The 144,179-nt window shown below is 45.1% G+C and overlaps 1 long non-coding RNA gene across 1 annotated transcript; it reads left to right on the top strand.

Annotated features, from left to right (window-relative positions):
* Positions 1–31,884: 31,884 nt before the first annotated feature.
* LOC308573913 lies at positions 31,885–114,907 on the top strand. The gene is made up of 3 exons (XR_014002224.1): positions 31,885–33,705; positions 70,074–70,337; positions 113,413–114,907. It is a non-coding gene; the product is annotated as an uncharacterized lncRNA (long non-coding RNA).
* Positions 114,908–144,179: the final 29,272 nt, after the last annotated feature.

Raw genomic sequence — 144,179 nt, 5'->3', positions numbered from 1 at the left:
CACTGGTTTGACATCTTCATTGAGCTGCTATCCACAATGACTCCAAGCTCTCACTCCTGGTCAGTCACTGACAGTTCAGATCCCATGAGTGTATGGCTGTAGCCAGGATTTATGTTAAGGGAAGCAGGACACCCACCTGTCATCATCCTCTGTCTGGCTCTGTCTAGCAGATTCGGAATGAAATGTCTCGACAATAACTGTTTTAAATTTCTTTTGACCCCAAGTGCTCAGAAAAACCTGTCAAAATCTTTCTATGGTTTCTACTTTTAGTTAAGTATTTTTATGTATTTACTTGATATAGGGGGTAGCTGCCCCTCTCCCCGGCTATGCCCATGCATAAACATATATGTGAAAATAAGATTGTTATCATTTTGATCCTACATGCATCTTTATAAAGAATTGCATTTGCCATTTTACCACCACCACCCATTCACTCAGTTTAGAGAGATTCTTTGGGAGCTCCTCACATCCCCATTTTGTCTTAAGAACCTACAAAGCTGTATTGGGATGCAGGAAGCAGACCAAGTCAGACACATTTCCTTCATAGCTCAGTGTTGTCTGCTCTGACTGGTAGCAGTCTCTTCGGGGACAGGGGACATTCCCAGACCTACCTGAAGGTGCCAGGGAGCTTCTGCATGCAAAGCCGATGCTGTACCACTGAGCTGCACAGCCCAGGAGCGTTGTTATGCCCTCTCCCAACATCGCAAATCTGGGTTTTCCAAGTCTTAATTCTATTTAAACAGGCCACCTGCTCCTAAGTACAGGCGAGCTTTCTTTCTTGGTGTGCCCTCAAAGCTTTTAGAGCACAGATGTAATAAAGCTCCTTTAAATAATAGATACTGTCCTTGTAATAATGAACAGGTGGAGTCAGTTTTACGTGCACCACTTAATCACAGTTTTTACCGGGGGGCTAAGGAAACTATGACTTAAACCCTCACAGAGTCCTTCCCAGGTCAACCATCAGAGCTTCTGTTGATCATTTTACTGGAAAGCTCCATTTTCTATTAGAAATAAGAATAATCACAGAGCAAGTTGCAAAATTACAGCAATTTCGCTTAAGACAATTTAGGGTTGCTTTTTTATTATTATTCACAGCCTGCTGTTTTTAAATGAACTTTCGTATTTTATAATCTGTCATTTCTCTCTTTTTATTTGCAGTCATGGGATCACAAACTTTATTCAGTTTTACAGGTAATACCTATAGAACCTCCCCTTTCTGCACAACTATTCAAGGTGCTGAGCATCTTTTCTTTTGACACCTTGGCCACACTAGGTGGTATAAGCAGGTATACTGTGGCAAGGTGAGGTTAAGTAACAGGAACCAGAGAGCAGGAATAAGGCGATAGTTCTTCTGATGGAGGGATTTAGAAAGTATATTCTCCCAAGGAGCATCTCTACCCCCATCCTTCAGCTCAGATACTGAGGTCCAGCTCTGAGGGCCATTGCTCCTGCCAACCGAGCAGTTCGAAATAAGTAGGTACCGCTCCGGCAGGAAGGTCCGTGCGCTGCTCTGGTTCGCCAGAAGCGGCTTAGTCATGCTGTACGCCGGCTCCCTCGGCCAATAAAGCGAGATGAGCACCGCAACCCCAGAGTCGGCCACGACTGGACCTAATGGTCAGGGGTCCCTTTACCTTTACTCAGGCCCCTAGGCAGTCATTTCTCAGGGGGGCCTCCTAACACGGTTTTTATTTTACCAACCAACAATTCAAATAAACCAATTCTATTACACAAAACAAAACAATATTATTTTGATTTGCTGTTGAGGGCCCCCCCAAAAAGGTGTGGGGCCCGTAGGCCAATGCCTACTCTGCCTGTTTGGTAACCTGGCCCTGCTCTCTTCGCATCTTGGCTCCCTGCACCAAACAAATCCCATTCCTGGAGCCTCAGGGAGTCCTGGCCACCTTTTCCATCACCCCCCTCGAGGTCCATCACACCAACTATTTAGGTCTTTCCCACTATTTATAGCAAAATCCCCCTCCCCACCTCTTCTTTCAATGGAGCTTCAGACTTGCTCCAGACTGGCCTTTCTCTCTCTCTCCCCCAACCCCAATAATTTCTTCTTCTTTTTCGGGTGGGGGGGGGGGAGAAAAGCAACCTGCCAAGCTCAGGCGTTTGGCTGTGTCTTCCCTGCCTCCCCCCCCCTTTCCTCCTTGGTGCAGCTTTCTGGTGTGTGTGTGTGAGAGAGAGACCCATGGAACTTTATTTAAAAGGAAGAAGAAGCAAGCCCATAGAGGGCCGACACAATGGGGGTTTTATTCAAATTTGTTTAGAGTTGAACGGATTTGCATGGAAAATGTGTGAGAAAAGACGGCGCCAATGACCTCATCCCCAGCTGCTATTAACGTTCAATTATACGCTGAATAGAAGGCACTGGGAGAACAGACTTGGACGTGCAGAGAATCCAGGTTGGGACGGGAAAGTGTGAGAAACTGCTCCTGCTAACCCCCCTACCCACCCCTTTCTCCTCCCTCCCCTTCAGCAGCGCCCCTCTCCCTCCTCTGGAGGAATGCAGGGAGGGGCGCGGAGCCCAGAGCAATCCAGAGCTGGCTGCTCCCCCCCACTCAAAAAAAACAACCCCGTTATGTTGTGCTCAGGGGGTGGGGAGCGGAGGAAGATGCTGTTCTAAGTGCCCTTTCTCTCCCCCCCCCCCAATATCTTAAAACAAATCTGAAAAAGTTGGCCAGAAGAGGGTTTCCTGCATCACTGGACTGTCTACTCCCCGCAAGACTTTTAAATAAAGACCCCTTCCCAACACACACACACACACACACACACACATATCGATGCCTTGAAAATATGATGATGCCCAAAAAACGCACCTACTAGGGAGTAAACCTCGCTGACCACAATGAGACCAGCTTCCGAGGAAATGGTTGAGGAGCGCCAACTTGAATAAAATATTTTTTAGGGGGGCAGTAAGTTCTGCCCTGCATAATCAATCACATGATATGGCGGGCACACACTATTTGAATGACAATGTCTATCAACTTTTTGGGGGGGCCCTCGAATATTTTATGTGGGGGGCAAAGGGACTTCGGCCCCTAGGAGTTGGCTCCTAGGAAACGGTTAGTCGTCCATTGTGTAAACACCGTCGTCGGGAGGAAGTCCCAGTGAAATCAGCAGGGTTTGCTTCCGTGTAAATGATGCATAATAAGCTTCAGGTTGCACAGGTGCCAAGGCACGCTTACCTGGAAGGAAGACACTGCCCCCCCACTCTTCCACTTGAATGGGCGGGGTCTTCTTTCTTAGTAAGGATGCTTAGGATCCGGCTGCAAAACTGGGCTGCTAAGCGCGTCTACTTGGGAGTAAGCTTCACTAGATTGCCTGGCGGGTAAAATGTGCATGGGTCGTAGATTTTGATTCTCTCTCTAGGTCTCTCCCCCCCCCCCACGCCACCAATCCTCCCCAACTTTGTAACAGGCAGACTTTTAAAAATCTTGCAATCCGGGGAAGAAGAAATGTAAGGTGAAGTCAGCTTTCTAAAATAGAATTGTGAAGTAGAGCTGTTGTGGGTGTTAACAGGATGCGACAAGCGCTTGATCCGGACTCTCTGCACCTCTAGTCGATTGCGCCACATTTTATTCGGAGCGGAGTGACGGTTTCTAATGAATCTCCCCACCTTACTCCAAAAATAACATACACGCAGGCACGCATTGATTAAAAAGAAAAAGCCCATTCCTTTTGCAACAGGACATAAATTTAAAATTTCAAAATTTGGGGGACAATCTCTAAGATGAGCATGCAAGTGCGAGGTGGGGGGTGGGGGTCCCCAAGAAAAGTGTGACAAATACGTTGCACTAAGATTTATTTCCCAGGTGCCTTTCCCAACCCACATTTTGTGAGGGGTGGGAAATGTTCTCCTGAGGAGGGCAAGAATAAATTATTAGAGCAACGGCTGGGTGAGAAAAGGCTGGCTTGATTGTATCTGTGAAGTGGGGGGCGAATAAAAGAAGGAGGGGTTTAATTGCATCAAGTCTGGGGTCGCACAATAATTATGCACCCCCTCAATTAACTGTGCTTTAAAGGGGAAGACACGCTCCCTCTCTTTCACACACACAAACCCAAAATGGGTGCAAAGTTTGCGCGCCCCTTCCCTCAATTAACGTTGCTTTGGGAAAACAGACATTGCGCCCCCCCCCCCAGCAAATCTGATTTTGCATTCCACGCAGGAACTTCGGGGGCTAGCGGGGGGAAAACAGCAGCCCCCCTCAAACCCCTCTTCTCAGACCCAGACAGGCCGCCCCGAGGTGCCCCTCTACAAGGTTCTCAGGCTGTCTCAGCCTCAGACAAAGTCCCCGACTCCGAAGTTCAAGTTCAGTCGACGGGACGGGCGCTTGGCCGCGGAGCTCTCCATTCCTTTCCAGGCCCGGGTCTTTTGTTCCTCTTCTGACAATCGCTCTTTATCCAGCCCTAACAACACCCTCCCCCGTTCCCCTCCCCTCCCGTCCCGTCCCCGCTTTCTTTAACTTGGCACCGTTTAGCTGCCTGGTCTGCAAAAAACTTCACAGCTCCGGTTTGTTGGTTCCCTAAGCACTCCAATTACCCCCTTTTCTCTTTCCTCACATATATGTATATCTGTATGTATGCGCCGCGAGCGTCTCTCTCTACACTCGAAGGCTGTTCAGGGTAGAGATAGCCGGGCTTTCTTCTTGCGCAAAATCCTAAGAAGGAAGGTGGGCCATGTGTGTCTGTTTTGGCGGGGGCGGGGGCGGAGTTCCAAAGAGAGTTTCCTTTCCAAGTTTTTTTAAAAATATTATTTTTTAAAAGGGCTTTCCGAAGCACGAGTTCAAGTATCTGTCCTTTTAAAAAGCCCCAGAGAGAGAGAGAGAGAGAGAGAGAGAGAGAGAGAGAGAGAGAGAGAGACCAGTTTGGGGGTTCATCAGACAGAGCTCTGGAGAAATTGCATTCAGGTAAGCAGGGGGAAATCCCATTATTCTTCTTATTAATAATAATATTTCACTGTCCATTACCCTTTGAAGGCTTTGCTCTGTTAACAGGCCCTCATCTCCCCAATATGACAGCAGACTGAAGCTGAAATACCAAAGTCACTCTGTTTTGCTGGGTTGAGGCAGTTGTTTTGTTCAAGAGGGTCATGTTTTTTGACCCTGGGCAGCATCTCAGGAGAGGCAGGTTGATGCTCTGGTCTGTGAAGGGTGTTTGGGACACAATGAGGACTGCTGCCATTAAAACAACAAACCTACCCCCCCCATCAGGCTCTCCTGCTTGACGGAGGCCCCCGGTTTCACTGTCCCAGCCCTGGGTGGTGTGGGGAGTGGGTGGGCTCCTGTTGCTTTAAGGGTGAAAGGAAGGTCAAGAGAAGGTCAAGCTGTAATAACTGAAGGCATGCATTTGTGGCATACATTAGGGCACAAGAGGTGTGTGTGTGGAGGGCTCGACTAAATGTACCTGGGTGTACCTGTCTGTATAGGAATGTCTTGTTTCTTTATTTCTTAAAAATCTTCTCCTGTTGATAAATACCATTGGGGAAACTTTCAAAACTTTCCCCTCTTGTGGGGATATCTTCACACACACAGCCCTCTTCTCTCACTTAAAAGCAGCAGCCAGTTATAAGATACGATTATCTCTTTTCTATCTTGGAGACAGTAGGCTCCAGAAATATAACGGAACCAGAAAGAGAGGGGGGGGGGGACCAACTAGCTATGCCTCCCAAGCATGAAATCAGGAGATATGAATGGCAAGAGGAAGAAGGTTAGAAGTCACCTGGCGGATTCCTCTTACCATCTTCTTCCTTCTGTAGTGATGAGGAAGCTGTGGCTCTCCAGACATTGCTAGACTAGAAATTCCATTATCCTTTATTTTTGGCAAAGCTGGTTGACAGTGACTGGAGTTATAGTCCCAACAAGATCTGCAGGGACACGGCCCAGTCCCGCCCCCCCCCCGATTTTATTTTTATAATGTGACATAATTGGTTGTGCTGACCAGCTATGGCCAGTGAAATGCAGCTTTCAGGAACTGTAGGAATAAATGCGAGTTATAAGAGGGAATCTTTCAATAACTATGTTTTCTCCATTCCAAGCAATAAATGTTCTGTATGGGAACAGAACTATATCCAAGCAATATTCTGCTCCCCCTGCAGTGTTCACTGCTTGCTCAATTTATTGGTTCAATTTATGACACAGATATTGTCAGCTGTGTGCATTTAGCTGCAGTTGCACTGCATCTTAGGTTCCATGACCTTAAAACTCTGCATTTTTTAGTCAGAATGAGGCAAAGGTAAATTCAGGTGAATTTATTTAACAAAGGTCCTTTTGGCGCACAGAAAGGTAATATTGCAGAATTGGATGATTTGGGGTTGATATGAAAAACTAAAACACTCCCGGGGCCCTATATATTTTAAAAAACAAGAAAAATTTAAAAATGCAATCCTATATTGCATATTTCTCTGGGACAAAGTCCAATTGATTGCAAGAGGACTTTCTTCTGAGTAGACACAAACAGAAGTTACTCTCTGGTAAGTGTCTATAGGGTTGCAGTCTAAATGGACTTTGACATCACTCCAAAGATGGTGGATTCAGTGATTCCATATATCTTTTTGTTTTACTTCAAAAATGAAACATAATCCAATGATGTTTTCCTCTATAGCTGAACTGCCCGTTCATCCACCAACCTCCCAGAAGCTGTGGTTGTTACTAGTGTATACCTGGACTCACATGTGCACATGCAGCACTCATGTATGTCCATATGCACACTCCTGAGAGTTTTAGGATCTTTTGCTGGAGTTATAACATGTGCTTGCCTTGTCTATGAGTATGTGTTTTACCTCAACTCTCAGCTCACAGGAAGCTTTCACACATAAAAATAAAGAAAGCTTGGTTTATTACATGAAATAAAAGTAAATTGGCAGCAACTCCTACAACACACCCACACACCCACACCCACACACCCACCCACCCACACACACACACACACACACACACACACACCTAGATCTGAAGAGTGAAAGATTCCCCAGCTATTTAAAAGAACCCTACAGCAGAACTTTCCAAACTGTATGTAGTGTCAGTGTATCAGCTGCAGGGTGTAGGTGTGTGGGACAAACGTTCCTCACACTCCTCCCAGGGCAAGAGAGGGGTTAGTTTAACCTCCAGTTTGCTAGTAAAACTGAATTGCTGTGTTGGGAAATGATGCATGTCTCAAAAGCGGGTCACCAACATGAGAAGTTTGGAAATCTCTGCCCTACAGAAATGTAGGCATGACAATGTTGCCATAAACCCACACTAGAAGTGGAGAGGTTGGGGGGGGGGAGGGGAGAGAAAGGAAAGTATACCTGTTCTTCAAGTGAGGCAGAAAGCTGAGTCCTGGGGGGTGCTGGCTAAGTGTCCTGTTGGAGCTAGACAAGGTAGCTAGGTAGCTAACTACTGGAATGTTTGGGGTTTTAATAATATTCTTAGCAAATGCCTCCTAGTAGGGAAGGAAGGGGCTTTGAAATTAACAATTCCCACCCCCACCCCCCAGTTTCTGCCCATTTCTCACCTGGCCATCCTGCTTGCTTCTCACTGTGTGTGTGTTTTGCTTAACAAAAGACTATAAGACTTGTAATAGTGAACCTAGACATCTCTTTGCCTGCTATCTGCCTTCAAATCACCTTACCATTGTGTGGATGGCTGCCATTGAGGAGCTGATTTACCTAGCAATTAAATTTGCATGCGCTAACCTTTAGGGATGCGGGTGGCACTGTGGGTTAAACCACAGAGCCTAGGACTTGCCGATTAGAAGGTCAACGGTTCGAATCCCCACGATGGGGTGAGCTCCCGTTGCTGGGTCCCCGCTCCTGCCAACCTAGCAGTTCGAAAGCACTTCAAAGTGCAAGTAGATAAATAGCTACCACTCCAGCGGGAAGGTAAACAGTGTTTCCATGCACTGCTCTGGTTCGCCAGAAGCAGCTTAGTCATGCTGGCCACATGACCCGGAAGCTGTATGCTGGCTCCCTTGGCCAATAAAGTATGCTGGTGGAATGCTCTGTCAAAAGAGACTAGGGCCCTGCGGGACCTGACATCTTTCCGCAGGGCCTGCAAGACAGAGTTGTTCCGCCAGGCCTTTGGTCAGGGCGCAGCCTGACTCCCTCCTCTGGCAACCTGCACATAATTCTGCTTAATTGGTTGCCATCAATTTGATTTAATTAATTTTTATAATGAAATATTTTTAGATTGTGTGATTATTTGACTGATTATTTGATTGTTGTTAGCCGCCCTGAGCCCGGCTTTGGCTGGGGAGGGCGGGATATAAATAAAATTTATTATTATTATTATTATTATTAGATGAGCACCGCAACCCCAGAGTGGGTCACGACTGGACCTAATGGTCAGGGGTCCCTTTACCTTTACCTTTACCTTTACCCTTTAGGTGAGGTGTGGGTGAACTCAGGATATGCCTTTCAGGAGGTGAGGTTGGAATCAGCGTTCTACCAGGGTCACCAAAGTTCACCATGGAGGGTCTCCTGTCATATTAGAGCAGGGTGGTCCTCGAGGGTTATTTTGGTGGCCCCCACAGCCCCCACAGGGCTTTGGAAAGGAGTTCTGAGGGCTCTGACAGGGTCCTAGAGTACTACTTCCTCTTTCTCAAAGCCTAGTTAGCACTTTCTCAACTTTGAGAAGGAAGTAGGAGGACATTGGGATCTTGCCAGAGCCTTGTGTCTCCTTCCCCAAAGCTCAAGGCCTCGGTTTGGGAAGTCAGTGCAAGAGCTGGGGAGCATCAAATTTTGGGCTCACTCCCCCCCCCCCGCATGTGACCAGGCATTGCGTGGCCCATGAGTTCCATGCTGAAGTACTCATGCAGCCCACTTGGTATGAAAAGTTGGACCACCCTGTATTAGAGTTATGCCAACCTTATTTTTAATGGTGTGATCTACAGAGATAAAACATGGAGATGAGTTCAGATTCACACACTCCCATTCACAGGGGCTCTAATTTACCTTAAAAATATATGTGCCAAAATAAATCTCTTTCTTTTCTTTTTTTAAATATTTTTTTTATTAAGACTTTAAACAAAACATATTATCTGAAAACATATCATCCTTAATCCCCCCCACATTTTCTCCCTCCCATAAAACAACCCCCACCCCCCCTGACTTCCCTCAGTTCCAATCTCTGGTTTCTCTATGAATGCTATTCTCTGCATGTTACAAATTTGTATAGATCCTCAATTTGTCTAGCTGTTTGTTATCAATAAAAAGTTTGTGATTGTTTATTCAAAACCTGCCATGGAGTCCAGTTCACTTTGTTGTGTCTTTAAGTACTTTGTAAAAGGTTCCCATTCATCTTTAAAGTCGCAGTTATCCTTGTCCCATAGTTTATGTGTCAATTTTGCCAATTCTGCATAGTCCATCAGTTTTTCTTGCCATTCTTCTTTTGTCGGAGTTTCCTCAGTCTTCCATCCTTGTGCTATTAAGACTCCTGCCGCCGTTGTCGCATACATGAAGATGTTTTTCACAAAATAAATCTTTTTCAACCCCCAGCACTACCTGACAGCTCTTAGTCAATAGCCAGGGATAATGGTAGTTGCCGTCCAACAGCATCTGGGGACCAAATACTGCTACTAGGCAAAATGGGTGGTTGGGTGCATGTATTGCCAACTTGCCCATCATCTCAGGCAACAAAATGTTTTAGTCCACTGCTTTTTGAAGGTGTTGCATGTAGGGGTGTGTATAGATGATAGATTATATATTTAATAGATATTTTACTTCCTTCCTCCCATTTGTCAGTTCAGCAGAGTGCATCCCTTTGCAGCTTAAAAGGAAGCTTAGGTAGGCTAGTTTTAGCCTTTTTTTAAAAAAGGAATCCAGGATGCTTGAAGGCAGGCTGGATTCTGATGGTATTCCCCCCTTTTCTGTCCCTTAAAACAATAATCACATGAACACTCTTGTAAAGGGTAAAAGCAAAATTTATTCACTCAGAGTTTCTGTTGCAGAATAACAGATACAGCAGCTTTGTTCAAAATGAGTTAAAAGGGTAATTTAGACATGCTTAAGTCTAGCTTAAGATGGAGCGATGGAGCTCAGACATGCAGGTTGTTCTCACATTTCTGGCTTGGTGATGAGTTGAAGAGTAAGAGAGAAGAGATGCAAAAGAGCATAGGGGAAGTGCCTTGCCAGGTGAGATTAAATAAGTCTACGCCCTCTCCTTGTCAGGGCAGAGTCTCTCTCAGAGTTGTCTCTAACAAATTTACAGGAAAACTGTAAGCTTCTGCTCCTATCACGTGCCTATCTATCAAACATGCATCCTTGGTGTGACTGCATTGTTAATATCCCACACTGTAGACCAAGGTGCAATAGAAGAAACCTGGTTTCTGAATTGTGCAATGTTGGGTAACAATGTGTTTGTTCTGATATCCATTGCAAGTTGACCTACAAACATACAGCAATTGGAATATATATGGCAGCCATTTGGAATTTCGAGGACAAAATGGTACCATTTAATGGGCACCGGATGACTCATTTACTCATGAAGGATGTCATCATGTGAGGCTGCCCTAGTCAAATGATGTGCAGGTTGACCCTTTCTTTGTGTACCCACCTGAGATGGTAGTGATGGAGGAGGAGGAGGAAATAATCTAGGGGAAATATTAATACCTACAGAAAAATACATCGATTCTCTCTCTCTCTCTCTCTCTCTCTCTCTCTCTCTCTCTCTCTCACACACACACACACACACACAATGCAAATTATATTATACTGTCACAGCCCCTGTGTATATGTCTGTAGAAACAAAATGAGACTGCAATCCTAAATCTTTCAAGCAGACACTGTACTCTGTGTACCATCTATCTCCTTACCCACTGCCCCAATTAGCTGAGCAAAGGCTTTTGAAGCATCGGGTTGCCAGGAGGCAGAGCTGAAGCTCAGTCAAGCAGTGCACCCTGGAAGAATCGAGTTTGCTGATCTACAAACAATAAACTTCTGATCAATGCAAATCCCTTCTCCACTTTCCCAAATCATCTAAATCACTATAATCTATTAAGTCACTAGTTTCAGAGGGTCAACCTGCCCCCTTAAGCAACTTTCTTCCCCCTGCCCCAGTCTTCAAAACTGCTGTGTTAGAATGCAACTCAGCTTGCACTGCAGGCCGATGTGTCTGCATGGGAAAGGAGTAGATAGAGTTAGGAATCTTCCAGGCTTCCTAGACTGTCCTTTACCTGTGCTGACCTTCCTTCAGGCTAAACCAGGGGTCAGCAACCTTTTCTAGCCCTGGGCTGGTCCACCATCCCTCAGACCATGTGGTGGGCCGGACTATATTGGGGGGGGGGTGAACAAATTCCTATGCCCCACAAATAACCCAGGGATGCATTTTAAATAAAAGGACACATTCTACTCATGTAAAAACATGTTGATTCCCACACCATCTGTGGGCCGGATTAGGAAGGCGATTGGGCCGCATCTAGGCCCCGGGCCTTAGAATGCCTACCCCTGGGCTAAACTAATATTATCAAACTACATAGGCCCCATCAATGTTTGTTGCAGTGGCACAAATAAGCGGTTTTCCTGAAATAAAGCTTTCTCTTTTCTTTTTAAAAGTGACCTGAAACCAGCAAGAGGAGGTCATCAACCTTGGGTCACCAAATGTTGTTGGACTACATCTCCCATAATCCCTTACCATTGTCTAAACTGGCTAGGCATGATGGAAATTGCAGTCCAACACCATCTGCAGACTCAGTGTGAGGGAAGCTCTGAGGTTCTTGGAATTCCAATGATACAAGGAGATGGTAGCTGCTGAAACATCTTCAGGAGAATGTAGCAATGCCCACATCCAAATCTTTCTCCTGGTTATGGAATAGACATTAGTGTAACTATGATGGAGTGATCAAGGCAGTGGCCCTGGTCATAGCCCAAACAGCCTGAACTTCTGAAATGATGGAAATGGAGAGAGGATTAAATCTGTAAATTAAAATGTAAATCTATCCTATGCGTGTGGAAGAAACATGAAAGTAAACAGGCTTTGAAGGCCTTTTAGCAAAGTAAAAACAGTTAGGCACTTTTGCAGGAATTAGGCAATTCCACCTTTTATCCCTGTTTCCTTGTGGCCTGCTGACCTTTCCCCTCTTTGTCCCCATTGCTAAGAATGAGCCACGTGTTTAAGAATGAACCACGTGTTTTAGTTAAAACAAAAAGGTTTACTGACATTCCGATGCAGGTAGCAAATATGTCAAAGTATTCTGCAAGTAAAAATACTTCTTAGCTACAAAATACAAAGTTAGTTTCCAAGACGGAGTATGGGCTCTGAGTAAGCCCAGGCTTACACTGCTGGCTTGAAAGGAAGAGAGAGACTGAGACAAGGAGGAAGAAGAGAAGATCAAGATTCTTTGTCGTATTTCCCGCCACAGGAAGTAGGGAATATGACATCACACAAGCCTGTCTTCTCTAGGAATACAGGAACTCTGTGAGCCTTCATATGCTTATTTAGCAAACATAATTGTCATTTGGACTGCAAAACCACAGAGCCTAGGGCTTGCCAACCAGAAGGTCAGTGGTTCGAATCCCCGCAACGAGGTGAGCTCCCATTGTTCGGTCCCTGCTGCTGCCACCCTAGCAGTTCAAAAGCACGTCAAAGTGCAAGTAGATAAATAGGTACCGCTCTGGCAGGAAGGTAAATGGTGTTTCCGTGCAAGCACCAGCTCCCTTGGCCAGTGAAGAAAGATGAGCGCCGCAACCCCAGAGTTGTTCGTGACTGGACTTAACATTCAGGGGTCCCTTTACCTTTTAAAAACCGTTTGGGGCTGGAATGTAGTTCTGGCTACTTATGGTGCAGTGGCTAGAGTGTTGGAGTCCAGGGTTCAAATCCTCCACACAGCCATGAAGCTCACTGGGTGTCCTTGAGCCAATCATTGCCTCTCAGTTTAACCTACCCTGCAGGACTGTGGAGAGGATAAAATGGGGGGGGGGGAGAGAACCATTTATGCCACCTTGAGCTCCTTGGAGGAAAGGAGAGATACAAATGTAACAAATAAAATTAAGAAATACCCGTGTCTTTTCAAAGACCACCATTCCTAGAACTTAAGGAAAAGCGAAGTGTTAAATGTTAAATTCCTGCCAACCTAGCAGTTTGAAAGCACGTCAAAGTGCAAGTAGATAAATAGGTTCCACTCCAGCGGGAAGGTAAACGGCGTTTCCATGTGCTGCTCTGGTTCACCACAAGTGGCTTAGTCATGCTCGCCACATGACCCGGAAGCTGTACGCCGGCTCCCTCGGCCAATAAAGCGAGATGAGCGCCGCAACCCCAGAGTCGGCCACGACTGGACCTAATGGTCAGGAGTCCCTTTACCTTTACCTTTAAATGTTAAATATTCCCTGCATGCCTCTACTTTCAAAAGTAAAGCAACTCTTTGTGCTGGTACTACTTCCTATAAGGAAGGAATGTGTGCTTATCTACAACCAGTCCCAAAGATTTGAGCATACCGTGATTAGATATGCACACACATATTTATAGACGTTCTATTATAAACTCATACCGCATGTACACGAATAAATGCGCACCCCCGTTTGCAGTGCAGATGGGAAAGAATGTTCACACCGAATTGATCCAGTAGGGCTGAAATGATAAGAGAGTATTTCCACCTTCAAGGGTGGGTTCTAATAAACAGCACAGTCATCCTGCACCCGAGAGGTTTGCAGGCAAGGCGGTCTCATGGCATGCAGAAAATGCATATTTTGCAATACTTCCGGATCTTCGGGAAGGAGCGAGAGAGGCCTTTCTTGTGTAGATTGAGACTTCATTCTAAGACGACCAGTCCCAGTGAGGGAAAAACCAGAATCGTTGCAGCTTCTAGCATGGACGTAGCCAAGGGGTGATGGGCAGGGAGGGGCGCTGCCCCCCTAAATCAATAAAAATACATAACAAACTGAGGTTCTGCGCCCCACTAACAAAAGGCTGGTCCCCGTAACAAAAATCCTGGCTATTCTCATGGCTTCTAGTCCCTTGTGGTCCTCGCTTCTCTCTGTTATCTTCCTTCGCTTCCTTCTCGTTCCCCTCCCGGCTGTCTTGTGTAACCCAGGCAGAGGTCCGCTCCAAGGGCTTAGCCAAGGGTGAAGACAGCCCCCACCCCAACAAAAATTCTGGCTACAACCATGGTCAGCTCCATTTATTTAAATGGGACCCATGTTAACCCGATCCTTCGCTTTCCCATTGAAATCAGTGGGACGGCTGCTGCGCTAGCTGACGCGTGTTACTTACCAGGAGGTAGGTCTCACGGAATGCAGCGAAAGCACGTGTGTTTAGGATGCACCAAACCCTTTGACGCGTAAACGTGCAGAACTTTGGCTACAGATTGTAAACTCCTAGAGGGCAGGGACTTGCGCAGGTTTGTTTTGCTAATTTAGTGCAATTGAAGTCAAATGGACCTTGTAGCTCTATATCGGTGTAAGTTTACGATTATAATTTAATCATCATCATCTACACCGATATATTTGGAACACCATGATGAAATGCTAAACGGTGGGATATCCTACTCACAATTTCCCTAGAAAAATGAAACTATTATTTCTCTGTGCGTTACAATCTGGATTTTCTGCGAGCAAACGGCTAGACTAGAGTGGTCATTTAAAGAAGTCCAAATCTCAAAGGGAGATTATATCGTGTAAATGGGTAGCCCAAATCTGCTATCCAGTTAAAACGAAATTCCACGAGATTTTTTAAAAATTTTAATCCGATCCCCATTGACTTTATATGAACCCCTAGAACTCAAATCCCAAATTAATTCCATTTGGGCGCACATTTAATTGATTCCATCCAGAGACTGGAAATACTGAGGCACAGGGAGATCCCCAATTCCTTTCAGAAGGAATTATAAATGACTCCCAGTAAATTCGTACTGCTAGATGACCACTTTGCAGGTGGTGGAAGAAAGAGAAAGAGTTGTGTGTTGGCAGATCTTCTTGGCGGACTAAAATATTTTTTGCTTTTTAAATTTATAACAGAAAAGCGGGAGGGGATACGGAATGGGGTCTGGAGAGAGCGGAGAGAGGATTTTTCTTCGTCTGTAACCGAGGAGGGGTTGTCAAGCTAATGAAAGGAAGAGTTGGCTCCTTACCTTTTGTTGCCCGCCCCCCTCTCCAAAGTTATTGTATTTACGATTGCTAAAGGGTAAAAAGTTGGTTTATAGTCAGGAAAGGCTTTTGCATTTCCTTAAGGGGCCCAGCCCCACTATTCCCCGCCCCAATAATTAGGTCACTGCACTCAATGTGCCGACTGCCAACTCAACGTATTCCAGGCAGGCCTTTGTGGGAGGCGAATTGGCTTGGCAGGATTTTGATAACTGTTCGTCTTGTTACTGATTTGGCTGTTTTTATTTATTTATTTAAATCGCTTTTATTGCTCTTTGGTTTTAACTGAAATCATTGAAGCCCGCCGTAGTATGTATGTATGTGTGTGTGTATGTATGAATAAATGAATGTATAAGCAAGCAAGCAAGCAAGTAAAATGATAGGCAATGGAACTGCCTGCCGCAAGAAGTGGGGATGGTCCCTGACTTGAAGTCCGGCTGCTTATGACGTAGGAGAGGTCTGTCGCCGGTAAGGGATTTCGCACATGGGCAGAAGGTTGAACTAGAAGACGACCTTTGAGGGAACCCTTCCAGCTCTGATTCTGAAAGGTCTTCTTGTTTTTGCACGACAGCTAAATGGAGCTTCCATTGTCGGAGGCACTGTATCAGATGCTAGAGACCAACGCGGGGAGCCCTATTGCCTTCATGGCAACGGACTCCTGCTGCGAGCAGGAGGCTAGACTTAGGTGGACTTTGGATCTGATTATTCCGCGGGGCTCTTCTGGCGCGTTTCTTTCCTTAAGAATTTCCCTGACACAGTGATTTTATACTCCTCTTGTAAAGGCAGACTGGGACTCCTGTGGGCGCATCAACCTAACCACCACAGTTTGTTTTCTTTTGAAAACAAGTTTTGAAGATGGTAGTGCCTGAAGTCAGAGGATAATAAAGATGGGTAGACATTGATGTGCAGGTGTGCCAACTTTAATAAAATATTGGGGGGGGGGGTGGCAGGTAAGCCCCGCCCCGCACAATCGATCACATGACGTGGTGCACGCACACTATTTGAATGGCAACGCCCTGCCCATCGACTTTTTGGGGGGGAGGGGACTCAAATATTTTATTGGGGGGCCGGAGCCCCTAGGCGTTGGCTCCTATGCCGATGTGTTTGAAGCCTTTCGCTTGATTGGTTACGAAGGTTGGGAAGAAAGGATTTCTTTTAAAATAGATTTTAAAAATTCGAACCCCAACACTGTTCCAATGTTCCACTCTAGCGTCTGCGCTGTGATGGACAGTATACCCACGACCGGATCGTTTATCCGCTAGACTCGAGGAGTGAAACTAAAGCACGCACACGTGCGACTCCTAGATCTCCCGCGGTGAAGTTAGATTTAGAACAACCGGCGTTGGGTTAGATCAAGACGCGCTTTGCATTCCAAACAGTAGCAAGGACGGACGGAGAATCCTAACGGCGTGTTTCAAGCAAAAGGAACGATGGTTTGTTAAAAGCCAAACTCCGCAGAGCCGCCAATCCGCAGGCTGTCTGTCTGCCACCAGCTGTTCCCCCTAAGTTCACGTTTGTCGTGGGAAAGTTTTGAACTAGGCCTTAGAAGAGACTCGCTTATAGAAGCAAGTGTGTGGCATAATTGCGATTGAATATAAATGTGAAAGTGTGTACGTGCGCCTATGTCTGCGTTGCAGCAGCTGCAGATCTTCAAGGCTGATATCCAGCAAGGTCTTCGTAGACCCTTTGGAATTAATGGACTTGAGCGAGTAGGTGTCTGATCTGAGTATCTCGTCCCTTTCTGTGTCACTGGTCTGGTGTGGTGACACTCTTCGGCTGCAATCCTATACACGTCTAGGAGTAAGTGTCACTGAAAACAATGACACTTGGGTCTGAGTAGACCTGCAATGGGTTGTTATGGAGAGGAAAATGTGTCTGGGTCAGAGGAAGAGGGATTATCCGACTGGATTCTCAGCAAAGGTACATGGAAGATGGAAATCCACATTGTAACTTGATCGTGTTTTCCATCATCCTAATGATTGGATCCCGTGCAGTTAGAGGTTTTAGAAAAGGTGTAAAAGGTACTGAATATGCCACGCTGGTACTGGCAGTTAATACTTTCATTTAGTTTAATGGCCCACCAAAACCGAATCAAAAAAGGGAAAACAATATCGGACACTTCGTACGCACAGAGCGAGTTTCTGAAATGTTTTAGAATTTTGCAGCGTTGGCTGCTATGATATGACACCCCCTCCCAATTTGAAAAACAGTTTAGATTCCTTCTTTACACAAAAGTCCACCTCTGGAAATAAAGTTGTGGTGCTTGTCTCAGTGGAGCACAGGGGTCCATATTCTTTCATAGAGGGTTATCACTGATCTAGAGTGACCGTGGACTTGGATAAAAAAAAATACATATGCAGAAGTACTTCTTCATTCAAACCGTGGGTTATGGAAGGGAAAGAGAATGGCTTACCTTGGAAGTTTCTGTTTGATTTTAAGGGATTGGACAAATTCACGAAACATAGAGCTATCCATGGCTATGGGCCATGACTGATTGACTATAGAGCCTTGGTATCCAAATGAGATAGAGTATCTGTTTTCATGCTTGTGATTTTCCAAAAGCATTTGACGGGCCAGAATGCTGTTCTCCAGATGGATCGTTAGCCTCTACACCAGGGATCTTTAGTAAACAGAGGAGATTGATCTTTTTGTCTCCCCCTTCCAACCGCTTCAGAGTGAGCATGGCCGAAAAGGCCCACTCCACAGCTGGCATGGGCAGGAATGTAACAGGCAACACCACGTATGCACATCACGTGCACATCACGGAACACACAGATGCATACATACAGAAAGACTGACATGGAGACACTAAACACTCCCGAGGCAGATTCCCTCTGAAGTGTTTGCGGATGTATCTAGTTCAGCAGAGGACAATAGTGATTTGCAATAGGTTGGTCCCAAATAACAGTGAATAGAGCCAGTGTAGGGTAGCAGTTAGAGTCTTGAGCTAAGGACCTGGGTTCAAATTCCCATGAAGCCGTGAAGCAGCCTTGGGCCAGTCACTTTTGTTCAGCCTAACCAACCTCACAGGGTTGTTATGAAGATGAAGTATGAGGAGAACTATGTATGCCACCTGGAGTTCTTGTAGGAAAGGCAGAATACTAATACTAATACTAATACTAATACTAATGGTAGACCTTCAGCTGATCACTACCTTAGCCTGACATTCTTCATCTGCAAAATAGGAGTATTAATTGGTTCCCTTTCATCTTTGTTCAGGTTTGTGTTGGAAGATCTGATGCCTTATAACTCAGATGCCAATTTAGAGACACAGTGTATGGCTCTTGGTACAGTATATTATTGAGTATTATGGCTCCCCGCTGTCGCTTTTTGCATCTGGTGGACCTGGGAGTTCCTAGAGGAAAGCAAAAAACAAAGTAGATCCCACAAGACTCAGTCTGCCCAGCCCTGATCTAGTCTGTGACCAGCTGTGTGTGTGTGTCTGCCTACAAAGCAATATGTTTGGTACTCTATGAGTTAGGGTAGCCACAGTGAATCCCTTTGTGCCTGTGTGCGGGTGCGCTATTGATAGAAGGTGTGAGAGGCAGAAAAGGAATTTATTCTGTACACATTGCTCCTCTTACCTTCAAATGGATATGATCCGCCTCATCTAACTTTAAAGGCGGGTAACTGATCAAGACCTACTCTCGCCCCCTGCTGTGCCCAGTAGGGAGATACACCAGGGACCTTCTTCAGGCGGAAGAGATGCTCTGCCGTGGTTTCACCGCCGTGTAGTGAAACAGAAAATCGGTGTTGTCGGGTTTCCAGCAGACTGTGGTGTATATCTTACCTTCTCCTCTCCAGATCTCCTCTCCATTGGTCTGTAACGTATTGTACTGTATTGTAGTGGAGATCAATCTGGCTAGAAGCCCTGGTCCTTTGGACGTTTCAGGTTGCGACCTTATCTCTGCTTAAAGGTAAAGGTAAAGGGACCCCTGACCATTAGGTCCAGTCGTGACCGACTCTGGGGTTGCGGTGCTCATCTCGCTTTACTGGCCGAGGGAGCCGGCATACAGCTTCCGGGTCATGTGGCCAGCATGACAAACCTGCTTCTGGCGAACCAGAGCAGTGCATGGAAACGCCGGTTACCTTCCCGCCGGAGCGGTACCTATTTATCTACTTGCACTTTGACATGCTTTCAAACTGCTAGGTTGGCAGGAGCAGGGACCAAGCAACAGGAGCTCACCCCGTCGCGGGGATTCGAACCACCGACCTTCTGATCAGCAAGCCCTAGGCTCTGTGGTTTAACCCACAGCGCCACCCGCGTCCCTGTCTCTGCTTACCTGACAATAAACCCCACTGAACTAGAGATGGCTTTTCTTTTGAGGAGGGAAGGCGTCTAGGAACGCGCTGCTGGGTGGGTAAGCGCTGCTTCTGTTTGTTTTGAAACTTTGGGCAACGTTACTCAGAGAAGACCCATTGAAAAGGCGTGTGTGATGTGGCTGTTAGGGTGCCGGACTAGGACCTGGGAGATCAGGGTTGAAATCCCCACTCCGCCATGAAGCTCACGGAGCTAGTCATTGCTCCTTAGCCTACCCTACCTCAGAGGGCTGTTGTGGGGATTAAATAAGGAAGGGGATAACCATGTAGGGCCGCCTTGAGCTCCTTGCAGAAAAAGGTGGGATATAAAAGCAGTGAATAAACGATCAACAAAGAAGCTGTATTATACCGGTCAGACCAAGGTGCATCTCGCTCAATATTGCCCACACTGACTGGCAGCTGCTCTCCATGATTTCAGGCAAGGGTTTCTCCCATCTGGAGACGCCAAGGATGAACCTGGGACTCTTCCGCACACAAAGCAGAGCGAGGCCCTTTCCTCTGCCAGCTCAGATCCATTCATGCCAGTGGGTTTACTCTGAGTAAACAGGGACGGCATCTGCGCGCGCGTGCGCGCGTCATGCCAGCTCCCGCACAGTCACCCTAATATTTTCAAAATGCGTGGATCTCCCCTCCTTCGCGTCCAGCCTGCATCTTCAGAGATCAGCTCCTGCGATCTACTCTCTAGGGAAGCCACAGGGAGCCCTTCTATTCTCTCAGGTTTGGGGGAGCGAGGAAGCACCTTCGCTAATGGGATCTTACCCATTCCCATCTATCTTCCTCTTGATCACCTGCCAACCAGCAAAGGGGGAGGCTGAGAATAGTGGGGGGGGGGGGCGGGGAGAAGAAAGCAAGAGCCAGACCAACCCCCCCCCCAAACGCTCGCGGGCAGCCATTTTGTGGCAGGTGCCTCTTCCAGCAATGCCAGGCGGAGGCTGTGCTGCAGGCCAATTAGACGGCGCGTACGGCAAAGATCTGCCTGCCTTCTCTCCCTGCCCCCCCCCATTTCCAAGAAGGAGTTAATTCTTTCCCAGCCGCTTCTAAAGGGGGAGGGGGAAGGGGAGGGAGGCAGGCAGGGAAAGTGGGGGGAGGGGAGCCACCTTCTCCTGACTGGGCGCCCACGTTAGGAAATATATTACCTTCGCCAGCTCCACGCCGTTCTCCGGGCCGGAGAGAAACATGCAAATGAGGCAATTTGCATGCTATTAGCATGAGGCCGATAGGGGAGGGGGGTGGTCGCCGGCACAGCAGCGGGTGGAAAGGGGAAGGGAGGGAGGAAAGAAAGAAAGAAAGAAAGAAAGAAAGAAGGAAGAGGAAGCGAAAACACACAAACACCGGTCATTCGAAACTGAGATGCAAACAGGGAATACAAAGCCCGTGTGAATGTGCGGGTCACGTGTCCTCTGTAGATTCTGAATGATGTTGTTGTTGTTGTTGTTGTTGTTTATTATTATTATTATTATTATTATTATTATTATTATTAGCAAGGTGGTAGAGTCTTATGCCCAGCAATCAAGGCAGAAAGCGGTGGAAGAAACCGGATAAGAGCTCCCAGTCCCCCCTCCTCTCAAGTAATCCATCTCCAGGAAAAAATAAAACAGGAGCAAATCAAGCTGGCTCTGCAGGTGAAGAAAAAGCCTTGCGAGTCAGCTTAGAGAGAGGAGCCTTGCTGAGGGAGTTGCTTGCTGAGCCAGCCTTCTTTTCCTTACCTCCTTCGACCTTCGCCACATTTGTAACCCGGGGAGGCGCCCCATGGGATCTTAGAATTGTAGAGCTGGAAGGGACCCCGAGGGTCGTGTAGTCCAGCCCCCTGCAAATCAAGGATCTCAACCCGTTGCTCCAGTCCTCCGAGGTAGATCGGGAGGATAATGGTTTGGCACAAGGAGGGCGGGGAGCCCTGGTGGCTAGGGCTTGTTTCTGCTACTTTCTTCCTGGTAGGAACACGGGAAACGGCCTTACACGGAATCGGAGCCATGGGCCCATCAAGCTCCGTATTGGTTACACTAACTGGTAGCCGCTTCAGGCAGGGGAGCCTCACCCCCCAGCCCTAACTGGAGATATCGGGGTTCGAACCTGGGGTCTTCTGCGTGGGAGGCAGATGCTCTACGTCTGACCTACAGCCCTTCCCACATCTCGTTGTTCAGAACCATCGTTGAAGGAGACCAGCTCTCAGGCTTATTTAATAATTATGGAGGAGGGGAAGTTTTTGACATGTTGTTGTTTAGTCGTTTAGTCGTGTCCGACTCTCCGTGACCCCATGGACCAGAGCACGCCAGGCACTCGTGTCTTCCAGTGCCTCCCGCAGTTTGGTCAAACTCATGCTGGTAGCTTCGAGAACACTATCCAACCATCTTGTCCTCTGCCGTCCCCTTCTCCTTGTGCCCTCCATCTTTCCCAGCATCAGGGTCTTTTCCAGGGAGTCTTCTCTTCTCATGAGGTGGCCAAAGTATTGGAGCCTCAGCTTCACGATCTGTCCTTCCAGTGATCACTCAGGGCTGATTTCCTTAAGAATGGAGAGGTTTGATCTTCTTGCAGTCCATGGGACTCTCAAGAGTCTCCTCCAGCACCATAATTCAAAAGCATCAATTCTTCGGCGATCAGCCTTCTTTATGTTCCAGCTCTCACTTCCATACATCAATACTGGGGAAACCATAGCTTTAACTATACGGACCTTTGTTGGCAAGGTGATGTCTCTGCTTTTTAAGATGCTGTCGAGGTTTTTGACATAGGCCCATTTTATTCCGCACCAGGGGTGCCAACGCGAATATAATATTGGAGGGACCCAAGTAAGTAAGACCCACCCCTATAATTAATCACATGACACAGTGCACACACACTATTTGAATGGCAATGCCCACCAAATTTGGGGGAGCGACGACACCCTCAACTATTTTATTGTGGGGGGCGAAGACCCCTCGGCTCCTACGAGTTGGCTCCTATGTTCCACACCCATCTCCAGCACCTACTAAACACTCCATCTTCAATACAGCTATTAAAGAGGCAGTGCCCCTCGTGCAGAGGTAACTCGAACCCAGCCCCCAATTCAATTTTGAACCTTTGATGCGGGGTAGAGGTAGAGGTATCCTTCAAATGCCTCTGCACGTACGTATACACAGGCACAAAACGGGATGGGGTGTCGTTCATTTGCGTTCCGGCATCTCCTTTCATAGTTACATAGAAAGAGATTTGTGGGTTTTGCGCGCAGTAAAGTCAGCTTGTCACGAAGGGAAGAGAAAACACTACCTGATACGGGCAGCAAATGTATTGTGGTGGTTAGAGCATCGGCCTAGGAATGCGGTGCCCCGAGTTCAAATTTCTGCTCCGGCGTGAAGCTCACTGGGTGAACTTTGGATAATCCTTACCTCTGAAACTAACCCTACTTTCAAGGTTGCTGTAAGGAGGACGCTGTCTTGAGCCCTTTGGAAGTAAATATAATAATAGGAGGCATTTTCTGACGTCTTCTTTGCGTGTGTGTATGTTTTACTAACCTGGATTGTCCTTTTAGATTTGTTGTTTTGATAAGTTTTCCCCCGTTGTTGCTTTATTGGGTTTGTAAACCTTTTTGATGACCATTATGATCAAAAAGCGAAATAAGTCATGTAAACAGTCCTACTATTTACTGCTAAATAACATTCTCTCTGCTTCCCAGAATTTTAAAGATGGAAGGGTCTCTTTCACAATTCCGTCTCTGAGGCTGCAATCCTAACCTTCCATACCCGAGAGTAAGGCCCACTGAGTTCAACAGGACTTCTGAGTAGGCATGGTTAGGCTCGCGCCATTGCTTTTCTCGACATTCCTTGGTGGTACATAGCGTGCAAGCTTGCGAATTAACACAGAGAGTTCTTGGCCTGGAATGTTTTACCGAACTAGCGCTAAAGTAAAAGAAACTCATTTGGAGTTTTGTTAATGGTCAAGGTGCGGGCAGAGATATTTGGAAGCGCCAAAGGGGTCTCCTAATCTGTCCAAGCATTCGCTCTAAGGAGTTTCGTGCTTGCAGGTGGATTAGAAACGGGTGTCAGCCTCGTCTGGGTCTACTCCTTCAGAGGAGAAAAACACAGATATCAGTTTTACATTTGTTTCAATGTGTACCGCTTAGAACTGATAAAAGCGACCCCCCCTTTCACCCAACACACACCACATCATCACCACGATGCCCCGTAATCTCCATAAAAAAATCATGTGCACCTGAATAAGTTTCTAGATCTCATGTTTACGGGACATTAGGTTCCCTTATAGCTAAATAGAGTAGTTTTGAAATATGGAGCATACGATAACAAACAACCTTCCGCTCAACCATTTGATAAAGAGCATCTCTGAGCACAAACAGAATGCAGGTCATTTACCACTAAGTAACCACAGCCAATCTCTACACACCTGTTTCCAGGTCGGCAAGATGGAAGTTTTCCGCCAAAGTTTCGGTAAAAAGCTGTTCAAGAGCGAGCTTTTGATGTTCAGGCATCGCTATCTGTCTAATCTAGCCTACCGAATCCCTAACCTAAAACCCAGGTTTGCAGGTGTAAAGTTGCCCACGACCATCTCTAATATAGCCTTCGTCTCTCCCATCCCTTTGTGGCAGTCCCAATCGAAAATCCAGGGCAGGCTTGTGGCACCTTAAAGATTTAAAAACGCATCGGTGCGCAAACCTTGCCAAGGAATCCAGGATGGTTGGTTTTGATGCTTCAAACTTGAAACACGACTACGTCTCTTAAAACCGAGTCCTCGTTGATTTCAAGGGGACATGAAAAGTGCTTGACTTTGTCTGGAATCCTGCCCTTAGAATTCAAGCTCCCGGGAAGCAGGGATCTGCTTGATTTTGCTTTTATCCGTAAAATGCAATGGTGATCTAATAACGGTGATGATGGTAACAACAACCCGTTTCCTCCGAGGCGCTCAGGGTTCTTCCCCTCCACATTTTATCCTCGCAAAAAAAAGGTGAAATAATTTGGGCTGAGAGGCAGGGACTGGTCCAAGGCGAACCTCGTGACGGAGTGGGGATTTGAATCCATGTCTCTCTAATCTGACACTCTAACCTTGTGGTTCCCCAGGCGGTTACCTGTCTAGAACCTAACCTGCTTAGTTTCAGCACTACCTCCCCGGAACCTTGCTTCTAAAGACACACAGGCATGCTGTAGATCAGCGTTTCCCAAACTTGTGTCTCCAGCAGTTTTTTTTAAGACTACAATTCCCATCATCCCTGACCACAAGTCCTGCTAGCAAGGGATGATGGGAGTTGTAGTCCCAAGTTTGGGAAACTCTGCTGTAGACTTAGATTATACCTGCCTCGCCAGCTCTGCGCCTCCTTCTTATTGCTCTATCTAACATAGCTGAGGTATCTTCTTCTGTCTGACTGTCCATCCATCCTGCCCTGGTCTTTCTATCTGATCGCATCTGTTATCTTTATCTGTCATCATCCTGATTACTAGTAGGAAGGTCCGCTGCACAGTATACGGTACCTGAAAGAGCGTCTCCACCCCCGTCGTTCAGCCCGGACACTGAGGTCCAGCTCCGAGGGCTTTCTGGCGGTTCCCTCACTCCGAGAAGGGAGGTTACAGGGAACCAGGAAGAGGTCCTTCTCGGTAGTGGCGCCTGCCCTGTGGAATCACCTCCCATCAGATGTCAAGGAAATAAACAACTATACAACTTTTAGAAGACATTTGAAGGCAGCCCTGTTTAGGGAAGTTTTTAATGTTTGTTGTTTTATTGTGTTTTTTATATTCTGTTGGGAGCTGCCCAGAGTGGTTGGGGAAACCCAGCCAGATGAGTGGGGTATAAATTATTATTATTATTGTTATTAGTAGTAGTAGTATTAATATTATTAATTAATTTATTTATTATTATTAGCGGCGGAGCGTTTCAGGCAGAAGGTCTCAGGGTCATCCCTGGGGTCTCCACGCAGGATGAAACCATTGCCATGAAAACCTGGAGAGGTGTTGCCCGTCAGTGTGGAGTGTAGATGAGCGAGGTGGGCCACTGGTCTGATTCAGTATAAGGCAACTTCCTATGTTTCATTCTGTCTATCCGTGATGTGGACCCGGGGAGGGCAAATGCGGACCTCCGAGCTTCTCTCTCCGGCCCTTCTGACTCTATCCAGGCCATGCGCTTTCCCTCCCCCTTTACCAATCCTGAGCGCGCCGTCCTTGTTTGTGTGTTTTGACTGGCTGTGCCCTTGAACTCTGATCACTCTTCTTGTTCGCCCGGATGGAGGCGATGTAAGCGTGTGTAGACAGTAACCTATTGCCCAAAGGTCCAATTCACATGCATTGCTCCACTTGCTTTTGGTTCTGGTTCTGCTCACCCCTGCCACGTGGCCCCCAGGAGGCTTCGTAGGAGGGGAATATGGCGCGTGCGGGGGGGGGGATGTTCCCTACATCTGATGTAGCTTAATTAAATGCATCGCTTTATAAATTTCCTTGGAAATCTAGCCAGATAGAAGAGTCTCTTTGGCCCACCAGCTCACTTTGTGGTGTTAAAAACCCCCCCAAACCAACATTTACTCCTTTCTTGAAAAGTGAGTTCCAGATAAACAATGCGGGGGTGGGGTGGGGTTGGATAGAGCCGGATTAAGGCATTTAGAGACCCTAAGCATTGAAAATATTGTGGTACCTCCACATATGTAATTCAAAATAAAAATAACACTAAAATAAAATTTTAATTTTCGAAATGAGAACAGAAAAAGGGGGGAGGGATGTGTAGTTTAATTCCCCCCCATGCTGACTACTTCGATGCTTTTTTAAAAAACACCAAAAGTCAAAATCTTTATTTTATTTTTTAAAACTTCTTTTTTAATGCCTTTGCTTTGCTGTTGTCCTGGCTCGTGTTTCGTCTCTCTATTGGGTATTCCAATATTGGGGTTGGAGGGGTTAGGTTGTTCGTGCGTGTATTCATTTCCCCTCCAGAGCCAGAGAGCTTATCTACTAAGAGCCTCCTGTGCTTGTGAAGAGGTCCAAATTTAGGACTCGGGCTACCCTCGCCCCCATATTCTTCCTATCGAAGAATGATGCTTTCTTCTTCTCCCCCTTCCCCTGGTCTGAAGAACTTCAGCAAAGGGCCCTTGTCTCTGCCCCCAGAGAACAAAACTCAGAGGTCCCCCTCGCGTTCTTTGCGCTCAGGCTGAGATTCACGGTTAAGCGCAATTTGCGCCGGCTTCCTCCGAGGGGGGGGGGCTCTTAGCTGCACCTGCTCGGCCTTAAAGTGCATTTGGCGAGCAAAATACACACAGACACGTGGTTTGAATGGCGATTGCCCAAGTACCTGCCTTATGAATCAACACCAGCGCTTCCCCCCCCCCCAAAGGTACTTAGAAGCTCTTTGTGCGGTGGAAATTGGCCCTTTGGCTTCAAACCTCTCTCCTGGTTCCATCTTCTCCCCAAGAGGAACGTTCCTAATTGGTCTCCAGAATCAGTCCTCTCCAGGTTCTTGGCGCGGTGTGTGTGTGTGCATATTTATTTTTATTTTTAAAGGAGCGGCTCTCGTGTAAACACTCGCTGGAACCTCTTGTTCGTGAAATAAACGAAGCCTTTCTCCCTGGGCTTGACTTCGCTTTCCTGATTGCCAGAAGGTGGTGGCCGGGCCTGTTTGTGGTTCAGTTTTTGGAGAGCACTTCTTTGACCAGCGAGTGAAGAGCACTTCACAGCTTAACCCTAAAGGCTTACTCGGAAGTAAGCCCTGCTCTACTCGATGGGGTTTACTCACACTGAAGTGTGTCCATAAGGCTCCCCCCAATTTATCTATTCGGCTTCTTCAATCAAAGCATTTGGGGAAAATTCTAATAAAATAGCTTTCTTCTTCTTCTTCTTCTTCTATTATTATTATTATTATTATTATTATTATTATTATTATTATTATTATTATTATTATTATTATTATTATTATTATTGCTTTTGGCTTTACTTTTAAAATTGCAATTATTATATTATTAAATTTATTATCATTGCAAGTTCACGGATCGAGCCAACGTTAAGCACATCTGAATGGCGAAAGTTAAGCACACCTCTCTCGTAAAGCGATGGGACAAACTTTGGCCTGGTAATCCCAAGACCACTAATAAAAATAATAAAGCGCTCGAATCCATGCTGCACAGTAATGAAAATACGATAGAACCTGCCTGGAGGTTTAGAAACTATAAGGGCAAGATCTGGGTGCGGGAGGCACATGGTTTTAAAACAAATTCATGTTATTTTAATAATCGTGATTTCACTTTTATAGCTGAGTAAAAATACGCATCACAGGTGCTTGTATTTTAAAAATTCTTTGGAGATCTAATTTCGCTCCTGATGGGTCCATATGCTTATTCCTGAATCGTACCTTCTTCTTCCTCCACCCATATTATTCTTCGCAGCATTTCTGGGGCTGGGGGGGGGGCAAGGATTTCTCCAGGATCCTGATCCTTGACCATTTGCGTCACTCACTTTGGAAGCATCGCTGGGGCTGACAATCTCAGAGACGTGAAGCTAACCAAACGCACCTCGTCCTTGAGCGGAAAGTAAACCAAAGGGCAGTGCTTTTCCGCAGATGACTGGGAAAGGTCTAAAAAGGAGGTTTTTGTTAACTGGGGCGGCAAATTTGGTTCGTCCCCTGTAGAAAAGGATGAATGAAACAAATTCAAACTGAAGATTTGGAGGAGGAGGTCGGAAAGGGCTGTTACTTTCATATACTGTATTGCATTGGCGGTTTCCCATAGGCTATTTGGCTGCCTACCATATTCGTTCTTCTAGAACCTTTTGCCAGTTTTCTAGGTATAACTTAAGTATGAATACGCAAAGTTTGGACTATTATATTCGCTCTGTGGTAAGGAATGGGGAATCTGTCCCCTTCTGATGACTTAAGCACTGATCAGACGATTTGTCCATCTGGGATAGGATTATGATCCGTATTAGGAATTATGGAGATACCAATATTATTTTTCTTCATAAGACTGGACTCTGTGGTTTTGCACATACCGCAATCCTTACTGCGTTTTGGGTGCATTCCGCAGTCCTCTGGAGCTCGGCCAGGCAATTTTCCTCGACGTGAGAGGCGTTGGATCGCGCGCATTGTTTTACACCAGCCGTCCAAAAACGAATGAGAATCCATACTCCCACAAACGCCACCTCCACATATTCCAAATAAAGATATTTGCACCACAAGCCTGAGTGTGTCTACTCAGAAGTAAGTCGCACTGCGTTCAATTCGACTCATTTCTGAGTACAGGAGCGAGTAAAGGACTGCAGCCTCTCAATGCGATCCTAGCCCTTTGATCTCAATAGCTTATATTTCCCAAATCTCTTTGTATAGGTTCTCACTTTTTGTATCCTTGTATTTGCAATATACGAGGCATTGGGTTGTCGTCATTGCTACTCCTACTTAGCGCAGACCCATTAAAATGACCGAACATGACTAACATAGATCCATTAATTTCACTTGGTCTACTCTGAGCAGGACTGGGTTGACTACAACTCCAGAGCCAGACATATGTCGCAATCCTCTACATATTTACTCAGAAGTAAGTGGGACTTACTCCTACGTGTCTACGATTGCAGCCTTAAACATTTTTCGATCTCCTTAATTCCAACTGTATAGATTATTTTTTAAGGAAGTACTTAACGTTATAGATTATGTTGCTAACAAACTTTTTTTTAAATGGAAATTGGAGCACCTTTCCTAATAGGAAACTAAATTATATATATTTCTTGAAGTTCAGAAAAAGTCGAATTTACATAATAAAGAAGAATTTGAGACGATATTTCCCACTCCCTAATAATAATAATAATAATAATAATAATAATAATAATTTATACCCCGCCCTTCCCAGTTTAACATAACACTGTGACTTAAGATCACCCGGTGAAACCGACTGGCGGTGTACTCAGGACAGACAAAGCTAGTAGTTTTTCCACACAACACATTAATTTAGCCTATGGAATTCCCTGCCACCAGAAGTTGGCCAGTGGCTTCGATGTTTTGAAAGTTCACACGGAATAGCTCTATTGGTGGCTGCTGGCGATGTGAGAACGAGATGGAAGAAAGCAGAAAAAATACAGAAGCAGAAAAACTTTTGAGTAACAGACGCAGGGGACAAACAATGGGCGAGGGCAGTGATTTATTTGTTTATTTGCCATACTTATACTTCCACCTTTCCTCCAAAGAGCTCAAGGCTTTCAGCCTTTCACACAAGGCATCCATCGCTCAACCTAATCAGCCTCTCATCTCAATCTACATCAATCGCAAGGTTGTTGTGAGAATAAAATGGGAACGATGTGTTTCTGTGTATTTACTGTGACAGCCATGGACGCTGTCTCTAACTCCTTGGAGGAAATACAGGCAGAATTAATCCATATTTTTAAGTGGGTTTCTCTGTTGCTTTCCGTGCCTTTGTGTGCGTGCTTGCCGATTTCTTTGTAAATTATGATCTTTTAAAAATGGTTTTTAGTTGTATATGCTGTGTCTATGCCATCCAGAGACACTGTTGTGTTGGTTTTGTTTTCCCCTCCCTTTTTAAAGGGCGAAATATGAGGATTGATTTAGCCCCTGGGCGGCTATCCTGTGACTCTCCATATGTCGATGTACTCCAGCTCCCATCATCCCTGCTCGCTGGCCACTGCAAGCTGGGGCTGATGGGAATTGGAGTCCCAGAGCAGCTAGAGGACCGCAGGCTCTCCCCTGATTTCATTGCAAAAGCTGATAAAAACTTAGGGAGAGCGGGATTCGCTTCTGCCTCCTGTCTAGACAGGACATTCAGGAATCTAGGAAGCTGCCATATTGTACCGAGTCAGACTCTTGAGGGGTTTTAGGCAGGCCTACCAGGAGATGCTGAGGATTGAACCTGGAACCTTCTGCATGCCAAGCAGGTGTTCTGTCACAGAGACACGACCATTCCCCAGTTAGGACCTCCGAAACTTAGCAACAAAACAAGCTGCCTTATATTCTAGCTTCATAATGTCTACACTGACTGGCAGCATCTCCCCCAGGGTTCCAGGGCAGAAGTCTCTCCCGGTCCCAGCCCTACCTGGGAACTCCGGGGATTGGACTTGGGACCTTCATTTCACTTTTAGTTTGTATACCGCCTTTCTATGTTACTATACCTAAGGCGGTTTGCAACAAAATATATAACCGAGGTCACACACCTTCTGCCTGCCCAGCAGATCTTCTGCCACTGAGCTACGGCCCTTCCTAGGCTGAAAAGGACCTGCCTCCTGCATGGGCCAAGGGGTGGCAGGGAGGGGAAGCTGCCCCCATAAATCAATAAAATACATAGCAAACTGAGGTTCTGCTTCCCAGCAAAAGGCCTGCCCCCCCAAAAAAATCCTGGCTACGCCCATGGCCTCCTGTCGCTGTCGCTAGGTTTCTCAAAGAGAGGGACAGTTCTGATTTGAAGGAGAGACTGTGACCTGACCCCCTTCGAAGACAAATAGCACCCGTGGGCAAAGAGGTTGATTTGCAACGTGTGCGCCAAAACCTCTTTTCCGGGCAAACGCAACTCAACAAGTTGTTCAGACCCAGGGCTGTCATCTAGCTCTCGTTGCCTTTAAAGGCGTCGGACCTAGATCCAGGCTGTAAAACTAAAGCCACTTACCTGGGAGTAAGCCCCGTTGAATTCAACAGGGCTTACGTCGGAGTAGACGTGGTTGGAAATGCCTCGTCGGTCGCGCTTGGAGTAGAGCCATGGGAATCAAGTGACTCGCCAATAACGTGTCCCATCGATTTCCGTGGGTCTGTTTCTAAAAGTATGATCTAGACTAGGGCTCCGACCCCCGATCTTTTAAAACCCGGCACCTCTCTTGAAAAGGGGGGACGGGACAGGAAACACCATCTGACGCCCCCCCTTTAATTCAAGCATATAGCCCACCTTTCTATCCTGTAGGGATTTAGGAATGAAAATATCAAAGAAGCACAACGTCGATCCTAGTGTAAGAGCAACGCTGCCCAAAAGCAAATACAAATATGAATACTAGGAAAGCACACATATATAATCCGGACCCAGATTATTCAACCTAAACCTTGTAGGATGATTCTCTTGCATCAGAACCATCAAATCAAAGTATCCGAAACTCCCGTCAGATTTGGCTCTCTTTCAGTCTTTGATAGGTTTCTGATCACTAATTGATTGACTCCAGGTCTATAAGCGGTGACACGGCAGGGAAACTGGCCAAGGGACCAGGGTTGAGGAGCCTCACCTTTTCAGACCGCACTTTTTTTTAATAGAAAAAGAGACATTTGAAAATACTAGGTGGGGTCCGAGTGGGCTCTCTCATTATATACTATAATATGTTAATAACACACACACATTATTATAAAAGCTAGTTTCACTCAGAAGCCTTTAAACAAAATTTACTTCTAAAAAGAGACAGCGATCTATCGATATGATTCTTCGCTCTTTAAAATCTTATTTGCCTCGCAGACATTTTTTTTTTTTTTTAGTGGAGACTTTTAAAAGCAACCGGACACAGTTCAACCACATTTTGAACCACTATATATCACGTGCGTGTGCATCTATACCTGAGACAGAGGGAGCTAAACACGCGGTTAATTTCCTCAGTGCCAGTGGGATTTAGAGTGGACTTACTTTTGGCTAGCTCGTTCTCTAAAGTAATGCGTATAATGTACATATTCTAATACAGAAGCGAAACCGAAACGGGCAGAGCGGGGGAATCAAGGGAGGAAAAGAAACCTTTCGCTTTTACAAAGAAAAGGGAATGATTTGTGTGTGAGCAATACAACCCAATCCCATCCTAATTTACCACTACCAAACAACCCCTATAGATATGGTTTAGGTAGCCTCGGTTCCTGATTAAAATATGTCCGTAAATTTATTTATTTTTCAGGGTATGATAGGAATAAAGTAAAACTGAAAGGGGGGGGGGGAATCTCACGAAAAGTGAGTATGGTGTCTGTACGTTTTGCCCCACATCTGAGGTTCTATGTTTTTGGTATTTTTAAAGAAATGAAGGCTGGGAATCTGGGAATTGTGGCTCATTGGAAGCCCCTTTCATTCTCAGTCATTTTCGTCCTGGTTTTACGGAGCAAAGAGTTCATCCGTTTTCTCTACCCATTCATAAGAAACAAACAAAAAATGTCTTAAAGAACTAGCTGGGAGGGCGGGAGGGAGTCAGGATCCCATCCTGCAGAATTCTGGTGTCCACCCGACGAAACTTCCAGAGGAGTAGAAAGAGAGAGAAAAGAGAGTGAGAAAACGTTTTCTGCCTCGGGCAGGCCGAGCAGAGCTGAAGGAAAACGCACCTCGCTTCTCCTCCTCACGGCATCTAAATTATCTCCATCTCAGAGGATCCTATCCGAGGCATCTACGTTCCAAGGGAGAGGAAGTGGACACTTCATCCCAGCTTGGAGTTCGCGCGAGATGCGCCTCGTGAATTTCTTACCTGCAACAGGTAACCTGCCTTCCCAGGTGTCATTGTTTCTAGGACGCTTTCAGCGTGGAGAGCAGAGGACTGGTTTTGATTTTCTTTTTGACTTGCGCTTCGCTGTTCCCTTACTTGACAAGAGGAGAGAAGTGCGAAAGCTCTATACATTGCCCTCGCTAAGTGGTGTTGCCAACTGCTTCTAGGTTTAAGAATATAGATATTGCCTTGTTGGATCAAAATCCTCTGAGAGCTCACATGAAGGGCCAGAATAATAGACTGGCATTCCTATGTTGTTTGTCCTCAGCACCTGGTATTCACTGGTATACTGCCTCCGAAACTGGATGCTCCATTAGTCATCATGACTCGTTCTGACTTGTGCTTAGAAGGAGAGAGGAGGGAGGAAGACACAAAATGGAATTGTTAACCAGCTACAGTATTTGGCTTCCCGGAAGCAGATAGCAGGTTTTCTGAATCATCTCAGGGCCAGCGCGCCCTGTTATGTAGCAGAAGACCTGAGTTCAAATTCTAATTCAGTTCTGCCTGGACTGGGTTGAAGTGATGGTCTAGTGTGATTTATATACTTAATTTAGTTTTTAGAAACCTTGACACCCACTTTCCTGAAGCTCAAGGCGGTTTGTAAACACAACAACGTCGCAATAAAGTAACTCCTCCTTGGTCTCAGCTTTCGCATCTGTAAAATGGCTATAAGACACTTCCTGTTTAGCGACTGGAATGGGAGATGTCAGTGTTCAAGCTTGCTCTGCTACAGTGTATAACTTTCCTCCAGAAAAGGGGTGTGAGGCAATCCACCTCTCCCACTAAAATTTTTTGACAGAGCATTCTAATAAAACCTCTATGAAGACAAACTGCTGCCTCCTGTCTTGTGAGATGCAACGGTCTTGATCCCGCAGGCAATTTTAACCTGGAGATTGATGCAGAGTTAAGCCAACATAAATGGGCGAGAACTTCAGAGCGGGCGCCAGACAGGACTTTCCAAAAGTGAGTGAAAATGAAATCACTAATCTAAATAGGTGGTTGTAATTTTCAGCCACACATTTTCAACGGGTGTGGTTGTAAGATGTACCTGGTACCTTCCTCTTACACTGGATTCACTCTCTGTACACTTCATGGAGGGGTAGTGTGGTAGAGTGGCTAGAGTGTTAAACTAGCGCCAAAAAGATCTGGCTGACCACGAATACCGTGGCCAGTCACACTCTCTCAGCCTCAACTACCTCATAGGGTTGTTGTGAGGATATAATGGGGAGTGGGGAATAGGGACGGGACGCGTGCGCCGCCTTGAGCTCCTTAGAGGATAGGCGGGGTGTAGTAATATAAAAATAAAATATTATTTGCACTACCAAGAGCGGCGGAGGAGTTTAGGCGAACGATCAGCCTTCTAGTATTCTTTGACTGCCTTGATGGTGTGAACAGAAGGGTAGTTAAAGTGATAATTAATGTGCTGATCATTTGAATGTCCCATTATTATTATTGTTGGGGAACGCACCGGGCTACACCTCGCCTTGCAAAACGCGTCGTCTCCTGGCTGGAGAATCTTTCTGCGAACTGCCCACAAAGCTAAAAGCGAATTAAGACCCCTCGGTGCGGACACAAGGTATTGTTTCCGGAAGCAGGGGTGACGGGAATGGAGGATTCCGGTTCCCCTACCACGCCACCCCTACTTCCACATCTCGAATAGCAAATTCCGCTGCAAGCCAAGGGCGGAAGTTGAAGCCGCAGATGGAATGCGTTTTAGGGCTGGTTACCTGTCCAAGGTGCTGAATCGGGATTCCGGCTGATGGACGTGAACAAAGTTTAAATGGTGCATGCTGACAACTTTGAGCCTAGGGAAGCAGCCGCGGGACAGCACTTTGTGCAGCTCTGTCCAAGTGGATTCCCTAGGCAAGGAAAGTGTGTATCACAATCTTTTAACACGTCACATGACTCCTTGTTGTTTGATCCAGTATTTTGTTGTTGTGGGTAACGATTTTTATTCCTTCAGCTTTACAGTGTTTTAACCCAAGCTGTAACATGGTGAAGCTGGTTAGAATGTAGCCACTGCAATGTTTAATAAATGTTTTCAGCAAAATTAGGAGGATTTGTGTATTAAATGTGAACTTCCTTCAATGTGTTAAAAAGGCAGCTTGGCAATATCCAAAATTTTGTGTGAATTTAGTCAATGATTAGCCAATCAAAGCTCCAATCCTGTACCAAATTACCTGGGAGTAAGCCCCACTGAAATCACACAAAAACTCTATTTCCCCCTCCTCTCACAAGTACTCCATATATCATACACAGAGACAGACAAATAGAAATGGAACATCTTATTTCATATAAACCTGCCTGAAATCTAGGATCTTCTTCAAAGCTTTACTTTCAGAGATTAGATAGCTGATGATTGAGGAGAAAGTGTCTTCAGTGGCAAGGCCTTATTTAGTTAGGTTCAACAGTAGTACCATTCTGGTTAAGTTTTTAATTTGGTTAACTTTTTAATTCTCACAGACTTTTAGTGTTTGATGGTGAAGCTTGCTTTCATTGGTTGATGCTGACAAATTTATCCTGGTTTTAGATGGTTTCCCCGTTGGTTCTGTTGTTTTAAATTACATCTTCCTGGGGTTTTTTAAAAAAATGCTTTTATGATTTTTAAAAAAGCAAACTGTTTTGAATATTTTGAACACTGAATTCTGAAACAGAATCCCCACACCAACACACACAACTATAGTTCTTTTATAAGAATAGTCTTCCTTCCTCTCAATACCTGCTTTGTTGCCTAGGTTTTGTTCTGGATACTTGATTTGCCAGAGTCTTAACATTTTTATTAATGTTAACAACAGGACATGAGAAGGCAATATAGGATTCTGGGCTCATCTCAGCAAGCAAATATTCCCCAGATTATTTTAAAATAAATGCATGTTTTTAATTGGCTGCTGTTCTACCATTTCATTAATTGCTTTAACTGCTGTGGATTTATAATGATTATTATGGCAGTGTATTTGTATTGATTTTACTCTTAGTAGCTACCTAAGGCGTGCTCTCATGAAAAGCACAGTTATAACTTGGGACAGCTAGATTCAAACTCAAGTTTCATTCTGAATGTGCCTCCAGCTTTAGATTTTTCAGTGCCCTGGAAAGGGTATTTGGGGGTCCCATTCTCTGGCTGTTAGTAAGGATCAAAATGGCAGGTACTCGGAAATCACCTTTTCAGAGGTTTTCCTCTGATCTTAAATGGTGTTTGAAGAAACTTCTTTCCTAACTTATCCTGGCTCTTGCTTACATTATTATGCTGGTGTGATTTTCATTGTCTTGAGGGTTTTTATTATGTAGGGCACCTTCTGAAGAACTTTATTTCTAAAAGCGGGGTCCATAAAACTAGCAATAACAATTTTTTTTTAATATGCTACTGTTTGAAAAGACGGTGTACAAAATTAAAAGCACCAGAGTGAACAATACAATGACAGCCATCTAAACAACAACAACAACCCACAGATGGCAGCAAAAGGATCTAATAACATTTCAAAAATTCAAAGCAGAATCGTATCTCAGTGTTTTGTTTTTTTAGACACTTCCCACAGACTGCCTCAGAGGAGTCTGGGGCATTGTTTCAGGCAGCAAAGCAGTGGCCAGATGGGTTTTTCCGTGCTGTTATCCTTCATCCACTGAGAGGATGACTGGGGTTCTCACGTTCTGCACCCTCAGGGCCCACTTTAAGAGGCATAAAAATTACTGAGGTGCACCAGTCACAAAATAGCAGTGCAAAGACAGAGTCAGACTCAGCAACAAAATGAAGATGAAGATTGGCACAATCAGCTGGCAATTACTGATACCGTTTTCTGTTGTTATCTAATCCTTCTTTGGAAATTTTGTGATTTCCTTATGACAGTGAGTTCCATAGTTCTTCTTTTCTCTAGCTAAGTACATGCATGTTGGTTCTGGAGGTATTATGATTCAGACTTCTAATTCCAGACAGAATTTGCTTATTCAGGGGCTGTAAGTGGAGGTTTTATTTTTCTCTTCTCCTCCCATGCCTCTCAAATCATTTTTACTCATCTCTTGCATTTCTTCTTCCCCTCCCCTTTCACGCTTAACCTGTACCATTATCCCCACCCACAAACAACCAGTTTCTTTCATCCCTCCTCCCTGCCATCTCTTTCCCCTCTTAAATAGCATCCCTCTCTTACCCTCTTCCTCTCTGTTCCAAGTCAATTATTACTGCTTTTGGAACTGCTAGTATCTGTCTAATCTAAAGGTTACTGCATGGCTAGGTGGTTGGGCTACAGTGGTGAGGTGCACCTGAAGGTGAGCTGGAGCTCACTACTCTCCACAATGTGGGGAATGCTGGCCTACAAGTTACCCAACACTCCCTTGCGACTCCATATTGCAAGGGAATACAGCAGTGGAGAGCAAGCTGTCTTGCAGGGAAGCCTGTCTGCCCTTTTTGACCCTTTTCTAGAGGAACTCTTGATAAACTTCCAGAGAAGTCCAGGGCTACCAATTTTAATTTTTGTAACACTGGTTGTTGTTGTTGTTTTTTACTACAGAAACTATATTTATTACAAGTACTTATGCAAATACCAGACATGATCTTAAAAGAGGCATTCCCTCCTGTGTCTGACACAGATTATGCCTCTTATAAGATTCCTCTTCTAAGAGATTATCTTTCTTATAAGATGATGCCTGTTGTACAACATAGCTGCATCATCAAAAAAACAAGTCCCTTTAGAACTTTTTCCTCACCTGCAAACTCATATTTAATTAATTGATGACTTGATTAACGTTTGCACTTTAGTTGACTAAATTCATTAATTGTGTGACAGCCCTGTTATCTATGTCCTATAGTATATCATGGACTGATTCTCTTAGTGTTGATTCTGATGTGGTTAAAACACACCAGCTGCAGAGGAGGCAGCTATCAGATGGCTTGAAGGAACTCTGAAGATTTTCAGAACTACGTTTTAACAAAACCCCTGAAGGAGTACCCCCTCAAGCAGCTCAATAAGGACTGAGCATGCTCAATGGGCATAGAATGTTGGCTAACTGCTGGAGGTGGCAGGGGAACTGGACAGGACAACTAGTGGAATGGAATGGAGTGTCCTGGTAGGGACATGACTGGCTAGCTGGAACCCTGGACAGGAGCACTGCTCCACATGTCGATCCACTTGTGTCTTTCTAGTGGGAGAAACCACAGCTCAATGGCAGAGTGTGTTTTTCATGGGCAGGAAACTCCAGGTTCAATCTTTGGAATGCCCACTGGGGGGAAAAATATGGGAGGCAGGAGGTGAGTGGGGGGAAAGTTTGCTTGAGAACCCGGAGGGCTGTTGCCAGTCAGAGTAGAGAAGACTAGGTTCCATGGACAAATAGCCTGACCCAGTATATGGCAGCTTCCCATGTTCCTGTGAGTTGAACTGAATCATGGGTCTCCTTGTTTCTCCAGTATTTTGTCCAACTCCTTACTTTGAGAGAAGGGTACCCATGTTGACTTGTCTGCAAGGAACCCTCAATGTCATGGAGTGATCGGATGCAGAGGAATGATGGGTGGAACTAGTCAAGGGAAGGAGGCTCAGATCCTGGGAAGTGGTGGTGGGACACCAATGACTGGTCAGAGGGAGAAGAGGGAGAAGCCTGGGAAGAGGAGGTGTCAGAAGCTGAAGAGGTAACAGGGTTTAGTGAGAAGGGAGAATCTGTGGCAGAGAGAAGTCAGAATCAGATGCAGAAGTTGAAGCAGGGGAGGAGGGAGGCCAAGAGGCAGAGTCAGGCTGGTGAAGAGTCATGCATGCCTCCCTCCCCCTGTTGTGACAAGCTCCCCTCCCACTGGTCTCCTAGAATCAGAAGGGGCCTGAAAAGGGTGGAGGAAAGGTTGGTTTCATGCAGGCACAGTCTCCAATTGCTTTGGGGAAAACCCTGGAGAGGAGGGGATTTAGATGGCTGTGGGGAAGAGGGGATTTTCAGTCTTGGCAACTGATCCATGGGAAGAGCTGCTGTGTTCATTAGGCCTGACGCTACACCAAGACAGTGCAGATTTTGTTCTTGTTAATAAACAGCTAACTTCAACTTGTATGGTGTGATTTACTGCCAGCTCACTCCTGACACTTGACCACCACAGAGTGATTGATGCTATGAGGGTAGGATTTTGAGGCTGAGGTCCAGGGCCCCACTGAGCAGAAGGGCACCTAAGCACAGCAGGTTTGGCTAGCTCTATTTTGAAGGAAGTGAGGTATATGCATTAGCATCTAATGTAGTTCAAGGTCTCCGTCAACAAGACAGGGGAGAAAGGCAATTTGTATTTAAAAATGAATCTATCAAATTCATACTTTCTGAAACTATATGAGAACCAAAACAAAGGCATCATTTGTAATTTGCATTTATCCAGATTTTGCAGTGCAGTTCTCCCAGCAAGCAATGCATTACGTTAGGGAAGAGCACTGGCAAAAATGTGTACATTAGTCAAAAATGCATACAAAAGTGTGTTCATTGGGATAAATTGGCACTAAAATGCTGATGAATTTCCATGAGGGTAAAAATAAACAAATCACAGAAGTGCAGCTAACTGAATTGGAAGAGTGAGAAATTGAGAGGACTGAAATTGATAGACCCTTTAATCCCTACACTTGAATCACTGCTGGGTCTTAATGTAAACCCATGTAAACTGACAGCATCATCTCAATCAGAAATGAGGAGCTGTGGCCCTCCAGATGTTTTTGGGCTACAGCTCCCATCAGCTCCAGCCAGGATGGCGACCCTTCTCTATCGCTGGTCTAAAACATTCCCAACACCCTATCTTTCAAAGGAAGATTGGCAGAGGGATGAGCAAGCTGTTTTTCAGTGACAGTCGCCCACCATAACTGATCTTTCCATTAAGGAATCACTGCTATGTTTCCAAGGAACCCCATGGGTTTCCTGGGGCACAGTTTGGTGCATCTAGACAGCACCTCAACCTACTGTAAATGGGGGCCTTGTTGTTGCAGCCCGCCTCTGATTGCAGGTGTGGGTTCATGTGGGCCCAGTTGATGACTTGTTTTCCTTGGGGCTTTCTTCCCCGATTTTCTGCTTGTCACCGAGCGATGAATAGGGCTCTGCCTTGTCTACAAAGAGCCAGACAATGTCTTGTTCTAACCTTGCCGGCAACCAGCATAAATAAATAATAAAAAGGGGGGGAAGGAGGGGAAGAGGGAGAAGAGTGCCATTATGCATGCTTTGTAGCCTTTCACTGAACATTCCTGAAGGAGAAGCTGCCCACCAGTGGTGAAGGTGGAGGATTGTCTTACAACGGTGCCTCTTCTTAACTCTTTCCGTGTCTGCCTGGTGTGGAGGAACTTAAATACACATACAGAAATGAGGTGGTGTCAATACACAGTTTGGAGGATCTGAGTTTTGGACTATTATTCAGAACTCTTTCCACAACTGGAAAAGAGGAGACTTGTGGGGTGTGAAACACAGAGCAGTCAAATACAACATTCCTAGAGTGGACATAAAAAGGGGATGTCTGGACCAGCCAGTCGGAACTTCCTGTTTCCTCCTGGGCTGGGACAAACTTCCTCTACATGTGACCAGAGGTGGGTGTGACCTCACCTGTACAGGTAACAAAATAGGACAGGGGAGGCAGCCATCTCTCTCTCTGACTCCATTCCTTGAAGAAGCAACATCTTCTTCCTGAGATGCGCTCTTGGCCCTTATGGGATAGATTCCATGTGTATATAGTTTGTAACTTAAGTCTGCCTTCTGGGATCCGTCTGAGAACAGGATGTGTGAGTAAACTATTTTCTACTTTTATACAAGACTGCTGTGTCTATTCTTTTTATGAGGGAGTAAAGGGGAATTACCAGGAAACTTATTTTAGAGGCTTATACAAGCCTGGCAAACATATCCGCTATGAAAGTTTAAAAGGGGAATGTTACTCTGCTAAATTGTAGAGCTTGTTAACACAAGTTGGGAAGGATATAATTAAACAATATATCCTCTCCTGCCTCCCTGAACATTCCCACAAGACTGAGAGGAGATAGGATAGCCATCTCAAGAGCTGTCATGTGGAAGATGGAGCAAAGTTGCTTTTTCCTGCTCTGGAGGGTAGAACTCACACCAATGGCTTCAAGTTACAAGAAAGGAGATTCCAATGAAATACCAGCAAAAGCTTTCTGACAGTAAGAGCTGTTCCAATAGTGGAACGGTCTCCCTGTCTCCCTCGGGAGGTTGGGAACTTGCCTTCCTTTGAGGTCTTTAAGCAGAGGTTGGGTGGCCATTTTTCATGAATGCTTTAGCTCAGATTCCTGCACTGCAGAGGGTTGGACTAGATGACAACAACAACAACAACAACAATAACCACAACAATTTATTAGTTATACCCTGCCTATCTGGCTGGGTTTCCCCAGCCACTCTGGGCAACTCCCAATGGAATACTAAAAACATGATAAAAGATCAAACATTAAAAACCTCCCTATACAGGGCTGCCTTCAGATGTCTTCTAAAAGTCAGATAGTTCTCTATTTCCTTGACATCTGATCGGAGGGCATTCTACAGGGTGGGCACCACTATGGAGAAGGCCCTCTGCATGGTTCCCTGTAACCTCACTTCTCACAGAGAGGGAACCACCAGAAGGCCCTCGGAGCTGGACCTCAGTGTCCGGGCTGAACGATGGGAGTGGAGATGCTCCTTCAGGTATACTGGGCAGATGACCCTTGAGATCCCTTCCTGGTCTACAATTGTATGATTCAGAGGAGTTTGTCTTAATGGGAAGTGCAGTATGCAGCTGTGGTTAGGGTTAAAAATGGGGCCTACAATAGAGTATTGCAGCATGGAGACTGGCAGCCATGCCCTTTTTCAGGATATTCCATTCCCTTAAGTTTCCCATTTTCTTCCTTGTAGTAGATATTCCATATTTGCCTGTTGAACTTGGTCAGTCCTCATTGGACTGGCCTGGATAATGTTTTTTTCTCCCACCACCACCACCACCACCAAAAAACCCCCTCTTCTACCTCAAATTTGAGAGTTCTCTCAATCTCTTTTTTTCTCAGTAGCCTCACATTGGCTACAAAGCATCATCACATCAGACGCTGAATTTGATTATTCTTATATTTATTTATTTGAATCCTATTTCTTTAAAGATGGAAAAGCTCCCAGAGAAGCTTATATGAAATCAATTACGTACAAGACAGCCCCTCCTAGAGGCTTAAAAGGTAAAATACACCACATAAAAGGAAAAGGGGATTGGGAGGGAAGAGGTGGGAAAGCAAACTCAGGCACCAGTTCTTAAATAGCCCATTAATTCATACTACTAAAGAGCTTGAGGAAATTACCATAAAGTCAAGATACAAGTCCCTGCCCCAAGGAGCTTACTATCTACAGTTTCAACAAGAAGAGGTGGGAGAAGAAGAGTTATGGGTGACCAGAATTGAACACCAGCAGATGCAGAAACATAAACTTTGGATTTCCCCCCAGTTGGTGATTGGGATAAAGCAATTTTCCAGTGGCTTCAGGGAAGAGGTGAGTTGGAGGTGGGTTTTCCAGGCATCAAGATTAGCAAGAAAAAGTGGGTGAAAAGCTGGATCTGCAACACTAAAAGCCCAGTCACATCCCATGTAAGTAAGCAGTAGCAACATCAATACTTGTCAGGGACTGGGCAGAGGAGGAATGGTGGAGACCAGCCTGACCCTTCCAGAGAAGAGGAAGACAGTTCAGAATTACAACAGGGGTTTGAGGGAGGTCACAGCTCAGAGGAAGATGAGGGGGATAGTTGGGAAATAATGGGAGAGGAAGAGGAGGCAAAGGCAGAGCAGCTGGCTGACACGTTATCACTAGAAAGCGTTCCAGACCCACCATCTCCCAGGAGCTGGCGAGCCTTAAAAGTAGGAGAGCAAAGGGCTTAGAAGCAAAGGGCCCTCAGTGCCACCCATAGAAGGGATGACGAGTGAGGAAGTGGAAGAGAAGGGGAGTGGAGATTGACTCAGGCAACGCCATTATTCAAAGAAGCTGCATTCTCAAGCCTCTCTCTGTAAATATTGAATAAAAAGTAGATGGTTAGGACTTTTCCTTGTCTTATCTGTTCCTGGCAACCTGCCGTGGGGGTTGGTTCCTCTGCAGCCTGACAGTACTGGAAGGGAGGCGCTCCATGCTGTACGCCTCCACATGCCCCTCTTTCAGGTTGATGGGCCACATAGCTCAGTGGCAGAGCAACTGTGATGGAAGCAAAAGGCTCCAGCTTCAATCCCTAGCATCTCCAGACAGGGCTGGGAGTGTTCCCTGCCTGAAACCCTGGAGAGTTGCTGCCAGTCAGTGTTAACAATGTGGAGCTAGGTGGACCTATGGTCTGACTTGGTATAAGGCAGCTTCCTGCATCCCTGTGTTTTGCTGCATATGGGTAAAAACATTATTTCTGAAGCTAATATATATATATATATATATATATATATATATATATATATATATATATATACAGTACTTCTTTTGCTTTTTAGATGATAAACGCATGTGTCATAGGAAGTGTTGTCATAGAAGAGGCATTCCCTCTTGGAAGAATGCCTCTTTTAAGAAAGTGATTGCCAGCTGCAGTAACTATAAGCATTTAGAATTATAAGCATTTTTTTAAAAAACATTCTTTTTTTAAAAAAAACACCACACCCTGTTGCCTGATTAATTTCTGCTTATTCTGATATTAAATGTACTTTAAAAACAAAACCATTTTGATAATTTATTTGAGTTTGAGTATGCAGTGGTACCTCGGGTTACAGACACTTCAGGTTACAGACACTTCAGGTTACAGACTCCGCTAACCCAGAAATAGTACCTTGGGTTAAGAACTTTGCTTCAGGATGAGAACAGAAATTGTGCAATGGTGGCGTGGCAGCAGCGGGAGGCCCCATTAGCTAAAGTGGCGCTTCAGGTTAAGAACAGTTTCAGGTTAAGAACGGACCTCCGGAACAAATTAAGTACTTAACTGGAGGTACCACTGTAATATATATATATATGTATTTGACAGATAGGATGTCAATAAGGGAAACAAACATTTTAAAGAAAAATGAAAAATGTGTTCAAATGTTCACAGGTCATCCAAAAAATATATTTTTAATGTTAAAGGGCCAGTTTGTATATAGATTTTCAAAGCAAGCAAGCCCTCAATAATGCAACCCTTGCCCATTGAACTCTCAGTAGGGCTCACTCCTGAGTGGACATATAAAAGATTAAAACAAAACAAAACCAAGGAAGGTATGAGAGAATCGAGCCAGGAATGAGCTAGCCCATGTATATAGGTAGGGTATAAATCCCTCACCCTAAAAGAATTGAAAATTGCACCATTCTTAATAGTAGATGTGCTTGCCTCTGATTCCAGACCAGAGAGTCCTGTCCAGTTTGCCTGCCCCTGGGAAAGTCCTGGAACTTGGCTGTCCTGAAAGCTGCCTCTGCCAAACCCCTTCTCTCCAAGTCTCTACCTTCGGGGTCTGATCTCCCAAAGGCTTATTAGAACTGACCTCCTTGAGGCACTGGGAAGAGGCCGCTTGGCAATTAGCTAGAGTGCTTCTCTCGCCTTGCAAACAGAGAGCCCAAAATGATTGCCAAGGGTTTTTCTCTTCTCTTTCCCTGGGCCCGGACTTGTTCCACTCCCTCTCTTAACATAAGAATGGAGGCAGCTCCTGTGAACTCCTGCGACCTCCTGACCCCCGCTCCCCGGCAATGAATGGCGTCCCCTGGCTTGTCCCCCCCCCCTTTGCCTCTCCAGCAGCCTCGAGCCTTGCCTAAATTCCTAATCAGGGTAATTTAATATATCTTAAGCTCCTGGCTGCTTTATTTGCTCTCCTTTTGGAGTTTGTTTTAGGCCTTCCCTGCCTCTCACCCCCATCATTAGAGCACCTTCTTTGAGGGCTGCGAGGCGCTGCTATGAGACCACAAGCCTCTTTTCATCTTCTAAATAAGCTGTGCTTCCCTGTCATTAGAATGGTATTCCCAGCCATTGAGGCCTTTCAAGGCCGCCTCTCCCCACCACCACACAGAAAAGAAAGAAAGAAAGAAAAAAGAAAGAAAGAAAGCAGGGGAGGAAGCCCGCTCAGGAGGTGAATAATCCACAATGATAAACTCCATGGCCAAAGCAAATAGCTCCTTCTTCTTCCCGAAGAACGGCTGGACTTGGCACGGCCCAGTCCAGGCAGGAAGCGGTACTGGCACAGCGCCTGGGCCAAAGAAGGGAGCATTTACTTCTGCCACTCTGTCCCCCCCCCCACCTCCATTCTTGTGGGCTTTTTTCATAGTACAAAACCCGACTCCATTCAGTTTCTCATTCCTGTGTACAGAGTTGTTGTTGGTTTTTTGGCCAGGGTTAGCCAGGGCTGACCATGAGTCAGAAGGATGTGAGTTGCTCAGACTGTAGATTTGGGTCACCATTTAGAAAGGTAGCAAGTTATTATGATTAAATACAGGGCTTTTATTCACCCAGAAGTCGCAGGAACTCAGTTCCGGCGCCTCTCAGGTGGACACCGTTCTAAGAGAACAAGGGATGTTCTCATGGTGAGTTCCAGCATCTCTTTTTCTAGAAAAATAGCACTGGTGAAATATTATATCTGCTGTTTGGATTTCCAGCAGGGCTGCAATGTTTAACTGGCTGAAAATATTTTAAATCGATTCAGCACTTTATAAGGTGTCCGCTATTAAGCAGGCAACAGACGTGTGTGTGTGTGTGTGTGTGTGTGTGTGTGTGTGTAGAAAAACTTATAAAAACTGCACTTGGTGAGTATTAACTTAAAGGAGGCATTCTCTTCTGTGTGAGAGAAGAGGCAGAATGCTTCTTTTGGGAAGGAAGCTGTGATGGGCATCAGAGAAAGTGATGCTTTTCATTGCAGATCTTTGAAGTTACACAGTCCTATGCAAACTCACTTAGGGTGTGAAATCCATTCTGGTCCATGGGTCTTCTTTCTGATGCTTAAGGGACAACCTAACTTAAGCCTTAGGTGCCAAAATATTGTGGGCTAACTCAGTTTTCTGCAAGATACATATTCTGTCTAACCCACATTTGCACCTCCACATTCCCACCTCGCACTGCAACTGAGTACATTAAAATGCCTATAACATTTCCCCCCCCATTCAACTACATCACAAAACGTTCCCCCCGCCCCTTCTGCACACAGTCACACTGTTTAAATCCACAGGATCCATGCTTAATTTTAAAACTAATTTTAATATTGTATTTTTACAATGTAACCCAACCTGGGACCTAATGGTAAAGGGCAGGTGAGGAATCTCAAAAATAGCAACATTATCTGTGGGCTAAAAGCGGCCTGGTTTTTGTGCAGTGTGGCAGATACACACACACACACACACACACACACACACACACACACCTGGTGCTTATTGAAAAACAGCTAGTTGCAAACAGTTCTAGAACTGAATCAGGCCCAACAAGCAAAATGCAGCTGAAACACACAAGATCTGCCACATTCCTATACATTCCCACTTCTTGGCACACTGAGATGATGTGAGATCTTCTCCTCTCTCTCAGAGACAACTATATAATTCATGAATCAGCACAGACAGGAAACAAATTTCCACACATTCCAAATTTGGCAACATTTCAGAGTTCAAAATCTGAATTTTTAAATTAAAAAATAAATCAATAGGTCAGATTTGGTTTTTGAACACCAGTTGTGAAATATTTTTTTTTCATTCATTCATTCAATAAGTTTATTGTGCTAGCCAAAGGCCATGACATGTCATTCCATTAAAATGTACCTAAATACAAACATAGTAATAATATAATAAACATCAGTAATATAAAATAAGAAAAATCAGAAGTACCATAAACTAGCTTAACTTCAGATTAAACCTCAGAGTCTCCAAAACAATTTACAGCAATTGTTATCTAGCGCTCTCTCTCTCTCACCAGATAATTTTGTAAGATACAATTTGTCAATAAGACATACAATTTCAAGGCAGCAATGTTAAAAGTCACAGCTTGGTAACATTCAGTATATTTGCTGTAAGGGTGCACCTGTATCCATCAGTGGTCCCTTGTTTTGTAAACAACCCCCCGCAATCCAACAGCAACAACAAGAGGCATGAAAATGCAAAAATGCTGGAGGATGATAAAATTCGGATATTATTCCCGTGTATGGAAACCATCGTGTAATTGCTTTACAGGGGAAACATACACACAGAATATTCAGACAATTCTTTTTTAAAAAAATGATTTTCATTGATTTTTTTATAGTCAACAAACAGCATAAATCAACAAAAGAAATGCAAGAGATCTCAGGAGGGACTCAAAGTGGACGAAGAATACAAACAGAAACTATTCGTCAGATTGGAGTCTGCTAATATAATATGATGGAGACTACAGAATGCAATGTAAAGTGACTCAATGGAGGTTGCAGCAAATGCTCATCTTTGAGACTTGAGAAAATTGTGTACCTTGAGGGACATCTAAGAAAGAGAAGTTTGATGTAATAGGATAGCTCTTTCACACCTTGCAAACTATGCAGGGCAGACTCTGGAATTTACCTGCATGCAACACACCGTCCCTCCATGCACACCGCAGCTTACTAATGTGCAGGACTCAGCTTTACTTGAAAATCCACCTTTAATCCACTCAACTAGCGATGTTTCCACGTGATGAGATTAAAAATTAAAACAATATCCTCAAGAAATTATTAATATCTCCTCCCATCGTGCTCCACTGTTTGCAAAACACTGGAGGGAATGAATGGGCTTTGTTCCTTTCTTTTATCATTTTAGTTGCCACACCAAACCATGATCTGGAGGGAATGATGCAGGAGTGTTGCTGAAGCAACAGAGGCTGGTCCATTGGGGCAAATGCCCCACCAACCTCATTCTTGAGTCTTCTAAGCTCACCTGCTTGTCTTCCAGCACATAACTGCCCATCAGCTGCCTCCTTCGTAAGTCTCAGTTTTGCCCTTGTAGTTCTCGGAGGGGAGAAGAATGGGGACACAAGTAGAATTTATTGGCTCCACCTGCCATTGGCTCAGGCTTCACCTACAGTTGACCTCCCTGCCTTCTAACCTAATAAGCACCAGCCACCATTGCCCAGGAACCCAGGAGAGCTAATGTGGTGTAGTGGTTAAGAGCAGTAGACTCGTAAGCTGGCGAACCAGGTTCGCTTCCCTGCTCCTCTACATGCAGCTGCTGGGTGACCTTGGGCTAGTCACACTTCTCTGAAGTCTCTCAGCCCCACTCACCTCACAGAGTGTTTGTTGTGGGGGAGGAAGGGAAAGGAGAATGTTAGCTGCTTTGAGACTCCTTCGGGTTGTGATAAAGCGGGATATCAAATCCAGACTCCTCCTCCTCCTCCTCCTCCTCCTCCTCCTCTTCTTCTATGGAGAAGCTCACTGGCAATGCCACGTTCCACAGACCCCTGTCTCTATCCCTGGCACCTCTGGTTAGAGCTGGGAGAATGCCCTCTCTGAAATCCCTGTGTTCTGTGGCCATCCAATTGCTAAGCATGTCATTGTATGGCCACCCCATCATATGGAAAGGCCAAGTTCAGTGTTTTGCATGCAGAAGGTCGCAGGTTCAATCCCTCAACATCTTCCAGGTAGGGTTGGGAAAGGTTCTTCTCTGAAATTCTGGAGAGTCGCTGCCATCCAGTGTAGGCAATACTGAGCCAAGCTAAATGGGCCATTGATCTGACTGCGTATAAGGTAGGTTCTGACATTCCTATCTCACCTTTATTGTTTTAGCATGAAGGAAAGGTGGAATATGAATAAAATAATCGTGAAGTCAATAGTAGAATTCCCATTGATTTTAAGGGGTCAGAATTGCAGCCTTTGTCCTTTCCAAAAAAGACTCGTTTTTGACCCGTTGAAATTAATGGGCATTAATGTGGCTACTGTAGGTGGAATTTAGTTGGATACGACTGTCCAGTTCTAGCCCACTTTACAGTGAACATTTTTTTTAATAAAGAAAAACCAGCAACGGTGCAGATTCCCCTCCAGCCCACCTCCCAGTCCATGTTTCAAAATGATCTCCCCACACATACAGTATCTGTTAATGAGTATTTGTGATGTTAGTCAGGAAGGTGAACTTCTGAGAAGGAGCCAGCAGGGGGAGCAAAACACACTTTCCTACATTTTCCTTGCAAGATGTCTTCGAAATCGAATCAAGTCACTTTGAATTCAAATGTTCAGAGCACTTGAGGTCTTTCATTGATGAGGTTGCAATATTTTTAAGGAAGATGAACTTCAAGAAAAACAACCTGAGGGTGTTAATTTATATCTTAACTATTCTGCCCCCACCCCAGCACCTTATTATTAATTGAAAAGGGTTGTTATTATTTGCAAAGGGTTGTTGTTGGCTAGGAATAAAAGTAGTAGCTCGGGACCTAGTGGTAGATTACCGGATCCTTAGTAGTAGTAGATCTGCAAAAGTTTCAAGCTCCCTGCTGTAATTAAGTTGTTAGAATCTCTGATCTATCCTAATTCAGGGCCAAACTAGATGCAATGTTAACGTTGCAATCCTATACATATCCATTTAGAATTAAGCTCCATTCACTTTAAAGGAACTTAAGCATAAATAAGCATATATAGGATTGCAGCCTAAATGTGTATTTGCACTTAGCATACACGTTTAAAAATAATGAAATAGCTCCCATGCGGTCAAGGGGCTGATAATTATTGCGTCAGGCATGGAGAGAGAATTTAATCATTGCAGTCTTGAGGAAAAGCTTTCCTCTGAAGCTGGTATTTGCATTGGGAGGAACCCCCTTCATTGGTGATGCAGATAATTATCAGCCTCTGCCCATAACAAACCTATCTGCATTTTAAAAATCAGAGATGTTAAATGCAAAGACATCCCCTTTTAGTCTAGCCCTTAAATGCAAATTTGTACTTGTATACCAGGTAAGCCAAGCGTAGGGCTTGTGGGTGCAATAGGTAATTGCAATAATCACCTGAGTCCCTTCTCTGTGTCCCTTCTCTCTGAGAGGTTCAGAAGGTGACAACACGAGAACGGGCCTTTTTGTGGTGGTTCTCCCATCTGTGGAATGCTTTCCCCAGAGAGGCTCAACTAGTGCCATCATTACAGGTCTTTACCTATGCCTTTGGCCTTTTCGTGGGAATGTTGAGGAAGGTTGGAGAGGATATATTGATTAAATATTTTCCCTCCTCGCTCACACTAGTGAACAAAAACAGTGCACATTCCCTTGCAGATTGCTGGAAGAAAGTTGATGGATTCATTAGAATCATTCAAGTTGAGCAATCCAGTCTGGCTTGTCCAGTCTAGATTGTTCCTGGTAGGTTTCCTCTTTCCTTTCCCTCTTAAAAAAAATAACACAACAATCTTCTTTAAAAGTAAGAGTACAGTTTCCTTACATTCAGTTCACAGTTAGTATTCTGAAGGCAGGCATTTTTCTTGTGGTTACAGTTACATTTGTAGAGAAAAGAAGTCTGAGCTAGGCCTCAGACTTTCTGCCTACCTTGTGCCTTCCATCTTCTGTAAGGGTGAGCCATGTGCTCCTGGCTAACAGCCAGAAAAGAGGAAGATGGCAAAAGAGCAAAAAGAGTCCAAAAGAGGAAGATGGCTGCTTGGCTAGCCCTTTTGTAGGGTCTGCTAGGGTCACACCCATCTACCTGGTCACACACGGGGGGGGGGGGTGTTCCAGGGCAGGTATGACAGGAAGTCCTCCCTGTCTGGAGCTACATTCCCCTGTGTGTCCACTCTAGGCAACAGGAAATGTTGTGTTTGACTGCTTCAGTGATGATACATCCCACACTTTTAAATGTGTTTGGGCAATTATTAGGATTTATTTTCTGTGGGTTTTTTTATTATGCTATGTAAATTATGTTTTCAATGTTGTACACCACCCTGGGATCTTTGTATAAAGGCCAGTATATAAACTGTAATAATAATAATAATAATAATAATAATAATAATAATAATAATAATAATATACCCCGCCACCTGAACCACCATTTCAATGGCTTTTACTCAAGCTGTCTCTGAATAGCAGTTACCTCAGAACATCATTTGGTGCCCTTTGGGAGGAATGTAGGGATATAAGTTGAATATTTAAGATAAAGAAACAGTGGTAAAGGGGTTTTGCCCTCACATCATGCTTGTTTGTGCTCCAGGGCTGTTCAAGGCTTTTTGGCACCCGAGGCAAACCACAACATGGTGTCTTCCTCTCCATCAGGGAAGAACGGCTGAATGAAGATCTACATCAAGATCAGGGGGCGTGGGAAATAAAGATCTATATGGGAAATCTGCTGCCCCTGTGGATTTGGCTGCCTGAGGCAGTCGTCTCACTTTGTCTCAAGGGTGGGCCAGTCCTGAGGGCTGGGTGTAACACATTGTGCTGCCTAAGAAATCTCCTTGTCCTCCCTTCTCCTTTTGTTGCCTTCTCACTCCTCCATAACTTGTTGGGGACATCCCTGCCAGCAAAAAAATATTTCAGTTCCGTTGGACTTGCTCCCAGAAAAGCGACATAGAGATACTTTCACTTTTAGAAAAATGAACTGGATTCTATGTATACCAAGTCAAGCGCTGTGAAGACATTTATTGGTGTTTGTGTGCCATTTGCAAATTCTATTCCCATGGACAATTTTACCCAATATCCATTATACTGCTAACCTATCATTATTATTTTTTTAAAAAAACTGCACTGACCATGTAAAACATATTTAGCTAACTGCTGAGCTAAGTGTTTTGTTTAATTCAAGAGGTCTGATTTGTCTAGTGAGTTCAAGCACTCTGGCAGATAGTGCTGCTCTTATTCCTACCTCTTTCTACTTGCTTATGCTACTGGAACATAAAGAAGCTGCATTGTACTGACTCACCCCCTTGGTTCATCTGGATCAGTATAGCCTACTCTGACTGGCAGTGACTCTCCAGGATTTCAGGCAATGTTCTCTCTTGGCCCTACCTAGGGAGGCAGTGGTTTGAACCCAGGGCCCAAGGTGGTTTTAGGGTGGCACGACTGGTGCAATGGCACTGGGTGCTGTGCTGCAGGGGTACCCCGTCAATGCTGTAGAATGGAGTGCTAGAGGTGGGAAGCACCAAATTTTAGCATCACACAGGTGCTGCTGAAATTTGCGAAGCCAAAATCTATCATTGCTGGAGCTTTCTGCATACATGCTGCTCTTCCTCTAAGCTATTTGTGGGAATGTTGTGGATAGTAAAGGTAAAGGTAAAGGGACCCCTGACCATTAGGTCCAGTCATGACCGACTCTGGGGTTGCGGCGCTCATCTCGCTTTATTGGCCGAGGGAGCCGGCATACAGCTTCCAGGTCATGTGGCCAGCATGACTAAGGCGCTTCTGGTGAACCAGAGCAGCGCACGGAAACACCGTTTACCTTCCTGCCAGAGAGGTACCTATTTATCTACTTGCACTTTGATGTGCTTTCAAACTGCTAGGTTGGCAGGAGCAGGGACCGAGCAACGGGAGCTCACCCCGTCGCGGGGATTCGAACCGCCGACCTTCTGATCGGCAAGTCCTAGGCTCTGTGGTTTAACCCACAGCGCCATCCGCATCCCGTTGTGGATAGTAGGTGAGGATATATTGTTTAAATATTATCCTTCCTTACTCGCGCTAGTGAGCCAATTGCAGAGTACATTCCCCAGTATATTGCGGGAAGCCAGTTGGTAGATTCGTTTGAATCTCTTGACTTAAGAAATCCAGTCTGGCTTTGTCCAGATTGGGCTCGTTCCTGGTAAATTCCCCTTTTTTATCCCTCTTAAAAAGAATAAAGACACAACAGTCTTCTTTAAAAGTAATGATAAGAAATTTACTCACATTCAGTTCACAGTAGGTTCCCTGGAGGCAGGCTTTAGCTTGTAGTTACAAACGAGAGTTTGAGTTCATCCCATATGGGAATGAGCCCATGTGTTGCTGGCTGAGAGCCAGCAGACAGCAAAATACATCAGTATCAGAAGAGAGCAGCAAAAGAGGAAGATGGCTGCGTGACTGGCCCTTTTACAGGGTCTCCCAGGGTCACGCTCATCTACCTGGTCACACACAGGGGGAGGATGCTCCAGACCAGGTGGGACAGGAAGTCCTCCCGGCTAGAGTAACATCCCCCTGTGTGTCCACTCTGGGCAAACAGAAAGTGTTGTACTTGACTTCTTATGTTACATCCCACAGTTTTAGGGTGGCATGACTGGTGCAATGCCACTGGGTGCTGTGCTGCAGGGGCGCTCCATGAATACTGTAGAATGGAACGTGAGAGGCAAGGAGCACCAAATTTTAGCATCCCACAGGAGAATATACCGTATTTTTCCATGTATAAGACTAGAGTGGGTGTTTTTTTACCAAAAAATTAGGTTTAAAATTGAGGCTCGTCTTATACACGGGGAGTGCTGAGGGGTGTTCTCTTAATTTGGAGTTCCCCAAAATAGGGGGCGTCTTATACATGGAAAAAGGGACGCGGGTGGCGCTGTGGGTAAAAACTCAGAGCCTAGGACTTGCCGATCGCATGGTCGGGGGTTCGAATCCCCGCGGCGGGGTGAGCTCCCGTCTTTCGGTCCCAGCTCCTGCCCACCTAGCAGTTCAAAAGCACCCCTAAGTGTAAGTAGATAAATAGGTACCATTTTCTAGCGGGAAGGTAAATGGCGTTTCCATGTGCTGCGCTGGTGCTGGCTCGCCAGAGCAGCTTTGTCACGCTGGCCACGTGACCCAGAAGTGTCTCCGGACAGCGCTGGCCCCTGGCCTCTTAAGTGAGATGGGCGCACAACCCTAGAGTCGGACATGACTGGCCCGTACGGGCAGGGGTACCTTTACCTTTACCTTTTATACATGGAAAAATTTCATTAGATATTATCCTTCTTTTCTCACGTGTGTCAGTTCAGCAGAGTGCCCTCCCTTTGCGTAGCAGTGTGTATGATTTTTTTATTAAAATTTCTGTTTTACAATTTAAAATACTGATTTAAACATCCTTAAAATATCAATGACTTCCCTTCTTCTCTTTCCATGGTTCATTTTGCATTTCATTAATCCCTGCATATTTTACAAAAACTGTAACATTCAGTATTCCATTATTACATCCATCTAAACTTATTTACACTGTTGAATTTATCTTAATGCTGCCAGCGTTTTCAAGTGTACACAATTTCCCCCATGTATTCAATAAACGTTTTCATTCTTCTCTAAACGTATGTTCTTCTTGTTCTCTTAGTCTATATGCTAAGTCTGCAAACTGCGTACTTTGAAAGGGAATCTTAGATTAGCTAGTGTTAGGTTTTAGTTTAAGTAATCCAGGATGCTTTAAGGCAGACTAGATTCTCCCTCCCCTGGTATTTTCCCCTTTTCTCCTGCTTAAAACAATAACCACACAAACAGGTTTTAAAAAGATCAAAATAACATACACTCCCTCTGAATACTCATTGAAGAGTAACAGATACAGTAGCTTTGTTGAGGCAGGTTTAAAATGGTAATTGAGTTACTAAAACATAATAAGCCTGGCTTAAAAATGGAGTCTGAGCTTGGAGCATTTTTGTTCTTTTACAGCATTGTTGTGGGGGCCCCTGATGCATGACGCCCAGTGCAGTCGAACTGGTCACACCTACCCTAAAACTGCCTCTGAAGGGAAGATTTGAGTATGAATTTCTAACATTCATAATGCACACGACTCTTCCAAAGACCCATGCAGATTTGCCTTCCTTGCATGGTAAGTCAAGCAGGAAGGCATCCTTGTGTTAATTATTCACAGATAAAGCTATCACCACCTAAGAACATAAGAAAAAAGGTAAAGGTAAAAGACCCCTGGATGGTTAAGTCCAGCCAAAGGTGACTATGGAGTTTCATCTTGCTTTCAGGCCAAGAGAGCCAGCATTTGTCCACAGACAGTTTTCCAGGTCATGTGGCCAGCATGACTAAACAGGACACTGTGACAGAAACCAGAGCACATGGAAATGCCATTTACCTTCCCGCCCGAGTGGTACCTATTTATCTCTTGCACTGGTGTGCTTTCAAACTGCTAGGTTGGCAGGAGCTGGGACAGAGCAATGGGAGCTCACCCCATTGCGGGGATTTGAACCGCCGACCTTCTGATTGGGAAGCCCAAGAGGCTCAGTGGTTTAGACCACAGTGCCACCCGCATCCCATTAGAACATAAGAAGAGCCTGCTGGATCAGACTAATGGCCCATCTAGCCCAGCATCTTGTTCTCACAGTGGCCAATCATCATCATCATCAAACCTTTTATTGGCATCACATGCAAACATCCAAAACAAATCAATACAGAATTACCACTTCCCCAGTGGCACAAAACACTTGCTAAAAGAAAGGAGGCAGAGCAGTCTATCATCACATCTCTTGGTCTCCAGAGAGATCAGACGTCTGCAGAGTATTTCGACGACAAAAAACCAAATAGAGATATTTAGCCACTAACCTGGTGAGCTCCTGATCATTCCCCAGTAATAGAAAATGTATGTCCTCCAACTCTGGTTTCCATTTGGGGATACAGAGTTGATCTAGAAATTGCTGATGGAGATCAGCATATAGTTTACAATTAAGAACCATATGTGTAAGGGTTTCCACCAGGTGGTCTTCACATGGGCAAGTTCTTTCTCCTTCCACCCTGGCTGAGAACCTTCCCCAAAGGAGGTCTGATATGTGAATTACCTCTTGTTATGAAAAAAATGCATTATGGCCTGCATAGACATTTTACTGGCATTCACCGCCATCGCACGGTGCGTGGACCAGAGAAGCCTATGATGGAATGTAATTCCCAGATAGTTGAATTCGAATACCTGCTGGATGGGTTTTCCACCAAATACCCAGCTATAGTTCTTGCTCAGTGGCCAATCAGATGCCTGTGGGAAGTCCCAAAGCAAGTCCTTGGCACAAGAGATCTTCCTCCCCTTCTGTGGTTTCCAGCAACTAGTATTTCAAAGCATTACAGGCTCCAGCAGTGGAGATAGACCATTGATAGCCTTGGAATGGGATGACTTGGAAGTTGTAGGCACTTCAGCCTCAATGGCTGTATCCAGCCCTAGTTCTAGACTCATCGAAATTAATGGACACAGCTCTGTTCATTTCAGTGAGTTGACTCTGAGTGTAACTGAGTTGGACGCTGCCCCATGGGATTTCTTGAGATAACACTTACCAGGCGCGCTGCTTGCCACCAGCCTGGATCCAAACCTTTTATTTCTACTTAACCTCTCCTTATGCTGTAAGGAGCGCATAATCAGAAACAAATATCTCTTCCTGCCTTCCTAGGAGCCCTGCACAGCACACAGGCCATCACGATTCACTTAGATGAGTTCATTTCCTTTCTTTTGCGTTTGATGAAAGTCAAGTCCCAAGCTCCAGGTAAAGGCAAAATAGTTATACAGCCCCCATAATTGTCTTTGTAGAGACGGCGAGTAAAAGTCTAATTCCCCATTGTTCCCCGCCTATGAATTATGCATAGCCAGCTAGGCCTTTCTGTATTAATCATTTTATTAAGGAAACCTATTCATTTGCTTTGTATGCTTAAAATATTTACCACTAAAAATGGCTGCTTGGGAAAGAATGATTGGTTGTCAGTAATTTGGGGAACTCATTGCTAAGTGGATATATTTCCTACTGTGAGAAATCCTGTAAGGTAGATAAGAAAAGGCAGGTACTCATCTAAAGCTGGTCAGTGTTCAACAGAAGCCTTATGTACCCTTCTAGGGCTATTTTATCCCCATGGAAAGGTCATAGCTCAGTGGGTATAGCACCTAGTTTGCAAGCTGAAGGTTCCAAGTTCAATTCCTGGCATCTTCAGTTAAAAGGATGTCAAAGGCAGCCAGTGTGTTTAGTGATTTAATAATAATAATAATAATAATTTATTATTTGTACCCCACCCACTCTGGGTGGCTTCCAACGAAGACAAAAAATACACTAAAATGTCACGCATTAAAAACTTCCCTGAACAGGGCTGCCTTCAGATGTCTTCTGAATGTCAGGTAGTTGTTTATCTCTTTGACATCTGATGGGAGGGTGTTCCACAGGGCAGGTGCCACTACCAAGAAGGCCCTTTGTCTGGTTCCCTGTAGCTTTGCTTCTCGCAATGAGGGAACTGCCAGAAGGCCCTCAGAGCTGGACCTCATTAGAGCACATTAGAGTGCTGGAATAGGACCTGGGAAGTAAAGGTAAAGGTACCCCTGCCCGTATGGGCCAGTTGTGTCCGACTCTAGGGTTGCGCACTCATCTCGCTCAAGAGGCCGGGAGCCAGCGCTGTCCGGAGACACTTCCGGGTCATGTGGCCAGCGTGACTAAGCGGTAGCTGGCGAGCCAGCACCAGCGCCGCACACAGAAACGCCGTTTACCTTCCCTCTATAAAGCGGTACCTATTTATCTACTTGCACTTAGGGGTGCTTACGAACTGCTAGGTGGGCAGGAGCTGGGACCGAACGACGGGAGCTCACCCTGCCGTGGGGATTCGAACGGCCGACCTTGCGACCAGCAAGTCCTAGGCACTGAGGCTTTACCCACAGCGCCACCCGCGTCCCAGGACCTGGGAGACCAGAGATCAAACCTCCACTTAGCCATGATGCTTACTAGGTGACCTTGGGCTAGCCCCAGTCTCTCAGGCTAACCTACACTATAGAGTTGTTGTGAGAAAGAGCAGGAGGAGGAGGAGGAAGGGGTAGAGGAGGACTATATATGTCACTTGGAGCACCTTGGAGAAAAGGCGAGGTATAACTTCAATAAATAAATAAAAGTAGCATGCAGGGGGATGGAGGAGAAATTCAATTCAGATAATGATGATGATGATTATTTACCTACCCTTCACCTAAGGTCCCATTAAAACTGAAGCTATCAAATTTTGCACTTTCTGAAAAAGTATTTGAACCAAAAACACTATCCCTTTGAAGTTCATACTTATCTGAATTATGAAATGCAGGTCTCCAACATATGTTTGCAAAAATGTATGTTAGGGGATAGTGTGCATAAGAATAAATATATTCATTAAAACAATGTACAAACATGCATTATATTAGGGGAAATTGTCTGACAACTATGTGCACTGGTTGAAAAATTCATATACGAATGTGTTTAATTAGGAGAAATCAGCAAGAAATTGTGGATGCATTTTCGTGTGGATTTTTTTAAAAAAACACACCTGCAAATGGCTGCGGAAATGTGGAGAATTAAATTTAAGACTGGAAAAACAGGGGAAACGATATTGGCAAGTCCTTCCTTCCTTCTCTAGAAACAAGATATCTGCCTGAGACCTTGCAAGAGCTGCTGCCAGTCAGAGAAAGCAATACTAGGCCAGGTGGACAGTGGTCTGACTTGGGTCACATTCACACCATACATTTAAAGCGCAATGATAGCTTTTTAAACTGTCATGATTTTCTCCAAAGAATTATGGGTATTGTAGTTTGTTAAAGGTGCTGTGAGTTGTTGGGAGTCCCCTATTCCCTTCCCAGAGCTGCCGTACCTAGAGTTGTTTGTGGGAATGTTGTGGATAGTAGGAGAGGATATATTGATTAAATATTATCCTTCGCCTCTCACGCTAGTGAGTTATATATATGCAATATACAATATACAATATATATACGATCTCTGAAACCCCATTTTAAAATAGCAGAGCTCCTTCCCCTTTACACAGCAAGAAGCTAGTTGCAGAATCATTTGAATATCTTTAATTAAGCAATCCAATCTGGCATGCCCATATTAGAGTATATTCCTGGTAAGACCCCTTTGATTCCCTCCAAAAAGAATAAAGACACAAGAGTCTTCCTTATAAGTAATGAAAAGTTTACTCACATTCAGTTCACAGTATGATCCCTGAAGGCAGGCTTTAGCTTGTAGTTACAGATACAGTGTAGCTTACGTTGTTGTAAGGATAGGCCCATGTGCTGCTGGCAGAGAGCCAGAAGACAGCATCAGATGCACAAGGAGCAGTGGCCAAAATGGAAGAGAGGAGCATCAAGAGAGAGATGGCTGCATGACTGGCCCCTTAGTAGGGTCTGCAAGGGTCACACCCACCTGCCTGGTCACATGCAGGTGGAGGATGCTCCAGACCAGGTGTAAGAGGAAATTCTACCTTGGCTGGAGTAACACCCCCTGTCTGTGTCCACTTTAGGGAAACAAAGAATGTTGTATTTGACTGCTCCAATGGATTACATCCCACATTGTTTAACCATCAATACTTCTTCACAGGAAACTCTGGGAATTGTAGTTCTGGGAGGGGAAATGGGGAGTCTTCCGTCCAAACAACTCTCAGCACCCTTAACAAACTACAGTCCGCTCATAGCATCATGAAATTGTAGAGTTGGAAGGGACCAGAAGTGTCTAGTCCAATCCCCTGCAATTTAGGAACCCTTTTGCCCAATGTGGGGCTTAAACCCACAACCCTGAGATCACATGCTCTACTGAGCTGTCCCAGCTGATGATGGACGGGAGGCATTCTTTGTGGGAAGCTGTGTAAGATGCTGCTTTAGCTGTATAGTGCAGATGGAGCCTGAGGGAAACTGAAACGGAGAGATCCACTCATCCCTGTTCTCAACACGCCACCAAACCTGCTTAAAGAGCACCCCTTTCTTAGAGCATTCTCACCAGTAGTTTTCAGTAATCCTACGTGCAGAGTGTAACGGAGGTGTTTTTGTGCAAGTGTATGAGTGGTGTTTTGTGTTTGTTCATGGCTAGCCTTCTACTCCAACCTGCTGCTGTGCAGAAGCTGCCTGTTCAGGACTGATAGCGAGAAGAGCCAGCAGGATGCTCTGCCCCTGCCAAGTGATTGGCATGTTGCACCATGCGGGTGCCTCTTTTGCTCTCTGGCTCCTTCTAAGAGAGATTGCATTTGATCCTCCTTCCTCCTGGGCTTTGTGGGAGGTTCTGCTTGCCTCCCCCCAGAGATGAAGACAAGCCAATCAAGCAAGGAGATATCTGGGCTCTGCTTGGCATCTTGCCTGTCCTTCTGGGGACCCATCGAAGTAGAGTAATGTTCCCAGAAGAAAACCCAACTTATAGCAGGCCTACCATCCCCATTGACCAAGGAAAGGGCTCAGATTGCTCCTTCCACCCAGGACCAGTCCAAGCATTATTCTGGTAGATGTGCGCACATCAAGTCTGTATCAGCCTTAGATTCATCCTGGGATTCCGTGAGCCCAGGGGTGGCAGCCTCAGGTCTGGGGGCCAAATGTGCCCCTCCAAGCCTCTCTGTCTGGTCTGAATCTGCTACACCTCCTTCTCAACCATTCTGTGGTCCATACCCATTGCAGGCCCTACTTTGCAACTTCCTTGAGTGTTTTGGATGGGCTGGGATGTGTCCTTGAATTCTCACAACACTGTTTCCTTGCTTAGATGGAGGACAGATGCGTGTGTGTGTGTGTGTGTGTGAGAGAGAGAGAGAGAGAGAGAGAGAGAGAGAGAGAGAGAGAGAGAGAGAACCAACAGTATGTCACACAAAGTAAGTGGAGATAACTCTTTATTAGAAAAAAAAGACCGGATTTGGCCCAGGGTGTCAGGTCCAATTAGCACGACAACTCTTCTTCCGTAGGTCTTGCCCCATGAAGCAGTTGTGGAAACTGAAGGTCCCCACCTTCCCACAGCTGCCTTAGTCCCCTCCTCTCCCAGGTTTCCCCCAAGCAATCTGAGACTGCGCCTGTGGGATGCCAATTTCTCCTCCACCCTCTTCATGCCTCTCCTGGGGAGACCAAGAGGAGTGAGGAGATTGTTGCAGCAGATATAAGAGTAAACAAGCCATGAAGCCCTTTTAGCAGAGTAGAAACACTTACCTTCTTTTGCAGCTTACTGAAAGCTAAGAATTAGACAGTTACACTTTTTATCCCTGATTATTTGTGGTCTGCTGACCTTTCCCCGTTCTGTCTCCATTGCTAAGGATGAACCACCCATTTTAGTAAAAATAAAACTGTTTACTTATATTTCAATCCAGGCAGCAAATACATCAACGTAGTATGCAGGGGGAAATACTTCTTGGTCACAGAAATACAGAATGAGTATCCAAAATGGAGTCTGGGCTCTGAGGAGAGTCCAGGCATATATGTCTCCTCACATCACTGGCTTGAAAGAGAGAGAGAGGAAGCGCTCAGACAGGAAGGAAATACATGGGATTATCTCTTTTGTTAGAAATTCCCACCAAAACAGTAAAGGTACCTTCAGGGTTGATTCAGAAACTCTATGAGTCTGGCAATCATAGAATCATATAGTAAGAAGGGACCCTTGTGGGGTTTGAACCCATGACCTTGTGTTCAAGAGTCTCCTGCTCTAGTATAATTGAGCTATTCCATGCCTTTGTGATTTGGGCTTGAAATCCCACAAGTAGATATGGACAGGACAAACTGGCAACACAGACCTTAAGAAACAAAAGGGAAGAGCAGTTAAGGGGACTTAAGGGGAACCACAAAGGTCTTTGTTCTTCCCTTCCTGTGTTTTCCTTCGTAGACTCTGGTCTCAGGAAGCTTAACATTGCTCTAGCTTCCAAACTCATACAAAGTTGCAGGGGAAGGTGCACCTCATACGGTGCTAGCCTTTACTTGCTCCATCTCAAAACAAGGCAGCAAGTCTTCTGCAGATTTCAGAGGGGAAGCCACCATGTTAGCTCAGCCCCATCAGTCTTTAGGAAAATGCAAGACACAACAGAACCATTCTAGACATATTATAAAATGAACATGACTCAAGCCACTGTCTTCATTGGAAGATGAATTGCACTTAATATTTTATTTATTATTATTATTATTTACTAACAGAGTGGGAGATGGATTGCACCCAATGTGTAGTATTTTAGCTATACTTATATCCCTCAGTGAATCTGCATTATCAGCAGGGGTGAAGGCACTGATAGTATACTTGAAATATGGATTTCAAATTACATTTTATTCAGAACAATCGTCACTGACATTATGGTACACCCAAAGGAACTTACTGATGGATGTTGTGGCACACTGAATGATGACCTATGGCTGGGAGATAATCATTCTTTCCCTTTGAACATGATAGAACTTATTTATGAGTAAACCTGAATAGGACTACATGTTATGGTTGTAGTCTTCCCCACTATAAAGCTGGCCATTGCAAACTTTAAGCTAAAGACTACAAAACAACAAACAGCAACAAGAACAAGAACGACTGGAGAGTAATATGAAGGGGAAGGAGAAGGAGTGATGATTAGAGGTTTCAGGAGAATGAAATCAAGATGTGCACTTGTGGCAAAAATAGCTTTGGGATAATTGGCTGATTTACTGGGATTGGAGAATTGTCTAGTCTGGAAGTGCCAAAAGGCGTAATTACGGAAAAACCCAATTCATGGCAGCAAAAATATCATAACCGTCATCATTTTATTTGTATACCTTTCCTCAAAAAGAATCATTACAAATCTACTCCGCATTTTTCATGGGCTTTTGTGGGTCTCACTTCTAACCAGGCAGAGGGCCTTCTCGGTAGTGGTGCCCACCCTGTGGAACGTCCTCCCATCAGGTGTCAAGGAGATAAACAACTATCTGACTTTTAGAAGACATCTGAAGGCAGCCCTGTTTAGGGAAGTTTTTAATGTTTGATGTTTTACCGTGTTTTTAATATTTTGTTGGGAGCCACCCAGAGTGGCTGGGGAAACCCAGCCAGGTGGATGGGGTATAATAATAATAATAATAATAATAATAATAATAATAATAATAATAATAATAATATGATAGGATCTTCCAGGAAGCCCCTTCCCCACCTCCAAGTGGAAGCAAGAAACAACAACAACAAGGACCTCTGTCTCCTAAACCATTGGTCTGGCTAGCAAGCATCTTTCCAATGAAGTGTTGTGCATTATATTTTCAGACAAAGTGGCAAAGAGGTTTGAAGTAGATGTCCTCTGCTGGTTGCTTCTCAGTCTGTGCTTTAAGATTCTCTAGCAGTCCATGCACAAGGGCAGACTTTGCTCATCTGTCATAATATGACAATACCAAAACTTGGTGCCCCCAAATGGATCTTCTCAATGATGGATCTCCTCAGTTTTGTACCCCTTGGCTTGGCACCCTGTGGGGGAGGACTGCCCGTACTGCCCTAAATCTTGCACTGCCATGCATCAGACAAGTTAAAAGGTGGCACCTGACTTCGGTATGGTGGCAATGAAGGATCTTCTACTCATAACAGACAGGATAATGACAGGAGCACTGCCTCTGTTCCACCTCCTCTTCCACCACCATCAAGGTTTTGCTTAAAGCTTTTTTGCTCTGCTGTCATCCAGGTCTCCACTGTTTCCAGTGCCAGATTTATGTATAAGCTAAACAAGCCTCAGCGCCTAGGGCTTGCCGATCGAAAGGTCGGCGGTTCGAATCCCCGCGGCGGGGTGCGCTCCCGCTGATCGGTCCCAGCGCCTGCCAACCTAGCAGTTCGAAAGCACCCCCGGGTGCAAGTAGATAAATAGGTACCGCTTACCAGCGGGAAGGTAAACGGCGTTCCGTGTGCTGCGCTGGCTCGCCAGATGCAGCTTAGTCACGCTGGCCACGTGACCCGGAAGTGTCTCCGGACAGCGCTGGCCCCCGGCCAATAGATGTGAGATGGGCGCACAAACCCCAGAGTCTGTCAAGACTGGCCCGTTCGGGCAGGGGTACCTTTACCTTTACCTTTAAACAAGCTATAGCTTAGGGCCCCACTCTCTTGGGGGCCCCAAAAAAAATTAAAGGAAAAAAATTGGATGTGCATTTCCAAAATATAAGATAAAAAACAAATAAAATAAAATCTACATACACCAAAAGTGTTTTGTGTTGTGTAGGCTCCTATGATGTAAGTAATGGGTTCCGCCTGCTAGCCGGCTCCCTAAAATATCACTCTGCATGGACTGGTTACATGGCAACATGTGCAAATGGCTTTAGATACCCATTAGGTCCATAAATTACCATATAGCATATACGACCTATTCAACACAAAAAACAGCAACAATTTGTTGTTGACAAAGGACAGCTGGACATATAAAGGGCCGCATTACCTTCAGTAGCTTAGGGTCTCATCAAACCTGAATCCAGCCCTGACTGTTTCCATTGGCCAGGGAGCCCATGGATGTGCTCAGTGACATGTTTCCAAATACCTCTGCAAACAAATGAACAAACCCAGTCTGGAGGAGACCACAATCTAAACCCCAAGACTGGTGGTAGAATGGGGGTCAAGATGGACCTCTTCACCCAGGCCAAAATTTGCGTGGTTTTTGTGAATCCACCTCTATTGCCTAGTAAACGATCTGTGGTCCATTTTAAATTGCTTAAATATTGCATGCTTTAAATACGTAGTGGTAACCTGCCGTGCTACTTTGTGGTGAATTTGTCTCATTTGTAAATAAATACGTAAGTGGATTGTTGCATCCTTCGCATTAAGGGCTTAACTGGGCGTTTTGCAGTCCAATCTCTATACCTTCTTATTTGGAAGCCTTGCATTGGATTACAGGTCAGTGCTAGCATTTTTTTGAATACGGAATACAGGCGTGGCAGTTGCTCCGGATTAACAAAAGCAGCACAGAAAAATGCAGATCCTTCGTGCGCAATTGGCAATGGGTATATTTGACTTCCTTCTCCCCGCTCCTCGCCTTTGTCTACACCGGCCACAATGGTTTTTCGGCCGGGAGTGGGGCGCAATCGAGGCCACTCTCACGCACCACCCGCACCCCGCAATGCCCAAAGCCTCGAAATCGCCCTTCCCGTATGCAAGTTGCGCTAGGCCTCGCTTCCTCCAGGGCGGTCCATCTACTGTAAAGAAATCGCCTCTCCCCTCGGCAAAAACGCGCCAGTCTATACAAAGTGCAATGACATATATAAACAAAATGTTAATTCCTATAAAGGCATAGCGAGCCAGTCGGGCGGAAAATTAAAGCTGACATTGAGTTTAATTAAACAAAACAACCAGCTTTGGATATCTGGGGAGCAGAGAGACGAGAGCGGTTGGAGAGGGTGGAAGAATCGGCAAAGCTTGCTAGAAACTGCTCAGGAAAAAAGACGAGTGTAATTATATGTTAAAAGGAGACCCTTCTCCATCCGCCTTGCGGTCTTCTTCCCTCGCTCCTTGGTGGTAGCCACCACCACAGAAACGAGGCCACAAAAAAGATTTCCAGTGGCACCTACCAAAAATGACACCAAACCCTACCAGAGCAAATCTGCACCGTTTGAAACCTTAGCGAGAGCTGCGGGCCTTTTCCTGCTGTTTTTCAACTTAGGCGATTCCCTTCCTGCCTTAAGGCAGACCGTCTGTTGCGATGTGGTATGAATTCGACCCCTAGCCCGAGAAAACCCCATGGCTGGCTCTCACCTGGTCAGGTGTGTTCCCGAGCTTTCTTGTGTCTGCCTGTAAGCACCGTGGCAGAGTCCCAGAGGGCTCTGCAGAGAGATTTCAAAAAGAAAATGACATTTCCAGAGTGAAACGGACGAAATGAAATGGACAAAGGCTCTTTGACATTGGCTTCCTCCCTGAGAGACGCGTGTCTGGCGAGATCCAAGGGTCGGCTAGGCTATTAATTCAAGGAGAGCCCAATACACAACATAAAGTGTGCGTGTTTTGTCAATTAAGGGCAGGATTCATACTGTACATGCGCCTCTTAGCTATCCCTGCTTGCTATTCCTGCCGTAAATGAAAGGCATTCCAGCGATCATTAAAATCAATTGGATTTCCGGGGGTCGGAATGGATCATGTCCCATTGCACCTCGGCTTGCAAGCATAGGACCACAAATCCAAGACTGTGTGTTTCAGGCTTGATACAGACGTGCGTGTATGATTGTAAGGACCTGTGCGTCTGAATGGGACACAGGCGGTCGAACTTGCATATCCCTCCCCTCAAACGCAGTGTTCCCCCCCCCCCCAGTGTTAGTACACAGTCAAGGGGATATAACTCAATCGATGTCCACGCACGTGTGAACTAACACTTTGCGTGCAAGCGCTTGGCAAACCCAGGATAATATACAAGTTCGTTTTTAAGTAGACGGGTCATTCGTGACCAAAACCAATAGAAAAGGCAACAGACCCACACACCGTTTTCTCAATGTTTGTGATGCGGCATTTTTGAAGCCTATTTTGCAAATTAATACCAATGTGCAAATTTGCACATGCTTAGATATTTATAATGATAAAAATACCCCATGCATAAATTAAAGAGGGGTAAATGGGATGCTGTATATTTAATTATTCGTTTTTCGGATATGATTGTAAAATGCAATGCGTAAAAATGGCCCTAACTGGAATAGAACAAATGGCTATTTAGTCGGCCATCCTTGCTCCTCCAGAAGTCTGAAGGATGGATGTGGAAGTTTATAGGCAGCAACATTCTGCTTTTGTCTATCCCCAGGATCTGCTACTCAATTTCCCTATAGGTCTGGATCTGCCTCCAGCAATTTGTCTAATCCATATATATATATCTCCACATATGTTGATAGTCATAATCACATCCTGTGGCAAGCAGTTCCATGGGCAACTTACCTTGTGTTTGCCTTTTATACTTGAAAGGACTTCATTGGGTGATTCCAGTCATCTGGTACGATAAGAGGAACCATATCCCGCCCCCCAAAAAATCAGGGCCCTCCCTCCCCCTCTCCAAAAGATTCCTGCACTGCAGGGGGTTGGACTAGATGACCCTCGTGGTATCTCCCACCTCTACAATTCTATGATTTTAGGATACTTCTTACTTCTGTAAAGCTCCTGTGTTGGTCAATGCTCTTTAACTGAAACTCTTAAGGGCGCAGGCAGGGACGCCTGCTCTTTCCCTCAATAAGTGCTCCTCTTGGTAGATCAGATGAATTGCTACTTGCTCTTTATCTTGATAGGGCTGATGCCAATGCTGCCTTTATATGGTATATATGTGCTTTTTGACAGGTCCTTTTGGTGTGTATTATGGTCAGTTGACTAATAAATCCTGATGGATTGATCACATACGGACGTGCCTTCTGCAGTGCTGCAGAGTACTGCAGTGTAGCGTTGAGCTTGCCTTACATAGGAAACTGCCTTGCACTGAATCCATCGAGTCCATCGGTTCACCGAACTCACTATTGTGTATACGTTTGTTTACACTGGCTGGCAGTGGCTCTCCAAGTTTCAGACCAGGAACCCAGCCCTACGTGGAGACGCCAGGGATTGAACCCGGGATATTTTGCATGCAAAGCAGATGCTCTACCACTGAGCTATGGTGCTTCCCCGGATATTATCTGTCGCCCACAAGAAGTCCCCGCCCCCACAGTGAAAAACTTTGCATGGTTTTATATGTATTAGAAAAACGCATATACATACTTCCTACCCAAAGGATTACACTTCAGACATAAACAGCAATGTTCGAAGCAGAACCTTACATTGCAAATTATAAATAACTAGCCCTACACATTTCTATATATTTTGGTTGCAGCCAACGTTAGTCCTACTCGGAGTAGACCCACTGAAATTAATAGACATGGCTGATTTAAATCCATCAATTTCTATGGTTCTACTATGAGCAGGACTCACACTGGATAGAAACCTTCGGGATGTCCTGAAAAATCCCTACTTCCAATCATATGAGCATATTATTCCTCTTTGGGTTCACAAATCATACTTTAAAACAGTGTCAGGAAATCATTTCTAAAAATTTACATGACTAAGGTAAAGCATCTCTTGAAGGCAATGGAACCTTCCCAGAAGAATGAGATTACCTGCAAGACCCATTGAAATGAATAAGTGCCCGTTAACTTGAATGGGTCTGCATTGAATGCCACCCATGGATTTTGATGGTCTGTGGCATGGGCGTGGCCAGGTTTTTTGTTAGGGGGCAGGCTTTTGGATTTGTATTGATTCTTGTTGATTTTTAATGATTTTGGGGGGCAGCTGCTCCTGCCCCCCCTCCATGGCTACGCCCATGGTCTGTGGTTGTATTCGAAAATGAGGAGTCCTGGTCGACACCAATTACTCAAAACGTGTATTGGGAATGCCTGTCTCACCAATAGATACAGGTAGCATGGTGAATACGTGTGCAAAAACTGTCTATGCGCCAACACGTACATTTGTGCAGAAATGTCTTGAGACCTGCACTGAAGGGGAAAGTGGTGCTCACCATTGACTTGCAGTCCGGTAGAAGTCGTCTTCTTCTTCTTCTTCTTCTTCTTCTTCTTCTTCTTCTTCTTCTTCTTCTTCTTCTTCTTCTTCTTCTTCTTCTTCTTCTTCTTCTTCTTCTTCTTCTTCTTCTTCCCAACTAAAGTTATATTCTAGAGTAAGAAGAGGGGTGCAGAGGTTTGTGCTTCGTCATTTCAACAGAGGTAGCCTGGACGAAACGCTCGTACAGCCTCCGAAAGATCCCCTCTTCCTGGGTGGTGCAATGATCCCTTCCCATCCGCCAGAAAAAAACACAAAAGCAAAAAACAGACAAACAGAAGGTACCCCCATTCAGCAGAAATGCCAGGTGACAAGCTGAATGGTGATGACATTAATCCGGTTTGTTATTAAGTACTTGAAAACAGTTACTTCCCTGCAACTGGAGGAAAGTAACACAGAAACTGTTCAGAAGCGTTATTAGTTTAGCAAAGGAGAAGGAAGGAGCGCGGATTTTCGGATGAACTATTTCCCTTCGACAATTACTTAACTGTAGGGCTTGAAGGTTTAATGGGTAGATTAATCAACTCGGTTTTTTAGTTGATTAATGATGTGGGTCCAATTTTAATTGGAGATGGCAAATTTTCATAGAGGGGGTTGAGATTGAAGGGATCACTTTTAAATTCGACGTCCTGATATACTGAAGCGTGCATGTCTTCTATTGAAATATTACTCTCTTGCAGCAGAGAATTAGGGTGGAGGGGGCACCAAAATATAAATATGGCATTTCCTGGGGGGCGGGGAGAACCCACGTCTCTTTATGCTTCGGCCAATATCTCAAAACTTTGTCTAGATTTGAATATTTGGCTATATGAAAAATGCATTTCACTTCAATCAGTCATTAAATGGTGGAAAGGCAGGTGCTTAATCAAGTATAAATTCGTTAATTGGTGGACAGCCGTGAAGGAATTTATTCTAAATCACATTCCAACCAGTAATGTCCTCCTCCAGTAATGTAAGCTGAGAGCACAATTCTATGCATGTCTACCAGTGTATCCTGTAGCCCACTTACCTGGGAGTAAGCCCCATTGAACATAACATAGTGGGACTTACTTCAGGATTGCACTGCTCTAATGTAGAATACTGGCAGGCAAGGGCGCGCGAGAGAAATTGGAATGTGCTAAAAGTAAAAAAACAACCCCCCCCCCCAATACTTAGACTGATTGAATTTCATCCGCCTGTTTCTAAATTCCCCTTTCCTTCCGTTTCTGCATTATTTATAATTACATAATCAATTTTACATGGCGCTTTCATAGAGTAACATGCCCCGATGATCTTGCAATTAATTACACACGCTAAATTTAGGTCAGGGTGTGGATTATTACGCAGTTATACCGCCTGGTTATAAATCAATTCATACATCTACCAGTATATCATATATAAATTTGTATGTAGCAATACATTCCCGAATTCTGGAGAAATAGTATAATTAATATTGCGATTGTTACCAGAAATGTCGCAATTTTCGTTAGCAGAGAACTGAGAAATTAGAGAAACAGATCCCCCCCGCCCATGTTCCCAGAACAATCTGGTTCTAAGGCAGGTTCTGTACTCACATCCTGGACTATTCAGTCTATCGCCTCTTTTTAAAAAAGCAAAGTATGTTTCCTTGGTTACCTCGATATTTTACAAAAATCGCTTCTCGATGGAGACAGCCGCCTCCCGCTACGCACCCACCCCATCCTATGTAATCTCATAGCAGCAAAGGAATAACTCTCACTTCCCTAAAAGTACGGAAACAAAACGAATTTCCATAGTAAAAATAAACACGGCATTCACATTATGAAAAATCTGAACATCTTCTATAGCGAAAGAAAAGATACTTCATTTAACAAGGATGAAAGACACCGACTCTTATGAATAAGAACATAATGGTCTTTTTTATTAATAAACAAAGAATAAGATCTCTTTAGAACGGTTGAATGACTCAATCAGAAGCTTAAAAACTAGTATAAACTGTAAATAATTTTGACAGAGTTCTCTTTTTAAAAAAATGCAGTGTAGGGTCAAGAAAGTGGATCTGATTTTTAATTATTATTATATATATATTTTTTAAAAAGAGATAAATCTATCAGAAATGAAAAGGAAATGTGTCTGGATTTTTTGCGAAAACGTGAATCTTGTTTATATACTGTACAAGTTAGCGTAAGGGCAACGGACAGGCACGATCTAGCCAGAACTTTAAAGCTGCAGTATATGCACCCATGGAATCTAGTGCAGCTTACTTCCGAGTAGGCAGGTCCGGGAGAAGTAAGCACATGCCAAATATATCCCGTAGTGGATACTACTGGACATTTTTTAAGGGCTTAAGATATGCTTAAACTGACATCTTTCTTTCTTTCTTTCTTTCTTTCTTTCTTTCTTTCTTTCTTTCTTTCTTTCTTTCTTTCTTTCTTTCTTTCTTTCTTTCTTGACATTTTCCTTTCTGTCCCCCAAAGTTTTTATTCTCTGTATATCTTTAAGCAGACACACCTGGTTTTCAAAATCTAATCTTTACATAGTCCACCCCTTTCCATCCGTCATATGGCGCTTGAAGAAATGCGCTCCGCTCCCTTCACCACCAATTCAACAGGACAACGGAACTACCTTGGCTTGTTTCCCTTTGAAGGTGAAAAGGTCGCTGTCCAGAACCGATGGTGCTGAATGCCGAAATCGCCCAGGACCAGAGTTAGGAAGACAGAGCACTCCCTTCGGCTACAAAGGTAGAATAACAAGATGTTGTCCTGATTTGGGGAACAGAGTTTAATTAATGGCACTGTGGACAACTAACCTGCTGCATATTTGGGGTGGGGAGGTGGGATGGGTAAAAGAGAGAGGGTCAGTGAAAGCAATGCCTAGCAGGATCCCGTGCAAGTTTACTGGGAAACAAATCCCACAGAGTTCAATGATGCTCTCATCCAGTTTAATGCACATGGAATTGCAGCTCAATCCTATTCATGCTTACTTGGAAGTAAGCTCCACTGTGTGGAGGTCCCAGGTCACTGTTTTTAGGGACAGTGGTAGATAGGACTGAAAGGCAGTAAACCCTGGGAACAACTATTATTAGTATCCCATTATATTATAAGTATCCCATTCTATACTTGGTAACTACTACACTGTATATTTTAAAGCAGTTGCAGTTCTATTCTAGTAATTAAAGATAAGTGTTATTGTGGTTTTATTCTATTTAGTATCCCCTTTTCCAGTATTGGTTGATCTAGATCATTTAAACAACTTTGGGAGTAAAAACCTGCCACACTGCAATAATATTCTGAATCCTTAGAAGTCAATGGTCAGACTAATTTTTTAATCTGACCCCATCACTTGGGACAGAACCACAGCTCAGTGATTATATCTGCTTTGCATGTAGACGGTCCCAGATTCAATCCTAATTTTTTTCCAGGCAAAGTTGGGAAAGACTGAAACGCTAGTCAGTGTCATGACACCCCCGTGTCAACAAGAAGTACCTACACCTATAAAGAAAAGTTAGAGTCTGCTTTTTTATTGCAACGGAAATAACAGGAAACGCGCACCAAGCCCTAGAATGAGTTAAAAGGACACCTTAAACATTAACATCGCAACCCTCATCATAAGTAAGGGCTATTGAATTCCACTGATCTTATTGCCAGGTAAGCAGAGTTCGGATTGCAGCCTAAATTTAACTGGAAAATATGAACTGGAATGGCATCTCTGCAGAGAATTTCTTGTGTCTGTGTTGCATTCGAGCTGGAAGCTGATGGATTTTACTGAATTCACTTCTTTTAAGGAAAAAATGATGAAAAGGGAATGGTGAGGAATGGAAACCATATGCAAACCTTTGTGGAGATTTGGCTGGCAATCCTACACACGGGTTGCTTTGATTCTATTGAAGTCAATGGGATTTAAGCCGCGTAACCTGCGTGCAGAATTGCCCGATTTTTATGGATCAGCCGGAGGTTTTTTAAAATCTTTAGTAGCTGAATACGCTCTGCAAAGTGACAGCGCGGTCCATCCACACATTTCAGTGAATCTAAAAATGTTTGGGCTCCCCCCCCCGCTCCTCGTGGGGGGATTCAGTCGCTCTGTTGGTGGGGGTGGCGGGGAATCAGTGGACCCAGTACAAAGATTTTTGCTTAACTTGGAGAGAGCGATGGTCTCTTGGCAGGAATGGGCAAAATCGTTCCGGGTGGAACCGGAGAAAGTTCTCTAGGCTAGGAGAATGCGTTATACTTAAACTGGGGCAACCCCAGTGAACCCCTTGCAGTCCTAACCGCCCGGTCGGAAGGCCACTCACTTCCTGTTGTATTCAATGCCTTAATATCCTAGGCGTTGTTCGTGGCAACCACCCTAACTAAGCAATTGGAAGGGAAGAAAAAAACCCGTTTTTTCTAAGGAGATCAGAATGGGGAGGGCTGGAGCAAGCAAGACACAAACAGCAGGCGTCTTGATCGTGAGGGAAACCTGCTCAGAGGAACACAGGGATTTGTCTTATGTCAGACCATTGACACATCTACCTCAGTAATGCCCACACTGGCTGGCAGCAGCAGCAGCTCCCCGGGATTTCAGGCAAAGAAGGGTCTCTCTGAGCCCTACCTAAAGATGACAAGGAACAAACCTGTGACCTTCTGTAGACAAAGCAGATGCAAATAAGTGGCATTTATTTCCCATCTTTTTCTCCAAGAAGGTCAAGGTGGTGTACATGGCTCTACCCCTCCCCATTTAATCCCCCAAACAACCCTGTGAGGTAGGCTACCTGAGAGGCAGTGACTGGCCCAAGGTCACCTAATGAGCTTCATGGCTGAGTGGGGATTTGAACCCTGGACTCACAGAACCCATTCTAACGCTCTAACCACACTGGTTCAGTTAAAATGAGCAGGTCTAAGAAAAGATACAGTATTAGGCTTTGCCTGAGAACCTGGATTCGCATACTTTTGAGGTACATTCTTTCCCTCAAAGAATTCTGGGCACTGTAGTTTACCCCTCACAGAGTTAAAATTCCCAGCAGCCCTTAACAAACTACGGTGCCCAGAATTCTTTGAGGCAGGAAATGTGCTTTGAATGTGCATGTGTGCATGGAGCTATTGCTTGACAGAAAGCAGACTCTTTTCTCCTTTCCTTACCCCAGCCTTGCTAACTTCCCGCTATGTCTTTCTCATTGCTTGTTCTTATGGTGGGTTTTTGTAAATGAGCTGCTGGTCGATGTTTTCCATTGAGAAAGCTCTACTCAGAGTAAAATAGCAGGCTAAAGTAATCTAGGTCTGGGCTGTTCCACTTCAGGGACTCCAGTTGGGGTGTGTGTGTGCCTTTTGAAGGTTCATTAAATAAAACTCCCTACAAACAAGCATGTTAGAAAGAGGATGAAGTTAACTCTTTCTCTCCCATCTTCTAGCAGTTTTCTTTTTCGCATGCTTGGGATTGTGTGTGTGTGTGTGTGTGTGTGTGTGCATGTGCGCGCGCACACATTTTAAAAGGTGAAGGAGTGCTGAAGAAATGCAGGATTGTTGCTGTTGTTGTTAAAATGTCCGGAATGGTACAGTCCAGAATTCCATCACTACATTTGGCATAATTCCGGAGCCACTATTTAGAAGGTGTTTCCGTGGCTGCTTTTGGGTTCTCTCGTAGAGAAGTACACTGGATGTTTCATGCAAAATAAAGGCTTGGTCTACTCAGGGCTGGCCCACCCACCCATGAGGCAAGCTGACATAACTGCCTTGGGTGTCAGGGTCCACCGGGGCAGCAGATCTGATCTCCAAGGAATTCATTGCCTGTGGCTGCTGCGGGACCCTCCCTGGAGGTGAGATCTTTTGCCTTCTCTGCAGCCCCGTCCCCCATGCTGCCTCCACAGTGGCCTCTCAGGGACTAAGAGGCGCTACCGGTCTCCTTCCACCTTTAGGGAGGAAATGGTGGGGCTGCCCTGTGGGATCTCCTGGGCTCTGCACCCACCTCACATAAGAGGGAGGGTGGGATGCTATCCTCTTCCAGGGTTCTGAAATGCTTCTTTACAGACCTTTGTACAGATCTGAGATGAACATCGGCACCCTACTTCAGCAGTGGCTAAACTTGTCGTTTGCAAAAAAAAAAGGGGGGGAGCTGAGAAAAGAAAGATTCAGAGCATTTGCAGTCTTGTTCTGTGAGCAGCAAAAACAAAGAGAGAAAGTGGCAGAGGTGGGGGGAGAGAGGGGGAAATTTTGGATGCTGCCCAACACCTATTAAGGAATTTGCAATCCATTGTAAGGGAAGGAGGACTGAATTCACTGTAGGCTTTTGTGAAGGCAGGAAGGAAAGAGGATGTACCAGTATGGAGGATAAGTACTGTGGAGGAATGAAAGTGTGTTTGTGTGTGGTATTGAAGAGTGTTCTCTATGAATGAAGAGAGGAGAGTAAGCGCAGATGTAGGTCCTTTATTGCACTTCAGATTTCACAAATTTCATGAGCTGACGTGTTGGAAGTAAAAAGAAGAAAAACAGTGTCTTTGCTCCTCTAAATCCTCCTCTGTATATTTTGATGATGACTATACATTGATCCACTAATACCCCCATGAATATACACTGGGCTGTTGATGTTGTTGATGATAGGTATACGTTCCAGAAACTCAGTGTAGCATGCTGAGTTCGTCCTTCATCCCCACCCAATTTTCGCAACAACTCAGTGGGATAAATTGGACTCAACCGTAGTGTCTGGTTTAATGTCACCTGGTGAGCACCAGGACTGAATGTGAATTCAAACCTCGGTTTGAGTCTAGGAATGATAAGCCTGAGCCCCTTCAGATGTTGTTGGACCCCATCAACTGCAGCCAGCAGGGCCAAGGATTATGAGACGGGTAGTTGAACTACACCTGGAGGCCCACAGATTCCCCATTCCTGCCTCAGGTCCTCACAAGCATTCAGCCTTCTACATCTCAAAGGGAAAATGGCTGAATAGCCTATGTTGACTTTAGTAAGGCATCACTGCAAAGTACACCACACTTCACTGATGCCTGGTTCTTGATATCTTCCTTCTTCTGTGGAAGGAGAGACCCCACCTCAGGCCTCGGGGGTCAAATGTGTCCCCCAGACCTCTCTGTATGCCCCTTGGGATTCTCCCAAGGCCACACACCCTCTTTCCAGGCCACACCCCTTGTCTGTCCTACTTCATACCCTCCTTGAGTGTTTTTGCCAGTCTTTGAACTTTGATAATGCCTATTGGCTGCCTGGATGGAGAGTGGAGATGGGTGTGTGGCTATGTGTAGAAACTAGCCTATTGAACAAAGGTATGATTTACATTCATAGTTCTGACCACTTTTGCCTCTTGTCCCACCCACCACTGGCATGTGACCCCCCAGAAGGTTGCCCAAATGGGAATGTGGCCCTTGATCTGAGAAAGGTTCTTTGTTGTGTAGGATCACCAAAACTGAGTGGAGAGGGGAGATGGAAGTAATAATGGAGGATCAACATCTATTCCCCCAACTGTATCCAGAAAAAAATTATATTCTTATGAATTGGGGGGTGGAATTGGGACCCTTCTAACCCCTGGTTAAAATATAAGCCAGGCTAGCTTCCTGATGGGGTGACTGCTTGGGTGATGGCCCATTAGGAGAACAAAGCGAAAGGGGCTCTGTGTGAGATGACAAATGGGTGGGGAGAGTTAGTAGAGTTCAAACATTTCTCTCTGTTCAGTCCAAAAACTGTGCATGTGTAGCAATATTCTTCAGAGTGTCTGTGCTGGTCCCGGAGGAAAGGTTACCGTTGGCGTAGTCAAAGTCCGGTCCTGGGTCACTGGGCTGGAAACAGTTCACAAGGAGCGAGGTGAGGTCCGAAGCAGGAAGCCGGGCGGGGACAGGAACACTGGGGGAAACAGGACTGGATGCTGGCTGAAACAGCTCATCAATGACGTTGCTCCCGCAACCTGGGACCGGGCTGACTGGCCTTTATCTTCTCTGAGGCCAGGGGCGGCCCCGGCCCCCAGGAGACCCGTCTCTCCTGGCCTTAAGGTGAGCACTCCTCCTGGGAGAAACCAGTTCCCTTCGCCTCTCTGCCCTGAGCCTCTGCAGTTCAGGAGAGGCTGAAGGGTTACTGGACCCAGGGGGAGACTCACCTGTAGGCACTGAGTCCTCAACCACCTCCGGAGCCAGAGTGGATTCACCTGGTGCCTGCTCCTGAGGATCCGGCACAGGTGCAGGCGCTTCAGAATCAAGGCCCTGCCCCAGTTCAGCCGGCCCTGGAGGCGGGGACTCCTGTGCAGGCTGGGATTCCTCCGGTTCAGCCTCTGAATCAGTTTCCCAGGCCATCACACCATCCCCCCTCCCATGCCCCCCCTCAATCGAGGATCTGGACCCGGCTTGCTGGGGTATGCCGCATGGAAATCTCGGAGGCAGGCAGGTGCGTGGACGCTGGCTGCTGGTTCCTAGGAACAGTCCTTCGGTCCATACCCCTTCCAGTCTATGAGATACTGCAGCTTTCCATTGCGGTATCGGGAGTCCAGAATGCGTTCCACCTCGTACTCAGGCTCCCCCTGGACCAAAACTGGCTGTGGTCGGGGACGGTTCGGGTGGAACTCGTCGGGTGGGGCCACCGGACTCCGAAGGGACCTGTGGAATACCGGGTGAACCTTCAGGGTTGCAGGCAACTGGAGACGGAATGCCACAGGCGAGACCTGGTCCACAATAGGAAACGGGCCGGTGAAACGGGCGTCCAGCTTCCGCGAAGGTCGAGAGGGGTGGAGGTGGCGAGTGGAGAGCCATACGAGGTCACCGACGTGGAGTTCCGGCCCTACCTGGCGGTGGCGGTCGGCCTGAGCCTTGTACGCCTCCTTGGCCTGGCGCAGTTGCTCCATCAAGAGCTGTTGCTGGGACTGGAGCTCCTGAAGCCACTCCATCACCGGAGGGACAGCGGATGCCGGGAGCACATCCGGAAACAGCCGTGGATGATAACCGTAACTGGCCTGGAACGGGGTCTGCTGGGTGGATGCATTCACCGCGTTGTTGTAGGCGAACTCCGCCAAAGCTAGGTGGTCGACCCAGTCATCCTGCTGGTAGCTGCAGTAACACCGAAGGTACTGGATTCACCTGGTGACTGCTCCTGAGGATCCGGCACAGGTGCAGGCGCTTCAGAATCAAGGCCCTGCCCCAGTTCAGCCGGCCCTGGAGGCGGGGACTCCTGTGCAAGCTGGGATTCCTCCGGTTCAGCCTCTGAATTGGTTTCCCAGGCCATCACAGTGTCTTTGTAAAGAAACCAGCTTCTCACTGCTTCTGGAAACTTCACATAGTTTAATACACACAGAATGTTCTTTCTGGGAATCATTGACCCTCATTCCAACAATGTGAACTAGACTAGAGGAAAGGCAGCAAGCTGGAGAGAGAGTCAAGAGCACGATATTCAATTTCTGTTTGAATCCAAGGCTGAGGCTATGGGAAAACCAAGACCCTCTTGCGGGTGTTGATGCTGTGAACCCCTCCATCGTAGCCCCAGGTTGTATATATGTGTAAATAAACCATATATAATAAAGACACCACAGTCTCTGCCATGCCTCATTCCCAAAACACAAACCCTGAGTAAGCGCCTGGAACACCCGGAATCTCACACTGCTTAGAGATTGGGTTGGTGTGCAACAATATGTTAGGGAGGGTAGGCTTTGCAGTCACTGCTTCGTGCCTGAGAGGTATGGCAAGCAATTTGCCAGAGAAACTCATTTCGGGAGATGTGTTCAAAGTTAATTAAAGATGGCTAGCTCGGGGTCATTGCCTTGGTAACAATTAACAATTGGAAGGATGCCTCATTAGGGACAGTTTTAACAAAAAAAAATATTATTTTTGCATCAAGAAAGTTTCTTGTGCATGGAGAAAATATATTTCTCCTTACCCCCCCCCTTTCTTTCTCTCCCTCCCTTCTTAATCATCCCAGAATACTTCATTGTGATAAAGGAATATTAAGAGTGGAAACAGGGGTAAAAAGGGGAGATTGAAATAGTTAATTTTAGTTAACAAAATTTACATACTGCTTGATTGTAAGAAAACCTCTAAACAAGGTACAAAAATATAAAATGAAGCGTTAAAGTTATCAATAAAAACAGTTAAAAATAGCTATTGTTGGAGTGTTAATGCTTTGAGACCTTCCGTTTTATGCCTAGGTTGCAGATACAGTGGTACCTTAGTTCTCAAACACCTTGGTACTCAAAAAACTTTGAACCCAAACACTGCAAACCAGAAGTAAGTGTTCTGGTTTGCAAACTTTTTTAGGAAGCTGAACATGCTCTGTTTTGAGTGTTACACTTCTGTTTCGAGTGTTATGCTGACAATTTGAGTGCCACACTTCCGTTTTGAGTGTTACGCTGAGGTCTGTCTGTTTTTGCTATTTATTTTGTATTTTTGTTTTTGTGGCTCTTTTCGTTTTATTTTTGTGACTGTGTGGAACCCAGTTCAGCTATTGATTGATTGATTGATTGATTGATAGTGTGACTGCAGTACATTGTTTATTGCTTTCATTTTATGGATCAGTGGTCTTGTTAGATAGTAAAATTCATGTTAAATTGCTGTTTTAGGGGCTGTTTTTAAAAGTCTGGAACAGATTAATCCATTTTGCATTACTTTCCATGGGAAAGCGCACCTGGGTTTTGGAAAGCTTTGGTTTTGGAACGGACTTCCGGAACAGATTAAGTTTGAGGACCAAGGTACCACTGTACATGTAAATAAAACCGTATCTCCTAAAAACACCACCATCTCCACAGATCTTCATTCCAAGGAGACCGAACCCTAGGTAAGCATTGGAACCTTTGGAGTTTCTCACCGCTCAGAGAACAATTCTCATGTAACAATATTTTCTCATTACATGCGGAACTTTCTCACACTCTAAGACAGCCTCGCTGCTCTCAGAAGAATGAAAGGGAATCTGAAGGGTGGTAGGCAGCCAGAGATTCAGCCTGTGAGCTACCACCGATACCAGGCCTCCCCAGTTGGTATGCCTGGCTGTATTGGCCAAGCCACATCATGTGGGGTGTAGGTAAAGTCATGGCTTGGCCAAAAGTAGGGTTTTCTGGCACCACTGATCACCATCTCTGACCACTGGCCATGCTGGCTGGGGCTGTGATAGATGAAATTCCCGGTAGAGCGATAAGTGCTCTGCAAGCTAATAGGAGCTCACATATTACAGGCTGCCTGAGGCGCATCCTAGCTTTGATCTGCCTCCAGGCTGCCTCCCTTTCTCTCTCTCCTGCCAACCCTGCACCCCTCTCTCCTTCAAGTCTCTCAAAGAACAGCTCTGTCAGGCTGTAATTCCTCCTCTGACAGCAAAGGACGTCTTGATGGATGGAATATCCCTTCCTCTGATGAGGCTCAGCCGTTTACAGAGGCAACCAGTGTGAGGGAGTTGGCAGTAATAGCAATGTGCCAGGAAGTGTTTCTTTGCATGCACTCAGAGGAGACAAACGCTAGACCAGGCATTCTAATTTTGTTCTACAAAAGCCTACAGTGAACAGAGTCCAAGCGCCACTATCAAGCCTTCCTGGCTTCCTCCAGAAGGCTCTTTTGCCAAGTCTTTGAGAGTCAGAGCATAGGTAGCAACCAAAGAGCTCAAGTGTGTCCAAGTCATTTAGGACTTCTTGGTGAGCACATATCCATGGTGGCGACAGTGTCGCCATGCTTTCACGCATGGGTTTCCCACAGGCATCTGGGTAGCCACTGAAAGAAGAGGATGCTGGACTTGATGGGACTTGAAGATCCAACAGGGCTCTTCCTATGTTATTAATCTGCAATTTTTTAAAAGAAGAAAATCTGCACGAAAAGGTTGCATTAAAATACACATTTTATCATGAACACATTTGACCTCAGTGTATGCATTTCGGAATATATTTTATCTAGAATAGAATAAATAAAAATGTTCAGATGTAAGATCTGATATAACAGATGTGTTTCCCCCCTTGTTTTTGATCTATAGAAAAAGAACATAAGAGCCCGTCAGTCTGGATAGCTCAGTTGGTTAGAGCATGGTGCTGCTAACGTCAGCGTTGCAGGTTTGATCCCTGTATGGGGCAGCTGCATATTCCTGCTATTGCAGGGGGTTGGACTAGATCAGGGGTCCCCAAAGTAAGGCCCGTGGGCCGGATAAGGCCCGCGGTGACCCCGCTGCCACCACCCACTCTTACCAGCGCTGCGCGGCTGCCCACTTCTGGGTCGGAGGAGCAACGGAAATAGCTTGTGCGCATGAGCAAGCATTATTTGCACATGCACAAGCGTTATTTCCGGTACACACCTGGGTCGGGGGAAGCCCGTGCACATGTGCACAAGCTATTTCCGGTGCTCCTCCGACCCAGAAGTGTGCCAGAGATAGCATGTGCGCAGGCGTATGGGCATGCGCTCCTCCGCCCTCCGGCCCGCCACGCGATCGGTGCTGGAGACACCGGCCTGAGGCGCAGTACGTTTGCTGACCCCTGGACTAGATGATCCTCAGGATATGTTCCAACTCTCCCATTCTATGATTCTATGCTGGACCAGGCTAATGTCCTGCCTAGTCCAGCATCCTTTCCCCACATCAGCCAGCCAGTTGCCTGTGGGAAACCAGGAAGTGGGACTTGAACACAAGAGCGCTCTCCCCTCCTGTGGTTTCCAGCCACTGGTGCTCAGAAGCACTGCTGCCTCTGACCATGGAGGCAGAGCACAGCTATTGTGGCCAGCCATTGAGGGCCTTCTCCTCCATGAAGCATAAGAACTGCAAGATCTAGAAGTGAAGCTTATGAGAATGAGCAGTCTAGGCTTAATGGCTCTGCCTTATCTAGAATAAGGTATGTATTCCGCCGCCCCCCTGCCCTCTCATCACAAAGCGACAGGAGCCCTTTCATGCGCTGACCGTGTGGGCAGGGGAAGGAGGGGCTGAGAACAAGGGATAAAGGGCCGGACAGTTTGTTCATCCCACAATGGAGCCCTTGACCGGCCGCAATGTGGTCTCCTTGTAACCCTCAGGAGAGGTGACCTTGGAGGGGCTGTGCTCATTGTGGACACTCCATAAAGATGTTATGAACTGGGAACATGGAGAGGGGTGGGGTGGGGGGTGAGTGCAATTTAAAACCAATTAGGAAGCTGTAAACTGCCCTGGCCCTTGCAGTTCATTAGGCAACCACAAAGCAACTTTAGTTTAGAGGTTGGAGTTCCTTTCAGAAATCGGGGGGGGGGGGAGAAAACTTTTTAAAATATGCAATTGGCTCGGGGAGCCAGGACCCAAAGGGGAAGACAGAAGCAGCAAAGGAAACAAGTGCCTTAATCAGTACAAATTCCCTAATTTATTTATGTATTTATTTCGATTTCAAAGCGCTGCCGTTCCTCATATACAGCCCTTTAGAAGCACAGCTATTCTCCTGATGCAAGAACCAGCCCATCCTGTGTTTATTTGCCTTTCAAAAAAGAAGCTCTCCCTCCCCCCGCCCCCCAAAATAAGCCAAGGAATTTATACCTCCCAGTCTTCCAAGTTTCTCTTGCAGGGATTTTAACAGTAAGGCTTGTTTTTTAAAAAAATATCTCCCCCCCCTTTTTTTCTTTAAAAGCAGAGAGAAATAGCCTCCCCTTCTAGCTGCATCTGCGAAATAACAAATGGTAGCATTTAGCACTTCAACAGCACCTTCCTTCTTCAAAGGCTGTGCAAATTGTTAACAAAACAGAATGCTCTGCTCTTTCCGTCTCTATGGAGTTTCGCAGGATCCTTGAGAAAGATACAGTATGGGCATAGAACGGGCAGGCGGCAGCAGTTTAGGTTAGCCAGGAAAGAAGCCTGGGCAATTAAGGGGTGGAGCTCCTTTGTTTCAGGGAGACGTTTGGCAACCACAGTTTCTCCTAACAAGGGAAGCAGTGTGGTGTAGTGGTTAGAGCAGGGGTCAGCAACCTTTTTCAGCCATGGGCTGGTCCACCGTCCCTCAGACCTTGTGGTGGGCCAGACTATATTTTGAGGGGGGAAATGAACGCATTTCTATGCCCCACAAATAAGCCAGAGATACATTTTAAATAAAAGGACACATTCTACTCATGTAAAAATACACTCATTCCTGGACTGTCCGTGGGCTGGATTGAGAGGGCGATTGGGCTGCATCCGGCCCCCAGGCCTTAGGTTGCCTACCCCTAGGTTAGAGTGTTGGAGTAGGATCTGGGAAAGGCTAGGGTTCAAATCCCATACTCAGCCACAAAGCTCACTGGCTGACCTTTCGCCAGTCACTGCCTCTCAGCCAAACCTCCCTGGCAGCAGTGGTGTAGCAGGGGTGGTTGCCCCAGGAGCAAAATGGTTAGGGATGCAAAATTTCAAAACCCAGTACTGCCTCAATACAGCTGTTCGCTTCCGTCTCTGGACTCTGTTGAAAACGGCTTCTCCATTCTAACCAGGAAGTGACCTCTCCAGACAATGGAACAACTCTTCTTTTCTTATCTCTGCAGCTGCGATCTCCTGGGTGGGACACCGATAGGCAGTTGAATGTGCATGTGTACTCTGTCTGTTCCCCCCCCCATGGCCCCGGGCACTGGCAACCCATGCTATGTCACTGCCTGCCAGGGTTGTTGTGAGGATAAAATGAAGAGGGGGAAGAACCGTGTTCCTGGAACCTAGTCCAACACTCTAACCACTACACCACACTGCCTCCCTTGTTAGAAGAAGCTGCACCTGCCAAACTTCTCCCTGTCCAGAAACACACAAGATGCTGCACCCTAACTATGGAGGATGAACACTGTCAAGCAGAAACAGGGAAAGGAAATTAAAAATCAGACAAGAAAGAGAGCGAGAGATACTCCCTGCTGGAGTATGCTGTTCTTGCTTGGAGAAACAGCTTTCATTCTGTTTTGAATGGCATCAGACCAATCCTGATTAGTGGAGCTGTTGGTTTGTTTAATAGGGTCTGGACTGAGCATCATCCAGCTTTCCATGCCCTGGATTGCTGCCCATGCTCTGCAAAGGGAATATATCCAAGCTCATATTAAATGTACATCAGTGGTGACTCTAACCGTATGCACTCCAGCGATGATGTCTTGGCAGTGCCTTCCATGCTCAATTCATAAGAAATCATCTGGGAGAAGGTTGTCTCTCTGCTAAATATCTTTCTTCCTGGTGTTTAGGTTTAGAACACTCAAGCCCAGCCACTAATCACACTGGAAACAACAAATAGCATTAGAAACATTACAACGATAGTTTTGATCAGAGGGCTGGAGATCAAGCTTATTTAAATGAGCAAGTGTTTTCAATTTGCATTTAAAGACTATTGGATCAAGCAGGCCCAGAATGAAGTAACAAGAGGCATCATTAAAATATGAGCTAGAACAAATGTAGGGAGGAGAGGATGGTTTTGAACTCAAAACTGTATCTGCAAATTAGACATTGGGGTGGGGGCTAAATGTAAAATATGCACATAAATTAGCACAGTGAACTATTAGTTTTTAAAATCAAAATTTAGTGCAAATTTCAAACGCTATCCATATTTTCATAGCCAGTCATTTATATTGGAATTTGACCATCTCAAATACTGAAAACAAACTGAACAGCATCACCAATGGATAAGGAAAGTGTAAGGGAAAAGGAGAGCTTTGAGGAAGGACGAGAAGTTCAACCATCAACTTGGTGGCCATTTTTAGGTGTTCTGTCTCAACCTGGGGCCTTCCCTAGGTTTTGGGTTACAACTCTCCTCAGCTCCATCCAGTGGCCATCTTTGCTGGAGTTGATGGGAACTGCAGCCCTGAAAATCGGGGGGGGGGCAGCTGGTTGGTCAATGCTGGTATGGAGGAATATCATACCACAGGGGCAAGTATGCTATCTCTACCACTACCCATTATTGACCACATCGCCCTCCATGAAGTGGAGGGAGACTTCCAGTTTTCCAGGGTCCCAAAATGTGTGTTGGGAGGCTCCATGAGAACAGGAGAAACAGTCATAGCTTCCCTCCAAGGATTCTGGTAGCTGTAGTTTGTTAAGACACCAGAAAGCCCTTAGGAGACCTCTATTTAGGTTGGTGGAAAAGTAGTAGTAGCAGCAGAAGTTTCTGGTGAGATCTTGTGAGAGCTTGCCAGATCTCACTGTTTCCCCCACAGGCAATGCCACGTGACCCTGGTAAGGGAAGCAATGGGTGGTGGTGGCAGGGCCATGGTGGCGGCACCTTCCTGTTTTACCTCAGGCCATGAAACGAGATGCATCACCCCTGCCTCTATTTCCCACCCCTCAAGGAACTACAATTCCCAGAGTTCCCTGTGAAAAAGGATTGATGGCTAAACCAGTCATGGAAGGTGATGAGAATGACGGCAATGGGGGTGGGTGGACGTGGCCTGCTCAGCCTCATGCCTTTCCCTTGCATGATTACTCTGCTGAGCATCTGAATGCCTGAATTGGGCTATTGAGTTTGAGACAATGATGATGTGGGAATGTTCTGGGGTGCAGGAGAGGATATATTGTGGGATTCTATCCTTATCCAACTTGTGCTAACAAGTTCCCAAAATATCAGCAGAGTTTATAGACATTCCCCTTTAAGTTCGCAACGGTAACGCTTGCACAGGTTCGCTAGAACCTCTATAATAATTACTCTGGTAATTTCCCCTTTGTTCCCTCTTGAAATACAAGACACAACACAGTCTTTATAAAAGTATAAAAGAGTTTACTCACGTTCTGTTCACTATATGATCCCAGAAGGCAGACAGGCTTAAAAAGGTTACATACATTCAGAATCTATCTTGTAGCAAGATCGACCTTATCTCCTCTCTTGGCTGGGAGCCAAGAGAGCATCCTTAGATGTTTCCTCATCGAAGGAAGATGGCAGAGAGAGAGAGTGGCTGCCTGCCCTGTGCTTTTGTCATCACCTGCACAGGTGAGGCCACACCCACCTCTGGTCACATGCGGAGGAAGTCCGTCCCCAGGAAGTTTACCTGCTTGCTGGTCAGACATCCCTCCCCATGTTCTAACATGTACACTCTAGGAATGTTGTCACTGACTGCTCCTGTGTTTACATCCCACAGATGAAGCATCCAAGCAAACAACAAAACCAGGGAGGCGGTTAGAGAGGCCAGATTGAAGTGAGAAGAGCAGTTCAAGGGGAGAAGCCTAGAGCTAGGCATCATCTGTGTCCCGGTGGTACTGAAAACCATGGGATTCAATGTCACCCAGCGATACTGGGTAGAGAGAAAAGAGAAGAGAAGAGAAGAGAAGAGAAGAGAAGAGAAGAGAAGAGAAGAGAAGAGAAGAGAAGAGAAGAGGAGGGCCAAGGACAGATTCTTGAGAGACTCAACAGACAGAGGAAAAGCAGAGAGAGAATATCCAGCTATGAAAACACTGAAAGAATGATTAGATGGTTAGAAGGAAAGCCAGCTAAGTACAGAATCATGGAGGCATAGGCAGGGACAAAACTAGGCTTCATTTCACCTGGGTCAAAGGCCTAGTTTGGCTCCCCTCTGGAGGCAAAAACCTGGCTATCCCCCTATAGCTACAGCTCTGCCATAGGGCATGAAGGGAGTCCAAGTAGCATAGAGTGGTCAGCTATATCTGCATTCTAGGGGGCTGATCTAGATAACCCTTTAGGTCCCATCCAACTTTCTGAATGGAATGGACTGAATGGAAGCCTTTCCATACATAGGAACACACACACACACACACACACACACACACACACACACACACACAGGTAAAGGATCCTTGGACGGTAAGTCCAGTCAAAGGCAACTGTGAGGTTGTGGCACTCATCTCTTTTCAGGCTGAAGAAGCTGGCATTTGTCCACAGACAGCTTTCTGGGTCATGTGGCCAGCAGGACTACAATGCTTCTGGCGCAACATGACACCATGACAGAAGCCAGAGTGCACAGAAACACCGTTTACCTTCCTGCCATAGCGGTACCTATTTATCTACTTGCACTAGTGTGCTTTTGAACTGCTAGGTTGGCAGGAGCTGGGACAGAGCAAGGGGAGCTCACTCTGTTGTGGGGATTCAAACCGCTGACCTTCTGATCGGCAAGCCCAAGAGGCTCAGTGGTTTAGACCACAGCGCCACCCATGTCCATAGGAACGTATGGAGTTGCCCTGTACCAAGTCAGACCATTGGTCCATCTAACTCAGCAGTTGTCTACACTGACTGGGTTGAAACAATTAGCGGAGCATTAAAGGTGGAGATTTCTAAAGGTGAATGAATCAGAGAGGTGTTTGTAAGGATGGGCGCATTTGTCAGTTTTGGTTTCTCTCTCGGTTTCTCGTGTTCCTAGTCTTAAGTTCAGTTTTGCACATTTTCCCATCAGCTTGCTTTAAAAAAAATTTTTTAGGAGTCCTCATGAGAATTCATTAGCATTATAGCACAAATTTCTCACAATATGCACATTTTTGTATGCCATTTTGCCTGATGTACACATTTTTGCAAAGCGTATTTCCCCATATATTTAGATTTCTCCTAGTATAATGCATTTTCATATGCTGGTTTCACTGATATATGGATTATCATGCACACTTTTACCCCAGTATATGCATCGTGTACACATTGTTTGGCATTGCAAAATTTGGAGAAGTGTGAATTTGGAAGGATGGCTGCGTCTCGTTTTTTTGCTTATGGGTTTAATACGTGTGAATGAGGGAGATTTGCCTTTTAATGCAAACAGAATTGTATTTCTCCCCCAACCTTGATGCTTAAAAATAATCTCTTCTTTCATGTTCAACCATAACCTATCTAGATGCCATGAATTGGCCTTTATGATACCTCCGTGCCTTGTAATACAAACCAGCTTCCTTAAAATTGGTAAACAATGGCCCAAACTGAACATTAATCTCAGGTAATTTTTGCATGTAGAAAGCATAATGTTATTTTTACACTCTGCCAGTGAGCAAAGGGTGGCCAGACGTTCTTTGGAAACAAGGAGCTTGCTAAAGACAGAGAGCATTTCTCAGCTGCAAAGCAAACACAATGTACTGAACACCCACAATGTGACAATAAATAATTTTAACGTCAATCAAAGTGGGAGCATTGTCGTTGAAATTAAATGGAAAAGGGAGGGAGGGGGAAGAGCTAGCGATAGCGGGTGTAAACCAAACAACCTGAAAAGATGCTAGGATATTTTAATGTGCTGATTGATAATGTTTTGCTTGGTTGTTTTTAAACAACTAATTTGCCTTAAATAAAAAATAAATAAATCAGGAATTTGATTGACTCTTCTAAAGATCCCCTTTACAAAGGGAAATACATATTGGGGGGGGTGAGTAGAATCAGAAAAGCAGAGTTTGCAGGATGGCAAGCGTGGAAGCAGTGAGATGCTTCAAGAATAAAAGAAAGTGCATTAAACATGTTCAAATCAGGAACCTCAGTTTTTTGAACACACATACACACACATACGCATATAATTGTCAAAATATACACATGCAATAAATAAATAAATACACCTTCTGTAAAAATAAAATAAATCCACCAACTCTCAAACATAAGAAAGAAGAGCAAAATGATATTTCCACACAGGATTGATAACAAATGAATAATCCAAACTAAAGAGAGAGAAACCATCATAATGATGTTCTAAACTTGGATATTATAGCATTCACTGGTGATGGTCAATGGCCACCCATTATTGGAGTACACAGTTGGCCAATCAGTGTAGATAACATTAAGCTAGATGGACCAATGGCCTGACTCAATGTAAGGTCACTTCCTACATTCTTTTTACGATGCTTGGAGTTGGTGGGTGAACAGGTAGTAACAGCCAGGAGAAGGATGAGCGGGGATGATGAGAGGACCCCTACTGCAATGCAGATCCTGCCTGCTGCCTGCTAATGCTGACCCCTGATGCCAACCCTGCCTGGAAATTCTACTACAGTCATACCTCTGGTTACAGATGCTTCGGGTTGCACGATTTCGGATTGCGCACTGCACCGAACCCAGAAGTACTGGAATGGGTTATTTCCAGGTTTCGGCACTTGCACATGCGCAGAAACACTAAATCGTGCTTTGTGCATGTGCAGAAGCACTGAATCGCGACCTGCGCATGCACAGACATGGCGCTGCAGGTTGCGGACGCTGCGGGTTGCGAACGTGCCTCCCGCACGGATCACGTTCACAACCCAAGCGTCCACTGTAATGCCATTTCAACTTGAGTAGCATCCATAATTTTCAAACACAGGGACATAGGAAGCTGTCTTATGCTGAACGAGACCATCGGTCCATCTAGTCCAGTATTGCCCACACTGACTGTAAGCAGCAGCTCTCCTGATAAGGGTTCTTCCCAGCCCTACCTGGAGGTGGTGGGGATTGAACCAGGAACCTTCTGCATGGAAAGCACAAGCTCTACCACTGAGCTACCACCCTTTGCCATGGCTCCCCTTCCTCTTAGCATTTCCTCTCTCTCTCTCTCTTTCCATCCTCCAGCCATCAGACTCTTATTTTTTTGCTCAATTGCACAGCTTGCAGATGGAATCTCTCTCTCTCTCTCGTTAACTGTGTGATGCACAGTCAGAGGAGTGGAAGAATTACATTGGGCTGAAAGTGGTGTTTACTTTTACAGGCTGCAAAAAATAGATTTGGAGAGGGGGAACGGGGGTGGGTGGGGGTGGGTAGGGAAAGTGAAAGCAGGAACTGAAACTATAATTAGAATAAACAGCATATAAATGGCCAGGTAACCATTGATTATACAGTGTCATCTCAGCCAGCATCTGTTAGTCAGGAAACAGCGAATGAACTTGTCTCGTCTCTACAAGGACTACCAGATTAAAATTCCTCATACCGTACACATGGCATTCTAAAGCGGTGGGCATTGACATAAGGGGTATTTGTTGTGTGCTAAACCACAGAGCCTAGGACTTACTGATTAGAAGGTCAGCGGTTTGAATCCCCCTGACGGGGTGAGCTTCCGTTGCTCGGTCCCTGCTCCTGCCAACCAAGCAGTTCGAAAGCACGTCAAAGTGCAAGTAGATAAATAAGTACCACTCTGGCGGGAAGGTAAACGGTGTTTCCATGCGCTGCTCTGGTTCACCAGAAGCGGCTTAGTCATACTGGCCACATGTCCTGGAAGCTGTACGCCGGTTCCCTTGGCCAATAAAGCAAGATGAGCGCCGCTACCCCAGAGTCGGCCATGACTAGACCTAATGGTCAGGGGTCCCTTTACCTTTATGGAGTGACAACGGTCTGGAATGCTGGATGAGGTTCTAAGAGGAATAGTGTGGGGCCAGGGCTGTGTTTGTGCCCCATGTGCTCCTGTGTGGCAGCCGGTGCCCATTGGGGCTGGGAGGGCAGGAGGCGGGGAGACCAGCAGTTGGTGGATTCAGAGCCAATGACAGGCAGAGCCATCCCCTGATTGGTTGTAAGAAGGCAGGCAGGTGAGGGCAGGCTAAGGGCAAATTGAGATTAGTGGGGCAGTGCCAGAATTGCCCTAATCGAGTAATCACCATTGATGCCATGGGAACAGTCAAATGCAATGAATGCAGCATTTGGGTTTGGAACTTAGCTTCTGTTATCTATCTGCTTGCCTGTCTAACCACCCATTCTTTCAGGTTCCTAGTCCTTATGCTTTGAAAATATACTTGCATGTGGACAATGCCAGTTGAATCTCTGGAGCGAATGGCGCTTCATTCTTTCCCTCTAATTAACAGAAACACATGCAAAACAGGTTTGGTTTTTTTTTACTTCAAGGAAAACAGAATCAACTCCCAAAGAAAAGAAATGGTACAATTATGGCTTATCACACTACTTAGTATTTATAATGGGCTTTGGAGAGTTGAGCATGCTCCATTTGCACAATCTTATTATGCGCCTTTAAAACCCTGCAAGGCTGCTCAGCTTTGTTGCCATATTGCAGATGGGAAGCTGAGGCTAAAAGAGGTTTGCCCAAGGTTTCCTAGTGAATTCATAACCGAGCCAATATTCAAAATGTCACCTTCTTGGTTTGTGGCTCGGTCTCATTTAGAGCTACAGGAGGCGGAATGTCTACATGGATCACAGATTTCACATTTTGCTGGTGCAGACTGTAGGTTACCATGGCGCAGTATTTGTCCCCTCAGCACGAACTTCATCCTACATAGTTTGTTTTTAGTGAGCACTTTCAGAATAGCCGCCTCCCAATTTCCTTATTTGTTCCGTCCCAAAGAATCTTATGGGGAAGGTCCAATTCCTTTGGCAGGCATTTACATAAAAAGAAATGGCATTTCAGGGAGAGAGAAATAGATTGGGTGATTATGAGATGTTTCTAATGTTAGTCATATTCAGAATAGACCAATGCAAATTAATGGACATGACTCACTTAGGTCTATTTGTTTCAATACGTCTGCTCTGAGTTGGGTAGAACCAGTGCTTTTTTTTTTAGGGTATGCAGGTGTATGCATATCCCTAAACATTTAGTGAATCTAAGTTTGGCCTCATTGAGGGGCAGACTTTCAATATGAGTAGGAAAATGAGAGTACCCCTAAACCTTTTTTAAGAAAAAAAGCACTAAGTAGAATCTTATATTTCTCTGACTCCTCTTCCAAATACAGTGGAAGCTTGGGTTGCAAACGTGATCTGTGCGGGAGGCATGTTTGCAACCCGCAGCGCCGCATCTGTGCACGCGTGGGTTGCAATTTGGCGCTTCTGCGCATGTGCAAAGTGTGATTTAGTGGTTTGCACATGCACGAGCGCCGAAACCCGGAAGAAACCTGTTCCAGTACTTCCGGATTCGGCGCAGTGCGCAACCCGAAAATGCGCAACCTGAAGCGTCTGTAACCCGAGGTATGACTGTAGGTATTCAGAAAAGAACCACCCTTTTACCATTATTATTATTGTTACTATTATTAATAATAATTTATTAGGAGTAAAGGAAGCTGTCGTATACTGAATCAGGCTATTGGTCCATCTAGCTAAGTATTGTCTACTGGCAATGGCTTTCCAGGGTTTCAGGCACAGAGTTTTATCCCAGTCCTTCCTAGACATGCTGGGGATTGAACCTGCGACCTTCTGCATGCAATTGAGCTCTGCCCCTTCCTAGAAACACAGCGGACAATTATGCAAAAACCATGAAGAAGCTTTATATTAAAAATATAACGGGTGATATTCAACCAAGTTTTACTCTGAGCAGATCCATTGACATTAACAGACCTAACATAGTCATGTTCACTCTGAGTAAAACTTAGTCAACTACCACTCAGTATATTTACTGAAACACTATGCTTTACGGAGCATAACCACCATGGCTAGCAACTGTGTGTAGTGTGTGTGTGTGTGTGTGTGTGTGTGTGTGTGTGTGTGTGTGTGTGACAAAATAAGTTTTTTTTAAAAAAAATGGGCTCACAAACTTTTTATTTTTATTTTATTTTATTTTCATTTTTTATTTTCTTTCTTTCTTTTTTTAAACAGTAATTTCAATTTATTTTACTTTGATTAAATAAAAAAAACCTTGCTTTAGACACTTTGGGATATAATTTTTTGGACGACATGCTTGTGTATTAAAAATTAAGTCATTGTATAGAAACAACAAAAACTAAAATGTGGTTGTTCCCTCCCCATCTTTAACCTAGTGATGGTCAGAAGCAAATCTGTAAGCCTCCAGAAAAAAGGTGGTATCAACATTATTTCAATGCACAATAGAAGACAATCTTGGAACAGACTCCATCAGCTCTGCAGCCACTGCCAACCCCAACTGCAGCTCCTGGTGGTTTCCACAGTTCAGTTGTTTCCTGAGCTCTTCTGTTCTGAGCTGGTGGATGTTGCCACAGCAGTGGTGGGGACCAGTGCAGCTTCGTGTGCAATGCAATCAATGTTGGTCTTCACAAAGGCAGCCCCTGCCTTTTAGTGAGGCCTACCAAGAAGTCCTGCTTTGGCAGCCAGAGCTTCATTCTGCTGAATGTGGTACAGTCATACCTCATGTTACGTTTGCTTCGTGTTACGTTCTTTCAGGTCACGTCCCACGGCAACCCAGAAGTACCGGAAAGGGTTACTTCTGGGTTTCGCCACTTCTGCAAAATGATGTCATGCGCATGCGCAGAAGCAGCGAATTGCAACCCACGCGTGCACAGGCGTGCCACTGCGGGTTGCGCTCTTTTCATGTTGCGAACAGGCAAATGTTTATTGTCCCACCCGTAGCATAGGAATGGTGTCTGAGTCTCCACCCTTCTCCCAAAACAGGCCCAAGCAAGTTGGTATGCGTCTAGATTTCTCTCTCTCTTTTTTTAAGGGAGTGCTTTGCCACACTGCCATCTAGCGGTAGATTGCTGAGGTCAGTTTTTCAAAAGGAAGAAAATGGAGGCCTTAGAAAGGCAGTGCAGCTTGCTCTTAGACTTCACCATCTTTCCTCACCTTGGTGCCTTCCAGATGTTGCTGTGCTGACTGGAGGTGATGGGAGTTTTAGTCCCAAACATCTGGAATGCACCAAGTTGGGGGAAGGTTGGACTGGACAGTATGTACGTACATTCAAAACAGTGTGTTATTCCTGATGGGCAGAGGAATAACAGAGTCAAATCCAAAAGGAGATGTTGTTGCTGTTGTTGATGATGATGATGATAATGGTATCTATTCAATGAAACATGCTAAAAACGTATCCTTTGTTTGCTTGCTTTTCTTTAAATTCCCAAACCGCTACAGCTTCCACTTCCTCTTTAAAAACAAACTCTAGTTAATCATCATTAGGGTTGTTGCCAACTGACCCGGGATACAAGTCTTGGAATGCTCTTTCCCCTTTTTAATAGCCCCTTGATCCATAGAAATTAGCCGGCAAACATTTTTACAACATGGAGAGAAGCATTATATAACCTGCTGGTGTTTGCAGATCAAACTGCTGTTAAAGCCACAGAAGCAGATTTGTGGGGTGCGGTGGGGGGTAGGAGAAGTTGGTAGCTTTATCCACCTCACATTCTTATTTAGCAAGAATAGGGTCGACTTTCTGATTCCTGACCCTGGCAAAATGCTGCTCCCATTTTGCACTGTGGGGGGTTCACTACACACCATGACAATTCCTCCCCTCAGTGCATGCATGGAGAGCTCAGTCCTTCTGTATATTATCTTTTCGGTGCCTGCTAAATACATTCCTCTTTCAACAAGCTTTCTGAATGGAGATCTTCATTACAGCTGGTCCCTGTATTGGATTTAAATTAATTTTATGTATGTGCCAATAAATATGTGTGCATGTGTTTAGCAAGTGTTTTAATTCTTTTTATCAATGTATGCTTTTATTGTACTGTAAATTGCTTCAAGATCCCTCATGGAAAATAATAATAATAATAATAATAATAATAATAATAATAATAATAATAATAATATGGACCTGGTCTGCAGTGGAGCACTGCACTCCCCCACTCCTCACTCTAGGGTCTTAATCCAGACCTCTCTCTCCTGCCCTCCTATCTCCCATGCAAACACACACATACACAGTAGCAAACCATGTGCCAGATATAATGTGCAGCTTGGTCCACAAAGACTTTTAAAAATGGTCTTCAGAGACTGGCATATGTTTAACCAATTTGCTCCTGACACCAGGTTTCGTGAGGAGTGTTTGTGAGCATAGCATCATTTCAGAGAACGGGGGTAAGGAAAGATTTTCAGCGATGTTTCCAGACCTATTTCGCGATATGTTAAATATTAAATTGCAAAGAAAGGACATCTATTTTAGGAACATAGAAAGCTGCCTCATGTGGAGCCAGATTCATTGGTCTGTCTAGCTCAGTATTGTCTACTCTACACTGGCTGGCAGCGGATCTCCAGGTTTCCAGGCAGAAGATATTCTCTATCCTGCCTGGAGATGCCGAGGGTTTGAACCCAGAACCTTCTGCATGCAAAGCTGGTGATCTGCCACTGAACTATAGTCCTTCCATTGGCTTAAGAGCATTTGCTGCGTTTATACATTAATGCCTCTTAATAGTGATAGGAATGTTATCAACACAGGTCGAACGGCAGTTGTCCTTGCTTTTCAGTACTCGTAGCTCTGGAGGCCAGGCCTGGTTAGGAGGGATGCTAAGTCTTTTGCAGCTCAGATCATGAGGTGTGAGGTGGTGGGGTAGCTGGCGAGTCTTCACGTCAGTTCACTAGTTTGCATTTTAACGCATGTTCCTCTCAACATACACATTGTTACAAGCAATCCCCCCTAGCCCAATGCGTCGCTGAATTATTTATCTATTCATTTATATACCGCTTTCTGGCAAAAAAATTTTTAAAAAAGTTTACAATTCTAAAAACGAGTCGCACAAGCCTTAAAACATACACATCCATCATTACAACGCATAATAAAGCAATCTCATTAAAACATTAAAACAGAAGCATTAATCATTAAAATACGCCGTAAAAACTACCCCATTAAAAGAACGCAGTGATAAAAAGGAGGAGGCTTGTATGTTATTTTCCACTAACAAGCATTTTTATGCTCACTCTCTCCCCTCCAGTATATGAAAATGTTGGACGTGTTTTCTGGCTGCAGAATCTCATTGCAAAATTCAGAGAGGTGCAAATTTTGAAGGCTAGCTGCATTTCATTTCCCGCATTGTTTTGGGACGTGTGAATGCTCGGAGGCAACAAGGCTTCTGAATATGAGTTGCAGGATGTGACAGTGCTCTTGTGGTCGGGTCCTGTTTGTGGTTGGCCCCTGTGAGAACAGGATACTGGATTAGATGGGCCTTTGGCCTGACCCAACAGGGCTTGTCTTACCTTCTTAAGGTTTGCATCAACATGCGAACCAAACTGAATTCCTTCTCCCATCCGTAGGCAGAGCCTGGGTACTAAGGCGTGGCATTTTGAGGATCAAAGAGTGGAACCTGGTGTTTTTCCTTGTTTATTTTTCATTATAGTTATCCCCCAGCCCCCAATCCTTTGTGATTTGAAGGGTGCCTTATTATATTGTACGCTTCCTCGGGCATTTTGTAAATGGAAAGGTGTGTGTGCGTGAAAGAGAGAGAGAGAGAGAGAGAATAAAACTGATTTGCATAAATAATCAGGTGGACCAGATGGAGGGTTGTGGCTGTTGATTCCTTCCTTTCTTTCCTCCTTGGTTGGCTAAACACAAAATGCCAGCCTTGCCACTTGCCTTCCACCCCGCCCCTCTCTAATCGCTGATCCAGAAAGTCAATGTTGTTAGAGGTATTCACGGAGGAGGCAGAGAGGAGCCTTCTGCAGCATCTCAGACAAGGTGGGCGCACCCCAGAGAGTAGGAAGCAACCCTTTGGTGTGAGAATAAGAGTGGGTTCCACCGGGGACACATAGAGTGTCCCTGTCTTCAGCCGCGATGTGACGGAGGGCACATATCACGGCAGCCGTTGGCTTGTGTGCGTTGACTCCCTTTGATACGCACAATTCCATGCTGTATTAGCAACCCGTTTTCTCATGCCGTGACAGGGCAGTGTGTGTGCCTACACACACACACACACACACACACACACACACACACACACACACCGCCCTAGTATATGCTTGCATTGTTGTGGTTGGTGGTTTTGAAGATTTCCCCTCACCAGAGGACAAGGAGGCTGGCTGACACAGTGAGCTCTTTGTCTGGCGGTGTTGCCCGCCTGTCATACAGCTCCAGTCATCCTCGTTTCCTAGCCATCTTTCACAGAACACAGAGACTTTGTGGGGAGCCGCCTCGGAATTTTAATGTGCCTGATTTTTCAAGCCGGAGACTCAAATAATAATATGCACAGCTTGTGTCCCTTTGCTGAGCCGTTCCCTTAATGCAACGGATAAACAAATAAACAGAACAATCTCCTCAACACAGAAAGGGGAAAGAATGAAAGGAATGGTATGGAGCGCTATCAACAAACAGAGGGGTTCCATATTCCCAAACTCTGGAACACTCATTTCTCTTAGGACACATACCCTTCCCCCCTCCACCTCCATGCCAGAAGCTTTCCTTAGTAGGAAATTGGTGTCTGGATCTATCGATTTCTGGTTCTCCCATTTTCCCAATCTTAAATTCAATTCTCCACATTTCTGCAGCAATTTGTGATTTTTGTTTGTTTATTTAATTCCTTATGAAAATTCTTCAGGGTTTGAGTTTAAATTTCTCTTAATGTACACATTTTCCCAAAGCAAGTTTTGACTAGTATTTATAATTTCCCCAACACAATGGATTTTTGTATGCTGTTTTCATTAATATTTATTTATATACACACATTACCCTTCTATATGCATTTTTGTACACACTGATGAGCTGGAGAACTACAATGGAAAAACTGGGGAATGTGTAGATTCGAAGGATGGCTGTGTTTCAGTCTGTGCATTGTTTCAGAAAGGGAGAATTTAGTAAGTTTGCTTTTAAATGAGAACTGAGTTGAATTTCTCCCCTGCCCCTTGGGGTTCCTTTCACAGAGGCAGAGGCAGCAACGAAACTGAGTGCCATGTTTCCTTGGGAGAGCCAGGACTTGCTCAGTCTTTTGGTAGAAGGAAATTGAATCAAGGAGCTTCTAGATGGTTGCGATTTTCCAGTAGGATTAAATCTCATATTGGCAAATTCAGGTTGCACAATTAAAGTCAACTTGGCAATCTTGCTCAACAAACACACTCCCCCAAAACAACAGCAACAACACCAGATCAGGCCTTTTTGTGATAAGGAAAGGGATGGGAAGTTGCACTAGAAAGTGTGGGATAACAATTGCTTGATGCATCATGTATCCTCCCCGGAAGCAAATCAGCATTCATGCTCAATAAATCATCAGCATCTTCCAACCTTCCCATAAACTTTGTGCAAACCAATCAGGATGAATGCTCATTAACCAGGTCATCTGGAAGCAATCCGAGAGTGGGATATCTGGGATAATTTGTTCACCATGGACCATCCAACTACATCTCCCCTTCTTCTGACTTATGTTCACATTCTGCACTGTCCATTCTCTGAAAATAGGCTGCAATCCTATTCATGCTTACATGGGAGTAAGCCTGGTTGAGCACAGTGAGGCTGACTTCTGAGTGAAGATTTGTTTATTAACTTGGTAGCCTGACTTTCCACCAAATGGTGCTGAAGCAAGTAGTAGTTGCTTTAAATGTATGGTGTAGATGTGACATCTCTTTACCCTTTGATTGTCTCTGAGATGGTGTGCAACCTTAGGTGTTTGTAAACACAAGGAAATAGGAATCTGTCTTATACTGAATCAGACCACTGGTCCATCTACTCTATTCCGAACTTAAAAATGGAAAGCGTAATGCTGGTGGTCAACAAAAGAGGTTCAAAGACTCAAGGCAAATCTACAAAAATATAAACACCGACAATTGGGAAACACTGGCCTGCGAGCACTCGAACTGGAGAACAACCTTTACCAAAGGTGTCATGGGTTTTGAAGACACTCAAACTCAGGACAAAAGGGAGAAATGTGCTAAGAGTAGCCTTTCTCAACCTGTGGGTCCCCAGATGGGAGTTGTAGTCCAACAACATCTGGGGATCCACAGGTTGAGAACCGCTGGCTAAAAGGAAGGCAAATCCTCACCGTGATCAGCTCCCACCCAGAAACCTATGTCCCCCCTGTGAAAGGACGTATGGATCCAGAATTGGCCTCCACAGCTACTTATGGACTCACTGTTAAAACCGTGTTTATGGAAGACAATCTTACCCAGCTACGAGTGATCGCTGACAGTGGGTCTCCAAGATTTCAGTCCCAGTATTACCTAGTGATGCCTGGGAATGAACCTGGGACCTTCTGGCTGCAAAGTAAATGCTCTTCTACCGAACTTCAGCTCTTCCCCATATCATCAATGCATGTGGAACTTTACAGGAGAAGGAGAGACAGACACAAAGACAAAGACAGACAGACAGACAGACAGACAGACAGACAGACAGACAGAGAGTGAGTGAGTCCTTGCCTCAAGTAACTTACAGTCTCAGATTTGACAGGGATAACTGAAAGAAGGGGCAACATTGATAATTTACAGCACTGTCTAAGTCACTGCCGGTTTAGCCATCCTACTAGTTACCGCATGTAATTAGTGGCATAATAAAAATACAAAATTAGGAATTATGATAAAGTATGAGTTACAGCTTCACAAATTGCTCATTACAACATCATAAATGAGCAGACTGTGAACTTCAGTTATTACAAGTCAGGAACATTTTTCAACACCAAGCAAAGTTCACTAGGGTTCTCAAACAGTACACATTTTAATTCAAACATTCTTCAAAGAGATGAATGTGCTGAGCCGGTTTCACAGTTTTGCAAGCCCCACTGCAAATCTCTCTGGTTCTTGAAACGTGGTCATGGATCATCTCCTAAAATGGCCTGATGGTTTTTATAATCGTTTTCTGAAACGTGTAAAATCTTGCATTTTGTTCTAATCATTAGCCATTGTTGTTCCCCAAGCGGCTAGCTCAGAGTTTGCTGGGAAATGGCATGAACATGGCTTTGAGTCAACCTGACACCTTGTAAACTCACAATCTACAGTTCCGCCTCCCGACCAAAATGATCAAGGGGAGGAAAGGTTGCAGCCTCTGATACTTTTCAGTTTGGAGAAAAGGTAAGAGCGAGGTGACACGGGCCGAATCTAAATATATATTTTAAAAAAACACTGTGAAAATGCTTTTTAAATAAAACGTTCACAAATATATATTGAATTTGCCATTAGCTCACCATCACCATCTAGTGTCATATTTGTACAATGCACTCAAAACATTATATTTGCAGCTATATAGCTGAGTCCACAATATAAGTTTCTGATATGCAGGTATTCCTGTTATATACCTGCTGGGATTGACAAGACATATGACCCTCACCTGAATCTCATAGCTCTCCTGACAGGTGATTTGGTCTGCAGCAACAGTGTGGAAATAAAGGAGGAGATTGCCCACCAGATGCCAAGCACTCTATTATTCAAATTAGGTCCCAGTGTTTTTCTTACAATCCCCTTCTCAATAAATTAATCAATTTTAATCTAGCATGTAAATTCTCAAAACTTTCTTATTTGTTAATTCGAGCAACTACTGCTCTCACTTCATTACAAACAGTATTTCTACCTGCAACACACTTGAGGAAACCTACTCCTCTTCCTTTCACAGATATTTTGTTTCCATTTGCAACTTCAGCTGCCTTTGATGTGTTATTATTTAACTCTTTGAGGGGGAAATTAGTATCAGACGTCATGTGTATGGAAGTTTCCTAATCAATTAACCAACTAGAATGGTTACTGTTAATAGCACCAGTTTTCCTATAACCTGATATTGCTGGATAGTTCTGATGAACTGAAAAAGCATTTTTAGTTTGCTTTCTGTTGCCACCCTGGAGCTTTTCTTTATTAGTGCCGCTATGTTTTGTATGATTCCTTGCAAATGAAGGAAAACAACTTTTCTGCTTGTATATGTTGATAATATAATTTTGGTTACTGAGAACAAACAAGATTGTACAAAAACAAGATTGGGCACAGGCCTGACTATGACAAAGGTGGTCTGTGTGCTTGCTTGCTTGCTTGATTAACAACTGTTGGGAACCTCAAGGTCCCTGCTCTCCCTTCTTATGGTCTTTATATTGGACCTGGAGACTCCATGTCAAGAAGGAGGGCAAGTGGGCACCCTATCAAATAACAGGGCAGGAGCTACACGGAGCAGGGCCTTTTAACTGGTGGTGGCCATTGTATGGCTTGCTCTTCCCAGACCTGCTCTCTTTTGGCCTGTATTTTGGAGCTTTATAATTTAGGAAGACTTTGGAAGAACTGGTTAACAAGTCTTATCGGTCACTGATGTATGAATGGATTTTATCTGCTACTATTCTGGGCTCCCGGTGCATCAGGGTTTACACCAGCATAATAGAGTTGGCCAGGATGTCAGAAGGGATACAATTTGTGAGCTTTCTCCATTATCTGCACAACAGGGGGTGTTCAGGGGCTGAGCTGAAGCGTTTCCTGCTGGTTACCTGCTTTCAGCAATAGGGGTCGCTGTTTGGTAGTACCCGATTGGTTAGCTGTCAGATTCTAGAGCTCCCTATTGGTGGCTCTTAGGTAATTCCAAAAATACAGAGTCCATTAATAAAACACAGTGTTCATTCATAAAGCAGTAATATAAATCTCCATTGCTACATATTGGGTGTGTATTTCAGCGGTTGAACGTACAGCTTTATGGCCATGCTGTAGTGTAGTGCTTATGCACTGAATAAAAGGTGACTAAAAGGTGGCTGGGCTCATCGTCCCAGGGTTTGGGGGGGAGGTGACAAAACTGATTTCCAATAAGTGCGCCCCTTTATTTCCATAACAAGTCATTGAGTCTGTACTCAGAATAGTGACACCAGGGACCTAGAAGGTGCAGGGCTTGTCAGTCCAACCCCTGCACAGACTCATCAGGCCTGATCTTAAGGCAATTGGAACAATTGGGCCAAATTGGGCCCTGCGGGCCGCTCCTAAGAAGCCCCCCTGCACCAGGGCACTCTAGATGGATTTTTTTTATATATAAGATTTTGCAGACTTTGGCTGTGAACTGGGGCTCTACAAAAAAAACCCCTCAAGTTTGGCCTCACTGCTTCAAGTTGGGCCCCACTGGCTAGCCCTGAGTCTCCTAGTTGCTGGGCCTGAGTTTCCCTGCCCTCGCATGAAGTACTGGGTTTGCAATTTTGGGAGAGGGGAGACTGCGGCACTGGGGAGAGGGCAGTCTGCTGAGGCCCCCTAGATTTAGAGGCCCAAGTTGCCCTGCCCTGGCATGAAGTCTTCGCAACCTCCCCTTTTGCATCCAGGTCAGGCAGGGGTGTTAGGATCATCCTACGCATGTGCAGGACCCTGGCAGAGACACATGCCCGACTGGCATGTTCTCTCCCTTCTGGTCGGTCGTTTGGGAGCTTCAAAAGCTTTCTCCAGCCCAAACATCACAGCGGCTGATGCCAAGAGGCATCAGCACACTTAGGGATCCTGCAGAGTATTTGTAGTTTGCGTAACATAACTCAGTAGCACAGCATTTTGGCTAATCTACTTTTATTTACATATCATACACTCGGAGCATTCTGACTTAGCTCCTTCCTCTTTCTCATCAGACAGCACAGAGAAAAAGGACATAGGACAATAGTCCCACTTCATGTAACACAGTAACACCAAAACACCCTGTCTCTGTCACTTCCCACACTATGGAATGAAAACATACACTGTCATCTGATAGACAACAATCCCATGACTGCGAACATGGAGCAAGAATCCTACAAAGGAGTTCCTGAGTATCTGCAACAGCTTCCATGAATCTAAGTTCACTTTCAGACAACATAACTCCAGTGAGCACCAACCACCATTGCTCTGTTTTAAAAAGCTGGAGGAGGGGGAAATAAAGGAAAAACAAAGTCCCCCCCTCCCACCTGCCACTTTCCACCCAGTCACAAGAAGTAGCAACCCAGCAGGGCTTTGGATTTGGCAGTTTCACCACCTTGGGTTCTTCCTCACCTCCTTTGGATAGCTCTTTGAGAGCAGTAGTTAGTTAAGATGAGAGTTTGTGCTTTTTCTTTTGGTATGTCTGAAATCATGCTGAAGGTTTCAGGACTTCCAGGTCATCTCCGCTTACATTGCACAGCCTGTCTTTTGCTTGATTCACAGAGAAATCAAGTCGTTAATATTGCAGCTGCTTTGCTTTGTACCTCATTTTCAGAGTGTTGGCATTTTGAAATGTGCAGGATGAGAGACCTGAAATTGATGCAAAACTTAGGGAAAGGTGAGAGCCCTGTTCAGGGAGGGAACACCCAGGGAACATACATTTAAAGTGTACCAAGCACACATTTAAATCCCAAGAACTGTATAGTTTGTCAAGGGTGCTGGGAACTGTAGCTCTTGGGAGGCAAATTACAGTTCCTGAGACTCTTTGGGGCAAACCATAAGCTTTCCTTTTTTTTCCAAAAAAAAAAATATTGGTTTTCCAAATTTAAAACAAACCTATCAACAGCCATAAAAAGAAAACATCAAAAAAAAAGCAAACAAACAGACATATATCCTAACTGTAAGAATTCCACTTTTGTTAACATTGTTAGGTGACTTCCTCGAATCCTCCTGGCTGAGTTTCCATATAAATCATTGTAGCAGTTTTCCAAAACTAATTTCTCATAGAATTTACATACTCCAATTAACATCTTTCTTTCTTTTCATTTTAACTTTTATCCATGGTATTCTACAACATCACATATTTAAATCCTAGGCCATTTTGGTGCTCGCAAGTACCGTATTTTTTGCTCTATAAGACTCACTTTTTCCCTCCTAAAAAGTAAGGGGAAATGTGTGTGCGTCTTATGGAGCGAATGCAGGCTGCACAGCTATCCCAGAAGCCAGAACAGCAAGAGGGATTGCTGCTTTTGCTGCGCAGCGATGGCTTCTGAGATTCAGATTATTTTTTTTCTTGTTTTCCTCCTCCAAAAACTAGTTGCGTCTTATGGTCTGGTGTGTCATATAGAGCGAAAAATATGGTAATTCTATTTAAGTTATCTTAACATATTTAACTAAATAATCTTTAAATTTCTTCCATTCCTCTTGATATTCCTCTTCCTTCTGGTCGCGGACTCTTCCGGTCAGGTCAGCTAGCTCCGAAAAATCCATCATCTTTATCTGCCATTCCTCCACTGTTGGTACTTCTTGTGTTTTCCAATTTTGGGCCAGTAAAATTCTAGCAGGAAACAATAAGCTTTACATGTGTGCTGGATATGCTTTAAATGTATGGTATGGTTTTGACCTCAGTGTAAAATGCTTTACCTGGACAGGAATGGACCGGGCTTTCTAATAGAGGCTAGTATGGTATAAGAGTAATACTAGAAACAGTTAATATGTCACAAGCATAATAAGGAAGACAGCAGATTTTTCAGGACACACACACAAAAAATTCTGGTGCACAAGAAAGAAAGAAAAATTGCCTCTTGAACAATAAGAAACAGGAGATCAGCAAGGAAGATAGTACGGTTGCCTAAGAGAACATGAGGGGGAGGTATTGACACAAGGGGCACATTGCTAAAAATTAAATACATCCTTTCTTCACCTTGTGTTTACCAAGGAGGGCAGGGAAGAGATATCAAAACCAGACAGGCATTTCCCTGGAGACGGTCGGAGGCTGAATGAAATCGGCAGAGTGTTGGGGAAAGGGAGCAGGAAATTAGAACCTCGGAAGACCTAGGAGGAATGCACTTCCCAGAATCCTCCGCAAAAAAAGGCAGTGGGATAAAGGACTCCTTGGTCAATTTATCCAAAAGCAGGAGGGGGCATGGCTAGGAGTGTAGAGGTTGGCTCATGGGTTAGATAGCCAACCTGAGAGCTTTCCTACCACTCAATTGCCAACATTCTGGTAAGCTTTGTAAAAGCTTCTTAAATAAATGGAAACAGGGTGGCTTATGTCCCTTAGGGTAGTGGCATGCGAACCAATAACATTAAAAGAATAACACGGCAGGTAAGCGACAGTACAAACTCAATATGTACATATGCATGGCGCATGATCAGTGTGCATTTTGAGAGGCACAGGAGCAAGCATTTGGATGAAAGGAAGTAAAATTCCAAATTACAGTGGTACCTCAGGTTACATACACTTCAGGTTACATACGCTTCAGGTTACAGACTCCCCTAACCCAGAAATAGTGCTTCAGGTTAAGAACTTTGCTTCAGGATGAGAACAGAAATCATACTCTGGTGGCGCGGCAGCAGCAGGAGGCCCCATTAGCTAAAGTGGTGCTTCAGGTTAAGAACAGTTTCAGGTTAAGTACGGACCTGAGGTACCACTGTACCACTGTATTGGTTGGCCACTGTGAGTGCAGGATACTGGACTAGATGGGCCACTGGCTTGACCCAACCCATTTTGGGTTGGTGTACAATGTTTGTTCCTGTGTTTTGTTTGTTTATATAGTTTACCAGTACAGTGGTACCTTGGTTTAAGAACAGCTTAGTTTATGAACAACTTGGATTAAGAACGCTGCAAACCCGGAAGTAGGTGTTTTGGTTTGTAAACTTTGCCTTGGAAGCAGAACATGTTCCACTTCCTGTTGAGTGTGTTCCCTTTGTAAATTGAGTCCCCTGCTGCTATGGGAAAGCACACCTTGGTTTAAGAATGCTTTGGTTTAAGAACGGACTTCCGGAACAGATTAAGTTTGTAAACCAAGGTACCACTGTAAATAGAATGAAATTCAATAAAGATACTTTGGGAGGAAACAGCAACAGACATTGAGGCAGATGTTCAGGATCCCACTTAGCAGAATGTGCCAGAAGCCCCCCTTAAGTGCTACAGTCCTGGCTTACCACATTTTTTAAAAAGTGAGGGAATATACACATTACCATCTGAAGGAGAGAGGGAGTGTTGTAAGATAGGGTTCCCATATTTCAAAACATGAAAATCTGGGCAAAAGTTGATGGGGCCAAAGTTGTTGAGCTGTTTGTGATGCCTCAATCCTGGCTTTGTCCTGGAACTTCCAGACGTATGGCAACCCTATGTAAGACCATGAAGTCCGTACTATAAAATGCCCTTACTGCACCACTAGGAAAGCCAGACATTCCCTCATTGTAGCTGGAGGATCATGCTGCAGCTGAGAGGCCCCCCGTTGCACCCAGCTAGCCATCACTGAGTCCAATCCCCTTCTGCTTCCTAGTAGAAACAGATAAAAACCTACTCCCTAAGTCCAGGCAGCTGAACTTGGCGGCGAACCCAGTATCCCCTTCCAACGCAAAGCACGATTTTCTATTGCATTTTAATTGTTTCTCTTGGAGTTTGATTCAGTGGGCCTCTTAGGAAGCCTCTCTTCTTCTTCCTCTGAAAAGAAGGACAAAAGTACAACAAATCACGTGAAATCAGTCTAAATCCTTCTTTTCCTCAGCACAGTGGAGCTTGGTGGGGTGGGGGAGGGGTTGATGGTTGGTGGTTGTATGATAACGACGGCTATTCTTTGCAAGCTTTTTTTTTTTGTCAGCAGTGAGGCGAAAGACAGGCAACTCTCCCTCCAGCGAGACCGCAGGGTTTTGGCAAACAGTCACCACAAAAAGAGGGGACGCTCTGTCCTTCCAATATGGCAGGATGCCTTGGGGGTGACCGCAGGCTCCTGAGGAAAGGGTGCCAATAACTCAAGAAAGGGTGTTTTGTTCTGCAGCTCAGAACACTTCCAATGCCACCCTGGGATACCAATTCTCTCCCAAATCAACGCAGCAAAACATCTTGCCTTTATTTTAATTTAGTACGTTCATAGCACACCTTTCTTCCATCATGGAAACCTGGGGTGGAATACATCTGGTTCCTGGGACACCTCCCATTTGGTCACGAACCAGAGCACCAACCATCTTAGGACACATTCATAGTGTACCTTTAAGGCACTAGGACATGACTTTAAACGGTTGTGACTTCCCTCAAAGAATCCTGGGAATTGTGGTTTGTTAAGGGTGCTGAGTGTTGTTAGGAGACCCCTGTTCCACTCCCAGTGTGGTGTAGTGGTTAAGAGCGGTAGACTCGTAATCTGGGGAACAGGGTTCGCGTCTCCACATGCAGCTGCTGGGTGACCTTGAGCCAGTCACACTTTTCTGAAGTCTCTCAGCCCCACTCATCTCACAGAGTGTCTGTTGTGGGGGAGGAAGGGAAAGGAGAATGTTAGCCGCTTTGAGACTCCTTCGGGTAGTGATAAAGCGGGATATCAAATCCAAACTCCTACTCCTCCTCCTCTTCTTCTTTTTCTTCCTCTTCTTCTTCTTCTTCTTCTTCTTCTTCTTCTTCTTCTTCTTCTTCTTCTTCTTCTTCTTCCTCCTCCTCCTCCTCCTCCTCCTCCTCCTCCTCCTCCTCCTCCCAGAGTTACACATTCCCAGAGTGGTTAAGCAGTCAAGTCCTTACCAGGGAATTCCGGCAGTGGTGGGCGGGGCAGGAAGCAAAAGTGGGAGGGACAACAAAAGTTAACTTTGCCTTTCACTTCCTTTCTTCACAGACTCATCCCCCCCTTTTTACTCTCTCTGCAAGAAGCTTGTTCAAAGTTACCTCACATGTGCACACTCAACGGCTTCGATTGGTAGAATTGGCCCTACTACAAGGTGCCACATAATACTTGTTCTGTATCTGTAAGAACTCAATTGTTTAGTGCAGCAGTGCCTACATTTTGAAACTCCCTGCCGACTGAAATCAAGCAATCAGCTTCACTGTAAAAGCCCAACGAGATGCTTAGAAAGCTGAGCTGATTTTAATCTGCTTCAGTATTTCTTTTTAAAAGAATTTTAAAAACATTTATTCAAAAGTTACAATACAATGTATTTTCAATCGATATATCCCCTCCACAGACACCTCTGCGATGATGGCAGCATAACAATACCCTGCTCTTCTTCAATAAAAGATACCTTTGACACAATCTGGTCCCCCTCTTTTCCTCTGTTTTAATATTTTAACTTTTGTATACTTGAAAGTATGGCTGTGAAACCCCCCCCCCCCAGATTTTCTTGTTCTATCTTTTCTGTAAACTTCTTTGAGGTCTTAAAAAAAACCAAACACACACCTTCAAGCGGTATATGACGTTTATGAAATAAATAATAAATAAATAAAAGTTCAACTCTCACCTCGGCTAGACTTATAAGGCAGCCATAGGCAGGTGCACTAAGTTGGGCCCAACATTTTTTTTGGGGGGGGGCAGTTGTGTTTGCATGACATCACACACGACTCCCTGCCCCTGTTGAACCACACCTGCTGGGACATGTGGGCACCTGCCAGGATGCTCTGGTGATCGTGACGGGGGGACACGGAGGGTGAAAATCACCCTCTGTCTCCCGCCCCCATCCTGTGGGCTAGTGCTTTGGCAATCGCGGTGAGGGGCATGGAGGGCAAAAATCTCCCCCAAGCCTTCTGCTCCCGCCCCCACCTGGTGTGCTAGTGCTCACCCAGGGGCAGTGGGGGGTGGCAGCCCCCTCAATATTGCGGCGACTCAGCCTCCTGCCTCAAAATATTGAGGAGGTTGAAGTCCCTTCTGCCCCCTATATCCACTGCCCCTGCTCATAGGCAAACCACTGTCTCCCAAACTATTCTTCTGCCTTTCAGACTCATTGTAGGGCTACTGAGGTAATGCAAAGTGCTTTGATCCCTGAATAAGAGCTGTATCGAAATGTAAAGTATGTGTATTAGTTGTAGCATTAAATATTGAACAGACATGTCCAGTCTGGTAAAAAAACCAAATCACAGTCAAGTTTCTCTCTGTACAATTAAAATTAGCTTAACCAAGATATTGTAATATTCTGTTTTGTGGTGGTGGTGGTTACATTTACAGTGGTACCTCGGGTTAAGTACTTAATTCGTTCCGGAGGTCCGTTTTTAACCTGAAACTGTTCTTAACCTGAAGCACTACTTTAGCTAATGGGGCCTCCTGCTGCTGCCGTGCCGCACGATTTCTGTTCTTATCCTGAAGCAAAGTTCTTAACCCAAGGTACTATTTCTGGGTTAGAGGAGTCTGTAACCTGAAGCGTATGTAACCTGAAGCGTATGTAACCCGAGGTACTACTGCATATCCCACCTTTTTCTCGAAAGAGCTCAAGGTGGGGCACATGGTTCTTTTCCTCCCGCCTTATTTAATCCTCACAACAGCCCTGTGAGGTAGGTGGGGCTGAGAGGCAGTGATTGTCCCAAGGTCACACTCTGAGCTTCATGGTCGAACGGGGGTTTGAACCCTGGTCTCCCAGATTCTAGTCTGACACTCTACCATACTGGCACAATATGTGTAAGAAGGAAACGGCTATATTTAAGCTCTGATATATGAGTGGTTTCTGCTGCAGTTGTTACTAATGCTGCCTGTTTCTGTTGTCAGCCATTGTCTTATGGTTGCTTTTATTGTCATTCATGATCCAAACTGTCTTGGAACTTTTCAACTGAAGGACAGTATAGAGAAATGATAGGTCAGTGGTTGGGAACCCAGGGTCAAATGCGGCCCTCGAAGCCTCTCTATCCGGCCCTCAGAATTCTCCCCAGAGGCCACACAGGGTGGTTCCAGACATAGGAAAAGACCCCCCACTATAAGTGAGAAATTAAACCGTTATAACAAAAGAAAAAAAAGGCTATGGAAAATCGATTAGAATATTATTATTTTTTACTCTCCAGTATCATATGGTGTTGCAGGTTGCAGTCAACACGCTGTTTTTTTGACTAATGTAACTGAGTCCTCAGTCCATACTAAGGCCACACTCTTCAGCCCTGCTTCACGCCCCAAGTATTTGTGCCTGGCTGGAATTTGTCCTCAAACTCTCACAATGCCTCGATTGTCTGAATGCTGCTCAGTCCAGTTTTAGAGGCTATACTGACCAGTCCTTTCATGTACAGGTCAGGGTTCAGGTCCAAACTGCTGTTGACTGTATGAGGCCACATTTATACACTCACTTCCTGAGGTATAATTAACTGCAAATTGTGAGGGCCACCCAACTTTGATGGAAGAATGTGTTATCATTGCCTGGCATTCATCCTCAAGTGATGGGAGAGGAGAAGAAAAAGGCCCTAATTATCCAAGGGCTCATTTCCTCACTTAAAAATCTCCAGAATCTGATTGGCTCCTCGATTCTCTTAAGCAAACCTAAGAGCCATGCAACCGACTCTGATACCTCAGCACAAGCGACTCAGCAAACAAGCGATCCCTTGATTCCATTCTTGCCCCCATCCTCCCTAATGTCATCATAAATATCCTGGCTGCCTTCTCAAGCTGGATAAATGTGGACGTTTTACCAGTCTCCTCCATTTTGCTCCTCCAAACCATGTCAGAAATATACTGTACGTGGGAGGAAAAAGAGCTGATCTGACAACCATTTTAAAACACTGCTCCATTTGGCAGATTTAAATGCTGTTTTAAATATAGGCTGCAATAGAACATACAAAAATAGCACTGAAAAATATCCTGTCATGTTCCATATTGTGAGGAGCAAAAGAACCGGCCAGCAAAGCGAAATATTCAATTTTAAAGTGCTCTCCCTCTCTCTCTCTCTCTCTCTCTCTCTCTCTCTCTCTCTCTCTCTCTCTCACACACACACACACACACACACACACACACACACACCGCCTTCCTCAGTGCACATTGAAGAGCCTTGTAGAAACCTAAATGCTTTTTCTATGTGATGCCTGAGCCCCCTTCATACAAATGCCGTTCCCTGCTAGGGATAAGCTAGTCTGTTCATTTGGGTTTCTCTCAGTTTCTCATTTTTCCAATCTGAAGTTCAGTTCCTGGCATTTCCACATCAGTTTGCATTTTTAAAAAACAACAGAAAACCTCATGAAAATTCACCAGCATTTTAGTGCAAATTTCTCCTGATATTCTTGCCCACAATTTCCCCCCCTAGACACCTTTTTGCAAAGCAATTTCCACAGATATAACACATTTATGTGTTATTTTCACCAGTATATGTATGCACATTTTGTATATTCATTTTTGTACACATTATCTTGCAAAATTCAGAGAAGTGCAAATTTCAAAGGATGGTGGTGTTCAGTCTGCCTATTTATGTATTTAATAAAATAATTTATTTAACAAAACATACCATTTCAAGAAGTGTGAATTAGTTAAGTTCCCCTTTAAATGTGAACTGAACATAATTTTTCTCCCATCCTTGCTTGGCTGTTTCTCTGTGTGAAATTCATTGGAGACCATGTATACACTATCATATCCTCTGGTTACCTCCCGCTTGGACTACTGCAATGCTCTCTTTGTGGGGCTACCTTTAAAGGTGACTCAGAAACTACAATTAATCCAGAATGCAGCTACCAGACTGGTGATTGGGAGTGGCCGCCAGGACCATACTGTAGAACACCAGTCTTACATTGACTTACATTGGCTACAAGACCTACATTGGCTCCCAGTATGTTTCTAAGCATAATTCAAAATGTTGGGGTTGACCCTTAAAGCCCTAAATTTCCTGTACGTTTATGTATGCTGTTTTGCCGGATTTGCACATTCTTTTGCAAGCAACTTCCCCCTAACATAGCGCATACGTTATTTTCACCAAAATATGCATTTTTAATGCACACTTCCCCCTAATATACACATCTCTGTCCACATGGCTGACTGGCAAACTACATTGTAAAATCCAGAGAAGCACAAGTTTTAAAGGAAAACTGTTTCGGTTCATCCATTGTTTAAGGAAGAGCAAATCAGCAAAGTTTGCAGTGATATTAATAATATTAATAAAATGCAAATGGAACCATATTTATCCAACATCCCTAATCAGTTCTGTGGCTAAGTAAGGAATTGAACCCAGGTCTTCCCAGTCAAAGTGCACCACTTGATGTATTGCACCACACTGGCGCCAACTTCACCCATAATGTGCAGGGGGGGGTTTCCCATCAGCCCAAAAGGACGGTACATGTTGATAAGACAATGCCAGAAGTATCAATGCACATATTGGTGTTTTCTTTGGATCTCAGCCTTCCTGAAAAACCCTTTTGCTTCCCTTGATGTTCCTCAGAGAGTCACTCAAAGAGGAACGTATGATTGCCTTTCTTTCCTTTCTGCTTTAGGCAAAATATGATGGCAAATCTAATTAAAAAGCCAGCCCCTGGCTCCCTCGTCTCCCATATGCATTGTTTCTATCGCCACATGGCCTCAGAAGTCAGCCATTAAACCAGCCCATGCAAAAAAATAAATAAATCAGGGTGCTCCCTTTAAACCAGGCTGTTTGTGGACTTTATATTTAAACTCATGCATGCAGGTTCCTTCTTAAACCAAGCAGACAGCTGAAGGGGCCTTTCCCGAAACAACCAACCTGTGCCAGCCAATCGTGTCGCAGGGTGCATCTGCTCCTTGGCGGTTAATCACCAGATGAGCAGAGAGATTTTGGCTTGAGGGGTGTTGAGGGATTTGCTTGTATGTTTTACACTTGGTTGCATAAATTAGTTGGCACAGACAACGGCCCCTTTTCATTCTGGGCTGTTGCGCATGCCCTGCTGCTACTCTCAATGTCTTGAGTCCCAGGTCGTCTCTTGGCAAGGGGGGGGCAGTGCGATGTTGGGGTGAGATAATGAATCAGGAGCTTTAACTAGGGTTGGCCCTGTGGCCTACATTACAGAAGAGCAGTCCTCTATTCAAAGCCCACCATAAAGGTTTTGGTTTTTTTTAAATGAAATTAAAAACCCCCAAAGGAAGACCCATTGCCTATCAACAGCTAGTGCCTGGGCATCAGCTACAATGCACCACTGGTTACATTCTCCCCCCCCCCCATGATAATGACCTCATTGCTTATTGACACCAGGCAGTTCCCTTCATATTACAGTGGTACCTCGGGTTACAGATGTTTCAGGTTACATACGCTTCAGGTTACAGACTCCGCTAACCCAGAAATAGTACCTCGGGTTAAGAACTTTGCTTCAGGATGAGAACAGAAATCGTGCTCTGGTGGTGCGGCGGCAGCAGCAGGACGCCCCATTAGCGAAAGTGGTGCTGTAGGTTAAGAACAGTTTCAGGTTAAGAACGGACCTCTGGAACGAATTAAGTACTTAACCCGAGGTACCACTGTATCCTTTTAAGCTCCCTCTGAAAACATTTCTGTTTAGGCAAGCCAAATCCCAACATGTAGCAGCTGACATGTGCTTTCATCTGTTTCTAGCTAACAGTTGGTTTCAATTATATTTTGATATTTTCCCTTAAATACCTTCTTTTAGCTTTGTTTTCTATTGACAATCTTTAAATTAGCTACGTTTTTTCTGCAAACTGCTTAGAGGTTCTATTTACAAGCAAGCGGTGTATAAATGTTGTTAAAACCAAGACTTTTCTGGGGGTACTCAGTGGTACTCAACTACCGGCACCTTCCCCAACAAAAAAGAAAAGAAAAGCACTGGTTAAAATGCATTTTAAAATGTATTTCTATTTAAATCACAGCAATTGTTGTTATTTATTATGCATCTATACATGTAAATCAGCATATGCAAATCTTCTGTGACTTCTTTTGTCCTGGGGGGGACATTCAGTGAATCCAGGCAACTTGTTGGTCCAATGAAGGAGTAGGAAATCCTATGGATCCATGTGCAGATGAGGGTGTAATTTTCATAAGGAATGCAGCTGGGGAGGGAAAGGGTTAAACCTCATGTATGCTACACACAGTAATCCTGATGAAAATTGGGAGGTCCTGTCCTTAGTACAGTGGTACCTCAGAAGTTAAACAGAATCTGTTCCTGTAGTCCGTCCGACTTCGGAAACATTCAGAAACCAAAGCACGGCTTCCGATTGGCCGCAAGAAGCTCCTGCAGCCAATCTGAAGCCTCGAAAGCCACGTCGGACGTCCATGTTCCAAAGAACGTTTGCAAACCAGGACACTCACTTCCGGGTTTGCAGTGTTTGGGAGCCAAAACGTTCAACTCGCAAGGCGTTCGTCAACCAAGGTACAACTGTATTTAAATTTGAAAAAACACAGAGAGATGAAGCTACATGCTAAAGCATGGCTGAAGAACCCTTTCCAGGCTGAGGGCCACATTCCTTTCTAAGCAACCCTCTGGGGGCCACCTGACTTTCCAGGTCTCAGCTCTTGACTTTGTGAAATAATAGACAAATATACCTGAGATATATGTAGAATGCTTTTATTCACTCCCACCCCCGACACTTGGCATAAGAAAGGCACATTTTCATGGTTAAAGGCTTCATTTGTTCTAAGATCAAGGTGCTGCGATTTCAAGTAATTATTAAAACTGTGGGGAAATGGCCAAATGGTTTTTATTATCCAAAAAGCAGGCCCTCCACACCTCTCTCTCTCTTTTAGTTGTTAAGCACTAGGGCTGGCCAGAGTCCAGGGCTGGCTCTCACAATGCGTATACATCACTTGATTCCTAACATGTTATTACTGCTCGCTAGATGACTTGCAGTTGAACGCTTAAACCAATTCCCGGGCAAAGCATTGCATTTGAGGCAGCGCCAGGAGATATGAAAGTTCTAACCTGCACCGTGCGAGACTTGCAACATCTCATTCACACATGCAAATTATCGCATGATGCTGCAGTCAGGAAGCACGATGAGCCCCGCCTGTGTGAACTGCATGTTATACTTACCCTGGTTATATCCATACTACATTACTACAATGTTCTCTACATGGGGCTGCCATTAAAGACAACCTAGAAATGTCACAATGCAGCTGTTTTCTAATACCAGTTCTGTGCTATTTGCATTGGTAGCCTAATTGTTTATAGGACCAGCTTGCTCGGGTTAACCGTTAAAGCCCTGATTGGTTTGGAATCAAGTTATGTGAAACACCCTAGGGATGGATGGACCTGTCAATTTTGCTTCTCTCCATTTCTCATTCTCTCCCCCACCCCCCGGTCTTAAATTCACCACATTTCTGTTAATTTCTCCTAATAAACACATTTATGTACGCAGTTTTGACTAATAAACCTATTTTGCAAGTGGTTTCTCCCAATTTAATGTCTTTTTCCCAAGCTATTTTTACTGATATGTTCATTTTTGCAAACATCATTTGGCTGAGGTACTGCATTGCAAAATTCAGATAAGTGTGAATTTTGGAAAATGACTTCGGTTCTTGCATTTTTCAGGAAATGCAAAATGGGGAGGTTTGCCTTGGAAATGTGAACTGAATCAAATTTCTCCTCCATCCCTACTCTGCATAAATAAACCTGCCAGGCAATACAACCTGGTCTACTGTCAAGACCCATCAGACTGCAGGGGTCCAGAGAGAGGACTTTTCCAGTACTGTAGTAGATCCATATCTGTGCTCATATGACCTTGAAGCAGATGTTTTAAAACCTTCATAATCTGCTTCGCTTTCTACTGAATTTCATGGTTTTGTGCTTCTGTAACATTTTGGCTGCTTCTGCTTTTTAGTTATTTCCACTTTATTTGCTCCGTTTACAATTTCAGCGTGTGTTCAATATATTGTATTGGTTGGTTTCATGTATGTTGTGTGTTCAATATATTGTATCGGGGGTTTTCAGAACAATCTTGCGAGGGTTTGCCCTTAAAGGCAGGATGTAATAACAAATGCAACCAATGAAAAATAAAATAAAGTGGTCCATCAGCTCAGTTAGAAATCGTGCTCCAAATAAATAAATAAATAAATGCAAATAAGATCTGTAACTCTGGGTTTCCTCTTCTTTGATTTCTATAGGCAAATGTGCAGCATTGGACCCAAGAAATTGCAGCACTGCTTGCACCCTCTAGCAGAAGTAGGGATGGGGAACTGCCTCCAATGAATGCTGTTGGAAGAGTCTTCAGATGGAGCTTGGAAAGTTCTAGCTCAAGAGCTCAAGCTCAACATGTCCAAAAGGAATTGCTTCTTCTTCACATTAATCCTTTTACAAAATGGACTTGTTTGGTTCATATTCAGTTTGCTGTTCAATTCAGGTTCATCCAAGTGATCCTCAGCATTTTTTTCCTCCCACCATTCAGAATGCTTCTAGCAGCTGTGCTGAAGTAAAGAATATACTTAAGAAGAGAAGGAAAACATCAACACACAGAGAGACACACCAGAATGTGATTTTAAAAAATCATTTATTTCCCCCCAACCATTATGGTCTTTTAGCTTAAAGGCTCAAAGAGGATAAAGAGAGGTTTTTTTTTTTAAAAAAGTATGCATGAATGTTATGGTTTCAAGGGGTTGCTCGAGAGTAAGCAAGCAAATGCCTCCCTGCTCGGCTGTGAAGCCTTGCTTTTGATGCCAAAATAAACTTTATTTTCCAGAGCGCCACTCTCCTGTGGCTGGCTCATTCACTGGCAGAATCTGTGAGTGGGCGGTCCTTAAACCTTCCCCAGCAGAGTAGTTTCTTGACGCCCAGTCTGCGCCTCCCCTCTCTGCGCGGAAGCCTACTGCGCAAGGAAGGCGTGGGTAACGGAGGACCTCTCTCCTCCCTGCTTTGCTCAGGCAAGGTGTCCTGGCACCGCCTCGCCTCCTCTGAGCCCTGAAGCTCCTCTCCACTGGAGGCGTGGCTACTCTCCTCCACTGAGGAGGAGCTTCTTCCCACGATTGTTGGGGGCTCTCTGTAATCCATCCGGCTTTGCCCCTCTCGCCCCTGTGCCAATGGCAGTTCCCTGACAATGAACTAGAAAATGAACTATAAATTTCATTAAACCTATTTCATGTTCCATTCACCCAGCAATTATGGAAACTCAGGTGTAAAATAGAGATTTTTTTAACTAATTCAGTGAACTTAGGCCTCATCTGCACTATACATTTAAAGCAGTCACTTCAGGGGTGCCAACTTGAATAAAGTATTGTGGGGGCCCTGCCCTGCATAATCAATCACATGATGCAGTGCACACACATTATTTGAATGGCAATGCCCATCAACTTTGGGGACCCCCAGCCCCCTCACATATATTATTTGGGGACCTCAACCCCTAGGAGTTGGCTTCCATGAGCCACTTTAGCACTCATGGCTTTCCCCAAAGCATGCTGGGAATTGTAGTTTGTTAAGGGTGCTGAAAGTTGTTAGGAGACCTGTAGTCCCTCACCGAGCTACAATACCCAGATTTCCCTAAGAAGAGAGATTAATTGTTAAAACTATTTCTGCACGGTTTACGTGTTTCATTGTCTTATTCCTATACAACCATTTATTTATCACCATAGCAATTTATCTCAGCAATAAAACTTGTTTGAATGGTGATGCAAGTCGTACCTTGGTTTTCGAACAGCTTAGTTCTCGAACGTTTTTGGCTCCTGAATGCCACAAACCCGGAAGTGAGTGTTCTGGTTTGCGAACTATTTTTGGAACCTGGACATCTGACGGGGCTTCCGATTGGCTGCAGGAGCTTCCTGAAGCCGATCAGAAGCTGTGCTTTGGTTTCCAAATGTTTTGGAAGTCAGACAGATTTCTGGAACGGATTCCATTCGACTTCCAAGGTACGACTGTATGGGATTTTAGATTCTGGACTTAATAGCCTTATGGGTCTCTATGTGGGTGTTTAGATGGCAATGCACATTACTGTACTTACTTCTTAACAGTTAGACTAGCTCTGCTGCATCTGTGGCCCTCCTTTTCATTCTATGGTGTGGGACCCCGGAGTCTGCCCTTAAGTCCTGACAGCACCACTGGATTCAGGTTGCGATGTATTCGCCTGTGCATGGATTATTCTTCATCCAATTATATCATGATGTTCAAGAAGACCAAGCAGATACAAAGTGGAAAATAAACATTAAATAAAAATGCATTTGTCAGGGGTACAGGGACAGAGGCACAGGGAAGGCAGGAGATGGAGAGCGATGGGGAGGAATCCCAGGACAGCGAGGAAGAAGATGACGATGACGCAAGGGATTCCATGAGTCTCTCCAGCGAATCAGAGGATTCCCAGAAGGGGGCGCCAGTGGTCAGGGCAAGGGGAGCCCCAGGGGGAGAGTGTCAGGAGCGGGGGGCCAGCAGGGGACCCCAAAGCGGCAGCTGGGAATCAGGGCCGGCTTCCCCACCAGAGCGCAGCGAGGGGGGGGGGAGGTTCCAGTGTGTCAGGGGAAACAGCTCTGGCAGCAGTGAAGGAGGAGGGCTCAGAGGAAGCCATTCTCCCGGAAGGGGAGGAGGGCAGTGAGGGGAGTAGCATAACTGTCAAAAGGAAGGTTAGAGGTTGGGCGCGCGCGCCAAGTTCAAATGTAGAGGCGCGCGGAAGTACAGGAAGCCCGGGGGAGGAGCCAGGGCCCAAAGCACGCAGGAGGGGGGGAGAGCAGTCTGAGGATTCGGCGTCAGGAGAATCCCGAAGAAGCGGAACCCCAGCGGGCAGAAGGACCCTGCGGAAAAGGAAAGAGAGAAAGAGGTGGAGCAGCGTAAGCCTCTTAAACTGGTGTAGGGGAGGGACGGATTCAGAGGGGACTTCTACCGTCTAAGGTTAACAGACGTGGGGGCTGCATGCCTCGGTTGTGGAACTTACTATGAACTGCAATAAACATCCTTGTATATAAGAAGAACTTGGCGTTGGTCTTTTGTGAGCTGAGACCTGAGACAGCACTGACAGCATTATTGGGCCGAATTGACAGCAATTTGTATATAATATTTGGATTAATTCTGTTACACAATTGCATGCACATATTCGGTTATTTTGAACTGCAAAATTTCAGTGCGTGTTTGTTGTTCCAGCATATGGTCCCCGAGTTCATCGACCTCCTATTGTTGCTTTCATTTTCCCATTTGAAAAACATAATCTGGGTGTCAGGACCATGAGACAAAGAAGGGACACTCTGCCCATCCCCGCCCCATTTCTCTACGGGGCAAGTCTTATTTGCCTGGCATGGGAACTATCCGAATGGCCATGCTTCATTGGAAACAGAAAGTGCCGATCAAACCGCATCAGGGCTGATGAATGACCAGTGAAGCTTATACAAGCTTCAATGGCTATGCATTTGGAGCTGTTGGGGCCTGTGCTGCCCCATGTGGTGAGCCAGTGAACTGCAGGTGGCAGCTTCTTGGTGAAGCGCCTTTTCACCCACCCAGGTAAACAGTCCATCAAATCATCCTGCACAGGAAGGAGTATAAGAGGGCTTCCTGTTGCAGTTGAGCCCTGCTTGATCTTCCTGAGCTCTGACTTGTTCCTGTTTCCTTGGTTGTCCTTTGGTCCTGACTTCTGGTTTGCTTTGCAGTTCAGCCTCCTGATTGATTGATTGATTGATTGATTGATTGATTGATATTTTGGCTTCAAGTTCCTTTCGAGTCCTGCCTACTGGCCTTTCCATGGGTTCCGGTTCCTGGATCCTGGCTTACTACAGACTGTGTCCCTCTCTGTCCAGCCCTGACTCTGCATGACAGCAGTTGTGTCATTCTATATACAGTGGTACCTCAGGTTAAGTACTTAATTTGTTCCGGAGGTCCGTACTTAACCTGAAACTGTTCTTAAGCTGAAGCACCACTTTAGCTAATGGAGCCTTCTGCTGCTGCTGCGCCGCCGGAGCCCGATTTCTGTTCTCATCCTGAAGCAAGGTGCTTAACCTGAAGCACTATTCTGGGTTAGCAGAGTCTGTAACCTGAAGCGTATGTAACCTGAAGCGTATGTAACCCGAGGTACTACTGTAGCACCAAAAGGCAAGGTATGAAGAAAGATAAATGCACAGGAGATTTTTCCTCACACATCCTCACAACTTTTCAGGGGTGCCAACTTAAACAAAAGATTGGGAGGGGGCAATATTCCCACCCACATAATCAATCACATGACATGGTGAACACACACCATTTTAATGGTAATGCCCATCAACTTAGGGGGCAGCCCCCTTAAATAATTTATGGGGGGCAAAGGGACCCCAGTCCCTAGGAGCTGGCTCCTACACAGCTTTGTACTGCTGCAGCTAAGCAAGAAGTGTTTGTGTGCCCCTTATTTCTCCCATTTCACATCCTTGTTCGCTTCCCAAGAGCAGTGATGAGAAGTTTATTCATTTGAGACTTGAGTTCTGAGAGGTTTGCACTTTATTAATTCCAGCTCTGATGGGAAACCCTCGCTTAGTCACTCACATCAGGAGTGGGGAACCTTCTGCAGACCAAGGGCCAAATTCCCTCTTGTGCAACCTTCTGGGGGCCACTTGCCAATGTAGGCACGGCCAGAGGCGAAAGTGAATGAAGCAATGGATGTCAATTTTACCTTTGTACATTGAGTTAAGTTTCTACTAGGGCCATACATTGCATTTGGCCAAGTCCTGAACTGAATCAGACCAATTCAGGGGATCCAGGGCATCAGTTGAGTTAGCCCCCGATTGCCGTGGGTCCGATTTCACAGTCCAGAGTGAGCCGGTGAGATCAGGGGAATGCGGAGCAGGAAGCAGAGGCAGGCATGGCTGATAAGAAGGAAAATCCATAAAAGTAGGGTCTTACCAAGTCTTCACAGACGGGAGGTAGGGGTGGGTGGATGCTTTCCCTGCCTAACCTTACCTTCTTCCTGCCCACCGAAGCTTCACTGCACAGGATCAAATCCTCCTGTTTATCAGGGGGAAGTCAGAGGATTTGATTCTGTGCTGTGCTGGTTAACACTCTTTTGCAAAGGAGCTTCAATGGGGCTTGCAAACAGGTAGCTGTGCACAAGATTGCAGCCTTTAGTTAATTACCCTACAAATTAAAAACGGGTTCAGGTGGCAACCCTGTGCACATTAGATGTGAGTAGCTCCCTTTTGTTCTGTTTTGATTTAATTTGCATTACTCAATGTATTTTATTTTTACCTTTTCTCTTGCAACGTATTACGCGGCCACCCACAACTACCCTCCTATTTAAAAGGCCTAGTGGGTTCCTTTGTGGATTCTGGGCCCAGCAGATGCTTGGGGGAGCTCTCCATCCTCAGATCCTGCCAGACAACTAAGGACCATCTTTGCATATTCTCAGAGGCACCGGACAGGCAGATCTGGCAGCCCCAGCTCCCACTTCCTGACCTCCTCATCCTCACCAGCTGCAACGGCAGCGAAGCTCCCACCCCCATTATTTGTTAACTGCTGAATTCATCTGACAAGTTGGAGAGAGAGAGAGAGAGAGAGAGAGAGACCCGCAGACAGACAGACCCAATGGCATGTGTACCCCCACCCCACCCCTGATCGCCTCCTGCCCTCATTTGCAATGCTTGAGTGGGGATTTCTCTATTTGCCGAGCTAACAATGCATGTTCCCAGGGCCTGGGATGATGATGACATCATGGCAAATTTGGAAGAGAGAGTGGGGAGTGGGTGGGTGGGGTGGGCGGCTGGGTGGGAGGGAGGAGAATGGGTCTCAAGGGGGCTGGGTGGTGGAGGGAGCCGCATAATTCAGAGACTGGATGTGGGAAACAAAATCATCTAGTGGCAGTGGAGGTCTCTGCCAGTCGCTGTCATTCTCCCCGAAAAAGGAATCGCTGAGAATCTGAGAGCCCTGATGGAGGCGGCATGTCGGTAGGGAAGACACTATGCCACATCTGTTGACACAAGGTGGCTGGGGCATGTCATTCTCATCATGCCTGCTTCCAAGACAAAAGCTTGAATCTTCTCATATCATGGAAAAGAACCCAGAAGGGGTAGGGGGAGTGAGAGATAGAAAGGCTGCCATTTGGGAGGTAGATAAATAGGTACCGGTGGTAAGGTAAACGGTGTTCCCGTGCGCTGCTCTGGTTTTGCCAGAAGCAGCTTAGTCATGCTGGCCACATGACCTGGAAAAACTGTCTGCGGACAAACATCAGCTCCCTCAGCCTGTAAAGCGAGGTGAGCACCGCAACCCCAGAGTCGTTCGCGACTGGACTTAACTGTCAGGGGTCCTCTACCTTTTTTTAGATCAGGCCTGAAATACACCTGCCAAACTTTTCCAGCTTTCCTAGCCAGGTTTAGGTAAGGCCACCAACACCCACCGACAGAGGAGAAGGCCCAGGAGAGGACACCTTGCTCAGGGTCTCTTGAAACCCGGAGCTGACTTGGCAGATGGACTGATGCTGTATGGATTTTCCTTCATCCTAGGATTCCTTTTGGGCTGTCTCTAAGTCCTACACTATTCAAGGAAATGGCCCAAGTCCATTCATTTCAACTCTGAGTAGGACTGGCGTTGGGCACAACCCATTATTTATGTTGTCATTAGACATGGACTCCACCTTTTTGACAGCGAGCCCAAGTTGGCGTACATGGCTCTCCTCCTCTCCCTTCTTGCCTTGCAAAAACCCTATGAGGTAGGTTAGCTTGAGAGACAGTAGCTGGCTCAAGGTCACACAGTGAGCTTCATGGCTGAGTTGGGATTTGAACGCTTGCCTCCCAGGTGAGAGTCTGCTTCTCTTAACCACAGCACCACACTGGCGCTCAATGAAAGTCAGGTGAGAGGGGGAGCCACCTCTTTGTCATGGGCATGCCCTCGTCCTGCCTTGTGGAGTGCTACTCGGCAGAACAGGAAGATAGCATTGATCGATCAATCAATCAATCAATCAGTTATACAACTACTATTTCTTTTTATGGACCCTGAAGAACACCAGTTCGTGGCAGAATCCACAACTAGAGGAAGATGATTTCCCAACCCCTGAAGGTGGACTTTGCATGTTGAGTATTACATCACTTCCAATCACTAGGTTGGGGTGGGGAACCTTTGGCCCATGGGCCTAATCAGGCCTCCCCATTTGGCTCTAGAGGCTGTTTGGGCCAAGCCATGCCCACCTGCCTCTACACTTGATATCTTACATCAGGCATCGGCAAACTCGGCCCTCCAGATGTTTTGAGACTACAATTCCCATCATCCCTGACCACTGGTCCTGTTAGCTAGGGATGATGGGAGTTGTAGTCCCAAAACATCCGGAGGGCTGAGCTTGCCTATGCCTGTCTTACATGATGACATCAGGTGTGGGGCAGGTAAAGACGCAGCTGGGCTAAAGGGGGTTTGCAGGCACTGAGGATGAGCTGATAACAATTGGATAGGCAACACTGTATAATTTTATTTTATTTTTAAGCAGTTTACATGCCACCTACTTGCAACCGTCTCTAAGCGGTTTACAAGAATACAATACAAAAAGGTTTGTTTGTTTTTTTAAAAAAAAACAGTTAAAACTCTAAAACCAAATTTCAGATTAAAAAAAATTACAATTTTCAGGATGTGCCAAAAGTTCAAGAGGGAGAGGACACCAGCCTGAATGCAAGAGGAAGAGGTGAAATTAGGCCCACAATGTTCAACACACAGGTCCTGGTGGATGCAAGGCATGCATCTGAGTCATGGGAGAACCACTGACTGCCCCGATGTCATGGACCAAATGGATGCAGAGGGGTAGTTGCTGGGAATCAAGCCTTTATCAGGAGAAACTGGCCACTCTCCAGGCACCCGGCTTGATCTCTGGTTGACCTCCCTGTCTGCATTCCCCGGCAAGATCCAGGCAGAGGTTGCGATAGGCGATCCTTCTCAGCGTGAGAAGAACACCCCCCCCTCTTTCCTGCCCCCCCCCCGGGCAGGGGAAAGAGATAGACAGAAACATATTTACATGCTTTTATTTCTGTCTTTGCAGCGTTACAAAAATCATGACTGCTCTCTTCAAACTCCAGCAGCCGAGAGACTAACTCCTCCTGTACTTCCTGTACAGCTCATATTACACTCTGAGCTAATTCCGGTGCCCTCTGCACCGTGAATTGACTGTCCCTCTGTTTCCCACGGAACAGTCCCAACATTCCCATTATGTTTTGCTTTCAAGCTAGCAGTAGCTCACGGCTGCATTGCTTCAATATCGTAACAGTAGTGGGAGGCAGAAGCTGGGGCCTTTCTGTCTAAGAAGGGGGCAATCAGACCACTAACCAGACATTGAAGGGTGCAGCCAAAGGCCCCCCCCCCCCGCCTGGGCTGATGGAGCTGGCCCAGGCCTGAAAACAACATGCTATCAGTTTGGAACAACCAGCAGGGCATCTGATATGAATGCATTTGTCCTGTCTATTCGGTATTTAGACCTGTTTTCACACTGGGTATCAGCTGCTGTTCTGTTCTGAACAGATACACCTCATAGCAGAATGCTCTCTCCAGCATTTTTGGATGGGGCAGTACTAACTATCTTAGGGCCAAAGCAGTCTCCATGGTAGTAGACATGGATGGGCTTTTACTGCTGCAAAAACACATCTGTCCGGAGAATGTGGGATAATACCAGTTCACCAAAATTTATTTTGGTTTTCAGGGTGGCTATCAGAATTTTTTTAAGATCGGTTTCCAGAAATAATGGCAATGAATTGTGGCATTTAAATAAATAATCTCCCTGATAAGAATTAGGTGCAACTAGGGGGCGAGCTGTTTCTGCAACACAGCCTATCTCAGCGGTGGGCAATTTTACCTTGCTATCGTAGGCACCCCCCAAACTCACACCCCCTCTGTTCTCCATCCAGGCAAGTAAGGTGCATTACCAGGGCTCAAGAACACATTCCAGTCAGGCAAAAATACCCAAGGAGGGTGCAAAGGAGGTCTGATAAGGGGTGTGGCCAGGGAGAGGGAGTGTAGCCTGAGGTGATAGATTAGGGGTGGGGAACCTCAGGCCCAGGGACCAAAAGTTGCCCTTTGGGTCTATTTATCTTACTCTTATGACCCTGCTTCCTGGCCCAGATGGGTCTCCATGGCTGCTCACGATAATTTAAAACAACAGGCCATAAAGTACAAAAGTGCACACAAAGAACAAAATTCAAGCTACTAACTAGAAGATTTCACAAGAGGGAATGAACGCTCAACCCAGACGAAAGAGAAATGTTTCTACAACTTCCTCAAATGGCCATTGAAGAAGCTACAGCCTCCCAGGGAAGGGAGTGTCCCAATCTGGGCGCCACGACTGAAAAGGCCCTGTCTGCATGCCTCACTGGATGAGACTCTAAAGCAGAGGTGAGGAAGGGCAAGCAGAGGTGTTGAAGTTACCCATCAACAGGCCCTCCATGGACAGTCCCGATTTACAGAAGCCATCCCAGTTTCTGATTTGATCCCAGAATTTCCCGCTTTCCCTTAGGATGTCCCTGTTTTCTGCGGAGAAGCGTTGTGCTGATAAAGCCAAGGTGGCAGATTCGATCCCCTTATGGGACAGCTGCGTATCCCTGCATTGCAGGAGGTTGGACTAAATGATCCTCAGGATCCACAATTCTTTTTTTTTTAAATGTTTTATTAAGTTTCCACAAGTAAAAACACAAAGAAAATACAAAATCACAAAAAAGCAATACAATACCAAAAATACAGACAATAAACACATCAAAAAAAACATAAAAAAGACATAGAAAAAAGAAAAAGTTCACCTTCTTAGATGTTATTTCCATAACCCTCTTTCTTGACTCCCTCACATCTCCCTTTTCTGTGTTCTCATTTGCAAAATCTTATTCAGCAAAACTTCACCTTCTTTCAAATCTTATTTTATATTATACATTTCCACTATTATGTCTCCAATTTCCCCCCCTTTGTTATCTATTATTTAAGCTTGACATAATATTGTTCAGATTTCACCTCTGTTCTTATAAACCAATTTTGCGTATTTCTCTCAAATATGTCACTAATGCCATGTTTTCCTCATATCCTGCATCATTCTAACATTCATACAGTTTACAATACTTTTGCAAATAATCTTTAAATTTCTTCCAGTCCTCTTCCACTGTCTCTTCTCCCAGGTCTCGGATTCTGCCAGTCATTTCTGCCAGTTCCATGTAGTCTATCAGTTGCATCTGCCATTCTTCCAGAGTGGGCAAATCTTCTGTCTTCCACTGCTTTGCGATGAGTATTCTTGCAGCTGTTGTCGCATACATAAAGAAAGTTCTGTCCTTCTTTGGCACCAATTGGAGGATCCACAATTCTATGATCCCCAAGCCAAGGAGATAAGTAACCATACAACCTTTAGAAGACATCTGAAGGCAGCCCCGTGTAGGGAAGTTTTTAAAGGTCTAATGTTTTGCTATGTTTTTATATATGTTGGCTGAAGCAACGCAGTCAGATGGGTGGGATATAAATAAATCAAAATATCATGAATATTGTTATGGAAAAGGATGTCCCTATATAATATAAAATATAAAAAAACATTAAAAACATAATAAAAATAAATAAAATTGTCCAGTAGCACCTTAGAGACCAGCTAAGTGTGTTCTTGGTATAAGCTTTCATGTGCATGCACACTTCTTCAGATACACTGAAGCAGAAGTCACCAGACCCTTACATATAGTGGGAAGGTGGGGTGGGGGTTTTCTAAGGAGGGTAGTAGGAGATGGGTGATTGACTCAATGGGTATGGTAAACCTGTTGACGAAAAAACCAAGGGATAGTATGCAGATGATTAGCATAAATAATGAGACAGGAATCCAATACAGTGGACCCTCGGGTTGCGAACGTCATCCATGTAGGAGGAACGTTCGCAAACCGCAGTGTCCGCAACCCGCAGCGCCACGTCTGCGCATGCGTGAGTTGCGATTCAGAGCTTCTGCGCATGCACCGAAACCCGGAAGTAACCCGTTCCGGTACTTCTGGGTTCGGCACAGTGCGCAACCTGAAAACGCACAACCTGAAGCGTCTGTAACCCGAGGTATGACTGTATCTCTATTAAGATCAGGTCTCTCCATAGTTTTCAGTTTAGTGATAAGTTGTAATGCAGATGCAGAGGGTGACTGATCACAATATTCCTTGCTTTAGTGAGATGGTGCAGGAATTTAAGCATGTAGAAAGCTGCCTTATACCATCAAGCCAGTGATCCAAACAGCTTAGTTTTTTCTACACTGACTGGCAGGGTCTCACGAGAGTTTCAGACAGAGGACGTTCTCAGTCTTACCTGGAGGTGCTGAGCACTGAACTTGGGTCCTTCTGCATGCAAAGCAGGTGCTCCACCACTGAACCACAGCCCTTACATTGTATTTTGGCATAAATTGCCGCATACAGGCATCTACAGTTGTACCTTGAAAGTCAAATGGAATCCATTCCGGAAGTCCATTTGACTTCCAAAACCTTTGGAAACCAAAGCGTGGCTTCCGATTGGCTGCAGGAAGCTCCTGCAGCCAATCGGAAGCCGCAGAAGCCCCACCGGACATTTGGGTTCCAAAGGACACTCGCAGACCGGAACACTCACTTCCGGGTTTGCGGCATTCAGGAGCCAAAACATCTGAGTACCAAGGTGTTTGGGATCCAAGGTACATGTATAAATTATATAAATTATAAATTATATGGTACATGTATAAATTAGCACATGCACCTTTATGCAAATCTGTGTCTTCTTTGGTCTCTCTTTTGGTGTTGGGTTTTGTCTTTTTTAGTGATGTGTAAGTGGCTTCCCTAGACTGAGAGGATGTAGTGGTGGCAGCTGGGAAGGGTGCAAGGGTGTTAATGAATGAATGAGGCAGGCAGCTGCTAATACAACCTGTTCCTGTTTTTTGGTGATGAGTAATAGCCACCCTGGCTTCTCATTACATCTGGATTCAGTACGCTGGCCTGTTAAATAACCATCATTACAAAAAACCTGTATCGTAACTATGGTAGGTTAACAAGCCTGGATGTCAAATCACAGTTTGATCCAGGTTTGTTTGAACTTACCGGAGTTGCAATAATCCATACATTCCAGTGGTTTGCTCAGAAGTGAAAGCTTTCGGTCACTTCTTCTCATGGACAGAGGAGAAGATTATGAGTCAGAAGTTCTTGAAGGCTCAAGTTTGTGACAACTAGATATGGGAGAGAAATTAAATTCCGTTTGCATTTAAAGGCAAACCTACCTAATCTGTACTCTGCAAAACAATAAGCAAGCGAGGCACAGCCATCCTTCAAAATTCACAGTTCTCTGAATTTTACGATGCAGTTCTCCAGCCTTGGAAACCAAGTAATAGGTCAAAAAATGCATACACTGTGTATAATGATGCATATTTTAGTGAAAGGGACATACAAAAAATTGCATTGTGTTCACACAAAAATGTTAATGAATTTTCACGAAAACGTTAAAAAGAAATTGTGAAGTGATCTGGTAACAAAGGGAACTGAACTCAAAAATGGGAGGAAACAAGAAATTGAGAAAAATTGAAACAGACCAGTTCACCCATCCCTACAAAACTATGGTTTGCTGCCACATCTGAACTGGACTAGCAGCTGACCTGGGTTTTTATGGGATAGCTCTTTTCCTTATGTGGTGTTTTTAAGCTAGCAGCTGTTTTAACCAATGTTATTTCATTCAAAGAGAATTACTGTATTGTTTTTAATGATTCCACTAGCTGCTCTGGACCTCTTCAAAAGCAAGAGAGAAGCGTTTTAATAATAATAATAATAATAATAATAATAATAATAATAATAATAATAATAATAATAATAAATTGAATGCCTGCGCTTGCTTGCTTTAGCCCACCAAAAATGGAGGCCTTTTCAGGATGTAAGATCTTCAGGGTTAGGCAGAAGCTGTAAAATGTATACCTTAGCTGTTCATGTGGCCGCTTTCTCTCCCCCCTTGCTCCAAGCATTTGAAAAAATACCAACTCTGTTTTTTCCATCCCCTCCCTCATTGGGGGAGGGAAAAAATGGGGGAGAACAACCCTGATAATAAAGTTCTTATTTCCAGCACATTTGCCATTTCCTGGTCTAAGTAAAGAGTGTCATAAGAGTGACAAGCTAAAAGCCACTGATTACTGTGGATTCATGGCATTTATTCTCCCAGTGAAAAGAGCAAACATCAGAAATAATGTGGTCCAGCCTGCCTTGGAGCCTAACCCTGCAATTAATCAGCATTCATGTGAAGAAGGTGCAAAGCACATCTGATATGTATGGAGAGAGAGAGAGAGTAATTAAAGGCAGATGCTTTGGGGGAGGCGGCGGCGGGGGGGGGGACTCAGAGAAGGGGAGAGCATCCTTAAAGCATGCAGAGGGCTGAAATGCTCTAGAGGCAGCTGCTGATGCCAGCGCTGCCTTTGTCCCTAATATTCAGGCACACTATATAGGCATAGCAAGCCCAGATTACTGAGTGAGCATCCTCATTCGGTAAAATGGCACCAGCTACGCACAAGGGAAAAGGTACAGAATCAGCAGGCTTAGGAAGGACATTAAGGTTTCAGGAGCACAGAAAAACTTTAGGTGAATAGCGGTAAGGTAAAGGTAAAGGGACCCCAGACCGTTAGGTCCAGTCGTGGCTGACTCTGGGGTTGTGGTGCTCATCTCGCTTTACTGCCCGAGGCAGCCGGCGTACAGCTTCCAGGTCATGTGGCCAGCATGACTAAGCCGCTTCTGGCGAACCAGAGCAGTGCACGGAAACGCCGTTTACCTTCCTGCCAGAGCGGTACCTATTTATCTACTTGCACTTTGACGTGCTTTCGAACTGGAGCAGGGACCGAGCAACGGGAGCTCACCCCATCGTGGGGATTCGAACCGCCGACCTTCTGATCGGCAAGTCCTAGACTCTGTGGTTTAACCCACAGCGCCAATAGCGGAGGGACCACCAAAACAGCTGAAAGAGCTGAAAAGAGAGAGTCATTGTGGCATAGTGCAGTGTTCCTCAACCGGGGGCCCCAAGGATATTCCAAGGGGGCCACAGGTGAAAATCTCCTAAGTGGGGGGGGGGCATGGCATGAGACTAGCAGACCATAAACCAAAAACTCAGACAAGAATGGCAATGTTTTTAAGAATATATGGATAAACACTGTTCCAAAAAACCCCAAAACACAACATGCCAATATGCTTAGATTAAAGGAGTAAAGGGAAATAGAACCTAGTAATAAATCACATTATAAAGAGAACAAAATGCAACAACTCAAAATACTGCAATGTTTGGCATCAAATTTAAAACATACAGAAGTCATGGTGGGGTGGAGGGAAGCCATTGTGATGGGTAGTCACGAGGGTGGGTACAATTTTTGTTTGTGTAAATAGCAGTTTACTTTCTGTATGTCTATGCTGTTTCCCCCCGCTTTCTGTATTTATAAAACTCAATAAAAATTATAAAAATTAAAGAGACTAGAGGGCCAGAGAGGGAAGTGAGAAGGGGAGGAAACAGAGAAGTAACTGAGAAAAGAAAGCAGAAAAGGAAAAAAAAGACACAGATGTTTCTTTGCAAGAAGCTTTCATAGAGCTACACAGTGACATAGCAGCCAAAGTAACTTTCAGTCAAGGAAAACACCATTTTTGGATAAAGAGTACAATATCAAAAAAGTTTCCCCAGCTTCAGGATAAAGTGAAATAGTTTTTCATGGCATTTCCTACTTCGTATTTGGTAGAATCGGGTTTCAGTTGTGTGAATTATTCACTCAGCCAAACGCGAAATCGCCTTAACATAATGGATAGAGGTGGTCTTCGGTTATTCCCTCACAGCCATAGAGCCGGATATATAAAAAAAGCTTGTTTCTGGTCATCAAGCACAAGGGTCACATTGATCGAGAAAAACTTAAAGTATAAATTTTTATGTAATTGTATATTGTATAAATTATAAAAACGATAAAGAAAACAAGTTCAATTTACAAAGAAAACATTTAAATAGCTACCTTTCTACCAGTAGGACGGTAGGAAGGAAACAAGGTCAGAAGGGGCCATGGTCAGAAAAGGCTGAGAAACACTGGTATAGTGGTTATGGTGTCAGATTAGGATTTAGGAGACGAGGGTTTGACTCCCCACTGGGCCATGAAGCTCATTAGGTGACCTTGGGCCAGTCACTGTCTCTCAGGCTAACCTACCTCACAGGATTGTTGTTAGGATAAAAGGGGGGAGAACTATGTATGCCCCCTTGAGCTCCTTGGAGGACAAAAGGTGGGATAATGAATACAACTACTACTATCAATAGTAATAATATCAGAGATTAATACAGGAACATGATGGGATAATTTATGGGTAAACAGGGGGCTTAGGAACAAAGGAAGCTGCCTGATGCCAAATCAGAGCATTGGTCCATCAAGCTCATTATTCCCCACACGGGCAGGCAGCTTCCCAGGTTTTATGGCAGGGAAATTTCCCACCCCACCTGAAGATGCTGGGGATTGAAGCTGAGGCCTTCTGCATGCAAGACAACTGCTCTGCCACGGGTGTAACTTTTTATGCCGGCTTATCTGAACAATGTCGCAGCTGATGTGCAATGGTATTTTGCATTTGGCAATTGGCACGCGGTCAATACTTGACTCTGTTTGAGAGCTTGCAACATTTGCATTTGTTCGGTAGTTGGCATGCAATGGTAATAGTATGTGACTGTAAGCAGTTTGAGATTTCATAGAGGGTTTTTGTTTTTTAAAAAGCAAATCACATTCAAAATATGAGCTTGAATTTCAAACAGGAATGGAGGAAATGGTGTGTTTTGGCAAATGTGCAAAATTTGCAGAAATTCCTTTCGGGTCTAACCCCGAACAAGAAGTCATTTTGGGTTCAAATCTGGAATGGGTGCAATTTGACCCAGTTCCTTCACTCTCATTCCCCACTGATTTATCCCCCCACCCCCCGCAGATTGTTCTCAAATCAGCACCAGGCAACCTTTGCTGAAATTCCCTGCAGCACAGACAGACTTGCAGATCAGCCTATATCACAAGGAAAGGTGGAGGCGGGAAGGCCACCCTCTCATCTTATAGCAAGTCCTTTCCTCTCGCAAAGGGAAACAGGCTGTTTGTTTTGCTAAGTGAACAAGAAGATTTTCAGAGGAACGCTCTTTAATTCAGCTTTCGAATCGATTATCTGAACCTTGTCACAGCTCAGCGGTGCAGAAAGGAGATGTGAGCGAGGATGTGGTCGGGGATAAATTGCTCTCCTCGTCGTCAGGCTGCCCTGCCCTATCGCTGGCTCACTCTGTCGGGCTTGGGGACAGCCCCGTAGAGACCTTTAATCCACAGGGATCAGTAAATTAAGCCACTAAAGCATGAAGAGCCTGAGCTGTGTTTAATCGCCCTCTTTTGTGTACTGCAGTGGCTAAATGACCGTACAAAGAGAAAAACCCACATAGGGGTCAATAAAGGATGCAGTGGGCGATTAACCCTCCTAACCTCTCTGTTGCTAGGGCAAAGGGCCTGACCAGGAGCCAAGATACTGCTGGGGAAACAGGACTAGTGGTTGCCAACAGGTGAAATGGGAAAAACTAAGAAGAGCCTTGCTGGAGGAAGCCAATGGCCAGTCTAGTCCAGTATCCTGTTTTCATAGCAGCCAAATAGGTGTGTGTTGGAAAGCCACTACTAGCAAGACCCGAACAGAAGAGGAGGGTAATAACAGCATGAGTCAGAGGGCAATAAGAATGATCCTAAATTTGGTTCCCTTGGTGTGGGTCCCTACGTAGTCAAAGCAGCGCCATTTGTGCTCAAGGAGGAGGAGGGATCAGCAGGCTAGGGAGACCCCCAAGGTTTGCAGAACTACCTGCCAAAAATAATAATAATTGGGGAGGAGGAGACATAAGTGGGAGAAATTCTGCAAAGAAACATCTCAATAAGGACTCCCTCTGTGGTTGTCCTAGACCCATGGAATGACCACAAGGGGAAGCAGGATGGAAAATATTATTATTAATAATAATAATAATAATAATTAATAATAATTAATAATAATAATAATACCACCTTTATTGTCATTGTACAACCTGTGTACAGTGGTACCTCGGGTTACAGACACTTCAGGTTACAGACACTTCAGGTTAGAGACTCTGCTAACCCAGAAATAGTACCTCGGGTTAAGAACTTTGCTTCAGGATAAGAACAGAAATTGTGCAGCGGCAGCACAGCAGCAGTGGGAGGCCCCATTAGCTAAAGTGGTGCTTCAGGTTAAGAACAGTTTCAGGTTAAGAACTGACCTCCAGAACGAATTACGTTCTTAACCCGAGGTACCACTGTACAATGAAATTAAATGAGCCTCCGTCCATCCCCCAACACTCAATCTCTTATCAAACAACACACCACCTCGTAAGTCAATTTCGCTATGTTATTTTTCGTTCAACAGCCTAACAGCCCACGGATAGAAGCTATTTTTTAGCCTGTTGGTACAGCTGATTATACTTCTATATCTCCTGCCCAAGGGTAGAATATTAAAGAGGTGATGGCCATCGTGTGAGTCATCCCTGAGAATTTTTCTCGCTCTCCTAAGGCAACGATCCCTTGTGATGTCATCTAGCAGACTCAAGGGACAGCCCATGATATCATGTGCTGTATTCACCACCCTCTGTAGAGACTTTCTGTCCATGGCTGTCAGGCCAGCATACCACACTGTGATACACTTTCTGTTGTGGACCGGTAGAAGGAGTTCATCAATTGTTGTTTAACATTATTCTTTGTCAAGACCCTGAGGAAATGGAGTCTCTGTTGGGCCTTTCTGATCCCCTGAGTTATATTGATTTTCCAAGTGAGGTGCTCACTAAGGTAAACTCCCAGGAATTTAAAGTTTACCTTAGTGAGGACCTCACTTGGGAAATCAGTGAGGAATATCCCAGGAAAGGGCGTGGCTGACTGGAAGAAGAAGAAGAAGAAGAAGAAGAAGAAGAAGAGGAGGAGGAGTTTGGATTTGATATCCTGCTTTATCACTACCCGAAGGAGTCTCAAAGCGGCTAACAATCTCCTTTCCCTTCCTCCCCCACAACAAACACTCTGTGAGGTGAGTGGGGCTGAGAGACTTCAGAGAAGTGTGACTAGCCCAAGGTCACCCAGCAGCTGCATGTGGAGGAGCGGAGACGCGAACCCAGTTCACCAGATTTTGAGTCTACCACTCTTAACCACTGCACCACGCTGGAACTCTGAGCGACAGCACTTTGCACAGTAATATTTCATTGCAACTGCCACTCATTTATTCCACCCTCATCAGTAATATTACGTCCCTTTGGATATTACATCTATCTCGTTTTTCCCCACTGTTCAGCTCAGTGGTAATGTATCTCCTTTGCTTGCAGGGGGTCCCTGGCACAATCCTCAGCATCTCTGGGTTAGGCTGGGAGAGACTCCCTGCCTAAAACCCTGGAGAGCTTCTGCCAGTCAGGGCAGGCAACACTGAACTGGATTGACTGGTGTGACTGAGTACAAGGCAGCTTCCTATCTTCCTATGTCTTCAGGGAAGCACCATCCTCAATCAGGGATGGTGGATCTAGTTTGCTTGCAGATGATCCCCGGTGCAATCTCTGATATCTGCAGGAAAGGATGGGTGAAAGCCTTGTCTGATAACCCAGGAGAGCTGCTGTCAGTCAGTGTGGATAACGTTGAGCAAGACAGATTCAACAACAACATTCTTTATTACGGTCCAGAGACCCAACAAATCGTTACAAAGCAATACACAATTCATACAGCCTACCTCCAGGTTAAACAAGCATTTTGTTCAGAATATAGGGATCATTGGTTCTTGCAACCACCAATAAGAACTTTGCCCCTGCTAATGTTCTAGCATTTGTCTGGTCTTCCAAAAGGAACCTGACATAGTGAGCCTCTGATTTTCCCGGGAAAGGTACCAGCAAGGGTAGTATCAGTTCAGCCCTGGCTTGCTCATATTTTGCACAGTGCAACAAAATAGGTTTTATGGAATCGATGCAAGACAGATTCCTATGTTCCTTCGTGTGGCCCCGCAAGTGAATACCACTACATGAGCAGCAAGCACTTCCATGTACAACCCACCATTGAAAGGCTTCTGTTTTTCCTTTATTTAAGGCAGTTTACTTCTCCACACTCTTGCCATCCACTGGCTTTGTCTGCCTTTCTGATGAAAAACGGATGCAAATGTTAAGCCAGAGGGTGGGGAAACATCAAGTCTAAAGCATTGCTTTTAGCCTCTACTGCTAAGCAAGAGCTGCCACCTTCTGATGGCTGTCTGCAATATAAGTTAGCAGAAGAGCGAACTGATCTGTTTTCCTAGGGTTTGGCATCTACAGTCTGTAAGCAATTGCAATCTGCCTCCTTATTAGCAGACCGATCATGAAATCAACCTTCTTTTGTGGAGAATCGTTCTGCCATCATCACCATCTTCTTCATCTTCATCATCATCATCATGACCCCTTGCCTGTCTCTATTCCAGCACTAAGAAATTCATCCCCCCACATGGTGAGGCAAAGAAAAGGAAATTCATGTTATGGAAGCTCAGTGCTCAATGGAGAACACGTTCACAGCTGTGCAAGAAGGGAAACACTTCAACAAAAGAAAGCTTACCGGTCACAACATCTAAGGATTGGGGAGAGATTCAATGCAGTTCACATTTAAAGGCGAATCTACCAAATTAGCTGTTTCCGAAACACTACACAAATTGAAATGCAGCCGTCTTTCAAAAATCTTCACTACTCTGAATTTTGCAATGCACTTCTCCAGTAATGTGTGCAAAAATGCATAAACTGGGGTAAAATGTGCAGGAAAATTGGAATGTTCATGAAAATAGCGTGCAAAAAAGTGTTGCATTTGAGGAAATGGCTTTGCAAAAATGTGCATAATATGCAAATTTGTATAAAATTGTATGAAAAAAATGCAGTGCAATGCTGATGAATTTTCATGAGGACTTTTTTTTTTAAAAAAAAATGCAAACTGGTGTGGAAATATGGAGAACTAGATTTAAAATTGGAAAAAAGAGAAACAGAGAGAAATAGACAGATTCGCCATTCCCTAACCACATCTTGTTGTTAGGGAAACCTGCACCCATTTCTGCCCACCATGCCGTTTCTAACAAAAAAGGGCAACTCTAATAACTGGTCCTCCATTATGCAAAATCACAGACCAATGGGAGTGTGTGGCTCTGTCATTGCTTTGTTCTAAACTGGATCGTAGCATGAATGTAAAAAAGCGACATCGCTGGGAGGGGCATAGAATTTTGGGAGATTCCGAATGTTGGACCATTCCGAATGCTTCTGAATACCAATTGCTGGAAGCCACAGGAGGGGAGAATGCTCTTGGGCTCGTCTCCCGCTTGTGGCATTCCCACAGGTGTCTGGTTGGCCACTGTGAGAACAGGAGGCTGGACTAGATGGGCCATTGACTGGACTAGATGAGTCATTGGCCTGTTGATTTATCTAGCTCAGTGTTGTGGGATCTTCCTGTGTTCTTATGCACTGTGTCCAGTCATGCTCACCATATTTTAAGAAGGACTGTCAGGGAACTGACATCGGAGCGAGAGGCGAAGGGGAGGCTCCCAGATGATGCTGGCGAAGGACCCAGCAGCAGGGGGAGAAACAGCTCAGTAGAGGGGGAAGCCAATCAGCACAACACCAGGGATAAAGGGAGGCAGACGGGGGAATCGGAGAGAGGGCGCTGGGACTCTTCACTGGACATCAGTGAGGAGAGCCCAGGTCTTCTGCTGCCCACGCCTTCCCTGCGCAGAAGACTCCCGCGCAGTGAGAGGAGGAGGAGACTGGGTGTCAAACAACTTTTATGTTGGAAGAGGTTCAAGAAACGCCCACTGACAGATTCTGCCAGTGACTGAGGCAGCCGCGATGAGAAGGGGCTGTGCAGTCAGAAAGGTTTAACAAGGCAAATCAACCGAGAAAGGCACCAGTTTACGCACGAGTAACTCATACCCGTTACAAGGACATTGATCAATTGGAGGGTACCCAAAGGAGGGTATCCGCATTGGCGATGGGGTGAGGTAAGCAAATCCTATGAAGAATGGTTTTTTTAAAAAATCTGAATGCTTCTCTTGAAGAAGAGGCAACAAAGGGGAGAAACGACAGACGTCTTCCCATATCTGAAGGGCAGGAGGTGGAGGCAAATATGTCAACCTCTTCTCTTTCATTTCCTTCTACTTTAGGAACATAGTAACCTGCCTTATACTGAACCAGGCTGTTGATTCATCTAGTTCAGTGTTGTCTACACTGACTGGCAGCAGCTCTCCAGGGTTTCAGGTAGGAGAGAGCTCATGCCAAGGTTGCAGGTTTGATCTCCATGTGGGACAGCTGCATATTCCTGCATAACAGGGGATTTGACTAGATGATCCTCAGGGTCCCTTCCTACTCTACAATTCTATGATATTCCCAGCTCTACCTGGAGATGTTGGGGATCAAACCTGGAACATTCTGCATGCAAAAAAGATGCTCAACCCCTGAGCTATAACTCTTCCCCTTCTGCCCTTGTCTTCATATGGCCTCAGCAAACTGGGTTTCTGGGAACGAAGTGTACCCACCAGTGTAGTGTTCCAACCTTTGTGAGTATTTCTCTCTTTTTCTCTCTAAGCAGCTGGGTATATGCACCTGGAATCCTTTCTTCTTCAGAAAGGAAGGTGCCTGCTTGACCTTTGTTAATAATATCACTATAAATGTTGCAAGGTGTTTCATGAAAGGGGGGAACATCCGCAACAATGCTCTCCGAATAAACAGTTTTATTGCAATTAAATCATGCACAGATTAAGGAAAGAGCCCTTTGAACCTCACTTGGGAGTGTTGGGCACACAGACAGACACACATCGCCCATTTAAATCTCTCGTGAAATTTCAGAGACTTGCTGCAAAGTCACCCTCCACAAGTTAAACCACACTATAACAAAATGAAGAATATTTATGCTGCAACCAGGAGGCACAGAATATTGCTTTTGAAAAACAATTCTGGAATTCTATGCCTCCACCCGCCACAAACATGTGTGCGTTATGTATCAAATGTGGGGAGGGGACGACGACGACTACATTTTGGTAGTCTTGAATGAAAAGCCTGGTTACTCATCCCCAAAACATCACTGGTGCATCCCATAGCTTCCCCCTGCCCTTAATCCCTCTTCAGTTTCCTTTTGAAGGAGAATAACCTGTAGTATTCCTCCCTCCCCTTTCCAGAAACTAATGGACTCCTTAAATAGCAAAAATTGCACACTGTAATTAAGATCTTGCTTTTTAAATGATTAATCATTCTAACCCCTTCAAGCAGCTTCCCACTTATTTCTCCTCACACGTTGAAATGCAGATCGGAGAAACGGGGGGGGGGGTGCGCAGAGAGGTGGGGAGGGAGCTGAGGAGAATGGCTGCAGACTGGAGGAGCAATTATATCTCTCACAGCTGTCCTTCTGTGTGGCAGTCTCTCCAGATGTCCAGTTATCACAAGGCAGAAGGGGGTCTGAGCAGCACCCAGCGAGAGGTGTCGTGTCAGCAGGCTCAGCCTGGGCTAGCAAATGGGAGGCCCACCCATGGGCTCACCACTCTGTTTTCGTGATAGCCAGCAGTTTCGTGGTAGTCATCATGCGGCATGAAAAAGAATGGGGGCGGGCATGAGAATCAGTGGCGTAGCGTGGGGGTGCAGGGGGGGCCGGCCGCACCGGGCGCAACATCTGGGGGTTAGGGTTAGGGGGCGCAAATTCACGGGTTAGGGGGCGCAAATCCACGGGTTAGGGGGCGCAAATTACTTGCCTTGCCCCGGGTGCTGACAACCCACGCTACGCCACTGATGAGAATTCCCTTCCCTAGGTCAATCTGATTGAGGGATTTTGTTTTCTGCTGTTCTGGGTGGAAGGGCCTGAGCAAAGCAGTAGAGCTCCTGCTTTGCATGCAGAAGGTTCGATTCTCGACATCTCCAGGTCGGGCTGGGAATGCCCCTGGTCTGAAACTCTGGAAAACTACTGCCATTCGATGTGTAGACAACACTGAACTGGATGGGCCATTGGCCTGGCTCAATATAAGGCAACTTTCTGCATTCCTAATAATAATAATAATTTATTATTTATACCCTGCTCATCTGGCTGGGTTTCCCCAGCCACTCTGGGTGTCTTCCAAGAGAATATTAAAATACAATAGTCTATTAAACATCAAAAGCTTCCCTAAACAGGGCTGCCTTCAGATGTCTTCTAAAAGTCTGGTAGTTGTTTTTCTCTTTGACAACTGGTGGGAGGGCGTTCCACAGGGCGGGTGCCACTACCGAGAAGGCCTTCTGCCTGCTTCCCTGTAACTTGGCTTCTCGCAGTGAGGGAACTGTCAGAAGGCCCTCAGTGCTGGACCTCAGTGTCCGGGCAGAACGATGGGGGTGGAGACACTCCTTCAGGTATATCTGAACCAAGAGGCTCAAACCATAACACATGCTGCCCTCCTGCTTCAGATGGTAATGTTTCTCATTGCTTCACATACTTCAAAATGTGGTAAGCCACTCCTGGTTTGAGTCTGGTCTCTAATGACACAGATCTCCTTAAGTTTTAAGAGAGCTAATGTGGAACAGTGATTAAAGTGTTTGCCCTTTGACCTAGGAGACAAGGCTTCAAATCCCCAATCCACCATGAAGCTCTCATTGGGTGATCTTGGTGCCAGTCAATAAAAAAGTTAAGAGATAAATTCAGCAGCAGCAAACCATAGCTGAAAAGGACTAATGGAAGACTAATGCCTGGTAATTATTTTTTTTTAAAGGTCTTCTTCACCTGATGCCAGAAAAACCATATTGTGGGCACCAGGTGAGCCTCTCTGGGAGAGCATTACATAACCAAGGTGTCGTCACCACCATCCCTATCAGTTGGATAGCCCCTCTTGTGCCTCCTACCACTGGGGGTGGCGCTGTGGTCTAATCCACTGAGCCTCTTGGACTTGCCGATCAGGAGGTCGGCGGTTTGAATCCTCACAATGGGGTGATCTCCTGTTGCTCTGTCCCAGCTTCTGCCAACCTAGCAGTTCGAAAGCACACCAGTGCAAGTAGATAAATAGGTACCGCTACGGTGGGAAGCTAAACAGTGTTTCCGTGCGATCTGGTTGCCATCACAGTGTCCCGTTGCACCAGAAGTGGTTTAGTCATGCTGGCCACATGACCCGGAGAGCTGTCTGTGGACAAACGCCAACTCCCTCGATCTGAAAGCGAGATGAGTGCCACAACCCTATAGTCACCTTTGACTGGGTTTAATTGTCCATGGATCCTTTTCCTTTACCACTGCATTAGGTGAGGTTGGTTGGAACTAATGAATGGCCCTTCTATATTGCTTCTCTTAGAATGTAGGACCCCCTGCTCTAGAAGATCTAACCAGCTTTTTTCCTGGTGGAGTCTCAGTGCCTTCTGAAGGCTTCTTTCACCAGATGAGTCCTTGGCTGAATCAGTCTTCCAGTCTATCTTCCCTGGTTCCTTTGTGACTTATTTTTTAACAGATGTTCCCTGTCTGGTTTCGTTTTGAATTTGTTTCCTTTTTAATTTGCTCATGCGAAAAGGCTTAAAGAACAACAGCAGCACTGTCCTGAGATAAAGACTAACTAAAATATTGGGGCATAGGATTTTGTTGCGTCTTAAAGGTTGAGCAATACATTGTCATATCTCATACATATAAGACACATTGGGGAAGGGGTGGAATAGCAGCCATGTCCTCATTCAAGCATTCTGAAACCACACAGAAACCAACTCTTTTTGATTTAGCATCCTGTGACCTCACTGAACATGGAATACATCCTGCAACAGAACTGGCTTGGTTGTGTGCAAGAGCGCCCCCTGGTGAGAGCCACCTCAAGGAGCACCAAGGCCATCTTTTGCCAGTTGCTTGAGACGATGTGTAATAACATGGTTTTTTATGCCCAGGCTTTCCCAGACACGTAGGATTGAACCCTGCTATTAATGAATTCCTGTTTTTAGAGTACTGTTTTATGAGGTTTTGTGTTGTAGCTATTGTTTTAATGATAATATTTTACTGTTTTTATGTTGCATTTTTCTGTACACTGCTTAGAGATTTTAAAATATTAAGTGGGTTAGAAAATCAATCAATCAATCAATCAATCAATCAGTAAGAGATTCACTTGGCTTCTAATGGGAATAACATAAAACTAATACAGGAAGGAAGGGAAGGGAAGGGAAGGGAAGGGAAGGGAAGGGAGGAAGGACCCACTTGGAGCAGAAGATTATTAGCAGAGAACTAGTTAGGTGGCAGTTTCAAAAGGTAGTGATGACGACTGACTTGGATGGCTTTATAAGAACATTAGACAAATCCACATAGGATAAGGCTACCAGTGGCATTCGGTGGCTATGCTCTGCCTCCAAGGTGTGCCCACCCACATTCAAGGGTGGCAGGCTCTGAGGCACACATCCTCCAGCATCACACCTCTGTTCCCTCACTGCTTTGCCTGGCATCTGCTTGATGCTCACCCAAACAAGTGCTTCAGTGGAGCAGCAGAGGTACCAATGGGCCTGCCATTTGACCAGTGTGTGTTATCTGAGCGGAGCAAAGCATGCACACAAGCCATGCCTACTGGAGTGGAGGTACTTCGATGGACGTTGCCTCTTTGCTTGCATACTCGGTTGGAGGAACTTTCCCAGCACCAGTGTGTGCCCCTGCAGATTCCTTTTCATCGTGTATGCGTGATGGTTTGTGCTCATTATGGTATTGGGGCAGTTCCACATGAACCTGAATTGCGTGGGGTTGGCGGTCCCTTCCAGTGGCGTGCAGAGAAACTTTTCATAGGGGAACAGTTAAGGTCAGAGTTGATATCTTGCAAGAGCAATTAGGGGGGGGGGAGGTGATACCACACACATGATAATAATAATATTTTTTTTATTTTTACCTCGCCCTTTCCGGTTCAGAAAACCAGGCTCAGGGCTGCTAACAACAAATTTAAAACACTTAATTGTAAAAGCAGCATAAAATGCAGTAAAAAAAACATGAATAACAATAAAATTCAAAATTCAGAAATCAATTTGGGTGAAATCCTCTAATAAGCATTAGATAGTCACCAGGACTAGCTGGCTGAATTAGTCATACTTGGGCCAGCGAGGAGGCCAGGGGAGAATTAGCTGTGGGGCCAGGCGGAATAGCTCTGTCTTACAGGCCCGACGGAAGGAGGTTAAATCCTGAAGGGCCCTAGTCTCCTGGGACAGAGCATTCCACCAGGTTGGAGCCATCACTGAAAAGGCCCTGGCTCTGGTAGAGAATAGTCTGACTTCCTTAGGGCCCGGGACCTCTAAGCTATGGTTATTCATGGACCTTAAGGTCCTCTGCAGGGCATACCAGGAGAGGCTGTCCCATAAATACGAGGGCCCTAAGGCACATGAGCATCACACCTCCCTCCCTAAGCCAGGCAAAAGCGTCCTGGGCTTTAGGAAGGAGATGAAAGGCCTCTGACAGGGCCTCCTTCGCAAAGCCAAGCAGGGCCTCCTTCGCAAAGCCAAGCAGGCTTTGGGAAGGTAGCAGGAGGGCTCTTGGTCCCCATCAGAGCATCACACCTCCCTTCCTAAGCCAGGCAGAAGCTTCCTGGGCTTTGGGAAGCAGGCTCCAGGCTTTAATACTCTAATTTACCGGGAATATTTAGGGGACTAGCGTAGTCCCCCTAGTTCACCGACTACATGCCACTGGTCTCTTCCAGCTCTACAATTCCATGATTCATGTTTGCACCCGTTTCATACTGCTTTCCCCCGAGTCAGTGCATGCATGACCTGTAACTTCCTGATCAAAAACTGCAACTTTTTATACCTCGGATGTTCCAGGGGTGGAGAAGGCTGGAGGATTGTCCTGTTTTTGTGGTGCTGTGGTGCCAGAGTGGCCCTCCAGACAGCAGTATTGCAATAATCTCAGAACAACAAATATTATGGAATTCCTCTCCCAAGAGAGGTTAGATTCCTTCCTTCTTTGCTATCCTTCGGTTGGCAGGCTAAGACCTTCCTGTTCAGGCAAACCTTTGAAAACCTAGGTGCAGATGATGTTGATCACTGGGCTGCTGTCAGGGCAAATTGTATTTTCATTGCTGGTTCTAAATGTGTTTTGATGTATTTTATCCCCCCCCCCCTATTATTTTTTATTTTAAAATAATATTTTCAATTGCTGGAAGCTGCCATGATTCCCAACTTGGGAGAAAGGTGGGACAGAAAAAACTGTTAACAATAATATGTAGGCAGTCTAGTATAAATCAAACACATTATTGCATCAATGACATGTTGCTGAACACACCTGTACACAGACCAACAAATGCAGCAGTCTGATAATAGCTAAACGATTTTTTTTTTGGGGGGGAGCATATCTCCTACTATATCTGAATGTATTGAGAAAATTTGGTCCTTTGTGACTATGATTAAGCCAACTTACCATAGAAGAATACATATAAACCAGCCTAACACACTTGTTTTTTTTGGGGGGGGGGGAATTGTAATGTTTCGGAACAAGTTCAATGATAATGTCCAATCTTATGGTGCTTTCAACCTGCAACAACAGTATTTCTTTATGCCCTTTATCTTTGGTTTACTCTGTTTAATGATAAGAATAATAAAACTGCAAACCAATCCAAAACAAACTTTTAGTGCTTTGAGTACATTTGAAAATTAAAAGTCAGTATTTGGCCAAGTGCACTCAAATGAATAAGAGCACAATCCTATATAGCTGTGTTTCTATGCCCTCTGTAAGACTTGAGTGGAGCTTACTTGCAAAAAATTGGCTGTAGGATTGTATGCTCTACACTTTAGTGCCAATAACAACAACAACAACAACAACAACAACAACAACAACAACAACAACAAATTAGTATTATTTATACCCCGCCCATCTGGCTGGGTTTCCCCAGCCACTCTGGATGGCTCCCAACAGAATTAAAAGCACAATAAAATATCAAACATTAAAAACTTCCCTAAACAGGGCTGCCTTCAGATGTCTTCTAAAAGTCAGAAAGTTGTTTATCTCCTTGACATCTGATGGGAGGGCATTCCACAGGGCGGACGCCACTACCGAGAGGGCCCTTTGTCTGGTTCCCTGTAACCTCACTTCTTGCAGGGAGGGAACCACCAGAATCTGCTTTAAACAAAAAACCACCAGAATGGAGGGGACCTGTCTAGGTGACAGTCTGGTTACTAGGTGAGACAACCAGTCCAGACCAGCAGCAAGCAAGTATCCCTTGTCACTGGGAAGTGAGGTCAAGAAGACAGGAGCTGCTGCAACCAGCATCTGTTTCCTGAGGCAATCTGCCTAATGATAGGGCCAGCCTGATCTTAAGTTCATCCTAAACTCTAACGTCCTCATCTCATTCCATAACAATTTCCCCATAGTCAGATATGTTGTGAAACAGCCTGAAAAGAATCATTCCCCGTATTTGTGTATATGAAACGTATACATCAATAAATTCATTGGTGATATTCATAGAGCAGAAGAAAGAAGCTCTGTAATTATAGGCTGGAGTTCTAAAAATGATTTCTCTCTCTCCCCCCCCCCCCAAGGAGTACAATTCTGAAACAGCCTCTCTCAAACTGTCATGGGAATAAAGAGGCTCGTGAGCTTTAAAATGCTGCTGGATACATTTTGAAGGGTATTTGATTGCATGATTCATCTGCTTCGTTTGATGGACTCCGCTGAATTTCCCCACACGCCTTTCCTTCCAAACATACCTCTTGGTTTGTTGATGGACACAACCTGAGACAGGACCAGGGTTTGCAAGCTTTCTTTATTGTATTTTCCTGGGCTTGTCTGGGCAGGATATTGACAAACTGAAGACACATGGAGGGAAGAGCAAGACAGATGATGAGGGGCCTGGAGACTGATTCCTTTGAGGAAAAGTCAGAAGAACTATGTATACTTAGCTTGGGAAACATACAATTGGGAGGTAATAGAATTGCCATCTTCAAATATTTGAAGGGCTGTTACGTACATGGACGGACAAATCTGTCAGTTTCAGTTTCTCCTTTTTCCAGTCTTTCGTTCAGTTCCTCACATTTCCACTTCAGTTTGGAGTTGCTGCTTTTTAAAGTCCTCGTGAAAATTTACCACCATTTTGGTGGAAATTTCTCCTAATAGCCATGTTCATATGCAACAGACACATTTTTTGCAAAGCAATTTCCGCTAAAATACTGTGATTTGTTGTATGTTATTTTCACGAATGTCTGTGTTGTGATGCTCAATTTACTCTAGCATATGCCTTTTTGTACACATTACCTGAATGGAGACGTGCATTGCAAAATTTGAAGGAGTATGAATTTTGAAGGAATATTTTTGTGAATTAGGTACATTTACCTTTAAAGGTGAATTGAATCAAATTTCTCCCCCACCTTAGTTGCAAAAATGGACCCCATTTTTTCCTGCTGCTCCATAGCAGAGGCACCAGCTCCAGGGATCCGAGCCCACCCACCCCCCTATATTTTGGTAGTTGGGTCTGCCCCCCAATATTCTAAAAGCTCAGAGGCGAAGCACTGAGCCAACTGAATGTCCTCCCTTGAGGAGACCCTGTTTGGATCTTTGCTAAGGTGGCCATGTGTTCTGACTTCCAGAAGGCAACCTTCTGTTTGAAGGAGCCCTCAATTTGGAGAGCTGTCAAGTCCAGTTTACAGATAAAAACCCATTACAAGGGAAAGCAGGAAAGGTCTTGAAGTTGCCCATCAATGGTTATCCTCTGGATGGCAGATGGGGGAGAAAACTGATTCAGTTCACATGTAAAGATGAACGTACCAAATTTTAACTTTCCGAAACAACATGCAAATTGAAACACAGCCATCCTTTAAGTGTTGCACTTTTCAAAATTCTGCAATTCAGCTCTCTGGCCAAGTGACACAATGCTGGATTTTGGGCAGTGCAAGCAGTTCTCCTGCACAAGGCACTGAGCCAAGGGGGTGCAGAACAGAAGGCAAGAGGGAGGAAGGCATGAGAATAAGAAATATTTAGGGGGGCACCTAATTTTGTCCTCACTCAGGGCAACATATTACCAACGTCTGCCCCGAGTAATGTGTGCAAAAATGCTTATTCTAGAGGAAATTGTACATAAAAATGCACATTTTAGTGAAAGTCTCACAAACAGGCACCACAAGGTAAAACTGTTTTGCAAAAATGCATACTAGGCAGAAATGCATACGAACATGTGTTTATTTGGAGAAATTCACAGCAAAATACTAATAATTTTTTATGAGGAAGATATATGTATCACAAAGTGCTGCAGAAATGTGGAGAACTGAATTTAAGACTGGGAAAATGAGAAATGGCTAGAAGCAAAACTGACCATCTCTTGCAGGCAGGCAGGCAGGCCACCTGGTCATAGTTTGCACACCATGGTGAGAACCAATGCATTTCTCTTTCAATTGCAATAATTATTTCGAAATTTGCACCTATATATATAAAGCAACATATGACAGTTTTATGAACATATGAGTTGTCTTTCGTCCTGTTTTGGGGATGCGTTTCCTTTGGGGGGGCAGTGAGTGTGTGGCCACCATACTCTATGAAGCAGGTAGACGAAGGTGGGCTCCGTGGAGATAAAAACCCGTCAGTGAATGCATACAAGGAAGTCTAGAATCAAATGGTATATAATGACTTTCTTTCACCTTCTTCTTCCATTGGTAGTTTATCTGCTCCTCAGTGGGAGTTCCCAGTAGCAGGATCCCAGACTGGGATCCCTTGTTTTGTCTGACCGGTCTGTTCCTGTCAACTCCATTGTGACTTGACCAAAGTTGACTGGAATTTTCCCCCCTTTTTCTTTTTTAAGCCTTAATGTAGTCAGAATGGCGATCCCACTAGAGCGGCAGGCGGGTTGAGACTTTGCCTTTCATTCCAACACTAACAAACAACGTAGATATCCTTTTCTACTGGGCCCTTCATTGCCCAGGCTCCAGACAACAGCTCTGGCCTAGACTAAAGTAATGCCAAATCAGTATGCAGAAGTGGAAGCCACGCCAATGGATTAGCATAAAGCACTCTAGGAGGTAAATAGACATACAAGCAGCCACTGTGAGCCATGAGGAGATTCCCCTTTGTTCGGGGACTTCTATTGTCACGGTCCCTGAAGAACAGTGACAGAGAGAGGCCTCTGTG

Source organism: Podarcis bocagei (genome assembly GCF_964188305.1).
Source record: "Podarcis bocagei genome assembly, chromosome: 14".
Lineage (NCBI taxonomy): Eukaryota > Metazoa > Chordata > Lepidosauria > Squamata > Lacertidae > Podarcis > Podarcis bocagei.
The sequence above is the reverse complement of the archived record's forward strand: the minus strand, read 5'-3'. Positions and strand labels throughout refer to the sequence as shown.